This window comes from Pristiophorus japonicus, chromosome 12, assembly GCF_044704955.1.
Source record: "Pristiophorus japonicus isolate sPriJap1 chromosome 12, sPriJap1.hap1, whole genome shotgun sequence".
NCBI lineage: Eukaryota > Metazoa > Chordata > Chondrichthyes > Pristiophoridae > Pristiophorus > Pristiophorus japonicus.
Window position 1 is genome coordinate 58,850,804 of NC_091988.1, and position 117,485 is coordinate 58,968,288.

The window sequence follows — 117,485 nt, forward strand, 5'->3', positions numbered from 1 at the left end:
CCTCCTTCAATGTCTATGGCAGCATGTTCTTCCTTGGTGAAGACAGATGCAAAGTACTTATTTAGTACCTCAACTATGTCTTCTGCCTCCATTGGTAGGTCTCCATTTTGTTCCCTAATTGGCCCCACTCCTCCTCTTACTGCATATCTACTATTGTATGCCTATCGAAGACTTTTGGATTATCTTTTATGTTAGCTTCCATTCTATTCTCATATCTTCTCTTTGCTCCTCTTATTTTCTTTTTCACTTCTCTTCTGAACTTTCTATATTTAGTCTGATTCTCGGATGTATTCTCGACCTGACATCTGTCATACACAGGTTTTTTTTCTGCTTCATCTTACTCTCTATCTCTTTCATCATCCAGGGAGCTCTGGCTTTAGTTGCTCTACCTTTCCCCCTAGTGGGAATGTTCCTCGACTGTACTTCAACTATTTCCTCTTTAAAGGCAGCCTATTGTTCCACTACAGTTTTGCCTGCCAATCTTTGATTCCAATTTACCCGGGACAGATCGGTTCTCATCCCACTGAAATTGGACTTTCTCCAATTAAGTATTTTTACTCTAGATTGCTCCTTGTCCTTTTCGATAGCTAATCTAAACCTTATGATACTATGATCACTGTTCCCTAAATGCTTCCCTACTTAAACTTGATTAACCTGACCTACCTCATTCCCCAGAACCAGATCCAGCAATGCCTCCTTCCTCGTTGGGCCAGAAACATACTGATCAAGAAAGTTCTCCTGAACATATTTCAGAAATTCTTACCCCTCTCTGCCCTATTACTATCCCAGTCTATATTGGGATAGTTGAAGTCTCCCATTATCACTACTCTGTAGTTCTTGCATCACTCTAATTTCTCTGCAAATTTACTCCTCCATATTTTTCCCACTGGTTGGTGGCCTATAGAATACACCTAATAATGTAATAGCATCTCTATTATTTAACTCTAGCCATATAGATTCTGTGCTGACCCCGCCAGGTCATCCTCTCTCTCCACCACTAACATTCTACTTAACCAATACTGCCACACAACCTCCTATCTTTCCTCAACACCCTACATCCAGGAATATTTAATAACCAATACTGCCCTTTTTTGAGCCAGGTCTACTTCATTACATCATATTCCCATGTGGCTATTTGCACCTGCAGCTCACCAACCTTGTTTACTATGCTTTGTGCATTCACATACATACACTGTAAACCTATCTTAGATCATCCTGTGTTCTCTCTTAGTCGGACCCTCCTAATATCTTACAATTTCTTACCTTAGTGCTATCTGTCTCTCCCAATCCTATGTTTCTCCTTTCTAATGCTACATCCTGGGCCTTTATTCACTGGAGTTTAGAAGGATGAGAGGGGATCTCATAGAAACGTATAAGATTCTGACCGGACTGGACAGGTTAGATGCGGGAAGAATGTTCCCGATGTTGGGGAAGTCCAGAACCAGGGGACATAGTCTTAGGATAAGGGATAGGCCACTTAGGACTGAGAGGAAGAGAAACTTCTTCACTCAGAGAATTGTTAACCTATGGATATCCCTGCCGCAGAGAGTTGTTGATGCCAGTTCATTGGATATATTCAAGAGGGAGTTAGATATGGCCCTTACGGCTAAGGGGATCAAGGGGTATGGAGAGAAAGCAGGAAAGTGGTACTGAGGGAATGATCTGCCATGATCTTATTGAATGGCGGTGCAGGCTTGAAGGGCTGAATGGCCTACTCCTGTACCAATTTTCTATGTTTCTATGTTTACATCCTGGTGTCCCTGCCTACGTAGTTTAAACCCTCCCCAACAGCACGAGCAAACCTCCCCGTGAGGATATTGGTAGCAGCTCTGTTGAGGTGCAACCCTTCCAGCCTGTACGGGTCCCATCTCCTCCAAAACTGACCCCAATGCCCCAGGAAGCTGTCCCTCCTGCACTTCCAGCCACGTATTCATCTACTCTATCCTCCTGTTTCTATACTCACTTGCGCGTGGCACCAGAGTAATCCAGAGATTACTACCTTTGTGTGGTACTGCTTTTTAATCTCTTTCCTAGTTCCCTGAAATCTGCCTGCAAGACTTCATCCCTCTTTCTACCTATGTCATTGGCACCAATATGGACCACGACCTCTGGCTGTTCACCTCTCCGCCCCCCCTTCGTCAGAATGTTCTGCAGCCACTCAGTGACATCCTTAACCCTAACACGCGGGAGGCAACATGCCATCCTGGAGTCACATCTGTGGCTGCAGAAATGCCTGTCTGCTCCCCTATCTAATTCCCTATCACTATAAGAACATAAGAAATAGGAGCAGCAGGCCATTTGGCCCCTTGAGCCAGCTCTGCCATTTAGATCATGGCTGATCTGATCATGGGTTCAGCTCCACTTCTCTGCCTGCTCCCCATAACCTTTTGTTCCCTTATCGCTTTAAAATCTGTCTATCTCCGCCTTAAATATATTCATTAACCCAGTCTCCACAGCTCTCTGGGGCAGCGAATTCCACAGATTTACAACCCTCAGAAGAAATTAATCTCAGTTTTAAATGGGCGGCCCCCTAGTTCTAATTTGCCCTATGAGTGGAAATATCCTCACTGCATCTACCTTGTCGAGCCCCCTCATTATCTTACATAGAAACATAGAAAATAAGTGTAGGAGTAGGCCATTCGGCCCTTCGAGCCTGCACCGCCATTCAATAAGATCATGGCTGATCATTCCCTCAGTACCCCTTTCCCGCTTTCTCTCCATACCCCTTGATCCCCTTAGCCGTAAGGGCCATATCTAACTCCCTCTTGAATACATCCAATGAACTGGCATCAACAACTCTCTGCGGCAGGAAATTCCACATGTTAACAACTCTCTGAGTGAAGAAGGTTCTACTCACCTCAGTCCTAAATGGCCTACCCTTTATCCTAAGACTGTGTTCCCTGGTTCTGGACTTCCCCAACATTGGGAACATTCTACCCACATCTAACCTGTCCCGTCCCGGCAGAATCTTATATGTTTCCATGAGATCCCCTCTCATCCTTCTAAACTCCAATGTATAAAGGCCCAGTTGATCCAGTCTCTCCTCATATGTCAGTCCTGCCATCCCGGGAATCAGTCCGATGAACCTTTGCTGCACGCCCTCAATAGCAAGAACGTCCTTCCTCAGATTAGGAGACCAAAACTGAACACAATATTCCAGATGAGGCCTCACCAAGGCCCTGTACAACTGCAGTAAGACCTCCTTGCTCCTATGCTCTAATCCCCTAGCTATGAAGGCCAACATACCATTTGCCTTCTTCACTACCTGCTGTACCTGTATGCCAACTTTCAATGGCTGATGAACCATAACACCCAGGGCTCGTTGCACCTCCCCTTTTCCTAATCTGCTGCCATTCAGATAATAGTCTGTCTTCGCGTTTTTGCCTCCAAAGTGGATAACCTCACAATTATCCACATTATGCTGCATCTGCCATGCATTTGCCCACTCACCTAACCTGTCCAAGTCACCCTGCAGCCTCCTAGCGTCCCCCTCACAGCTTACACCGCCACCCAGTTTAGAGTCATCTGCAAACTTGGAGATATTACACTCAATTCCTTCATCCAAATCATTGATGTATATTGTAAAGAGCTGGGGTCCCAGCACTGAACCCTGCGGCAATCCACTAGTCACTGCCTGTCATTCTGAAAAGGACCCGTTTATCCCGACTCTCTGCTTCCTGTCTGCCAACCAGTTCTCTATCCACGTCAGTACATTAGCCCCAATACCATGTGCTTTGATTTTGCACACCAGTCTCTTGTGTGGGACCTTGTCAAAAGCCTTTTGAAAGTCCAAATATACCACATCCATTGGTTCTCCCTTGTCCACTTTACTAGTTACATCCTCAAAAAATTCCAGAAGATTTGTCAAGCATGATTTCCCTTTCATAAATCCATGCTGACTTGGACCAATCCTTTCATTGCTTTCCAAATGTGCTGCTATTTCATCCTTAATAATTGATTCCAACAATTTCCCCACTACTGATGTCAGGCTAACCGATCTATAATTAACCGTGTTCTCTCTCCCTCCCTTTTTAAAAAGTGGTGTTACATTAGCTACCCTCCAGTCCATAGGAACTGATCCAGAGTCGATAGACTGTTGGAAAATGATCACCAATGCATCCACTATTTCTAGGGCCACTTCCTTAAGTACTCTGGGATGCAGATTATCAGGCCCCGGGGATTTATCGGCCTTCAATCCCATCAATTTCCTTAACACAATTTCCCGCCTAATAAGGATATCCTTCAGTTCCTCCTTCTCACTAGACCCTCGGTCCCCTAGTACTTCCGGAAAGTTATTTGTGTCTTCCTTCATGAAGACAGAACCAAAGTATTTGTTCAATTGGTCTGCCATTTCTTTGTTCCCCATTATAAATTCACCTGAATCTGACTGCAAGGGACCTACGTTTGTCTTCACTAATCTTTTTCTCTTCACATATCTATAGAAGCTTTTGCTGTCAGTTTTTATGTTCCCGGCAAGCTTCTTCTCATACTCTATTTTCCCCCTCTTAATTAAACCCTTTGTCCTCCTCTGCTGAATTCTAAATTTCTCCCAGTCCTCAGGTTTGTTGCTTTTTCTGGCCAAATTATGTGCTTCTTCCTTGGATTTAACACTATCCTTAATTTCCCTTGTTAGCCACGGTTGAGCCACCTTCCCCGTTTTATTTTTACTCCAGACACGGATGTACAATTGCTGAAGTTCATCCATGTGATCTTTAAATGTTTACCATTGCCTATCCATCGTCAACCCTTTAAGGAACATTTGCCAGTCTATTCTAGCCAATTCACGCCTCAAACCATTGAAGTTACCTTTCCTTAAGTTCAGGACCGTAGTTTCTGAATTAACTGTGTCACTCTCCATCTTAATAAAAAATTCTACCATATTATGGTCACTCTTCCCCAAGGGGCCTCAAACAACAAGATTGCTAATTAGTCCTTTCTCATTACACATCACCCAGTCTAGGATGGCCAGGTCCCTAGTTGGTTCCTCGACATATTAGTCTCGAAAACCATCCCTAATACACTCCAGGAAATCCTCCTCCACCGCATTGCTACCAGTTTGGTTAGCCCAATCAATATGTAGATTAAAGTCCCCCATGATAACTGCTGTACCTTTATTGCACACATCCCTAATTTCTTGTTTGATGCTGTCCCCAACCTTACTACTACTTTTTGGTGGTCGGTACACAACTTCCACGAGCGTTTCCTGCGTCTTGATATTCCGGAGCTCCACCCATACCGATTTCACATCATCCAAGCAAATGTCCTTTCTTACTATTGCATTAATTTCCTCTTTAACCAGCTATGCCACCCCGCCTCCTTTTCCTTTCTGTCTATCCTTCCTAAATGGTGAATACCCATGGATGTTGAGTTCCCAGCCTTGGTCACCTCCATGATGCCAATTACATCATATTCGTTAACTGCTATCTGTGCAGTTAATTCGTCCACCTTATTCCGAATACTCCTCGCATTGAGGCACAGAGCCTTCAGGCTTGTCTTTCTAACATACTTTGCCCCTTTAGAATTTTGTTGTAAAGTGGCCCTTTTTGCTTTTTGCCTTGGGTTTCTCTGCCCTCCACTTTTACTTTTCTTCTTTCTATCTTTTGCTTCTGCCCCCATTCTACTTCCCTCAGTCTCCCTGCATAGGTTCCCATCCCCCTGCCATATTAGTTTAACACCTCCCCAACAGCACTAGCAAACACTCCCCGCTAGGACATTGGTTCCAGTCCTGCCCAGGTGCAGACCATCCTGTTTGTACTGGTCCCACCTCCCCCAGAACCGGTTCCAATGTCCCAGGAATTTGAATTCCTCCCTGCTGCACCACTCCTCAAGCCATGTATTCATCTGAGCTATCCTGCGATTCCTACTCTGACTAGCACGTGGCACTGGTAGAAATCCTGAGATTACTACTTTTGAGGTCCTACTTTTTAATTTAGCTCCTAGCTCCCTAAATTCGTCTCGCAGGACCTCATCCCGTTTTTTACCTATATCGTTGGTACCTATATGCACCACGACAACTGGTTGTTCACACTCCCTTTTCAGAATGCCCTACACCCGCTCCGAGACATCCTTGACCCTTGCACCAGGAAGGCAAAATACCATCCTGGAGTCTTGGTTGCGGCCGCAGAAACGCCTATCTATTCCCCTTACAATTGAATCCCCTATCACATCACTATAGCTCTCCCACTCTTTTTCCTGCCCTCCTGTGCAGCAGAGCCAGCCACGGTGCCATGAACTTGGCTGCTGCTGCCCTCCCCTGATGAGTCATCCCCCTCAACAGTACCCAAAGCGGTGTATCTGTTTTGCAGGGTGATGACAGCAGGGGACTACCTTCCTTGCACTGCTCTTCCTGTTGGTCATCCATCCTGTATCTGGCTGTGTAACCTTTACCTACGGTAAGACCAACTCGCTAAACGTGCTATTCACGTCATTCTCAGCATTGTGGATGCTCCAGAGTGAATCCACCTGCAGCTCCAGTGCCGCAATGTGGTCCGTTAGGAGCTGCAGGCAGATGCACTTCCCGCACACATAGCCATCAGGGGCACCAGAAGCGTCCCTGACTTCCCACATAGTACAGGAGGAGCAGAACACATGTCCGAGCTGTCCTGCCATGACTTAACCCTTAGATACACTGAAATTGGCAACAACAATGCTAAAGTTTACTTACTGATATAGAAAATAAAAAGAACTACTTACCAATCACCAGCCAATTACTTACCCCCTTGGCTGTGATGTCACCTTTCGATTTCTTTCTACTTTCTTGCCTCCCTGCTGCAGCTGCACCAGCTGACCTCTCGATGCTGCTCCCGACTCTCACCAATTCCCCGGACACCCGACTGCTGAGCCTTTATAGGCCGCTGCCTCTCGACGCTGCTCCCGCCTCTCACGAACTTACAAGATCACCTCTCATTCTTCTGAACTCCAAAGAGTATAGGCCCAATCTACCTTCATAAGTCAACCCCCTCATCTCCAGAATCAAGCTAGTGAACCTTATCTGAACTGCCTCGAATGCTAGTATATCCTTTCTTAAGTACAGAGGCCAAAACTGTATGCAGTACTCTAGGTGTGGCCTCACCAATACTCTGTACAGTTGTAGCAGGACTTCTCTGTTTTTATACTCCATCCCCCTTGCAATAAAGGCCAACATACCATTTGCCTTCCTGATTACTTGCTGTACCTGCATACTAACTTTTTGTGTTTCATGCACAATGAGACCCAGGTCCCTCTGTACTGAAGCACTTTGCAATTTTTCTCCATTTAAAAAATAATCTGCTTTTCTATTCTTTCTGCCAAAGAGGATAATCTCACATTTCCCCACATTATACTCCATCTGTCAAATTTTTGCCCACTCACTTAGCCTGTCTATATCTCTTGTCAGATCTTTTGTGTCCTCATAATTTGCTTTCCCATCTATCTTTATATCATCAGCAAACTTGGTTACACTACAATGTCCCTTCGTCCGCATCATTAATGTAGATTATAAATAGTTGAGGCCCCAGCACCAATCCCTGCAGCACTCCAGTAGTTAATGTTTGCCAACCAGAAAATGACCCATTTATCCCGACTCTCTGTTTTCTGTTAGTTAGCCAATTCCCTATCGATGCCAATATATTACCCCCAACCCCGTGAACTTTTATCTTGTGCAGTAACCTTTTGTATGGCACCTTATTGAATGCCTTCTAGAAATCCAAATACACCACATCCATTGATTCCCCTTTATCCACCCTGTTCGTTACATCCCCAAAGAACTCTAGCAAATTTGTCAAACATGATTTCCCCTTCATAAAACCATGTTGACTCTGCTTGATTGAACTATGCTTTTCCAAATGTCCTGCTACTGCTTCCTTAATAATGGACTCCAGCATTTTCCCAACTACAGATGTTAGGCTAACTAGTCTGTAGTTTCTTGCTTTCTGTCTGCCTTTTTTAAATAGGGGCGCTACATTTGCTGTTTTCCAATCTGGTGAAGCTCCACAGAATCCAAGGAATTTTGGTAAATTACAACCAATGCATCCACTATCTCTGCAGCCACTTTTAACACCCTAGGATGCAAGCCATCAGGTCCCGGGGACTTGTCCACCTTTAGTCCCATTACTTTACCAATACTGCTTCTTTAGTGATAGTTTTAAGTTCATCCCTCCCTCTCGCCCCTTGATTATCCACTATTGGGATGTTTTTAGTGTCTTCGACCATGCTGTGGACTTGGCTCTGGCTGTGTATCCCAGAGGAACCATTGCCCTCACCAGTACTCAGAACAGAATACTAGCTAGAGAGCGAGATGCACTCGGGGAACTCTTGCACTATGTGCCTGGTCCTCCTCTTCTGTCTGGCACCCATTCACACTCTGCCTGCACTCCTTAGCTGCGGGGTGACTACCTCCTGAAAGGTGCTACCCACGTAGCTCTCAGCCTCACAGGGACGGCAGATGTTGCTCCAGCTCCAAAACCCAGAAGCTCAAGCTCCGCCAGCTGACACTTCCTGCACATGTGGTTGTCCAGAACACGGGAAGCATCTTGGAGTTACCATATGGTAATGGATGCGCATTCCGCTAGACTGAACTGTTTTTGGTAGATGCAGGGAGGATGTTTCCTCTGGCTGGGGAGTCTAGAACCAGGGATCAGTCTCAGAATAAGGGGTTGGCCATTTAACACTGGGATGAGGAGAACTTTCTTTACTCAGAGGGTTGTGAATCTTTGTAACTCTCTATCCCAGAGGGCTGTGGATGCTCAGTTGTTGAGTATACTCAAGGCAGAGAGATATTGAGGGAATCAAGGGATGTGGGGATAGTGCAGGAAAGTGGAGTTGAGGTAGATCGGAATGGCACAGCAGGCTCGAAGGGCCAAATGGCCTACTCCTGGTCCTATTTCTTATGCTCTTAAATTCCAAGTAATTTGTAAAAAACAAATGATTTTTTAAAAATCAAGGCATGTTTTTCCAGGTACAGGTAATACTAAGAGTCCTTACAAAGGGCCTCACCCCAAAAACATCAACCAATCTTTTCAGCTGACAGACCTGTGAAGTTGCAGAATTTTTATTTCAGATTTTTGAACATTTGCAATTTAAAAAGAAATTCTAGGCTAAATGTTCATTTGCCAAAACTTAATATTGGTCACATGAGGAAAGGTGCAGTGAAGTGAACGTTCCATTCTTTCATAATTCTATTTTAACTGAAAATTATTGTAAATCTACCACATGTATAAAGTGATGTTATAACAAATACTATATCCATTACGGATTGCCCCTTTAAAAACACCCTTTAAACTTAAAATAATTTCAGTGGTACAGAACAGATAAAGGCAAGCCATTTTTTGGTCAGCTGAGTGCCTGATGATGTTTAAACCAGTTACCATGTTTAAGTGTCTCTGAATCAAGCCGCTTCAAAATCTACACCTGCAGATATGGAGTGTCGCTTCTCCCCATAGGAACACACACTTGGCTAAGTCCAGAAAGCTCGAGCAAAGTTCAACATAGCCAAGATACAATACCTCAAGTGTGCAAGGGTATAGTTGGAATTTAACCAGTTAAATTCACCATAAATGTAAATGCATTGTTACCCTTCTAACAGCTTAGAGACGTCACATCCCACTGAATGCTGACCCCACCAGTTGGATGTACAGAAACCTCAGCTGCAGATATTTGTTTGCAGAAGTGTAGGCAGCAAATTTAAAATTGAACCTATCTTCCAAGTGGTGCCCGTGTTCACTGGTTCGTACATTTCTAGGAAAGTGAGGGGGCATATAATTTTAATTAAAATTATGTTTAGATTAAAAAGGATGCATCAATTGTGAAAATAAAAAACAGAATGCAAGAATTAAGTGCCATTTGGGTTTATCCATATTTAGCCGACTGCAAGAGAAAATTGGCATTAGGGGTATAAGCGAAATAAGGTCTAAAGTACTGGCTTCTACATTGGCTCAGCAAAATGGACAGAAGGTTCGTGGCTGACCTCACATTCTGACATATTCCAGCACCAAGGGCCCAGAGGCCTCTGATTCAACATTGATGTACAATTGATGTATCAAAACATTAGAAAACATTAAAGTACGTCCAGTCCGACAAGATAAAAAAGGAGGGAGAGAGAAAGCAGGGAATTATAGACCGGTCAGCCTGACCTCAGTAGTGGGTAAAATGATGGAATCAATTATTAAGGATGTCATAGCAGCGCATTTGGAAAATGGTGACATGATAGGTCCAAGTCAGCATGGATTTGTGAAAGGGAGATCATGCTTGACAAATCTTCTGGAATTTTTTGAGGATGTTTTCAGTAAAGTGGACAAAGGAGAACCAGTTGATGTGGTATATTTGGACTTTCAGAAGGCTTTCGACAAGGTCCCACACAGGAGATTAATGTGCAAAGTTAAAGTACATGGGATTGGGGGTAGTGTGCTGACGCGGATTGAGAACTGGTTGTCAGACAGGAAGCAAAGAGTAGGAGTAAATGGGTACTTTTCAGAATGGCAGGCAGTGACTAGTGGGGTACCACAAGGTTCTGTGCTGAGGCCCCAGCTGTTTACATTGTACATTAATGATTTAGACGAGGGGATTAAATGTAGTCTCTCCAAATTTGCGGATGACACTAAGTTGGGTGGCAGTGTGAGCTGCGAGGAGGATGCTATGAGGATGCAGAGTGACTTGGATAGGTTAGGTGAGTGGGCAAAAAATGCGTGGCAGATGAAGTATAATGTGGATAAATGTGAGGTTATCCACTTTGGTGGTAAAAACAGAGAGACAGACTATTATCTGAATGGTGACAGATTAGGAAAAGGGAAGGTGCAACGAGACGTGGGTGTCATGGTACATCAGTCATTGAAGGTTGGTATGCAGGTACAGCAGGCGGTTAAGACAGCAAATGGCATGTTGGCCTTCATAGCGAGGGGATTTGAGTACAGGGGCAGGGAGGTGTTGCTACAGTTGTACAGGGCCTTGGTGAGGCCACACCTGGAGTATTGTGTAGAGTTTTGGTCTCCTAACTTGAGGAAGGACATTCTTGCTATTGAGGGAGTGCAGCGAAGATTCACCAGACTGATTCCCGGGATGGCGGGACTGACCTATCAAGAAAGACTGGATCAACTGGGCTTGTATTCACTGGAGTTCAGAAGAGTGAGAGGGGACCTCATAGAAACGTTTAAAATTCTGACCGGTTTGGACAGGTTGGATGCAGGAAGAATGTTCCCAATGTTGGGGAAGTCCAGAACCAGGGGTCACAGTCTAAGGATAAGGGGTAAGCCATTTAGGACCGAGATGAGGAGAAACTTCTTCACCCAGAGTGGTGAACCTGTGGAATTCTCTACCACAGAAAGTAGTTGAGGCCAATTCACTAAATATATTCAAAAGGGAGTTAGATGAAGTCCTTACCACTCGGGGGATCAAGGGGTATGGCGTGAAAGCAGGAAGGAGGTACTGAAGTTTCATGTTCAGACATGAACTCATTGAATGGCGGTGCAGGCTAGAAGGGCTGAATGGCCTGCTCCTGCACGTATTTTCTATGTTTCCATAAGACTGTGAAAAGACTCTAAACAGACTTTTAGGTACTACATACGATCAGAAAATTCTAACCCAATAAGCTCATAGAAACATAGAAAATAGGTGCAGGAGTAGGCCATTCGGCCCTTTGAGCCTGCACCACCATTCAATAAGATCATGGCTGATCATTCCCTCAGTACCCCTTTCCTGCTTTCTCTCCATACCCCTTGATCCCCTTAGCCGTAAGGGCCATATCTAACTCCCTCTTGAATATATCCAATGAATTGGCGTCAACAACTCTCTGCGGCAGGGAATTCCACAGGTTAACAATTGAGTGAAGAAGTTTCACCTCATCTCAGTCCTGAACAGCCTACCCCTTATCCTAAGACTGTGTCCCCTGGTTCTGGACTTCCCCAACATTGGGAACATTCCACCCGCATCTAACCCGCCCCGTCAGAATCTTATGTTTCTATGAGATCCCCTCTCATCCTTCTAAACTCCAATGTATAAAGGCCCAGTTGATCCAGTCTCTTCTCATATGTCAGTCCAGCTATCCCAGGAATCAGTCTGGTGAACCTTCGCTGCACTCCCTCAATAGCAAGAACGTCCTTCCTCAGATTAGATCACCAAAACTGAACACAATATTCCAAGTGAGGCCTCACCAAGGCCCTGTACAACTGCAGTAAGACCTCCCTGCTCCTTTACTCAAATCCCTTAGCTATGAAGACCAACATACCATTTGCCTTCTTCACCGCCTGCTGTACCTGTATGCCAACTTTCAATAACTGATGAACCATGACACCCAGGTCTCGTTGCACCTCCCGTTTTCCTAATCTGCCGCCATTCAGATAATATTCTGTCTTCGCGTTTTTGCCCCCAAAGTGGATAACCTCACATTTATCCACATTATACTGCATCTGCCATGCATTTGCCCACTCACCTAACCTGTCCAAGTCACCCTGCAGCCTCTTAGCGTTCCCCTCACAGTTCACACCGCCACCCAGTTTAGTGTCACCTGCAAACTTGGAGATATTACACAATTCCTTTATCTAAATCATTGATGTATATTGTAAAGAGCTTGGGTCCCAGCACTGAGCCCTGCGGCAGTCCACTAGTCACTGCCTGCCATTCTGAAAAGGACACGTTTATCCCGACTCTCTGCCAACCAGTTCTCTATCCATGTCAGTATATTACCCCCAATACCATGTGCTTTGATTTTGCATACCAATCTTGTGGGACATTGTCAAAAGCCTTTTAAAAGTCCAAATACACCACATCCACTGGTTCTCCCTTGTCCACTCTACTAGTTACATCCTCAAAAAATTCCAGAAGATTTGTCAAGCATGATTTCCCCATCATAAATCCATGCTGACTTGGACCGATCTGGTCACTGCTTTCCAAATGCGCTGCCATTTCATCCTTAATAATTGATTCCAACAATTTTCCCACTACTGATGTCAGGCTAACTGGTCTATAATTACCTGCTTTCTCTCTCCCTTGCTTTTTAAAAAGTGGTGTTACATTAGCTACCCTCCAGTCCATAGGAACTGATCCCGAGTCGATTGACTGTTGGAAGATCACCAATGCACCCACTATTTCTAGGGCCACTTCCTTAAGTACTCTGGGATGCAGACTATCAGGCCCTGGGGATTTATCAGCTTTCAATCCCATCAATTTCCCTAACACAATTTCCCACCCGATAAGGATATCCTTCAGTGCTTCCTTCTCACTCGACCCTCGGTCGCCTAGTACTCCCAGAAGATTATTTGGGTCTTCCTTCGTGAAGACAGAACCAAAGTATTTGTTCAATTGGTCTGCCATTTCTTTGTTTCCCATTATCAATTCACCTGAATCTGACTGCAGGGGATCTATGTTTGTCTTCACTATTTTTTTTTCTCTTCACCTATCTATAGAAGCTTTTGCAGTCAGTTTTTATGTTCCCGGCAGTCTATTCTAAATTTCTCCCAGTCCTCAGGTTTGCTACTTTTTCTGGCCAATTTATATGCCTCTTCCTTGGATTTAACACTATCCTTCATTTCCTTTGTTAGCCACGGTTGAGCCACCTTCCCCGTTTTATTTTTACTCCAGACACGGATGTACAATTGCTGAAGTTCACCCGTGTGATCTTTAAATGTATTGACATTGCCTATCCACCGTCAACCCTTTAAGTATTATTTGCCAGTCTATTCTAGGCAATTCACGCCTCAAATCATCAAAGTTACCTTTCCTTAAGTTCAGGACCGTAGTTTCTGAATTAACTGTGTCACTCTCCATCTTAAAAAGAATTCTACCATGTTATGGTCACTCTTCCCCCAGGGGCCTCGCACAAGAAGATTGCTAAATAGTCGTTTCTCATTACACATCACCCAGTCTAGGATGGCCAGCTCCCTAGTTGGTTCCTCGACATATCGGTCTAGAAAACCATCCCTAATACACTCCAGGAAATCCTCCTCCACCGCATTGCTGCCAGTTTGGTTAGCCCAATCAATATGTAGATTAAAGTCACCCATGATAACTGCTGTATCTTTATTGCACACATCCCTAATTTCTTGTTTGATGCTGTCCCCAATCTCACTACTACTGTTTGGTGGTCTGTACACAACTCCCACTAGCATTTTCTGCCACTTGGTATTCCGTAGATCCACCCATACGGATTCCACATCATCCAAGCTAATATCCTTTCTTACTATTGCATTAATTTCCTCTTTAACCAGCAATGCCACCCCACCTCCTTTTCCTTTGTCTATCCTTCCAAATTTTGAATACCCTTGGATGTTTTGTTCCCAGCCTTGGTCACCCTGGAGCCATGTCTCAGTGATGCCAATTACATCATACCCGTTAACTGCCATCTGCACAGTTAATTCGTCCACCTTATTCCGAATACTCCTCGCATTGAGGCACAGCCTTCAGGCTTGTCTAACACACTTTGCCCCTTTAGAATTTTGTTGTAATGTGGCCCTTTTTGCTTTTTGCCTTAGGTTTCTCTGCCCTCCACTTTTACTTTTCTTCTATCTTTTGCTTCTGCTGCCATTCAACTTCCCTGTCTCCCTGGATAGGTTCCTATCCCCCTGCCATATTGGTTTAACCCCTCCCCAACAGCACTGGCAAACACTTCCCCCCCCCCCCCCCCCGCCCCCACGACATTGGTTCCAGTCCTGCCCAGGTGCAGACCGTCCGGTTTGTACTGGTCCCAGCTCCCCAGAACCGGTTCCAATGTGCCAGGAATTTGAATCCCTCCCTTCTGCACCACTCCTCAAGCCACGTATTCATCTGAGCGATCGTGCGATTCCTACTCTGACTAGCACGTGGCATTGGTAGCAATCCGGAGATTACTACTTTTGAGGTCCTACTTTTTAAATTTAGCTCCTAGCTCCCTAAATTCGTCTTGTACGACTTCATCCCAGTTAAGGTCTAAAAGTTGCCTTGAGATCTTGGTCTGTCAATCCAAAATATCACTAATAAGGTAACCCAATTAGAGATCGAAGTAGGTCGCAAGAGGGGGGCGAAGGGATCTATGAAATGTATAAATGATGTACAATTTTTGCTATTCAGGGAGCATCTCCACTCACAGGCGGCTGTGATGAGGGGTGTTCCCGGACGTTCATAATTAAAGATCGTTATAACCTTGCCATCCGTCTCTGTCTGCTAACTTCGAGAACTGCTAGGCGGGTATCTCAGAGGGCCAACTCATGGGAGGAGAAGCCTTCCCATTTCCCCCTACACCGACCTTCACTTCCCCACAGTACTGGAGATTAATTACACAGTGGCAAGTTCCACAAAATTATAGAAAATAGGTAATTGGCTATATTCACGTTAAAAATTGAAATGTGCGTTACACAAAATAAAACCACTCGTCTCAGCTGCCCAGTCACATCTTGTCTATGTAAGGTTTTGTTTTTAATTGATTACTTATACAGTAAGAGATTCTTTGATCCCTTATGTTCTGAAAATTACATCCATGTAAACTGCAAGCTGTCTACAAAGAAAAACACTTGGGATTCTTTTCAAAATTTATTCTGAAAAAGGAAACAGTAGATACATTATTATACACTTGATAGACAATACAAAATGTACATTGTACATTTAACATAAATAAGATTTAACCAAAGCATCAAAAAATTACATTTCCTACAGACAAATTGCACTGTTTACTTAAGTACATACCCAGTAGCAAAAAATTAGGAAAAAGTATTTACATATTTACAACCACTCTCAATTTACTCCAGTTCGTTAAATCTTGTAAACATAGCTTTTTTAACAGCCTCTTTGTAGGAATCTGAAGTAGTAACACCGTATGAACTTCCTCGTGCTCCCAAACCAGCACCCTTCATCCTCGTTTGAGCCTGAAATTATAAATCAATTGTTACGACACTGAACTGTGTGGAGATCACGCTGATTCAAGAGTGCTCAAATGTACTCCATCCATTTTCCCATCCCCATCAAACAAAACGAAGGCACAGCATTATTCCCAGCACTCGGATTGTTATGGAATTTATCATCAATACAGCTCCTGGGTTCATTCACCCACCAGATAGTTCATTGCGATAGGCAGAACTACTCCCCAACCAGAACAAAACTGATGAATGCAGCCTTGTAGAAAGTCAACAGCTAGCATCGGTCAAGACCAGTTTCAGCTTCAATGCTTAGACCAGACCACATTTAGATTACAATTTTAAGTCTGCATCACAGAAATGCAATAAAATACCAAACATCCACCAAAACTACTAGCAGAATCCTAAACTTTAATTTGTACAGAAGTATCCAGTCTCAATTAAATCTAGCGAAAATACATGTATTGAAATAAACTGTTACAAATGGAAAGGGGCAAAGCTACTTGATGTTTGACAAACATGAAAATGCTTAGTTAAAAAATAATCGCCTTTTGTGAAATCGCACAATTACTTTTAAACATAATTATTTCACAGTATCGGAGCAGGAAATCAAGAATAAATTTTCCAGGAAAAGTTTAGAAAATAAAGGGCCCCAAAATTTAATTGCATGAACGAGCCCATTTTTGCATTTATCCACACCCTTTTCTCTCTTTATTTCCCTCCCACTTCCAGTCTTGGATCATTTTTTTTGTTGCAAGGTGTCTTCTCAGAATGTTTTGGATAACCCAGGCTGATCGAACATTCAAACTATTGGCTCCCTGGCGTCTTCAAATGCCGCTCTCCAATTGACAACCACGAGGTGTACCAGAGTAATCCTGCGTGGCTTTCTTTCCTATGGGAAGGAACATGGTTGGTCTCCACTAAACATCTCTTCACAATCAGAAACCTACATGTACCCATTTCATTGAGTGGCATATTTTGTAGCATCAGTTGAAGAAGATGCAGAAGAAACCAAGTGAGCGTATACCACAAATATTTAAGTTATGATCAGTAATGAGTGGGTGCAGATAATATCCCATGCTCAATGTCTAACTCTGAACACAAAGCAAAATCAAAATGAACTCTAATTGTAAATAGAACTATACTAATGCACTAATTTCAATGGTTCTTATAATTGCACCTTGTCTATTCTCAAACTATAACATTTCCAAGAAACACAAAACATTTTCAAATTTCTTCTCATTTCTTTCTTTATGGCGGTGATTCATTAACATACAGTTCTATAAGAAACACTGTGCCTCTATTCGGCCTTGCCCTGTGCTGAGACCTGGACAGTGAGCATCTTGTGACTCGCTCATGAGGGGATCAGAACAAACATCGATCCTATCCTCATCAGAACACACTTCTGCTCGTCATTCACTGACCACATGCTTTGAAGTAGGAACGCTGAGCTCTTGTGCCCCTTTTTGGCTCAGGATGTGTAATTGTGGCATTCTCAAAATGCTATCCTGGCAAATGCAGCGTTGTACCAGGGATCAATCCTGGAACCTTACTGGCTTGTATGACTTAAAATGGTGAATCTATTCACTGAGGGAGCAACATAACATTTTATTGGCATCAAGTCATTAACACCCAGAGTCAAAACAATCCCTCATAATAAATTGCATCAACAAGTGACAAAACAGTTGAGAAAGAGAATGCCAGAAAAATATAAAACACCATACCTGTATAGGCGCTGTAATACCTTGCTGATTTCGACCTAACCCAGAGCCTTCTTTCCAACCCATAGCCTGTAGCATTCGACTCCCAATATTGTCACTGTTAATACCATTTTTTGTTGGCTGTTCAAAATCGCTGTGGTAACAGAAACATATGATTACTGATTGAGATACACCTTCAGAAAACTCAAACACACTTATCTGTGCAATGACAGTGCTGTCAGAAAGCAAGTGCAATTTGCCAATGAGAAAATTTTGATCATCGTGTAGCAGGATTTCCACTCAATTTAAAAAAAAAACCTTGTTAAGGAAGCTCAATTTTATACCCGAGTAAGCGACTTGTCACTACTACCGTCTTTCCTGCCATTAAAGATGCTCCAGGTACCAATCGGATCCAGGAGCTGGCAGTGGAATTGGGCTGGATAGCTTTGTCGGCCGGGGCAGACACAATGGGCCGAAATGGCCTCCTTTCCATGCTGTAAATTTCTATGATTCATCCCACGGCAATAATCTAACTTCACTTTAATGTGATCCAGTCTGGTGCTAGACTGAAATGAGTCAAAAGCAACAGTGTTTGTTGCCAAAATGAGAAAATACATCTACTGTTACAGTTGGTGTCAAGGAGCAAACACCTTTAGGAAAGCAGAAAATTGGCAATGGACAAATCTTAGATATTTGACAGTTGATTGCATTGCTCCATGGAATATGATCACTTCCTGAGTTGCTACAGCAGATTTGCTGAGATAATGTGGGCAAGGAGATTTCCACATTGCACATCTGCTGGAAAAGGCTGTTGCAATTATTCTTCATTTAGATTAATAATGGGTTGCTTTTAATACGTTTCATAGGTTTAATAGCAGCAACTTACAATAGCAGTGAATTGGACAAGATCTGGGTTGGCTGGGTCGCATCAAAATTATTCAACTACGAACTCAACTACAGTTTGAGGGTCTTTTGCAGCTTTCAGAAATCCCGTGGACAAAAAAAAAGCCAAAATGCTAAATCAAGTTCAAATGTACAATGTTTAGTGGAATTCCCTCCCTACACCTATCTTTCCTCCTTTACTCAGAAGGTTGTGAATCTTTGGAAATCTCTACCCCAAAGGGCTCTGGATGCTGAATTGTTGAGTATATCCAAAGCTGAGATATAGTTTTTGGACTCTAGGGGAATCAAGGGATGTGGGGATCGAGTGGGAAAGTGGAGTTCAGGTCGAAGATCAGCCATGATCTTATTGAATAGCAGAGCAAGCTCGAGGGGCCGTATGGCCTACTCCTGCTCCTAATTCTTATGTTTAAGGCACTCCTTAAAACCTACCTCCTTCTGCCCTAATATCTCCTTGTGGCTGTGTCAAATCTTGTTTTATAATGCTCCTGTGAAGCGTTTTGGGATGTTCTACTACGTTAAAGGTGCTATATAAATACAAGTTATTATTCAAAAGTGTATTTTAGCTTCAGTTGTTTGATATGGAGAAATCTGCTATGTTGAGTTTGGTTCTCCCTTTTACGCGTATCGCTAAGTTTAAGAGTTTTTGATCCATTCATCTTTTGAATAAAGTGCACTTCTGATAATTCAAAGTTATTTATTTGCATTAAAAGATTCAAATGGTCCAGTAATTCAAATTAAGCAACTGGAACAAAACAACAACTTTTTTTTAAATTAAGAAAAAAGAAATTCAAATTATCCAGTAGTTCTAAATAAGTAACTGAATTATCAGAAGTGGATAGTACATCAACATGGGTTTCACTTCGGACACTATTTTCAAATCTAACTGTTGACTGCTTGCAGCTTCCCATTCAATCCTGCCCTACTGCATTTTGTTTTTCCACGACTCAGCCACACAAGAGTACATTCAAAAGATGGGCTTGCTTTGATATTTTAATACATTCGATGCATTTAATGCATAACGAAGCGGAGGAGTTCAGTTCACAAAGAGAGGAACGGACATCAATTTAGAACTAAAATTCCCCTGTCAGAAAATATTCTAAAAGATAGTAACTGCGAAAAGGGTAATTGAGGACTCGGAATAAGGGAAATATAGTTCAGACTCAGATCACAAGTTAGTTTCTAGCTTTGATCAGGATCAGCTATAATTAGTTGTTATCTGTTTGAGACCATTGAGAACACAGACTGCGCTTACATTACAGCAGCATTATTAAACCTCTTCTTCTTGGGCTCTGGAGGCTCTGGGATTCCATACTTTTCTCTTCTTTCTGCTGCCCTGTCTCTGTACTTCATCTGCAAGGGGAAAAAGGGAGCGATTAAAGAAATGTTAAGATACTAAGTCATTTAATGTCATTTTAAATGTTAAATCAAAGTAATTTTTGCAAAAGTAATGGTTACAATCCCTCACGCATTAATTTGCAGCACTATCGCACAAAACAGATTCTAGCCTTTTCAGCTCCAAGATGTTTGGAATGACAAGCAACTTGGATCCAGTTACTGCAGCCACAACTTGCATTTATATAGCGTATTTAACATAGTAAAACATTCCAAGATGCTTCACAGGAACATTATCAAATATTTGTCAGTGCCACGGAGATTAGGACAGGTTGGCCGGCGAGGTAGATTTTAAGGAGCGTCTTAAGGGAGAAGAGAGAGGTAGAGAGGTTTAAGGAGGGAATTCCAGAGCTTAGGGCCTAGACAACTGAAGGCACGGCCACCAATAGTGGGGTGATGGAAAATGGGGATACACAAAAGACCAGAATTGGAGGAGCACAGAAATCTGACCTCATTTTCTGTTTTTTCTAACGCCTCGAGTTCTCGGTCAGACATTCTCGATCTTCGACGGATCTCTAAGTTTTGCTGTAAATGTAAACAGTGTAGTTATGACAAAGACATTTAATAAACGGCTGCAATATGATCATTGTTCTCGCTCCAAGTCCTTACAAAACATCCTCACCAGAGATGGAAAGCAAGCCAAAGTCATTTTAATTAGCTTGTTGGGACGAGCAGCGAAGAAACTAACTTCCCAGCAATATGTATTGGATTTGAACTGAAAGGAAGGCCTTGTAAATCTACTGAACCACCCAATGGCTACGGGGTACATATAATAACTGGTTTGGTCAGTGGTTTACATTTTGTGTCGACAAAGTATATGGCTTCACACTGTTGGCAAATTTAAAGTTGCAGACAGACAACTTATTCCAGGATTCTCTGCATCTTGATTTCTCCCCTCCCCCCAAACCACACCTGAACACTCGAGTTTTCCGTTATCCTTTGGTCTCAGTTTCATTTCTGATAGAGAATTCAAACAGGCTGCATTTAGACAGGCTGTGAAAATTCACAGACAACAAGTCAGAGATGCTACATGCATTTCAGCCACATTGCGTTAAGTCATCAATCAACTTGACATTTTCGGACCTTGGGTAGTGAGCCAATAAGGTCAAAGACGGCGAGTTCTTTTCTGTAAATTGATCCAGGTATAAATACAGCCATTTTGACCACGTGTCTCAGTAAGACAAAGAAACTGGCAATCAGCCAGCAGCTTGTTACTCTCTGTCAAGATTAAAAAGTTAAAACTACCATCGGAGTTCGTATTTCATTGGAAATTAAGAGATCTAACAATTTTGGCGCTGCGAACAGGATCGCTGAGGAAAGAAACTGAATTTTGGACATCGGACCGATATATTGAGGTAAGGACTCCTCTTTTTAAAAAAAGTCCTCGGTCAAAAGTCTAAATTTGCCTCTCCTTCTACGCGATTCCGAAAGCCTCCGGTTTGCGAACCCTCCGGTTGGTAGTCGGCTCGAGGTCCCATAGACGTCTAAACTTCGGCGGTGTGGTAGTTAATTAATCACCGACCTACTGATCGGTTAGCAAGCCTACGACTCGAGACCCCAGTAAAGAAATGGCAGCAGGAGATAAGAACAAAGAATTGCCTACAACTGTTAAAGGTGCGCAGACACCACCTGAAGTTTCGCTAGATTTAATTCTCGAACAGTTGAAAGAATACATAGGAGCAACAATTCAACTTATCTAAAACCTGTATTAAGATTGAACAAAAGTACGGAACCTCCAAAGGACAATGGTCCTTGGACGAGATTAAAAGGGTCTGGGGAAAAACGACCCGTATGAAAAATAAAGAGCGAGCTAGATGGTCCCTAGCGGTTATGGGCCAGATTCGAAACCGGAATGAAATTATAATGCGTTCCCAACATGATCGAGAACTGACCAGTACAAAGGATCAATTGCAAGCAGTTTGTGCACAGCTGCGACAGAAAAAGCTTGAACTTGAAAAGCTGGAAGCGGAAGTTAAAGATCTTAAAGGTGAAATTAAAGAATGGAAAAAATCATTAGGTCAAGAGACAGTAATAGGAAAAGGAAAATGTATTGATCAATTCCCAGGGTACCCATGTTTGGATAAATTAAAAGCGCAAACCCGAAGACACGACTGAGGAATAGATATGGTTTCTGAATCCTCCGACAATACAGTGTCGGAGGATGATGAAGAATTAGGGGTGCGCTTTGCCCCGTTTAAAAAAAGACGAGTTGTAGTCAAATCAGAAGAGACTGCGGATGAGGGCGGAACCAAAAAAACAAAGAGAAGGGTGTACGAAGAATACTTAGTTCATGCTCCGGCAGACCCAGAGAAAATTGATAAATGGTCCAAGGAATTGCCCAATCCAAAGAAAGGGAGAGTAAAAACATGGGACCAATTGGACTGCTTAAGAAATATATATCAACTTCATCCCTGGGACGGAGTGCAAATTTTGACCATAATGGTGCCAAAAACACAGGGAAGAAAATTGCACGACAAGGTAGATGAAGCTTTGGGGCAGAATGAGCAAAAATTAGACGCAGGATGGGAAGCGATTAAACACTGGATGCAAGCCTTCAGTCCAGCTAAGACAGACTGGGGAAAAATTGCAGCTTGCCAACAGAAAGGAACAGAGGAGGTCCTGGAGTATGACGAGCGGTTTAGATGCACGTGGCTGGAACATTCGGGTATGAATAATACGGATGAGGAAATGGATGAACAAGTGTTTGGACCCCTGAAAGCAGCTTTCGTGGCAGGTCTAAAGCCAGAACTATCCAAAATGCTTAAGGTAGTGTTACCGGACTGGGAAGGTAGAGGAACTACCTTTGCAGCATTGGTGGATCGATGTAACCAATTAGATCGGGATATGGGAGCTAAAGTCCGAGCTGTACAGACTATGGGATGGAAATCCCAGGATTCCGATAAACAGTCATTAGGAAAATTGCCCGGAAAATGTCATTATTGTGGGAAAGAAGGTCACTGGGCCAAGACGTGCAGGGCAAAACAGCAAGGCTGGGGAAGAGAATGCAGCCAGGGATACAATTCAGCCAACAAACCAGGCTTGTCACGAGATAACGACCTCATAGAAGCATTTAAGCGACTGACAATACAACAACAGAAGGAGTTACTTGGGATAGCAAAAAACAATTAGAGCCCACCCTGGCCCCCCCTCCTCGCACTAATACAACAAAGGGGAGATGGGCTATATATAACTGTGAGGGTGGGCGATATGGATGTGGACTGTCTTTTAGACACAGGGGCGGAATTAACATGCTTACCCCTACAATATGGAGACTTTTTGCCGTTGGATGGTAGGGCACGTACAGCCTATGGAGTTGGGGGCGATAAAATGGAAATTAAAAGGACAACACCGGTACTTATAGGGCTGGGTCCACATGAACTAACCACGCCGGTCTGGATAGGCCCAGTAGATCAACCCCTTTTGGGAATGGACATTCTAATCCAAGTAGATTCATCGTTGCATTTCGAGGATGGTCGGGTGACATGGTCAATTAGAACTTTGAAGAAAGAAGAATTGAAGGAACACCCGATATGGGCTAAAGATAAGAACGATTGTGGCCTACTCCAGATGGAGCCTGCGTCATTTACAGGGACCAAGCCTCCATGTACTAAACAGTATCCCATCAGTCCAACTGCCATCGCGGGAATCTTACCGGTTATTCAGCAATTGGAGAAACAAGGGGTGATTATTAAAATGCATAGCTCCTCCAATAGCCCCGTGTGGCCGGTACAGAAATCTAATGAGACTTGGCGTTTGACTGTCGATTATAGGAAAGCTAACCAGTGTATTGATCAAAAAGCTCCTTTGGTCGCAGATCCCTCCACCATTTTTAATGCCCTCAAACCGGAACATAAATATTTCTCTGTTATATATATGGCCAATGGATTTTGGTCGGTGCCTCTGGCACCGGAGGTTTGACAGTGGTTTGCTTTCAATGTCCAAGGACAACAGTATACTTGGACCGGGTTACCGCAGGGTTTCCACAACAGCCCTACGGTATTCCACATGGCTTTACAAAGCCATTTGCGAGAATTACCTCCCCTGTCATCCACAGTCATCCAATATGTAGACGATATCTTGCTAGCTTCAAACACGGAAGAACAGCATGAACAAGATTTACGAGCTTTGTTGGATCACCTTCGGCTGAAAGGACATAAAGCCAGCATTGACAAAGCACAAATATCCCAAGAGGAGGTTGTATACCTGGGACAAAAGATTTCACAAGGAAAGAGAGAACTTACCCAGGATAGAACTGCAGTCATTCGGACTGCTAAAAAACCCACCACTATTCAGGAACTAAGGTCTTTTTTGGGATTGTGTAACTTTAACAGAAATTGGATTGACTCCTTCACACAGCTTGCTCAGCCACTGAATGATATTTTAAAGGGGAAACGTGCCTCTAAAGAAGCCATCACCCTCACTAAACAGCAAGAGGCCTTCCTGAGTTTGAAAAAGGCTTTGTGTTCGGCACCGGCTCTGGGAATCCCCAACAGTGGGAAGCCATTTACCCTGTTTGTTCATGAGAAAGAAGGATATATGACAGCTATACTGACAAGAACATGGGGATCGGCAAAGACCTATTGGCTATTATTCGGCAAAACTGGATGTGGTAGCCCTCGGATGGGGAAGTTGCCCAAGGGCCATGGAAGCTACATGTCTAGTCCTCGACCAAAAGCTGATTGTCAAGTGTCCCCACACCGTACACGCTTTGCTGTCTATGAATAGAATGTCTCAGGTGACAGCAGCAACATCGACCTGCTGGACAGCAGTTTTGGAAGTTCCTAATCTCCATATCGTCCGGGCCAGCCCGGTTAATCCCGCAACTATGCTCCCGATGTCAGAATCGAGGGAGCAAGAGGGGGAGAATGTGAAGAGCATGACTGCGTGGAGATTTTAAAAGAAAAAGCAGCCTTAGCAGCAGAGGAGCCTCTGCACAACCCAGACCTCATCCTGTTTACAGATGGTTCCTCCTTTGTTGACAATGGTACCAGAAAAGCAGGATGGGCAGTTACAACCTTATATGAGGTAGTGGCAAAAGGACGTTTACCCTCAGGAACGTCAGCACAACAGGCCGATTAATGGGCCCTGTCAGAAGCATGTCGAATAGCAGAAGGTCAGACAGCTAATGTCTACACAGATTCGCGTTATGCTTTTGGAGTCGCTCACGACTTTGGTATGTTATGGCGGAAAAGAGGATTCCTCACTGCTGCTGGTACACCTATCTGAAATGGAAAAGAAGTCCGAGACTTACTGGAGGCCATACAATTACCTCAGGAAGTGTCCATCCTGAAGTGTAAGGCCCATACCAAGGAAAATACCACAGAAGCACAGGGAAATGCCCTAGCCGACCAGGCAGCTAAAGATGCCGCCTCACAGGGCGTTCCTCCAGAAGAACCAACACAGATGTGCAGATTGAAAGCACTCAGGACTCTGACACGAGACCTTCAAACAATGCAAGGCGAGTGCTCCAGAGAGGAAAAATGGACATGGATCGAGGCAGGAATTAAGCTATGCGAAGATGGTGTCTGGAGACAAAGAGTTACCGACAAGCCAGTCGCGCCACAAACGCTTATGCCTTTTTTAGCCCAACAGATCCACTCGTAGGGACACTTGGCCTCACAACAGATGACGGCACGGTTCCAGAAAAGCTGGTGGGGTCGGGGATTTAAAAAACATGCCCAGCTGGTAACAGACCGCTGTGTGGTCTGCCAGAAAAATAATTCTGGACCCATCACGGTAATGCCCCAACTGAGGCCCCCTGCCCCTGTCGGACCATTCCAGCATCTGCAGGTTGATTATATATCTCTTCCTTCATGCCAAGGGAACACACTTCACAGGTGCTGTCTGCCAAGAAGTCTGTAGGTTACTGAACATTACGTGGGATTTACACTGTCCTTATCATCCACAATCATCAGGACAAGTTGAGCGAATGAATCGAACTCTGAAACAACGGCTTGCCAAATATCACCAAGAAGGAATACCATGACCCCAGGCACTACCAATAGTGCTATGTAGTATTAGGGCAACTCCGAACAGAACTGCAGGTCTAAGCCCATTTGAAGTTATAACAGGAAGACCCATGTCGCTGCCAGGAACTATCGATTTACGGAAAGCTGATGTTCACTTAATGAGTGACACTTTGTTATCATACTGTCAGAACTTAACCAATGCTATTAGTTCTGTTTCCCGACAGGTATCGGCAGCTTGGGGTAATCCACCCGAAGGAGGACACGACATCATCCCGGGAGTCTGGGTCTATGTGAAAAAGTTGCATAAAGAACCTTTGGGTGCCAAGTGGGAGGGATCTTATCAAGTGTTATTGACCACCCAGGCAGCTGTTAAAGTCTAAGGAAAGCCTGGATCCACGCTTCACACGTTAAACGAGCACCCGTAACTGAAGCTGAAATCTAATAAGGACAATTACTTTTTGCGAAAATGTATAAATTTACTGTATTATTGATTGTAGGTATTCTAGGCATAGGCCTACTTACTAGCCGACACTCTGCACCAAAGGGAAATAGGGTAGCAAGGGAATTACATGTAAATACCTTTTACTTTTATATTGTTTGTTTATGTTGATTCAATGTTGTTGCGACCAGGCGGCTGTAGCTGCTGTCCCGCAGGTGAGACACCTTGTAGGTCCCAGCAGACCGTCTGTACGTGGCACAGGGGTATGTTATGCTTAAGGAAAGGTTGTTTACTGGTTGAATTAAGATATTGATTTGGATTAAATTGGAATAAGGTTAATTAACCTACTAAAACCAGACTTCCATTGTGGCCACGATGGAACTCGGGTTGGTGTAAATTTGTGTGGAAGCTCCTAGTCCGGACATGTGGCGAAACACATCAACAAATTTTAGAAGGAAACTCTATTAACATGTATGAAATTATTTTGTAGAATGTTTAACCAGTGATACCTGAAGTTTTATGATTCAGTTTGTGAAAGAATCAAAGGGGGGATTGATAGAGAATTCAAACAGGCTGCATTTAGACAGGCTGTGAAAATTCACAGACAACAAGTCAGAGATGCTACATGCATTTCAGCCACATTGCGTTAAGTCATCAATCAACTTGACATTTTCGGACCTTGGGTAGTGAGCCAATAAGGTCAAAGAAGGCGAGTTCTTTTCTGTAAATTGAACCCGCTATAAAATACAGCCATTTTGACCATGTGTCTCAGTAAGACAAAGAAACTGGCAATCAGCCAGCAGCTTGTTACTCTCTGCCAAGATTAAAAAGTTAAAACTACCATCGGAGTTCGCATTTCATTGGAAATTAAGAGATCTAACAATTTCAATGTATCTTTTCAGATGTTTTATCAGAGTGGTGCATAGTTTTTCATCATAGACCAAAGGATCTGCTTTGATTTACTCTCAAGTAGAATTATTGTAATACCCAATATCAAGGCAGCAGAATGAAGACTGACATCAAGAAATACTGAGATGGAAATTCAGCTAATAAAAGTATTACTGCTTCTTTGTGTTTTGTAGCATGGACACGCATTGCACTTTCACATGGTTTTACAAAGATAATTAGTGTTGCTCTAGTTACCCTGTGCAGGTCAGAGAGTTGCTGATGCCGAGTAAGTGCCTCTCTGTTGGGAAACTGTCTTCTGCATAGCAGGCAGGCTATTTTGCTCCAATCTGTCAGCTTTTCTTCCAGGTCTTGTATTGTCTCTTGCTCTTCGTCATCACTCTCTCCACTGTATGATGCCACAAGTCCCTGCAGTGGACTTGACTTTCTCTACAAGATAGATATCAAGGTTCAGTTGAAAAGATGCACATTTCTGGCTGAGGAGTTTCAGTGAAACATTCTTTATTCACTGAGTGAATCATGAAAACTGCAAGATAATCAAGCGCCCCCAAATTATGGTCTTGCACATATAACCACACAAGTGCATGGACATGGAAATGAAGACAAGAACGACAGAAAGGTACGATATAATGTTCATCACCAAGAAAAAGGAGATGAAGTATAAACAATGAATTAAACATTATGCAGTTTGAAAATCACACTCAAGGCTTTATCCAACAAAACATCTGGTGGATAATTGAAGTGTCAACAGGTTCAACTCCAGTGTACACAAAACCTGATACAGCAGAAAGCTGCTCGAGAGATCACCCCAAACTCCCAATTGCATAAGTCAAAGCAAAGTTTTGTTAATCAAAGCCCTTTGAACTTAAAAAAAAAGAATGACTATCTGTTTCTTTAACTTGGCATACAATTTAATTTTTAAGGTTTTGTATACTCCCCACATGCAACCTGAGAAAATGGAATCGACTTTAACAGCTCATGTGGAGGGTCATCATCATACTGGTCAAAAGAATCTCACTCAGCAAAATGATAACGATATTACTGCAGTATGCCAAGGTAAACAAAGGAAAAATAATGACCCTTCAAACTGCTGTTTTATTCTATTTCCTTTCCATTTCCACCCTCTGCCTCGATCACAAATTTCAACTGGCTTCAAATGCATCAGATCGACATCAGAGTGGGGCACGGTTTATCATGACAAACCAAAGAGCAGGTTCGTTTTCATTGTCAATAGTGCACACTGGATTAAAAACCTTTCCATGCGGGTCAGTCACTGAGCTGCAGGATGAAGCCTGCTGTTCTCCACACTGCGTTCACATTTCTGGTACCTCGCCACGACCATGCTCACCATCACAGAATGAAAACCAGGGGGGAAATTCCCTGCTCCAAACAACTGCACCACTTGCAATACTCAGGGGCTGCGAGACCTTCTTCAACCAGTCAACTCAGGCAGCTAACATAAATGGAAATTGGAGAAAACAAAATTGAGGCTTAAAAGAAAGATACCCAAACCTTTAGTGGACTTTCATCATCATCTCGTAGATGTTCCACTAGACCACTGAAAGGTTCAAGTACCATTGGCTGACGTTCCATCATCCCCTGCAACAGATGCATTTAATATCAGTTAGAAAGAAATACGCAGTTGAACTATTGTAACTTCTGAGAAAGCAGAGTATTTGTGGAGAGGGGACTGAAGACAGGAGAGCTATGGACATTCTCAAACAGAATCTGGCTGTGAGAAACAGTTTAGACCTTCAGGCCCTTTACTGCAACTTGTGCAATGCTTAAGTACTGAGCATCAGCCACTAGAGACCTTCAGTGGACTGTAAAGAATTACAGAATTTACAACGCAAACAGGCCATTTCTCCTCTGTCCTAAATCTCGTGCATTTAATCTTATTTAAGTTCCCTCAACCAACGAAAGAATCTGTTTGTATCAACTGTTACATTGCTCCGTAATTTTAAAACACCGTTATCAAATCACCCGCAGCGTCTTCTGTTTTAAGACAGCCCCATTTAAAGTTTTTCTCAGGCAACATTCAAGCGAATCTATACTGCATTCTCTCCATTGTCTCAACATTCTTCCTATAGTGCAGAGCCCAAAACGATACACGGCATAAGATTTTATATAGATTCACTATTGCACCTTGAATTTTATATTCGATACATCTTGCTGTAAAACCAAGTATTTCATTATCATTTTATGGCCTCATCTACGAGGTACTGCTTTTAATGACCTGCAAACCTGAACCCCCAAATCCCTCTGCTCTTCCACATTATAAGTATAATTACTATTTTGTTATATAAATGAAAATGCAGCATCTCATTCACTGACAGATGTAGTTCAATCACTTGTTTGCCCATTCCTACCGTCTTATCAACCTCCTCATGCAGCTTCCTTTGGTCCTCAGTTTTAGTTACTATGCCTCCTATTTTATCATCTTCATATGTGGACTCCGCTGCCTCTAGATCAATACGCAAATCACTGACGCCCAGATAAGAACCCTGTGGGACACTGCTACCAACACTGAAAATGTTGTTACCCTTTCACTAATTCCATACCCCTTAATATTCTCCTACATGGTACCTTGTCAAGGGCTTTCTGTAAGTCAATGTACGTATCCACTGCATTAACACCCGCGCCCCCCCCCCCCACCACCCCGACCCATCCCACCATATCTATTAGAATCTCAGGCTTCTCAAGCACAACTTCCCTTTCTGAAATCAGTGTCAGCAGCTTCTAACTATTTTCTCTTCACCTGGATATTTAGTAAATCCATCTTTAACATCTATGGTTGGGGAGATTTTGTAACCGTTAAAAATTAACTGGTCTGTAATTACCCAGGTTAGCAGTCTCTTTGAAAATCGGTACTACAATAGCCACTCTCCATTACACATTCATTTATAATAGAACCTCGAAATATAATTTCTAATGCCCCCGCTATTGCTTCCCCCATTTACTTGAAGATCTTCGTATATATCCTGTTAGGTCCCAGCACTTTGTTCTCCTTTAACTTTAATATATCTTTTATTTATTATAACATCTCATCTCATTTTTAGCTAATTCAGGATTTATCTCCTCCACAATATCCTTCTCCTTTTTAAACAGAAGAAAAGCATGCACGATTTCAATTCATCCTCTTCTCACAGGGATCCCACCTCACATTTAATAGTTCCCTTTTTACTATATTTGCAGAAAATTTGAGTTTTTAAATTTAAAAAAAGTGAGATTCTGCCCTCATTCACCCTCCTCACTTTCCTCATCCTGCTCAACCTCTTTCCTCATTTGCAGAGTAGTTTCCCTCTACTTGAGCATAAAATTATTCTAGCTCCCAATTTACTTCACATGCCTCAAGTTATTCAGCTATTTTGTGCAACCTTTGTCACCCCAATCCCGCAGCAGATACTTTCAACGTTTAAATTCCACTAACATACCCTTTTCTCAAACAAAGCAAATCCTGCATCGGCTGCTGCAGACTCTCTCCTCTCTTCTTCTTTAGATGCCATCATCTGCAAAGTGGTTTTGACATTATCTTTCTGCTTATTCAGACTCTTAGCCCATCGCTCCATGTCTTTGGCAATCTACAGGTAAAAGAAAAACAAATATTGTTCACCAACGTGCCACCTTTAGTTTCCATTTACCCATCAAATACAGTCACTGCCCAAGACGCAGGTTTTTAAATGTTGGACTAGCATGCACAGAATTGCTCGACTTAAGTTTAACACGAATCAGAGGACAAGGGCTTCGCCACAAGGAGAGGCAACCAGAGTAAAAGTCATTTTGGTGGTACTCTTCCAGTAGGCCACAGTAACATTTCCATCGGCTTGAGAGCAATTCATTGGCATGTCTCAGCTGCAATGGTGCATATTCAGGGGGGGGAAAAACCCCAAACCATTGGTGTTCATAACCTCAACACGAGATTCTCACCTGTTGTGCTGTCCTGCTCTTTGGTTTTTCCTTCTTCTCTTTCCCCTCTTTGTTTTTTATCCCAGTCCCTGCTTTCATGCTTTGCTGTGCAGTTTGATCTGGGGCAGGCAAATAAGTCTGTTTCTCTCCATCCCAATACATGTACTGTTGAGTTTGTGCATTGTAATAGTACTGAAACAAAAATATTTTACAAATGCATTACTGTCCTATAACAACATGCATTTATATACAAGTGCCTTTAATATAGTAAAACGTCCCGTCACATCATGCCACGGCACGTCACATATAATGCATGGCCTTAGCTGTTTTACATGGCTACATGTCAGTGATCAAAGATCTATAACTCAGTGCATGTAGAGATACTCAGTGACGAAAGGTCAGACCCGAAACGTTAACATTAACTGTTTTTCTCTCCAAAGATGCTGCCTGACCTGCTGAGATTTCCAGCATTTGTGTTTTTATTTCAGATTCCAGCATCCGCAGTATTTTGCTTTTATATGTGTGTTGTTGTAGAGATAATCAGTTATGAATTGGTAGCATCACTTGACATGGATTTTATACAAGGGGGAACAAAAAGTTACAGCAACCGAATGACTCCACTGATCAGTTCATTCTTAAGCTTGTTTCTCTGCTGTCTTAGCCTTCAGTCTCAGCTTTGTTCCAATGTATCCATCAGATGTATATCAGAGTGGTGCATGGTTTTTCATCACAGACCAAGGTTTTGACAATGTAATTTATTTTAAATTGAAGATGACATCCCTCTTTAACGTAGGTTTCTCGCCACACAATGTAACATCCATGTGAAAGAGCAAGAGCTAGCTACTTTGAAGACCTCAAGTCAGTTCTGCTCAGAAAACAGCACTAGAATGTACTGGTCCAGGGCACAGCAACTGTTCTCGGATTCTCTCTTCCTGGAGATCAGACATGTTGCTGTGCACTTTGAAAGAAAAAGTTTAATCTTTATACCTATGTTGGCAATAGCATAACTTCTGAACATTAATCCCTGACTCAAACAGTTTATAAATTCAGCTACTGAACTCATTGTCCCAAAGTTCAACATACCAAATCCATATTTTAAGTTTAGATTCCAAAATGTTCCATTGGCTGCTGAGGATTATTTACCAACCAGCAAGCAGCAAACGCTGCTTAAAATGTCAAAAGATGATGTACTTGCGTCTATGACATAACCATGGCAATCTTTGCACTTTAGGCATTAATTGGCTTAAAAAGGAAAACAGCCTTTAAACCCAACCAGTGGCCTACTTTCTGACAAAGGGCCACAGACCTGAAACGTTAGCTCTGTTTCTCTCCACAGATGCTGCTTGACCTGCTGAGATTTCCAGTATTTTGTGCTTTTAATTCAGATTCCAGCATCCGAAGGATTTTGCTTTTGTCTACTTTTACTTTGTGGGCTCCATCTGAAAAATGCATCATGGGACCAAAAAAAAAACACAAATGTCTCAAGACAGCTCAGGGGGAAAAGTTAGAATAGGTTATGTTAAAAGTTTTTAAAAAACAGAATAGAGTGGAAAAAAAAAGACAGGACAAGCAGCAATGTCTTAGTTGTATGGCATTAACTGGTATTTCTCACATTAAGTAGGTTTACTATTGTAGCCAAGATAGATGCAGAGAGAATGTTTCCACTCATCTAGGGGGAATCTAGAACTAGGAGGCATAGTTTCAGAATTCTCTACAGCAGAGAGCTGTGGAAGCTGGGTCATTGAATATATTTAAGGCGGAGATACAGATTTTTGAGCGATAAGGGAGTAAAGGGTTACGGGGAGCAGGCAGGGAAGTGGAGCTGAGGCCATGATCTTATTGAATGGCGGAGCAGGCTTGAGGAGCCAAGTGGCTTACGCCTGCTCCTATTTCTTATGTAACCAGGACTTGTTTCATGGTCATAGTTTGAGCTGAAAACAGACTGGCTGATTTAAGAGATCCTGAAATTCCCAGTGCCTGATGAGAGTCAATAGGTTAACTTCATTTTAATGGAAGAGTCAATTTATTAGAAGTAAGACAAAGACTTTTAAATAACTCAACATTCAGAAGCCAGTCATGAGTAATTTAGCTTAAGGATCTCCGTTAATCCACGAAGCATTGAATGGCCTTTGTGGGGCTCAACAGACACATTGATCAATCAGAAGTTGTCCAAATGCTAATTACAACCAATCAGCACAGAACAGTTCTTGCATTGTATGCTGCTTTGCTAATTATGGATATGTACCTGAGAATTTGGATCATAGTAGAATCCAGTCTGTGCATCATAGTAAAATCCAGATGACTCATCATATTGGTAAGTGGACACATCTGGTACAGCTGGAACAGGAAAAAAGGGACTTCTCAGCAGCAGCTCAATAAAGAGTACTTAAATAAACCCAAAGTAGTGAGTAAAAGGCATCAATCTGAGGAAAGCACTCACGATAGCTTGAATCCTTAGAGTCTGAAGAACTATGAGGTGGGGTGGTATCTGTGTGCTGGGACTGGCCGGCTTGCAATGCCTGCCAAAAACATTACCTTGTTTTAAAAGCATTCAGAAGAAAATTATAGAACCATTACTATTAACACTGCGCACAATGTGAACGGTGAGTATGTCAGCCAACTTCCCAGTCTCATCCATGCCACCACGCATAAACAAGTAATAACGGAACAACACTTGGCCAAGGAAGGCTGGAGAGAAGGAAAAATGAGCGCACACACAATAGAAATAGGGACTCATTTCTAGGCTGTCCAAATGAGATCCGTAAATCACTCTGTGCGCAAGGGGGGGGGGGGGGGGGGAAAAGAGAGAGAGGAGAAAAATTCCTGCTTACGTCATTCTATATACCAAAAGTCTAGCGCATGTTAAAACTCAGAACAGCAACCAGAAAAGCTACTCAATTTGATCTCACATGCAGTATTCTACCAATTCTGTCGGGAAAAATGTAGATGATACACGGAGTACAGAGTATACACGTATGTCAAACTGTAAGGTGTTGACCAAATTACTATATAATACAGGTTGTACCTCTCCAGTCCGGCATCCTTGGGAACTGACCGGTGCGAGACCAGAGAATTTTCTGAACCATGGGAGGTCAACTGGTGACAATGCTGCTGACAACAACCTGTACATGTTCTATGCATGCGCTGGCGCAGAAGCCTACTGCGCAGCATTTAGTCGTCCAGAAGACGAGAGAAGCAGTGGGGCGGGGAGAAAGAGAATGGGGCCAGGCACAGCTTCGGCATCTCAATCTGCCGCCTGTCCTTCCCTTTCCTGCTTAGCTTAACGAGCAGCGCAGGACACCACCCACGCTGGGACTGATGCCGGACCAGGGAAGTTTCCAGACTAGAGTGTCCCGGAATGGACACTTTAAAGAAATACAACCAATTAAAGGTAATATGGTTTGTGATTGCGTTCGAATGCCCTAGTCAGGAGTGGTAAGTGTGCGTTAGTGCCAAATCCCAGTACCAGCCATGCCATGAGGTGGAGGCACTGAGCAGTAGATTGGCACCATCACCGAAGAGAAGAGAGCATGAGACCCTAATCTACTCTGGATTTTCTAAAAATAGCCATCTCAAGTGTGATTGGTGCACTGTTTTTAATGTTACATCATTCGGCAGCATCTTCAGTCACTAGCTCCCAAACCACTGTAATTTTGCACCCAGCAAATTTCATAGCCAATGACAATAGAATCCTTGCAGAACATCTGTCCATAGCAGTTCAGTCAATATCAAATATAATCCAGCTGTATTTTTACTACGTACAAACATAGGAATGTACAGGACCAAACAAGACCATTGCAGTCCATCTGGCTGCCCCAATGTCTGGGAAATATATCCCATTCCTCAGTTAATATGAATTAAAGTTTGTTTTAAAAAGTTTCAATGCTATTGACTTGGTGCGAGTAGGAAGATGGAGCTCAGAGTTACAGAATAGGGCAAGCTTGTTGGACCGAACATTGTTTTCTTGTTCATGGATTTGGCTGGCATGTTCAGTTTGGACATTGAACAGAATGGGCTGCTACATTATGTCCGTGTTACTCAAAATGTTTTGTTTTGTTTTAGTGGGAATATTCCGCAGGATTAAGAGAACACAAATTACTTCGGCTTCACGGACAGTGATACGAAGAGTATTTTTCTATTAACTGATGTACCATAAATTCAAAAACCCATAAAACACGAGAATACATAAAGGTCCCAACATACCTCGGATTGATTCTGTGATCGGTAGGACTGACCCTCCTGGGAAATTGTTGCAGATTTAGCAACTGTAGGAGGAGCTATCGAGAAAAAGAGAACTTAGAAACATACTGTGGGACGGGATGAGCCAGTAGTATTGTACAAATGTATCAACATAATTATATAGGTCAAAAACTCATTAGCATATTGAGTCAGCAATGCTCCAGTCAACATCACACATTACCCAATATGATTTACAGTGATGCAAGTACCCGATTATCTAGGCCTCTTCCCCAACCATTTCACAGTGATGTGAGTACCTAATTATCCAGGCCTCTTCCCCAACCATTTTAGGTTAAGAGTTAGTTTCATTCTAACAGAGGTAGAGTTTACCCATATGCTCAGTGAGCAGCAAACAGCTTCGTAACTTATGATTATAGAAGCACTCTGTCCACGAACAGTCTCCGATAGAGAGAATCAAAACTCTCCATAATGCGAGAGGGAGCTAAATAATGAAACTGAAAGAGTGGTAGGGATGGAGATCATTAAAACTGAGGGGCCAAGTTTCGGCCCGAGTTGCTCCTGTTTTTTTGGAGCAACTGGTTTGGAATGGAGTATCTTAGAAATTTGAGTTCTCGGCATTTAGTTTGCTCCAGTTCGAGTCAGTTAGAACAGTTTCACTTTGGAACAGAATTTTTTTTTTCAAAAGGGGGCGTGTCCGGCCACTTACGCCTGTTTTCAAAGCTTCGGTAGTGAAAACTTACTCCAAACTAACTTAGAATGGAGTAAGTGAAGATTTTTGTACGTTCGAAAAAACCTTGTCTACACTTTAGAAAATCAGGCGTAGGTTACAAATTAGGCGTAGGGAATGTGGAGGGGGGGGGGGGGTTTAAAGGGAAGTTTACAAACATTAAACACTTCAGTTTTACAAATAAAGAGCCATCATCAATAAATCAACCAATAAATAATAAATTTTTTTTTATAAAAAATAATATTTAAAAAATAAATCAATAAAACAAAACATTTTCTACTTACCGACTGCAGCACCGGGAGTCCAACAATGTGCTGGGACGGCCCCCCTCGTCAGTGTTTCTATCTGCCTGTCTGTGTGTGTCTCTATCTGCCTGTGTCTCTCTCTCATTCTGTCTGTGTCGGGGGAGGGGGCAGGGGGAAGGAGGAGAGGGGGGGGGGGGGGGAAGGGGGAGAGGGGGAAGGAGGAGAGGGGGGGGGAAGGAGAGGGGGGGGGGAAGGAGAGGGGGGGGGAAGGAGAGGGGGGGGGGGAAGGAGAGGGGGGGGGGGAAGGAGAGGGGGGGGGAAGGAGAGGGGGGGGGAAGGAGAGGGGGGGGGAAGGAGAGGGGGGGGGAAGGAGAGGGGGGGGGAAGGAGAGGGGGGGGAAGGAGAGGGGGGGGGAAGGAGAGGGGGGGGGGAAAGGAGAGGGGGGGGGGAAAGGAGAGGGGGGGGGGAAGGAGAGGGGGGGGAAGGAGAGGGGGGGGGAAGGGAGAGAGGGGAGGAGGAGGTGGGGGGGGAGGAGAGGGGGGGGGGAAGAGAGGGGGGGGGAAGGAGAGAGGGGAGGAGGAGGGGGGGGAAGGAGAGGGGGGGGGAAGGAGAGGGGGGGAAGGAGAGGGGGGGGAAGGAGAGGGGGGGGAAGGAGAGGGGGGGGGAAGGAGAGGGGGGGGAAGGAGAGGGGGGGGAAGGAGAGGGGGGGAAGGAGAGGGGGGGGGGAAGAGAGAGGGGGGGGGGGAAGAGAGAGGGGGGGGGGAAGAGAGAGGGGGGGGGAAGAGAGAGGGGGGGGGAAGAGAGAGGGGGGGGGGAAGAGAGAGGGGGGGGGGAAGAGAGAGGGGGGGGGGAAGAGAGGGGGGGGGGGAAGAGAGAGGGGGGGGGGAAGAGAGAGGGGGGGGAAGGGAGAGAGGGGAGGAGGAGGTGGGGGGGGAGGAGAGGGGGGGGGGAAGGAGAGAGGGGAGGAGGAGGGGGGGGGGGAAGGAGAGGGGGGGGGGAAGGAGAGGGGGGGGAAGGAGAGGGGGGGGGAAGGAGAGGGGGGGGGAAGGAGAGGGGGGGGGGAAGGAGAGGGGGGGGGAGAGGAGAGGGGGGGAAAAGGAGAGGGGGGGGGAAGGAGAGGGGGGGGAAGGAGAGGGGGGGGAAGGAGAGGGGGGGGGGGAAAGGAGAGGGGGGGGGGGGGGAACGGAGGGAGAGAAGGAGGCTGAACGGCCGGGGCCCAAGATCTCGGGCTGGATTTACAGGTAGGTGGCGTCGGGTCTCGGGGCGGGGAGAAAGAGTTGCGGAGGTCGGATCGGGTGGAAGGAGCCTTATTCACGCAGCCCCAGTGAGGCCATTCGGCCAGGTCTCGGGGCTGCGTGCTTCGGGCCCCTCCCAGAGTTTTGGGCGCCTGGAGCTACTGCTCATGCGCACCCACTGTAGCACACATGTGCAGAGGTCCCGGCACTGTTTTCAGCGCAGGGACCTGGCTCCGCCCCCTACAGCTTGTGGTGCGCTGCGCCCAGTTGCAGAAGACCTGCAGGGAGCCGGAGAACAGGTAAGTTTTTTTTAGGCGCACTTTCTGGCACGAAATACAGGCGTCCAGGTCCGGGCTGCGCCGTTTTAGGCGCGGCCCAAAACTTGGGCCCAAAGACACCAAGAAATACTGCAAGGATACAGAAGGTGGGAGGAAAAGTGAGCACACAGTGAACGAAGAATAAATTACAAGATGGTCTAACGAGAAAAAGAGCAAGAGGAATAGCAAGATAAATAGTGAAACAAAGTGCTCCACAGGCTGGACATCGATTCCACTCTGCAACAATCCCAATTTCAATGGGTGGGGCAGCACATTCGAGTACCAATGTACTGCCCAGCAAGTGTCAAGAATCAAGTTCCTATCCACACTTAACCAAACCCGATAACCAATTTCAGTGTGGAGAAACACTAAGTGGAGACCAGACAATTTCATACAAAGAGGGAGGGAAATTGGAAGCAAGAGTTGCTCCATGCTGCTCTGGTACATTCTCGTGGACGGATAAAAGATTTAAACAAACTGCTGGTCTGCACAACTGCGGAGACGACAGATAAGCAGAAAACTTAAAATATTCTACACAAAGGAAAAATCGAAGTGCCACCTGTGATTACTGCGGGTGCCTGGTAGGTCGTCGTTCCTTGTTGAGTGGAATCCACAGAGCCACTTTGGTGCCCATACTCTTGTGAATAGGACATCTAAAGCAGATACGAAAGTAAAACCATCATAGCTTTTGTTTGGACTGAACATTACTGATCTCGCCTATCACAGTGCAGCAACAACTTGCATTTGTATAGCACCTTTCACAGAAAAACATCCAAGGCTAAAGAGTCACTGGCTGGGGTTCAGTGAAACTCCAACTCTTGATACTTCCCAAGTTGTTCCTTTCATAAACTATATTTACAAATGTATAAATACAGGTCTTTTACATGGAACCTGAACTGTCAAAATAATGATTTTTCACTTTCAGAAGGACATACATTATATCTTTTTAACCATTTTTTTTACACTATCGAGGCCGTACATCAATTTTGCATTAGTCACAAAAGAGAGACATGTCAATGTTTCTTATTTTCTTCTACATACTTGTTCATATTGATTGTAGCCATCCTGTCCTGGCTGGAAATAATTGTAGTCAATATTTCCATCTTCTGAACCTTGTTGCACCTGCATCAAGTAATTAAAAATCATTGGGTGGGGGAAAAAAAACGGCCAATAATCCCACTCACTATAGGCACCTACAGATACATGGAGAGAGCTAGATCAGGTTTAGCTGAAATAATCTTCCACAGATGAATAGCCCGATGGCAACCAATGGCGAAGCTCACACCTGAAGAAGCATGTGGCCAAGACAGCCGAGGGGCACTGAGCTGTTCCCTTGGAACTGTAACCCTAGTTAGGGTCACAACTCACAGGAGGAGAAAATCAGATAAAACAGGAAAAGATGCAGTTGCCCTAGCAGCCTATAGTTCTTTACCAGTCCACATTTATGATAAACTTGGGCAAATTCCACCCACATAATGCAGGACATACTTATGAATTATAAACAGACCAACAGCACATACTAAGTGAGCTAGTGTCAATCACACTAAATGAGCTGCTGTCGTCACACAAATTACTAAATGAAGCAGTGTAGATTGCACATCATGCAGTAAAATCATATAAAAGGAGTTGTTACCTGGCTTGACGACCACTGGGCTGCAGCTATAGCTGTGATCGCAACAGTTGACGAACTGATCTTATTGCCATCGGAAAGGATATGGTCCCTAAGATAAACAGTTAATTATGGATTGATGATGACATCAGAATGAGTACAGGAGCAGCTCGTTCTACTCATTTATAAAGACGAAAAAGCCTGTGCAACAGTGCCCACAGCTAATCTTTCGGGATGCAACACTGGTGCGTGCGCCCTTTTACATTCTAAAACTCTCCCATTACCCTGAAAATTGTAACTCTCAACACGCTGATCAAAAATCCCCCCCCTTAGTGACTATTGCACAGATGAAAAAATAGGCACCATCACCAGGGAGGAAGTAACAGTCAATACCTGTGGGGGGCAGCAGGGGGGTTAAATCAAAGCAAGGAAGCACAGCATACTAGAACACGTGGTATCACTAAATGGTGATGTGATATCCCTTAGCCAGCTGAGTTCCCCACACTAGCCACATTGTTGCAGGCTGGTGCCACCAAGAGTTTACCTATAATAAACCTTTCACCAGTTATCTACAGTGCACATGTAGTCACTCATCGATCATAGATTAAAAAACAATATGGGAAAGGGGAAAACACAATTAGAGAGCTGTCCCTGTGCCACTAATGCAACTCCAGTCAGTTCAAAGTGGCAATGGAGGAAGGGTTTGGAGTGGCTCATCACATACCCAATCAGCTGAGGAATGCGGCAAGCAAGGATTGCACAATTGTGTTTTAAAAAATTATTTGTATTACTATGCAAGGTTATTTTTAAGTCTAAATGGTATCTCTATCACAATAGTGCAGCCATACTTTAAAATGTGTTCACATTTGGAGACAACCTACTTCTTTAAAGATTTGGCAAAATCAACATTAATAGTCCGACCATCAATGTTTAATGGAGGCTGGAGCGCAAGCAGTATCTGAATAAGATGGGAAGCTTCCTGTAAAGGAAAAAAAGACAATTTTTAAGAATGTATTCTGCAGCAGCCTTTCAAAATATTTCCTGGCTCAGTACTGGAGTGTACAGCTTCTGAAACACACCTACAAGAACTGAACGAATGATACACAACTGATACACTTCGCGGGTTCGAACACTATACATCCATTGGGCATAGTGGAACCGGTTAACCTGCCGAGTGTTCTACAGCAGCCTTTCAATTGACGGTGGTAGTAAACTCAATGGCTTTTGCTCGTGCTGAGGCAAGGCACCAATGAATAGGTAGATAGTGTTGTATTTTGCATGTGATCAGGCAACATGTCTGTTACATGCAAAAAAAAAAATCCTGATGGGGGAATCAAGTTTCCAAGGAACATCAAAAAACTTACTGCAATTTCACAGAGTACCTGCGCCACAAACTTATCCCTGAATCCTCTCGGAGGCCACGTGCCCTCCAAAACTCCTCCACCCCACTAGCAACAACATAACTTCTCACTGGGACGGATGCCATATTTATTGGTTAAAGTTACAAGTGAGTTATAGCGTCATGATTTCCTCAGTTCTTGCTAGTTTTAAATATAGATATATATATGTGTATTTTATAAAACATTCGCAAAGCTGGTTACAATGCTTTCTTAGAGCATTAATTGCTGCAATATCTCAACCAAAATTACCCCGTGGAAACATGATCACATTATGCTATTAGTCATTACATAAAAGGGAAAACAAAACTTACAAAAGACGAATCCAGCTGAACAAAGGCGAACCCCCTGTTTAATTGGGTCTGTTTGTCCTTGATCAACCTGACATTTGCAGTGGACAGCACAGCATATGGAGCCAATGCACTCAGGATAGATTCCATTGGCGTATGTGGGCCTATGTTTCTTAAAATAATGGCTGTTGACAATTAAAACGATTTTAATTAGAATACAATGGCAGCTTTTAAATGCAAGGTCAAGTGACTATGGTTTCATTGTTGCTCCACACCTATAATTTAAGTTTAAAGTTGGTCATCTACAGAATATTGGTGAATAAATAAAAGTAGAGTGGGGCACCAAGAAAAGGAAACAGGGCAGCAGCCAGTTCGCACAGGCTCAGAGACCAAAACTTTGCATTACTGGACACTGATATCCCAAGGAACTCAAGAAATGGCTAGTGGAGAAATGAAAATGTCACACTAGTGCAGTAGTGGATATTCTGCGGAGATTGAAGTGAGGTTATATGGTTACTACAGTGCAGCAGCAACTCTACTCTGTGCAACACCCAACTGAGAGTGTTCGATGCAGGCAACAGGTGGCCCAAGTGGAAAACAATACATACTGCTATCAACGCACCTCAGCTTGAGCAAACAAAACTAAAAGATAGGCACCGTTCTCATTTTAAAATGAAAGTAATTGTTGTCCCACAAGTTCTACCCCACCCCGTTCCAAATACTCAACTGTACAAGTTATTTATTTATTTAAAAAAAAATGTTTTTCTCTGGTTTGCTCTGAATCTAACTTATATTCGATTCCCCCCCTCCCCCAAACTGCTGCCCACAATTCACGCATCATTCACAATGTTGAGATGCACTCAGTGCCTAGGAGAATATTTAAATCTTGGTTTCAACAGCAACAACCTGCATGAATATGGCACCTTTATTGTAGAACAATGTCCCAAGGTCATTAAACAGAAACAGGAGCTTCATTCAGTTCTAAGGTGACTTTCATGTTTCTGATAAGGGCCGATTTTAATTTTCTAGAAAAATTGGTAATCTGAAACTTTAAAAACTAATTTCTGAGCTGTGGATGAACCAAACAATACATAGAACACTAAACTCTGAAGACTAGAGTTTGAAATCTAATACATTTTAACATGCGCACTCAAGAGGACAATTTGTCACTCACATCTGGTTGTTGAGTGCATATATGGAACAACGACAGGGATTTAAAACCCTTTCCCACTCTACCAAACCAAGATTGGATCAGATGCCAATCAGATTAAGTAGGCAGGTTAAATACACCTGGGAGAAAAATAAAGGTCAAGAATGACCAAAAGAACCTACTGCAAAGTACCAGTACAAAGGAATCAAAGTACTTTCAGAACTCAGAAGAACTTACTGTCATTTGCATAGTCGGACATAAATGGTTCACCTTGCACACGAACTTGCTCTTCTTCAGTTTCTGGAAGAAATTGAGAATTATAACTCATTGCAAAAATCAAAGAAAAACAAACGGGGGAAGAGGAAGAGAGCAGGAACCAACAGCAGGTGCTAACCCTTTGGAGGATTGAGTTACCCGATCAGGCCAAAAATGGAACAATGTTAACATTTCTGTTTGTTTATGGAGATTAAATGGTGAATGATCTGCAATTCCAAACATGTTAACTGAAAAAAATATTGAATACAAAAGTTTCTGTGGATGGCCTGAGAATCTTGCAGCATTAATCAATTTGAGAAAACTAGATGGTCTTCATTTGTTCCCTCCATTTTCCCTGACCAAGATTATGGCCTGGATACCTAATCTCCCAACACTCATCAGTATCACTTCTCAGCCATCTAATGAGACGTATGTGAACGAGTGATCTTCCCACCCTGAGTTTCTCTATAGCTAAGATGGGATCTGTAATGAAAAAGTACAGACACAGACCTTCAGCAGACTACCATGTGAGCTATAATGTCTCCCCGTACATCAGTGCAGAAAACCCTCCACACTACTTACCAGGCTTCTGAGCATCACATTTAAAGCATCTCTCTCGTCGTTTGAAGTTGGTTACTCCACACTACAAAAAAGGGAAAGGCTTTTAGCACTGAAATACATGACAAAAAATATTCTTATTACCTGATCACGGAAAAGACAGTATGTAAACAAAATAATTTCTAAAAGTAGTTTGCTTTAAGAGAATGGCATCTAGATTCCAAATCTGCGGAACACAAATATACAACTTCAAATTGTAGCGTCACAAAGGATGAATTAATTTAATTGATTAAAACATGGCCTATTTAAATCTGTGACCTGGATTTGAATCCAGCTTGAAACAAATTTAAAGTCTCGATCTTCTGCGTGCAAGTGACAGGAGTTTGAGTAGTCTCAACTCAGATTCTATCGGGCATAGATTGTAAAATCATTCAAGGGACAGCCTGAAAATGTTACACTGATGCAAGAGAATATTCTTTAAGTCGGGGGTTAATACATATTGCCAAGGCACTGTACGTGGTATGAGACCTCTGTATCCAACCCGGGATTGAGTGTTCAATCCAGGTGCTGGCTTCAACATGTGGAAATGCTACATCAAAATCCCTCAACCCCACAAGATTCAACAAAATAGTATTAGTGCCACTCAGCTGCAGTCAACTTTTGAGCTCCAAACAAAAACATTTCTATCTACCCCAATCATAGCATAGATGATCTCCTGCAACTCTCCCTAATTAACACTTGTCCTCCAAGCAACTTAGCTCACTGCCGCACCTCCCACCAACCTGCCCACAGGGAAATAATGGGAAGGTATAAACATGTAGCCAAGGTTAATCGCTGTGATGCTCCTCACTGCAGACTTTCACCACACGGTGACTCAGCAGTCTTAATTGGGCCAGCTGATGAGGCACATCTCAAACCCAAGAAACGAACCAATCTTGTGCATACACCTGTGGGCTGTTCACAAACAACAAAAGCTAAGGGATAAGTATTTCAATTAGGAACAGGAGTAGGCCATTCAACCCCTCGAGCTATTCTGCTGTTCAATTAAATCAGGGCAGACCTGTACCTCAACTCCATTTACTCACCCATGATCCATATCCCTCAATACCCTTACTCAAAATTCTCTGGACTCTGGGGAGGTACCAGCGGATTGGAGAGCAGCTAATGTAACGCCTCTGTTTAAAAAAGGGGGCAGACAAAAGGCAGGTAACTATAGGCCGGTTAGTTTAACATCTGTAGTGGGGAAAATGCTTGAAACTATCATTAAGGAAGAAATAGCGGGACATCTGGATTGGAATAGTGCAATCAAGGAGACGCAGCATGGATTCATGAAAGGGAAATCATGTTTAACTAACTTACTGGAATTCTTTGAGGATATAACAAGCATGGTGGATAGAGGTGTACCGATGGATGTGGTGTATTTAGATTTCCAAAAGGCATTCGATAAGGTGCCACACAAAAGGTTACTGCAGGAGATAAAGGTACGCGGAGTCAGAGGAAATGTATTAGCATGGATAGAGAATTGGCTGGCGAACAGAAAGCAGAGAGTCGGGATAAATGGGTCCTTTTCGGGTTGGAAATCAGTGGTTAGTGGTGTGCCACAGGGATCAGTACTGGGACACAACTGTTTACAATATACATAGATGACCTAGAAGAGGGGACAGAGTGTAGTGCAACAAAATTTGCAGATGACACTAAGATTAGTGGGAAAGCAGGTTGTGTAGAGGACTCAAGAGAGGCTGCAAGGAGATTTGGATAGGTTAAGCGAATGGGCTAAGGTTTGGCAGATGGAATACAATGTCGGAAAGTGTGAGGTCATCCACCTTGGGATAAAAAACAGTAAAAGGGATTATTATTTGAATGGGGAGAAATTACAACATGCTGTGGTGCAGAGGGACCTGGGGGTCCTTGTGCATGAAACTCTTTTTGGAGTTTATCTGCAAAACAAAACACATTAAACCGTGCCACCCGACCTGGGTGAAAGAACACCAGCTCCTTCGAGCCAGAATTGAACCAGCATCCTTGTGCATGAAACTCTTTTAGGGACCTGGGGGTCCTTGTGCATGAAACTCTTTTTGGAGTTTATCTGCAAAACAAAACACATTAAACCGTGCCACCCGACCTGGGTGAAAGAACACCAGCTCCTTCGAGCCAGAATTGAACCAGCATCCTTGTGCATGAATCCCAAAAGGTTAGTTTGCAGGTGCAGCAGGTAATCAGGAAGGCAAATGGAATGTTGGCCTTCATTGCGAAAGGGATGGAGTACAAAAGCAGGGAGATGTTGCTGCAACTGTATAAGGTATTGGTAAGGCCGCACCTGGAGTACTGCGTGCAGTTTTGGTCACCTTACTTAAGGAAGGATATACTAGCTTTGGAAGGGGTACAGAGACGATTCACTAGGCTGATTCGAGAAATGAGGGGGTTACCTTATGATGATAGATTGAGTAGACTGAGTCTTTACTCCTTGGAGTTCAGAAGGATGAGGGGTGATCTTATAGAAACATTTAAAATCATGAAAGGGATAGACAAGATAGAGGCAGAGAGGTTGTTTCCATTGGTGGGGGAGACTAGAACTAGGGGGCACAGCCTCAAAATACGGAGGAGCCAATTTAAAACCGAGTTGAGAAAGAATTTCTTCTCCCAGAGGGTTGTGAATCTGTGGAATTCCCTGCTCAAGGAAGTAGTTGAGGCTGGCTCATTGAATGTTTTCAAGTCAAAGATAGATAGATTTTTAAGCAATAAGGGAATTAAGGGTTACGGGGAGAGGGCGGGTAAGTGGAGCTGAGTCCACGACCAGATCAGCCATGATCTTATTGAATGGCGGAGCAGGCTCGAGGGGCTAGATGGCCTACTCCTGTTCCTAATTCTTATGTTCTTACCGAACAAATCTATCAGTCTTGAAAGCTCCAATTGTCCCAGCATCCACAGCCTTTCGGGGCAGATTATTGCAGATTTCTACTACCCTTTGTGTGGAAAAAGTGCTTCCTGATTTCCCTCTTAAATGGTCTAGCTCTAAATTTAAGATTGTCCCCTCATTCTTGATTCCCTCAAGAGAAATAGTTGGCCTATCGAATTAGTTTAACATTTGAAACACCTCGCTTTGATTACCCCTCAATCTTCTACTCAAGGAAATACAAAATGGGAAGACGGCCAAAAATAAGGGCCCCATGGAAACCCAAACCTCAATAGAATAAAACCTGCTCCCAACATATTTTTTCCAGTAAAATCTATTTTTCTCCACAGACCATGCACCACCTGGAGCCCAAGGGTGAAGGGAAAGAGAAAAATAACCAACCTGCCTCCTCCAATGCTGCTCACTGCCACTAGTATGTGCTTAGGGCAAGTTTCTCCAATTGTTCTGAGCCTTTGGGAATAATTTTGGTCCCGAGGCAACAATGCTGAAATCGGGATCTTTAACCATTAATCTATGGTACGGTACACTCGGATCCAATGCACATCGTAAAAGTTGAGTGTTTGAGAAACTTGCCTCTCAAAATCAAACCCCAATACTGAACCACTACAATTTCCACATGTTAACCCAGGAGGTAAGGATTCAATGGCAAGCATAAGAAATAGGCTGCAGTGAGAATTTTATTTTCACTACCTTGTTGCAACTCCAGTCTTCAAAAGGCTTTGTACTGTAATGCATCGATACGGACTTTCCAAGAATGGTAAGACAACGCTGCTGGAAGTGAAAGGGTAAGTCAGCACCTGCACGATGTAGCACAGTAGATTCTTTTAAAATTTGTCTAGACAGATCACACTGGCTCCGACAAAGGATGAAAACTACTCTCAAAAATAAAATATATTTATAAAAAAAAGTCTCCTGAATGTAGACGATTTAGTCACCTAGGTAATCAAGTCATGATTTTACTTCAAAGATGAAAGTGGGTATCGACTCTTGGAAGATGAGGGATAAAGATGATGTTTTTTTCTACCAAGATGCAAATTTAAGTAAGCCTGCTATAATTGATAAAACAGTTGATTCTTCACCGCTATATGAAACATTACTTGCTGGCTTTTGCTTGCCTCCCATAGATTCTTTCCACTTAATCTGCAAAGATTACCTTTATCATGAGGTTATTACCTCAGAAAATAACATGAGGTTTGAGTTCACTGCACTGTTTCACAGACCACCTTCCAGAAGAACTTTGACATTTTAAATATAATTTTACATGTAAAAATCAGGGATGTGAACATACCCACAAAAAACCTTCAAGCTTCTCGTTTAAAAGACGGAACTGAGACGTTTCACTTGACAAAGATACTGCATCCGCAAATAAGTTGCCAATTAACAGTTCATCTTTCAAGTCAAGTTGCAAGTTACAATGTTTACAATCTAATCCTAAGACATTAGCGCATGCAGAAAGCTCCACTTGAGTAGCAGCCAACAAATCTTCAACACATCCACTCAACTGATGATGGGTAAAACTGATCAGACACCCTAGCTAATTGGATTTCTTCTTTAAGTAAGCTAAGGTTCTCCAAGACATCTTAGACAACCATTAACACAACCCATGTAGGGCTTCCGTGCCGCCCACATGGCTCGAGTGGATTTTGTAAACATGTTTATAGTCTGAAGTATTTACATGGCACACTAGCACCATCTAGTAATAGCAAATCAGTATCTCCCCTTAAGCACAACAGTTGTCTTGAATGGACCACAAGAATTACGATCATGGCACCGAGCTTCCTCCTCCCTCCCAATTTAGAAATCGGACAGAAACTAGACATCAGATCCCTGAAAATGAGATCGGCTAAGTCAGCACAGATTGCAAATTACTGCAATTTAAAACAGGGCATTGCACTGGAGAGCCTGTGCATCACTGGAGTTCTTTTGCAGATGGAAGAGGGAATGACCCAAAAAGCAGGCACTCATGATGTACATCAACAACTTTTGCACATGTAAAAGGACCGCTCCACAACACAGTAAATGGTGCAATGTTACATTACACAGGCGTCCTTAAAATGTACTTGGGAAGGTGTCACATGACAGAGGCCATTAAAATGAGCAAGTAACCATTAGTTTATATTTTTTTTTACTGCAAGCAGTTATCGGGTTCATGGCCACAAAAGCAAATAAAATACAAACACCCATATAATAACATGTGTTTGTTCCACAAATGTAATTGAGAAGTACTGGTATTTGAGGGAAAGGGTAATATTTGGTCCCTCTGGATCTTTTCTGCAGCGTAAAACACTTGATCCTTCCCCCCTCCAATAAATCTAGGCTTTTGATGAAGCAACCTGGTTGGCTTCCATCCATCTTGTTGCGTCCTGCAAGTGATTAAACTCCACGAAGGCGAAACCACGGCTTTGACCTAGAGACAGCATTCAGATATAGACGGGATTGTGTTAGTCAGCGTGTTTAAAGCAGCCATTCATTCTGTCGCCACGTGTTATGTACAAATGTCTATTTGTGTGGCATGATAAAGAGGCCTTATTGTCTTTTTTTTGCCATGGAAGGGAACAGAACAATTTAAATTCATTTTCAAAAATGCACTTATAATTTTACACATTTTTTGTAGCATTTGTAACACAAGTATCAGTATCACCCTATCCTCTTCCAAGTTTATAGTAAAAGTCACTGCAATGATTTAGGTCGCCAGAAATGGACACTCCTAGATTCAGTTGTAACCTACCTGCATTAAAACATTTGAACCCTTCAAGTATTGTAGGTGCTTTCTAATACCAAGTCGTTCTCTAGTGTGTTGTAGCAACACTGCTCCCATCTCCAAACCAATATTGGGGCACTTAGTAACGCACACTTATTCCATGGTTAAAAGCGTACTGGAAATGTGCAGTAGCCAGGGACTTGGTTACAAATTCCCATCCCGACAGAGGTATCTAAGTCCCAGCCCCAGACGGTCAACATCAGGAACTCCCCATGAGCGACAAGCCCATGTCATGTCATAAAATTAATTGTATCTGTACTTTATAAGATGTGAAGTCACACAGATCTAATATTAGAACTGTTAGGCCGTCTTCTGTAACACCTTTGCATGAGGGTTGCCAGTAAGACACGAATAGGGGCAGAATCCTAACAATCATAACGATTACTTTCAGCAGACTGATTACACACTTGCCCACTTTCAATACCAGTGAAGGGCATTCGTTCTGCACAAAATCTCTTGGCGTCAATCCCAACTTAAAGAACTTTCTTTCACTGAACTGTCCCATAAACTTAATTAGAAAGGAAATACTAGTACACGTAATCTCTCACTGATTACAAGACTCAAATTATTTTATGTAGTGTTCTTCCTAACCCTTAACTGGATCATGGAAGTTCAGTGCCAGAAATGGGAAGGGCTGATCCACAGTCCACCATTCCTATTTATGAAATCACAAGTAACAATCCTGTTCCAGCTGCCTCTAATTTGCAGTTTTAGAATGCAACAAATAAGGCAGAAGACACTACAGCCTAAATTACTAAAAAAGATGGCTTGTTTCCAAAAATTTAGGATTGTATGGCAATACTGAAGACGACAATCCTCACCACTCCCTAAAGTAACAGCCAAAACTGTTGTAGGACAGATAATCCTTGCCATGTGCAAGCGTTCATGTAAATGCAGTGCTTAAAGGGTCAGTAATCTTCCCATGGTCCAAATGGCACAAACTCTGGGACCATCTCACTTTCAAGGTGAAGAGTCAGAAGGTCGCTCTCCCCATGACAGAATCCCATAAGCAAAAGCATTTCAGCAAGCACATCTCACCATAACTGCACGAGAGGAAGACTTAATGAAAGGAAGTTTTAATATCCAAAAATGTGTCAAGGATAGTGGTTGTGGGCCTTTAAATAGTAGACCACACAATCCGGACTCAGGGAAATTGGCTATTTCACTGACTAGAGCCACTATGAAATAATTTCAAGCATCATTGCAGTTATTTCTTTGAGCTCAACTGAAGCCTTATGAACGTTCAGATTATTTCTGCTTGCATAAATATTCTTAAACCCATGATACCCGCACAAAAGTTCATAACTGCTAATATTTTATCAGCAATCTTAAATAGATAAATTCCAAATGAAAACGGGACAAGGAGACAATTTGCAGATTTTTAATTAGTATTATTTTGACCATAATTTTTTTAACTGATGCATCCAGAGACGATGTTGAAAACTTTCAAGCAAAATTGATGTAATTTATTCGCTCTTCGTTCCACACGAGAAATATTTAGTTTTTTTTTTAATCTGCTGGTGCAATAAAGAGATTTCTGGAATTCTGCTTTTCCCATGATCCCTGCTTACTGAGCATTTAATATGGGGCATGCAACACAAAAGTACAATTTTTATCATTACATTTAATTTTCCTATTAGATTGCAAATAAAACAAATCCATTTTTTTATTGCCCGTTTTGAGCTGGTTTGAATATCCTGGTCAGGAATAGGGAAGGAGGCCACAGCAAGCTAGCTTAAAACTGCCTAGCTTCATTCCTATTGGGAGTTAAGATGAAGCTGCTTCAGCTCATATTCCAATAGAAATTGAACGTTGCGATCCTTTAAGACCATACCCAGGCAACTAAGTTTCCACTTTTGAAAGGAAAACTCTCAACTAGTCACACTACATTTAGCATTTCCCTATATCTCGGCCCCATAAATAATTAAATGCACACAGTAAAAACAAGTTTCAAAGGGGGGTATCTTTCACATAAATCAAAGCAGCAATTAACTGCTTTAAGAGATCACCAGCTATTTATCACCTTTTCATGGAGAGTATGCAGGACACCAACTTATCACTGTCAGTTTAAATTGGTTCCTCTTTGTAAGAATTAAATAACATAAAAGTGCCCTGTGTAATATTCTCAGCTTTCCCCGTGTATTTTGCAAGTTGCATTCTTACATTAACAGGGGATAAAAGGATGAATACTACACTCAAACTCTCAGCTCACCAGTAAATGGAAAGACTTGCTTCAATGTTAGAAAGAGTTTTTAATACAGGTGTGTGTATGGGTAGTAAACAGCACAAGAAATTGCTTTATTATAAAAGTGAAAATAATGCTTTAAAAAACCCTTGTTGCCTTCCATGGGTACTGTATATCCTCTAAATTTCTTAAATTGTACTCAGCAATTTCCTTCCATCTCCCGAATCACTAAAAAATTATCTTGCCTAATTTAGGTTGGTAGAACATAAAATTATGTGGTTTGGCAATGGGAGGGTTGCTGAGCCAGATTTTGTTGCTAACTCCCATAATACTGTTAAATACTTCCCAACTGCTCCACCAGATATGAAGTGTGCTACCCCATCCACACACCAGTACCTGTTGGTCTCCTGCAGACCCTACAACTAGTGAGGAAGCAGAAGAATAAGATCTTGTCCCAAAACTAGTCCTAGGAGCTGGCAAAAGATAATCCTGATGTTAACTAAAAATGGTATTGTAGAGAAAAGAACCTATTTATAGACTTGTGGGATTATAAAACAGAAACTGATAACTTAATAGATTTGGTATTTTCTTTGGAGTAGCTTGTACTTGAATGTAATGTGAAATGTAATGTGAAATTGTGTTTTGGAAGTGAAACACAAAGGGTCAAGCTGGCAAAATTTCCCAGAAATGAAAGAGCTTAACTTTTAATCGTTTAAAAGGTGTGGAATTACATTAAAAGGGCTCAAATCGCTCTACAGAAATATTAAATCCATTCAGAATGAGAATGTTTGCATGACAAGAGGGAGTGACTGGCTGTACAGAATATGTGGTCAAGTAGTGAATATAAACTCCAAATATTTTCCTAATGCTTTGTGTCATCCAAATATTGCAATATTATGGGTGCATACAGGGACAAGGTTCTGGCAATCCGAGTGCTTCAAGGGGCTGCACATTATGCACAGAAATAACTTAGCACAGTTGTTTTATAAACACTTACAAAATAGAAAATAGAAAATTTTTGTTCAAGAGTTCCCTACTTGTTGGGTAATCTACTAATACTACATCCCTCCAACCTATCCATTACAGGTCAACGGCAAGTTCATTTTTAACTGGTTTATATAGTAACATGTTCCTCAGCCATGGCAAAGGTCTGTGGGTCTTTCCTGAATGGGGAACAGGAAATGAAATATTTCGCTTTCTTTGGGAACACCTGCAAGAGCAGCCAAAATCTCACCTGATACTTTACACTTCATCACTCGCACGTCTTTGGGATGAAATTCGTCACTATCCTGAAATATTTCAAGAATCTGAAAGGAAATTTTAAAATCCATTGCTTTATTTTCCTGGAGATTTCAAGAGCCATGTAATTGGAAAATATCTGCATTTGTATATTTTTTACATTATAAGTGTAGCTTTAACATGTAGATATGGGAAGGTTCCAGGTTCAATCAGTGCACTCGGTGGCAGATGAGGACATTACAGTGTTGCTGTCAACAAAGGTTTCTACTCCCAACTTCTAGTTTTCTTCACCTCTATCTGAATCAGAAGCACTTGATATTTAACAGTTCCATTTACCCCATATCTAATAACAGAAGTGTCTATGCTCAGGAAAATAGAACATGCGATTTTAAAAAATTCCAATTTAGTTCGTAACTTTAGAAGTAGAATGCATGCTTTCCCCATGTCACACATAAATGTTCTGTAACCCCTACTATACAGTATCTGTGTAGCTCCTTTTATATTCGGTTGAGTGAAATGTTAGTGGCAGTGGGAAGAACAAAGAATAGAATGGAAGAATACAGGCTGTGAGAGACACAAGTATAATCCGTTCTGAAAGAGCAAACTGGTTCTTTCGAAGACAATAAATTTAAATGACTGCAGTTTGTTAATACCGCAAATACTGACTTAGGACAATTAGTTATTTGGCCAGGAAAGACATTGTCTTTTGAAGCAAGCCACAGGTGTCCACATGAGCTGCAGCATTGAACTTCACTGCTGCTATCAATTTTTAGAACTTCACACCCAAACATCCACTCTTTCCACAAAAGTCTTGTAAGCATGCCACACTTTGCAGCTCAGCAAGCCTGAATACAAATGTTGCATTTTCCCACAAACCTTGCAACAGGATATTGCTTGCTGCCTTGTACTCTGGTAATATCCCAGAAAGCAAAAGACTAAATGAATAGCTCCTGCAGTGGGAGAGGTCATTAAGGGCCAAGCACTTATGATTCTACCTCTAATTTTTCCAAATCAAACTGTTTGCTGGAGGACCATTTCACAGCAGGCGTACTTTAAGTTACCATCCATTTTCATTCAAAGTTGTAGCTAGCTGATTAGTAATTCCACTATGCATTCCAAACATATACTTTGTTTCCCCACCCCTCCAAAATATGAACAAATTATTCTATTATACGCTGTCTTCCTCTAAAATGACACATTGTAGACATTTTAATCCTCAAGCAGTTTTTTAAAAACTGTTCCGAACCCTTCCCTCTAATGTTCCTGTAACCCCAAGAAACCCAGATTTTAGTTAAAAAGTCATTAAAAAAATGTACACACATCCTCCCTGGTTGTTGATGGCAGAAGACCTCTTAACATAATTGTTTTGTTCTCCCTCTCTTCAGTTCCATCGTTTCTGTAATCATGGTCTTTGTAGTCACCATCACAGTACTGGCTTCCCTCAGCTCTTTCGAATCTGCCATCATCTTCACAATTCTGGAAGCAAGAGACATTTTTGTTCACCATGTAAGATTTTCAGTCTTTGTATCGGCACTAGAATTCCAGTAAAGCATAATGGTGGGCATGTGAAATGTTGATGCAATATCCATTTGAATGGTGAAAAGCATTAAGCAGCAGTTACAAAGGTTTTCTTCCCAAATTTGGTTGGTGTCTAGAAAAATATTTTCAGTGCACAACTCAGGTGAACCAGAAACCAATGGTGAATCAAGAGGATCACACAACTATAGGCTACGAGTTAAGTACAGAGTTACATTAGATATTTTAAAAAACTTATAGCATATTGGTGGCAATGCACTCGAAGCCTACCTACAATATTAACCAATTAAAGTTGGGATTAAACAAATACAGTGACACACCCAAGACTGATTACCAAAAAAGAATCTCATGAGTTTAGCTGATGCTGTAAACTACTGGAATAAATCCCAAACTATTTATAACTGCCACCTGAACCCAATTGGATCATTGCCATGAAATCTCTTCCATGTAGTAAATAAAGCGCAGAATGCCAGGGCCAGTTTGATTACATTTGTCAAACTTCTTTTGGCAGATGTTGACAGTCATGGCCAATGTGTGTAAATGAGGCATGACGACCATCACAAAGGGTTAACACCATTGTACAAATCTGGTTACCTTGAAATACCAGTTTTTAAACTATTGAATATATTCAAATATCACAAAAAGAGTTTAAAAAATCCCTGTTCATTAAAGAACCTTTAACATGCGACACAGTGACATCAGATTGAGCACCAAATCTCTGGATACAAGTGGACATGAATTAGGAAATAAAATAATGAACACACATGCATAGTAAAGGATGCAGAATAGGATGAGATGGCTGAACAGGATGACCCCATCTGCCCATTGATCCAGGACTGGTACACAACGCAAGACAGAAGCCATATTTTCTATTAAAAACTCAGAAGATACCATGCTGATACTCCAATAATACACCATGAACCACGAAGTAGCTGCTTTAAATTCCAGTCACAAGGAGGCATTGGGTAAAAGCCATACCATTACCCACAGAACAGCTGATCCACAACTGGAAACAGCTAAGCCAACAAATTACTGTCCCATCAGACTCCTCCGAATCAGCAGTAAATTGATGGAAGGTGTCATCCATCAATCGTGCCAAACAAAATCTACTCACCAATGACTGCTCAGACACTCAATTTGGATTCCAGCAGAAATACTCAGCACCAGACCTCAGACATGGAGGCAAGAGCTGAATGCCAATGCAGAGGTTACAGTAGCCGACCTTGATAAGAGGTAGCATTCACAGAACATAGCACCAAGGAACCCGAGCACTGAGGTCAATGTGGATTAAAGGGAAAATCCTTCAGTGGCCGTCACAAGAAACAACGGAAGGTGGGTGGATGTTGGAGGCCAATCAATGCAGCCCCACAACAGTACTGTTGGAATTCCTCCTGGAAACATCCTTGGACCAACCATCTTCAACTGCTTCATCAATGACCTTCTATCCTGTCATAAGGGCAGGAATACATTTGATAACCAGTGTTCAGTTCCATGCCCAACCCTTACAATAAAGCTGCCCATGTAGCCTACGGGACCTGGGCAACATCCAGACTTGTGCTGAAATGGCAGGTAACATTCATGCCACCCAAGCGTGAGAATGACCATCTTGAACAAGAGAGGGCTCAGCACTTTCCACTGACCAACATCTCTACCCACATCCCAAGAACACATTAAAAATTGTGTGGTCACTGAAGGCTTGTCTCCCTGTCAAAAAGTGCATCGACAAGAGAATGGGAGTAGGCCATGCATACACCCTCTGGGGCTACAGAAAGAAACCTAAATGAGCAGCTCTGGTCACAGCCAAGAAAGGTACATGGGAGTAATGCCAACTATTATTCCGACACAAGCAGGGGTGCATACCTCAGAATTCTCATAATTCCTGTAGTCTTGATGGCGGTCATTATTCCGATAGTCATTGCGGCGTCTATCACGGTCGTACTCCCTGTTGTGATTTGGTGGAGCACGATAATCAACGTCCTTATAGTCGTAGTCTCGTCTACCTCGTGACTCTCTATGCTCATCTCTGTTCCATTCAGAGCTGTAACGGCCACTCCGCTCACTTCGACTGGTTTCACTGCAAAAAAAACAGCAGCAATGCATTAGCTTTGCCAGAAAATTTTAATTCAAACAATTTGTACATTTAGATAGACCAGTGTATAGCATGATGAAATTGTAGGTTCCATGTTATCCTCATTATTCCCATATACAGGTAATCAATTTTCTGATTTGTCTCTAAAGCATTACAATATTCCTCATTCTAGGAAAATGCACTACATTAGTGAGACTAGAGTCATCCCCAATGGCTCAGCCAGTTTAATCAGCAAGTGATTGAGTCACACTGGCAAGAAAAGTCCCACCTTCAAACCCCTCTGTTCTGTGCTATTAACTGATTTCTGTTGCAGAGGTGGTAGAGGCTGATCTGGTTATCCCCAGGTTAGCGTGTGGCACTTGGTTGAGTCGGGTGAACATAGGTTCTAAGCTCCCTAGCGCAGCAGTGATCCTTGCTAGAAATTGTGCAGGTGCAGATACATATATAGTCTGGTTACTTGGGTTAGGTGGTGCAAGGTCACTATTGCAGGAAACTTAATTTTGATATAACTTCTAGTACTAGAAACTCAAGTCATCTGCAGGGGACCAACAGAATTGTTTTATAGGAACATTTCTTATTTTGATTGCCTCAAATGTGCAAGCATAACTAAAATTGCCCCTTGATTAATGTGTGTAAGAAAAACTAGGGTCTTACTAAAATCCATTTCATATATCTCACAGAGCATGTGAACCAAGGACTGCTTAGACTGTGTCCACTGAATTCTCTCCAAAAAAATATTAGCTGACATAACATTTTCAGGGAGCTAATTTGGAAAATGTAGAAGAGTCATTTTAAAATTAAACTGTACAAATGTTTTAAATAGGATTTAATCTCTAAAATGAGACTGTTCAATTAAATACACGGATAGCAATTTAATACTAAGCGGAAAAATGATCAGAATTAAATACCAAGCCAAAACTCTAGATGCATGGCAGAGGAGGCCTGTGGTATTTCTTTCAAATCAGGACAGATCAGCATGCATAATGGCACAATAACTATAATAACATTTATAACAGTATGATTTTCCACTTCCACAGATGCTTAAAGACCACAATGATTCCAGTTGAGGGGTGAATGTTTGAAAGATGGGTTATTAATAAATGTTTTAATGGCCTTGTTCTAACGGCAAGTAAGTCCTTTCCTTTACAAAAGCCAAGGCCTCAAAACAGCCCCCATCACCCATTGAGGACCACGGGTGGGGGTAAGGGATGGAAGGAGATAGCATACAGAACCCGAACAGAAGGAAATTACTGAATAGCATTAAGAAATTCTTACCGTTTATCATATTTATCATAGCCCATTGTTACTGGTTATGGTGAACTCAGTTCTTCCAAAGCTTTGAGTAGCAATCTAGATAAAAAGAAAAATATTCTGAACGCACGAACATGGATAAAATAAGCAGGAAACTGAATTTCCTTGTGACAGATAGGAACCCACTTCCTCCCTCCCTCCCACTCTCCAAAAAGCAGTTGAAACACATTTCATGATCCACTGTAGTTTCAGATCTTATGTCACAATATTGACAACACCCTTTGTCCATTGTTGCAGAACAATACCTCAATCTTCAAAAGATTAGCAAACCTCCAAACAACAAAAACACTCAAGCCCCCCACGATGGGAAGAGATACAAACATCTGGCATGGGTCACGATGCCCCAAAGGGAATGCCAGGCAAGATTCAAATTCTAGGCTTCAAATGAGGAACGTAAACTAATCTGGGTTAATTCTCTAAGGTGTCAATAGAATCATATGATTGGTATTTTGCCTGAAACATAAAATGCCCATTACTCTCCATTAGCTATGTATTTTCTGGGAAAAATGTTTGTGGTCCAATATTAACTTACAGTATCTAGCAACCTGGGCCCACCTTTTAACAGCTACAAATTCAGCATCACTATGTAAAAAGCGTTGTAGAGTGCAAGTGTTATCTGACATAAAAATGATTATTTGTGCGATCTTGAGATGTAGAGGTTATATGGTGCACACCGTGACGAAGAATAAATGCCAGAGGTAGTTACTCCAGAATTCGAATCAGACATTATATTCAAAGGAACAGTCTGCAATTTTAGTGCAGAATCAAATCTAATGATACACTGCAGGCTTAGGCTTGCCATTCTCCTCAACCACCTTCACGTCCCACAGTAAACTCCAAACCTGCGCCACTGCAAAGAAGCAACAAGTAGAGGTCAGTCAACCAAAATAGCTACTGTCCATCTCAGAGTAACCGTTTAAACACAGCAGCAAGCCCATGAGGTCTCCAGCATGTGGTGACTACACAAGAGGGAGGGAGCAAAAATGGATAATTACAGGAACAAGACAAGATGGCATTCAGTGCATGGGTTTGTATTTTAGTGAGTAAATCCCTCACACTTGGGTTTTAGAGACCAGGAACTTTAGTTAATTCTCAGTTGAAGGCCCAACAGCTACATGATTTAATCCAGCAGATTCAATGTATTGACATAAAAATTATTTCACAGCACATCAAATAGTGAGCTATCAATCTAATGCTATGTGTGTTTGTACAAGTGTTATTCCTTAACCAGTTCTTCAACATTAAAGACTAACATTAGCAAGTGCAATACGTGTGGCTTTGCACATAGGGAGTCAAAAGCAAGTGTTTTCAGGTGAAGCAAGAGTAGAAGCCGAGGGGATAACTAGACCAGAGCACACAGGCAAAATAAAGTCCCCATTTTAAAGTCATACATTTGGTCCTTATTTTTATAATGGACCGTAAATTGTGACTTCTCCGGGTGCGTATGATGTACACATCCACCTGAAGAGGCCCCGCATGTTCTGGGTAAAGGCGTCGCTGCATATGTGCCTAAACCCACCACTTGCGATCTGTCAAAGATCACACCCATCCCTGGGAGAAGGGCCTTTGCGGGCGGAAATTTGGGCTATTTGCCCAACACATGCCCAGTGAATGTCCTTAAAACTCTTACGCCTGGTAAAATTAAGCGTAAGGCCTACTTTTACCAGCTTAAGCATTTTAAAAGATAGAAAAAATACATTTTATGACTTTTTTATTAAAAACCCTGTCCATTAAGGCAAGTTTATTTAACACTATTAAAACATTTTTTTTTTAACATTCTAAAACATTTAATTTGATTAAATTTTTATCAATTTTAAATAAGTGTTTTTTTTTAAATTTACGTATTGTGTTTTGTTTTTGGTAGTATTCCCAATCATAGTAATGGGAGCTCCATACAAACGGAACTCACCATCAATGAGAATAGTCTATGTTCATTGGTCGTCCAGGCCCACGTGATCCCAGGATGCACATAGACTCCTGGGATGCGTGGGCCTCCGCATCTAGTCCTCGGAGTGGAAGTGTTCGTTCCTCTGGGACCGCCAGGTATTTCCGTAATTTTTCTTGTAGTCGAAGGCATCCGCCCACGGGAAGTCTCCAACTGCAATTTCTGGCCCATTTTTATTATAAATTCCTGCATTCACTCAATGAAAACTGTAATTACATCCTCCCACCAGTAGTGGCACTGCAGCACTTCCACTGGGGAGAGGTGAAATTACGGCTCAACAAGCTTTCATTATAAATGTGAACATACAAATTTATCATACAGGAAGTACATGCAGACACAAGACTTTTTATATATATTCTCAGTAATTTACTTCAGTTCCAGTTTCCCCCTTCACCCCAAGGCAAAAATCACAATATGTATTCAGCCAAACCAGATGAACTACTCCTCCAAAATTCCTTGAACAATATTTACTGCCCAAACTATGCTGCCAGGTCATTCACAGCATTAAAACTATTTCTTTAAATCAGCTCGTCAGATTCTGTGACACTTTCACAGGCAACCACGCAGAAATAATAAGAATGTATCCCAGCTTGTTGCTAACTGATATTTTAAATAAGGAACCCTCAGTACTTTTAGTACAAAACTGTTTGAAATTCCTATTGAGTAAAAAATATCTGCACGCATATGGCAGGTATTATTTTGTCTAATTAGTCTGTAAGAATTCAATAACTGTTTGCCATTTTCTTGTGCTCGAGGTTAAGTGTGTGTTGGGAAATGGAGCATCTTCCATTTTAGATATCATAGACGCCAAGCAAGATTTGATGCTGAACTCCTCCCCAACACTGTGCCCACCTCAAAAGTATATCATTAGTACCATCATAGCATTATCTGCGGACAGAAGAGATAATGTTCCAGATTCATATCTTTCTTCAGGATTAAAAAAGCATATTAATAGAATCAGAAAAAATGGAGGGGAGGGGAAAACATAAGGAAGTACAAGCAAAATGATTGTTGGATGATATAGCAGACCATCTCAGTCAAGCATTAAAGAAATAAATACGGTAAGATGAGAAAATTGAAGAACTGGAAAACAGTTGGGTTCACCAGCTCTAAAAATCACTGTCGATATATATAAAAATTCAATAGAAAAAGATGTATGCCAGAGGACTGGTGAACAGCAAACGTAATTTCCATCTTCAAAAAGGGAGATGGAACTAATCAAGGGAACCGTAGAGCAGTTAGCTTAATGCCAGTGGTAGGAAAGGTACTAGAACATTTGCCAAAAGATTACATAAGACCATAGAAACGCAGAATACAGCAAAAAAGAAAGTCAGTATGGATATCTACAACAACTTGTATTTACATAGCGCCTTTAATGTAGTAAAATGTCCCAAAGCTCGTCACAGGAGCGTTACAAGACAAAAATTTGACACCGAGCTATATAAGGAGAAATTAGACAAGTAGGTTTTGATAGCGTCTTAAAGGAGGGAAGAGAAGTAGAGGGGCAAGGGGGGCATTTAGGGACAGAATTCCAGACATGGGACTGCACTCACCTAGGTCTATTTTTCTTAGCCAGAGAATCACCTGAAATGGCTTCTCTTCCCGCTCACATATAGGTGTCCCTCAAGGATCTATCCTTGGCCCCCTCTTATTTCTCATCGACATGCACCTCAGCGTCATCATCCAAAACCACAGCGCCAGTTTCCACATGCACGTTAATGACACCAAGCGCTACCTCACCACTTCTCTTGACCCCGCCATGGAAATGCTGAAATAAGCTTCTGACTACATATCCACACCATAACAAAAACCATCTATTTCCACCTCTGCAACATCGTCCATCTCCGCTCCTGCCTCAGCTCATCTGGTACTGAAACTCCCAAATGTCTTTATTATCTCGAGACTAGACTATTCCAATGCACTCCTGGCTGGCCTCCCAACATTCTACCTTGGGATGACCTCAAGTTTACCTAATACTCTGATGCTCATGTCCTAACTCGCACCAAGTCCTGTTCACCCATCATCCTGGAACTCACTGGCCTACATTAGTTGCTGGTTCAGTAACGCCTCAATTTTAAAATTCTCACCTTGGTTTTCAAATCCCTCCATGGCCTCGTCCCTCCCTAGTTCCGTAATTTCCTCCAGCACCCCCAAGCTATCTGCGCTCCTCTAAGTTCTGCCCTCTTGAGCATCCCCGATTATAATTGTTCCAACTATTGGTGGCAGTGCCTTGTTTGCCTAGGCCGTTAAACCGTCTCAAGTGGAAATAAAAGATACCTTCGCACTATTTCAAAGAGAGCAGGGGAGTCATCTCCGGGGTCCTGACCAATATTTTCCCTCAATCAACATTTAAACAGAAGGTTACATTTAACCAACCTTACTGAATTCTTTACAGAAATTGCAAACTGTAAACAAGGTCTAGACCAGTGAATGTGGACTCAAAAGGGCCTCGATATTCTCATATATACCAGTGATTTGGACTCAGTAATTTGAGGTATGGTAGCAATTTGCAGATGATTCCAAATTGGAAGGAATAGCTAATAATGTAGAAGACTGCACCAAAATACAGGAAGACAAACAGTCTTTCAGAATGGATGGATAAATGGCAAATTAAATTCAATATACCGAAGTGCGAGGTGGTTAATTTATGTAGGAGGAATAAGGAAGCCACATGTCTTTAAGGTAAGAAACTAAATTGGGTAGAGCAGAGATCTAGGAATAAAGATACATAAATTGCTAAAAGTAGCAACACAAGTTGATAAGGCTATAATGAGTGCAAAAGTACTTAGGATTCATTGCTAAAGGAATAGAACACTAAAGCAGGGGCAGGGGGAGGAATATAGAAACATAGAAAATAGGTGCAGGAGTAGGCCATTCGGCCCTTCCGAGTCTGCACCACCATCAATAAGATCATGGCTGATAATGTTAAATGTATTTAGAGCCCAAGTTAGACAACACCTGGAGTACGGTGCACAGTTCCAGTCTCCACACTACAAAAGGATATTGAAGTACTGGAGAAAGTGCAAAAAAGATTTACCAGGATTTGAGCAAAATTGAGAGAATGCAACTACTAGGAAAGACCGAGTCAGCTGGAGCTCTTTCTCTGGAAATGAGACTAAGGGGAGACCAAATAGAGATACAGAGACAGCGTTGAAAATCCAGAGTTCCGGAATCCGGACCGATCAGTGGCAGGGTCGTACGGATTCCGGACGCCGATCTCGGGGTCCCTCCACTGTCTGACCATGGGCCTCGCCTCACCGCCCTCACCTCGGGGCCCGCCTGAACACCTCCTCGGTGGCGAGGCCTTGCCCGATGACTTCATCAACAGGGCCGGCGCGCCCCCCCCGCGCGCCCGCCCGCCCCATTCTGACATTTCGAAATCCAGAAATACCTGATCCTGGGCTCGGGTGTTTCTGGATTCGTGACATCAGACAGACGATCGAAAGTCCGGAAAAGCCCAGAATCCACAACAGCCTCGGTCCCGGATTCTCGACGCTATACTTGTATTTAAAATTACGAAGAGGTTCAATATGGTGGAGACCGTTTCCACTTGTGGGCGGGCGAGTCTAGAACAGGGGCGGCATAAATACAAGATATGTACGAACATATCAAATAAAGAATTGAGAAATTTATTTAGGGAGGGGTGAGAATATGGAAATCGTTGCCACACAAGAGTGGCAGTGATACGTACATGAAGGAGACGAGAAGAGAGAGATACAAAGACAAATGGGCAGGTGATTGGAGCAGGAAGAAGCTTATGAGGAGTATAAACTCTGGTACAGACCAGTTGGGCCGAATGCCGTGTTTCTATGCTGCAGACAGATTCTATGCAATTCACAGTTCTGCAGTGACAGGAAAGAGATCTTTTGGAATTAAAAAAACATATTTATATAAGAGGGCAGACACAACTCTCGATCACACATTTAGTCTGCATAAAATGTAGTAAAACAGAACGCAAAATATGGAAAGAAAATTATACAGCTAACAAAAAAATACATTAAAAAAACACAAATCCCAGCCATCTCAAAGCATATAAGGCAAAACCTGATTAAAAAAACATTTATGATTTTGCAAAGATACGCAATAACTGTAATTTCTAATAATCCCTTCCCACTAAATAAAAGTAGATTTTAATCTAAGGTAGCTAGCTACCCGAGATGACAGTGCAGTACGGTGCAAGATGGTGTGTAGCTGTGCTCAGTAGTTGTCTGTGCTGGCCCGGCTTGCAATGGCTGCACCCTCCCACCGTCCTGCCATCCGGCTCTTTACCTCGTTCAACGCTCACTTTTGCTTTTTTTCCTCTCCTTGTCCCCACGAAACGCTGGGCCAACACAAACGGATCGCCAAATGCCGTCGACGCGGAGCCGAGAATGGCCGGTGACTTTCGCCCGACGATGGAGTAAAGCACCTCAGCCTCCCCCCACTTCGGCTTCGCAGCTTCACAGCAACAAAATGGCGCTGGCCGGCCGTCGTCGTCGGGTCGGAGCTGAGGAGAGCGCGCGGCACGCCGGGAGAAAGAAAATCCGCCCCGTCGATGGACGTGGAAGGACGTCGCGCGGCACGCCGGGAGAAAGAAGGTCCGCCCATTGTCTCCAGCCTGTAATCCGCGGTGAAGACGACGACGCGCGGCACGCCGGGAGAAAGAAAGTCCCCTCGGAAATGGTTCGGGTCAATCTGTTGGGAGCTGTAGTCCAATGTTTGAGGGACTTTATTCCTCTCCTTCACTTATTGAATAGATTGGGCCTATACTCTCATTGAAACATACTGAGGGGGATTGAGAGGGTAGATGCTGAACATAAGAATTAGGAGCAGGAGTAGGCCGTACGGCCCCTCGAGCCTGCTCCGCCATTCAATAAGATCATGGCTGATCTGATCATTGTCTCAGCTCCATTTCCCTGCCCGCACCCCATAACCCCTCATCCCCTTATCGTTTAAGAAACTGTCTATTTCTGTCTTAAATTTATTCAATGTCCCAGCTTCCACAACTCTATAAAGCAGTGAATTCCACAGATTTACAACCCTCTGAGAAAAGAAATTTCTCCTCGTCTCTGTTTTAAATGGGCGACCCCTTATTCTAAGATCATGCCCTCTAGTTCTAGTTGCCCCCATCAGTGGAAACATCCTCTCTGCATCCACCTTGTCAAGCCCCCTCATTCTTATACGTTTCAATAAGATCCCTTCTCATTTTTCTGAATTCCAATGAGTAGAGGTCCAATCTACTCAACCTTTCCTCATAAGTCAAACCCCTCATCCCCGGAATCAACCTGTACGTTCTCAGTTTCGTGTGGATGGGGCTCAGGGCTGGTCTGAATGCCCTGTTTTTTTTTTTAATTCGTAGCCAATCGTTCCAATTCTTTGTCAAATCACAAACGCCAGAGATCACCTTGCACATGCCAAGGATCACTCTGCGCCAATGCTCTTAGCCAAAAGGCCTAGAGCCACTGCACCGTTCCTGGAAGTACTGCAATACCAGGTTCGTGCCATGGAGGTGGATGGGTCAGGTCCCCCACACACCTCCGTGGAGGTGGATGGGTCAACCCACCCCACCCACCTCCTGTTTCAAAAATGCAAGCATATACCTTCCTGACCAGGTCATGGTGGCTGGTCGTGTTAGTTATGCATGATCTTAGCCAAAAGGCCGAGAATGCCCTGTTGCACCACAGTCTCTCAAACATCTTTTTACTCATGATGGATTGGCTAGCGCCAGTGTCGAGTTCCATGGCTACGGGTAAGCCATTCAATTTTACGTTTAGCATTGTAGGTGGACATTTCGTCGAAAATGTGTGCACCCAGTGTACTTCAGCATCTGCCTCCTCTCTCTGAGGCTCAAAATTGCTTTGATCCACCATGGACCGATTTTCCTGTGCCACGTGGTGGTTAGCAGGTTTTGCAAGCTCGTTGGAGGTGCCCCATTATTCCACAGCTCTTGCAAATATACCCTTTGAAGCGGTATGAATGGCTGAATGGAAGCCTCCACAACGCCAACAAGGTGTGAATTGCCTTGCATTCATCCTTTGTTGGGGACTCTGAGTCATCTGTGTCACCTGAGGCCTGCTGGCAGTTGCAGACTCGTGGGTACTGCCCTGTACATTTCTGCTCGCAATCACAGTTCCAGTTAATTTAGGAAAATTGCTAGCACTTGTGTGCTGAGAGATTTATTTGGTGTTATCACTGGTGGGCAGAAACGCCTGTGCTATCACAATGGCCTTACTGAGGGTCGGTGTCTCTACAGTCAAAAGTTTTCGTAGGATGGTCTCGTGGCCAATGGCCAGTACAAAAAAGTCTCTGAGCATTTGTTCCAGGTAGCTATCAAACTCACATTGTCCTGCAAGTCGCCTTAGCTTGGCGACGTAACTCATCACTTCCTGACCTTCAGATCGCTGACACGTGTAGAACCGATACCTCGCCATCAGCATGCTCTCCCTCGGGTTAAGATGCTCCCGAACCAGTGTACACAGCTCCTCATAGGACTTATCCGTGGGTTTCACCGGAGCCAGAAGATTCTTCATGAGGCTGTAGGTCGGTGCTCCGCAACTGTGAGGAGGACCGCTCTCCTTTTTGCAGCGCTTCCTTCTCCGTCCAGCTCGTTGGCTACAAAGTACTGGTCTAGCCGTTCGACATAGGCTTCCCAGTCCTCACCCTCCGAGAACTTCTCCAGGATGTCCACAGTTTGCTGCATCTTTGCGTTGGATTCGTATTCTCGTCGCCAGTTATTGTGTTCCTGACACAGATGAAGCCGCACACAGGGAGGTTAAAGTAACAGTGACCTCAGTCTTTAATAAAACACTCCAGAGCGAGGAACAGGCCTTAGGGTCCGGCTTATATACAGTGCTCCCAAGGGATGCTGGGATCCCTTGGGACTTCAGGGGATGAGCTCCCTGGTGGCAGAACATGGGAGTGTGCTTTACAGATACACAACACTATCCTTTTGTGTTTCATGCACAAGTACATCCAGGTCCCGCTGTACTGCGGCACTTTGCAATCTTTCTCTATTTAAATAATAACTTGCTCTTTGATTTTTTTCTGCCAAAGTGCATGACCTCACACTTTCAAACATTATACTCCATCTGCCAAATTTTTTCCCACTCACTTAACCTGTCTATGTCCCTTTGCAGATTTTTTGTGTCCTGCTCACACATTGCTTTTCCTCCCATCTTTGTATTGTCAGCAAAGTTGGCTACGTTACACTCAGTCCCTTCTTCCAAGTCATTAATATAGATTGTAAAAAGTTGGGGTCCCAGCACATAAGAACATATGAAATAGGAGCAGGAGTCGGCATTTGGCCCCTCGAGCCTGCTCCACCATTTAATAAAATCATGGCTGATCTGATCATGGACTCAACTCCACTTCCCTACCCATTCCCCATAACCCTTTACTCCCTTATCGTTTAAAAATCTGTCGATCTCCACCTTAAATATATTCAATGACACAGCCTCCACAGCTCAGTGGGGCAGAGAATTCCACAGATTTACAACCCTCTGAGAGAAGAAATTCCTCCTCATCTGTTTTAAATGGGCTGCCCCTTATTTGGAGACTATGCCGCCTAGTTTTAGTTTCCCCTATGAGTGGTAATATCCTCTCTGCATCCACCTTGTTGAGTCCCCTCATTATCTTACATGTTTCGATAAGATCACCTCACATTCTTATGAACTCCAATGAACCTGAACCTATCTTCATAAGTCAACCCCCTCATCTCTGGAATCAACCTAGTGAACCTTCTCTGAACAGCCTCCAATGCAAGTATATCCTTCCTTAAGTACGGAGACCAAAACTGTACGTGGCCTCACCAATACCCTGTACAGTTGTAGCAGGATTTCTCTGCTTTTATACTCTATCCCCCCTGCAATAAAGGCCAACATTCCATTTGCCTTCCTGATTACTTGCTGTACCTGCATACTAACTTTTTGTGTTTCATGCACAAGGGCTCCTGGGTCTCTCTGTACTGCAGCGGTTTGCAATTTTTCTCCATTTAAATTATAATTTGCTTTTCTATAATTTCTGCCAAAGTGGATAACCTCACATTTTCCCACATTATATACCATCTGCCAAATATTTGCCCACTCACTTAGCCTGTCTATATCCCTTTGCAGATTTTTTGTGTCCTCCTCACAAATTGCTTTCCCACCCATCTTTGTATCATCAGCAAACTTGGCTACATTACACTCGGTCCCTTCATCCAAGTCATTAATATAGATTGTAAATGGTTGAGGCCCCAGCACCGATCTCTGCGGCACCCCACTAGTTATTGTTTGCCAACCGGAAAGTTAGCCATTTATCCCGGCTCTCTGTTTTCTGTCAGTTGGCCAATCCTCAATCCATGCTAATATATTACCCCTAACCCCGTGAACTTTTATCTTGTGCAGTAACCTCTTATGTGGCACCTTATCGAATGCCTTCTGGAAATCCAAATACACCACATCCACTGGTTCCCTCTTATCCACCCTGCTCATTACATCCTCAAAGAACTCCAGCAAATTTGTCAAACATGATTTCCCTTTCATAAAACCATGCTGACTCTGCTTGATTGAATCATGCTTTTCCAAATGTCCAGTTACTGCTTCCTGAATAATGGACTCCAGCATTTTCTCAACGACAGATGTTAGGCTAACCGATCTATAGTTTCTTGCTTTTTGTCTGCCTCCCTTTTTAAATAGGGGTGTTACATTTGCGGTTTTCCAATCTGCTGGGATCGCCCCAGAATCCAGGGAATTTTGATAGATTACAACCAATGCATCCACTATCTCTGCAGCCACTTCTCTTAAGACCCAAGGATGTAAGCCATCAGGTCCTGGGGACATGTCCGCCTTTAGCCCTTTATTTTACCGTGTACTATGTCTTTAGTGATAGTGATTGTATTAAGTTCCTCCCTCCCTATAGCCCCTTGATTATCCACTATTGAGATGTTTTTAGTGTCTTCTACCGTGAAGACTGATACTAAATATTTGTTCAAAGTCTCTGCCATTTCCCTGTTCCCCATTATTAATTCCCCAGTCTCATCCTCTAAGGGACCAACATTTATTTTAGCCACTCCTTTTTATATACCCATGGAAACTCTTACTATCTGTTTTTATATTTCATGCTAGTTTACTTTCATAGGGCTCAATTTTCCCGAAGCCCATTTTCTGGCATATTACCAGAGTTACGCCCATTTTTCTAGGCCAGAAAAGTGCCAGAAATAATTTGCCAAAGTTTCCCCGATGTATAATTCGAATTTAGCGCTACGCTGCATATCCAGCGTCCTTGGGGGGATGGAGCCTGCTGTCTGCGCCAAAAAACGAAGCCGCACCTTCTGAGCATGTGCGGAAAAAAATAGTTACGTTTTTGACGTCGTTCCAATGGACGCATACGCTCAGTACAGCTCGGATTTGGCAATCAGCCATTTTTAAAGCGCCAATTGTGTGTATGAGAACGTTGAGTGCTGTTGAGAGCATTGAAAAAATCATAGCTGCAGCAATACACGATGTAACGCGGTGCAAGGACCAAGAATTTCTTACAGGAAGAAGTGGAGGCACCAATTACTTTGATTGAGAACAGATGGCAAGAGCTGGACACCAGCAGAGGTCACATAAAAATTTCACCCAAAGAAATGAAGAAACACTGGAACCAATTTGCACAAGATTACTGTGCAATGGTGACCACTACGAGATCTGGAGGCCAGTTAAAAAGAAGTGGCAGAACCTTGGTCAAGTAGTTAGTGTAAGTAATATTTTCATTTATTCAATGGAATTGCAATTGTAAATGTGACCATCTATATGTCCCACCCAGTTGGCACATAATAAAAGGGAAATAACTCGAACAGGAGGAGGCCCGGCAAATCTGCAGCCACTGACACCCTTGGAAGAGAGGGTCGCTGCTTTGATGGGGTCCTGCCTGGAAAAAAGCAATCAGTACTGCACAATCTGGGCCCACACTCGAGGGAGAGGTAAGTCCTGCAAATTCATCATGGTCCTTCAAATCATCCTGCTGCCTGGCCTGCGATGTGTGAGCCTACTCATGCCACCCACCCTGCCCTCTCCTCTGCTGCTAACCACTTGGCTATTCTGTTATATTTTGCAGAACGTGAGGCCAACCCTGATGATGCAGAAGAAGATTCAGATGCAGAAGAGCCTGAAGATGAGAACATCTTCCAATCCAACCCTCCAGATCAACATGGGGGTGAGGGGGAGGGGATGGAACTGGATGAAGCTCCCATTGTTGTACTGACTTTGGAGGAGGTGCTGTTCATGGAGGTGACAGCCCCTTCTGTGACTAATGGTTTAGATGTTGGTGGGACATTCCATGGTTTAACACCTTCCGAAGCTGCGGGTCCCAGTGGTGTGGTGCAGTGAGGCACACCCAGGGCCCCACCTTCCGAAGTTGCGGGTCCCAGTCGTGGGGTGCAGCGAGGCACACCCAGTGCCCCACCTTCCAAGGTTGCGGGTCCCAGTGGTGGCATGTAGCGAGACAACCCAGGGCCCCATCTTCTAAGGTTACCGGTCCCAGTGGTGGGGTGCAGCGAGGCACACCCAGGGCCCCACGATCCCAGGCTGCGGGTCCCAGTGGTGAGGTGCGAGTCACACCCATGGGGAGGAAGAAAAGAGCTCGACCGTGTTCTCCTGAGTTGCAGGATCTAACAGATGTGATTCAGATGACGTCATTGAGTGCGGAGAGATTGACCTTACCTGATCAATCCTGGACTCCATCAGTGGGGTGAGTGATGAGGTAGCGGGACTGTCGGGAGAAGTAACAGCAATGACATGAGAAATGGAAATGATATCCGCGACGGTCAGTGAGGGAATGGTGGCCTTGAGGGAGGGAATTTCAAAGGTAGTGCAAACCATGTTACTGACCATGAGGGAGGGAATATTGCAAGTCGTTGAGACACTGTCAGGGCGCATGAGGGATGGCATGTTGGAGTTAACTGCTGCAATAAGGGAACACGCCCTGATCCCACGCCCATTGGCAGAATCAACTGTCAATCCCACTCCAATCCCCACACCAGCCTCTGAAGAGCCCCAAGCCAGGCCCTCCAACTTGCCGCTTGGGCCCTCCAACTTGCCGCCTGACGCCGACGCGCCCCCCTGCCCCCCCCGGCTGCCGTCAAGAGGTGCGTATTCCTGAGATGTTAGTAAGAATAAGCTTGGTACCAAGCCCAGAAACACTGTGCCACCGCCTGTGGGCAGGGATGGTGGAGTGTCCAAGACCGAGCGCAGCGGGCGGTCTTAGAATAAGGGGGTGGTGAGATGGGTGCAGCCTTTCTTTGCTGCTGTTGTTGTTATTATTGTTACTGTTGTAACTGTTCTCAAATTAAAAGTTTTTTGTAAGTTATGTAAATTTACAAGTTTATAAAGTTTTTAAGTAATCTTAAAGAGTGATCTTAAAGTAAAGTTTGATGCAAGAATAATTTTATTAAAGTTGTTAAGTACAAAAGAACTGTTTGTTAAACTTTTGAATAAAATATATTTTACATTAAAACTGAATCATGTTCCATTAACACAGCACAACATTACGGAATAGCTCCAAACAGTAAACATGTCCATGTGGAATAGTTGTCGCTGAGCCCTCAGGCATCAGTAAAGTGTTCACAGGTGAGCTGCCGGTGCAAGGCTCGAGTAATCATCAAAGCGGCTCGGTGACCCGCCCTCCTCTGTTGTCGTGCTCTGGCCTCAGGCATGCATGGCTTCCTCATCCTCGTCGTCCTCCTCCTCCTGCTCGTCACCTGCACCTTCCACATCATTATCATCAGCCACTCTCACCACAGGTGGTTCTTCCACTACCAAATGCTGCTGCCTCATAATGGCTACGTTATGCAGCATGTAGTACACAGCAGTGAACTGACCGACAATCTCAGGGGAGTACAGCAAGTAGCCTCCAGAATGGTCCAGGCATCGGAAACGCTGTTTCAATATGCCAATGGTCCTCTCTGTGATGCTGCGCGTCGCAATGTGCGACATATATTCACAGTCAGCTTCCGTTCGGGTTACACGTAGGGGCGTCATGAGCCAGGTGGCGAGGCCATACCCTTTGTCTCCCAGTAGCCAGCTCTACCCTTCTGGCTGCTGTCATGTATCTCACACTACTGTACATAACTGTATCTTACCATGCTATACATGACTGTAACAAGAGATGACCTGTAACCACTAGCTTACCTTACCACCAGGGGTGCACTTGCAGGAGACACTGCATATCTGTCCCAGACAGGTATATAAGGACAGGTCTCGGGCAAGTGTGGCATTCGAGAGCTGTGTAATAAAGGTGCAGGTCCTGAGTGACCTTGACTTCAGCATGTGCCTCGTGTGAATCTGTACTATGGGGACAGGACTTTACGAGTTACGGGATTACAGAATCCACAGAATGGCGAACAACGGCTCAGATGAAAAATACAATGCTGGAGATAATTGGGAGGACTTTATGGAAAGGCTCCAGCAAAGCTTTGTAACCAAAGACTGGTTAGGCGATGACAAGGCAGACAAGAGAAGAGCCCATCTCTTGACCAGCTGTGGCTCGAAAACATATGGCACCCGAGAAACCAGCAAGCAAGTCATTTGAAGAGTTGAGCACACTGGTAAGAGACCACCTGAAGCCAGCGAGCAACCTACACATGGCCAGACACAGGTTCTACAACTACAGACGCTGTGTGGGCCAGAGCGTACCCAACTTTGTGGCGGAACTTCGGAGGTTGGCTAGCTTATGTGAGTTCTCCGATGAACTAAGGAGAGAAGTACTGAGAGACTTTTTTATTGAAGGAATAGGCCACGCAGGCATATTCCAAAAGCTCATAGAGACCAAGAACTTGACCCTAGAGGCAGCAGCACTGGTTTCACAGACATTCTTGGCAGGAGAAGAAGAAACGAGGTTGATCTACACTGCGGGTACGACAACTAACGAAACATCGGAACAAGGGGTTCATAGCGTGAAACAAGCTGCTACCCCCACACACAGACAAAGGCAGGAGAGCAGGCCGTCAACAGCAGGCAGTGGCGCCAGAAGCCATCAAGGGCCACATGAACGGCCGTTCACACCTCATCAATCCACAATGCAAGCAATCAACTACAAACTGAGAGAAGCTCAAGAGACATCAGCCAGACGCAGCTCATTCTTTGGAAACAATGGAAGCGGTCTGTGCTGGAGATGTGAGGGAAGGCACTCATCAAGGGGGTGTCGATTTCAGCATGTTGTTTGCAGAAACTGCGACTATACAGGGCATCTGGCCCGCATGTGCAGAAAAACGGCAGCTCGGCTGGTATATGAATCGGAAGGGTCGGAAAGCAGACCAGAAGACGGTGGGGACAGTACCCGGGACACCGATGTACAGCGGGTCAACACGATCAATGGCCACTGCTCCTACAACAAGATGCCTCCAATAATGATGAGGGTCCTACTCAACGGGATACCCGTCAACATGGAGCTGGATACGGGAGCGAGTCAATCTCTCATGAGCGCTCAACAATTTGAACAGCTGTGGCCGCACAAAAGAGACAGACCAAAACTCACAAGGGTCGACACCAAACTAAGGACCTATACCAAAGAAATCGTACCAGTCCTCGGCAGCGCCATGTTCTCAGTCACACACAAAGGGACAGTGAACCGACTTCCCCTGTGGATTGTCCCCGGAGATCTCCCAGCACTGCTGGGGAGAAGCTGGCTGGCAAAACTAAACTGGAAATGGGATGATGTTCACGCCATGTCGTCAGAGGAATGGACCTCCTGCTCAACAGTTCTAAGTCGATTTGAACATCTCTTTCAGCCAGGTGTGGGCACCTTCAAAGGGGCTTACGTCAAAATCTACATCACACAGGATGCTAGACCGGTCCATCACAATGCTAGAGCTGTGCCCTATGTGATGAGGGAAAAGATTGAACATGAACTGGACAGGCTTCTGCGGGAAGGCATTATCTCACCCATGGAATTTAGCGACTGGGCAAGTCTCATCGTCCCGGTCATGAAGCCTGATGGATCCGTACGAATCTGTGAGGACTACAAATCTACCATAAACAGAGTCTCCCTACAGGACCAATACCCGCTGCCCAGAGCAGAGGACTTATTTGCCACATTGGCTGGAGGAAAACTTTTCTCAAAACTAGATCTCACATCTGCATATATGACACAAGATGCAACATGGAGAGTCTGCTCAAGTCCATTCCGGGGATGGTTGTATTTCAAGACGACATACTTATCACGGACAGGGACACCGACTCCCATCTCTGCAATTTGGAGGAAGTACTAAAGCGGTTGGATCGGTTAGGCCTAAGAGTTAAGAAATCCAAGTGCCTGTTTCTCGCGTCCGAGGTTGAATTTTTGGGCAGAAGGATTGCTGCTGATGGAATCCACCCAACAGAGTCCAAAACCGAAGCAATTCGCCTGGCACCCAGGCCCCGGAATGAATCAGAACTGCGCGCCTTTCTCAGGCTACTCAATTACTGTGGGAACTTTATGCAGAACTTAAGCACGCTGCTGGAGCCTCTCCATGTGCTACTCAGAAAGGGGTGCGATTGGTTTTGGGGGGACGCCCAGGAACGCTCCTTCAATAAGGCACGCAACCTTCTGTGTTCCAACAATGTTTTGGCTTTCTTTGATCCAGGTAAAAAGCTAATTCTTACATGTGATGCGTCAGCGTACGGGATCGGATGTCAATAGTGCGGGTAAATTACAACCCATAGCTTATGCCTCCAGGTCACTTTCGCGGGCGGAGCGCGGGTACGGAATGGTGGAGAAGGAAGCGTTTGCGTGCGTGTACGGTGTCAAAAAGATGCACCAATACCTTTTCGGGGCCAAGTTCGCATTAGAAACCGACCACATTAGAATGTTCGCATTAGAAACGTCCCTACTATCCGAAAGCAAGGCAATAAACGCCAACGCCTCGGCGCGCATTCAACGGTGGGCACTCATGCTGGCGTCTTACGATTACACCATTAGGCACAGACCAGGCACAGACAACTGTGCCGATGCGCTTAGCAGGCTACCCCTGGTGACCACGGAAGGGTCTGACGAACAGGACTGTGAGATATTCATGGCAATCAATGCCTTTGAGTCCACAGGTTCGCCCATGACGGCTCGCCAAATCAGAGCCTGGATGACCAGCGACATCACGTTATCCTTAGTAAAAAGATGTGTCCTAACTGGTGACTGGGCAGAGGCTCGCGATGCCTGCCCCGAGGAGATCAAACCTTTCCATAGGCACATACATGAGCTGTCACTTCAAGCAGACTGCCTGATGTGGGGCAGCCAAGTAGTTATGCCTCTACGAGGCAGAGAGGCATTTGTCCGGGAGCTCCACCGCGAGCACCCGGGGATTGTTCTCATGAAGGCCATAGCCAGATCCCACGTCTGGTGGCCTGGCATTGACGCGGACTTGGAGCTCTGCGTCAGATGGTGCACCATTTGTGCCCAACTCAGTAATGCCTCCAGGGAGGCCCCCTTGAGCCCCTGGCCCAGCAAACCGTGGTCGTGGGTGCACGTAGACTATGTGGGCCCATTCATGGGCAAAATGTTCCTCGTAGTTGTAGATGCATTTTCAAAGTGGATCGAATGCACCATTTTAAACTCGAGCACCACCTCCACCACTGTGGAGAGCCTTGGAACCATGTTCGCAACGCACGGCATTCCTGACATATTGGTCAGTGATAATGGCCCGTGCTTCACCAGCACAGAATTCCAAGATTTTATAAGTGACCACGGTATAAATCACATTAAGACGGCACTGTTCAAGCCGGCCTCCAACGGCAAGGCGGAGCGAGCAGTGCAGATCATTAACCAAGACATGCTCAAAATCCAAGGTCCCACGCTGCAGGGCCACCTGTCGCGACTGCTGCTGGCATGCAGATCTCGTCCGCATTCAATGATTGGAGTTGCTCCTGCGCAACTATTAATGAAATGGACCTTAAAGACAAGGCTCTCATTAATCCTCCCAGACATGCATGAAATCGTTGAGGCAAAGCACCGTAAGCTAACCGAGTACCATGACCGAAATTCGAGGGGGAGGTGGAATGAGATAGGGGACAAAGTGTTTGTGCTAAACTATGGCAGGGGTCCCAAATGGCTTGCAGGGACAGTAACAGGCAAGGAAGGAAACAGGCTACTGGTGGTACAAATGGTCAATGGCCAAACCTGCCGGAGGCATGTAGACCAAGTCAAAAGTAGATTTACCAACAACACTGCTGAACCAAAGGCAGACTTCAATGTGGAACTCACACCACACCTGGTGGACAGACAGAGGGAACAACCTGAGGAAAGGGCAATCCCAACAGACAGCCCAGACGAGACATCAACAATCACACTGAACGAAACAGACAGCCCACGCGAGATACCAGCAATCACCCGAAAGAACAACAGGCACCAAGGCAAACAACTGAACCACAACTAAGACGCTCCACGCGAGAGCGTAGACCACCTGAGAGACTGAACCTATAAAGACAATAAGACCTTGGAGAGGGTGATGTCATGTATCTCACACTATGGTACATAACTGTATCTTACCATGCTATACATGACTGTAACCAGAGATGACCTGTAACCACAAGCTTACCTTACCACCAGGGATGCACTTGCAGGAGACACTGGATACCTGTACCAGACAGGTATATAAGGACAGGTCTCAGGCAAGTGTGGCATTCGAGAGCTGTGTAATAAAGGTGTAGGTCCTGAGTGACCTTGACTTCAGCATGTGCCTCGTGTGAATCTGTACTACGGGGACAGGACTTTACAGCTGCTGCTGCTGAAACATGTCAGTTATAACGCTGTCATGTAGGATGAACGCATCATGGGTGCTGCCAGGGTATCTTGCATCAACTGACATGATATGATGCATGTCATCACACACGAGCTGCACATTAATGGAGTGGAAGCCTTTTCTGTTCCTGTACATCTCGGAATCCTCCAAAGATGCTCGCAAGGCGATGTGGGTACAATCAATGCAGTCCTCTACCTTTGGGAAGCCAGCAATTCTGGAGAAGCCCACAGCCCTGTCATGGATTGCTTGGACGGTCACGGGGAACTTTATGAAGTCACTCCTCCATGCGTACAACTGTGACCTGGCGAATGGAGACATGTTGCACATTGAGAGACGGTGCACACATCCACAGTTGTAGCTTGAAACGATCTGGAGGCATAGAATGAAAGTGCAGCTGTAACCTTCACTTCAATTGACAAAGCAGTCCTCCTGATGCTTCTAGGTTGCAGGTCTGCTTTGACCAACTCACAAATCTCACTTACAACTTCTTTGCGAAACCGCAGCCTTCTGACACAGTTTGCATCACTCAGGTGGAGGTACGGACGCATGTCTCGATATACCCGAGGTGGGTAAGGCCTCCTGCCCAGCACCCTACGGGCTCTGATGTTCCTGATGCAATGAAGTTGAATCAGTTGTCTCCTACGTAGCACCATGGTATGGCATTGTCAGTATTGCCCCCATACTTTAACTTTTGAAAGAAGCTCAAAACGGCCGGAAAGCAGGTAGGCAGGACAGGTTTGCAGTTCTCTCTCTCCCCAAGGTCTGTATGGATGGACCACACCCAAAGGTCTTGTGACTTTTCCTCTCTCCACCCCCCCCTTAACTAATTGGAGTCTTGTGACTTCTCCTCTCTTCCCCGCCCCCCCACCGCCCCTTAACTAATTAAGTCTTGTAACTTCTCCCCTTCTCTCTCTTCCTTCCCCCCCCCCCCCCCCACTGCCCTCCCGCACCCCCCGCCCTCACTCATTGTAGTCTTCAGTGCCGAAGGCACCTCGCTCCCTGGGCTCAAAGTCTTCTGATCGGCACCTCGCTCTCTCTCTCTCTCTCTCCTCCCTCTCCCTCCCCCCCCCACACAGCTTAATTTGTAGCCGAGCCCTGAGCCGCTGTGTCCGGGCACGGGGCCGATTTTGCCGGCCAAAGCTATGACCCTCCAGCCCTGCTTCAAGATGTTCAGTGGTGGCGTGTGAGTGAGTAAAAAAAATGAGTAAACTTCTGAAATCCAACAAATTTACACTTCTACATTGACAGGTAAAAAAAAAGTTGAACTTTATTATTGATTTTGACAGTGTTCTTGACTCCCTCCAAAATTTTCGATTTGAAAACAATGGCGTCTTTCAGCGCAGATTTGTGAATGTGCGCTGGTTTTCTTAACTCACCGGAAGGTTTTTCGGGACTGGCCAGATACGCAGACCTCAGAGGAAAAAATGTTGGCAAAACTGCGAACAATTGAAAAAACCGGCGCAGACATGAGAGAATGTTGCGATGTCCAAAAAAACTGGCCTAGAAAAATTGCAACGCAGTCAGTTACGCTGGCACAGATCGCAGGGGGAAACTTGGGAAAAAATATGCTCCAAAAATATAGCGTGCACCAAAAAAAGGCACAAATGACCAGGGAAAATTGAGCCCATAATCTATATTCCCTCTCTATTATTTTTTTAGTCATTCTTTGCTGGCTTTTAAAAGTTCCCCAATCCTCTGGCCTCTCACTAGTCTTGGCCACATTGTATGCCCTTGTTTTCAATTGATACCATCCCTTATTTCCTGAGTTAGCCACGGATGGTTATCCCTTCTCTTACAGTCTTTCCTTCTCATTTGAATATATTTTTGTTGAGAGTCTAGAACCAGGGGGCAGAGTACAAAAGCAAGGATGTTATCAAACTACGGGTTCAATTTTCCCCAACTATCTGCGCTGTTTTTTTGGCGTGCACCGTTTATTTTGGAGTAAATTCAAATCTCCAAGTTTCCCCAAAGTTTCTACGCCAGCGTAATTTACTTCGGTACAATTTTTTTAGGCTACAACTTTTTTACCTCATTGGGGGTGTAACCTGCCACCCGCGCCAATTCTGGCTAGTTATGCAAGTTTGGCCAACTACGATTTTTCTTAAGACGGCTTATGTGTCCGTTCTGAAATACCTTCCAGCAGTTAACAAAATCAGCGCAGGTAAGAGAACTAGCGCAGAAGATCCAGTTCCACGGGCTCGACAGAGCTAGGCCTTTATCCAGTGGCAAGGGTTAATCAGGACGACTGGAGACCTGCTCTGCTGCACGGACCTAGTGCGCACACATATCGCAGTGTGGGCTGGCCTGTGCTGCCCCTGGGCCCTCGGTTCTTCTGGGCCCCGTACTCTCAACTCTCCTGGGCGCTGTGCCCTCATTCACTGCACCCTTAACGCCTTTATAGGCCCTTTAACGTAGTAAAACATCCCAAGGCGCTTCACAACAGTGTTACAGAAAAACAGATAAATTTGACACTGAGCCACAGACGAAATTAAGGGAGATGATCAAAAGCTTGTTTAAAGAGATAGGTTTTAACAAGCGTCTTAAAGGAGGAAAGAGAGGTAGAGAGGCATAGAGGTTTAGGGAGGGAGTTCCAGAGTTTAGGGCCCAGGCAGCTGAAAGTACATGAACCGATGGTTGAGCAGTTATAATGAGGGATGTTCAGGAGGCCAGAATTTGAGGAGCGCAGACATCTTGTGGGATTATGAGGCTGAAAAAGATTGCAGAGATATGGAGGGGCAAGTCCATGGAGTGATTTGTAAATAAGGATGAGAATTTTGAAATCGAGGTGTTGTTTAACTGGGAGCCAATATAGGTCAGAAAGCACAGGGGTGATGGGTGATCTTGACTTGGTGTGGATTAGTTCATGGGCTGCTGAGTTTTGGATGACTTCAAGTTTATGTAGTGTGGAACTTGGAAGGCCGGCCAGAGGTGAGTTGGAGTAATTGAGTCGAGAGGTAACAAAGGCATGAATGAGGGTTTCAGCAGCAGAAGAGCTAAGGCAGGGACGGAGGTGGGCAATGTTATGGAGGTGGAAAAAGGCGGTTTTAGTTATGCTGCTGATATATGGCTGGAAACACATTTCTGGTCTGTCCACCCTTTCGTCCTGGGCTAGGAGTGGCACTAGCTCCGGGGAAGGGAGCCCTTTCGGCCTGGGCTAGGAGTGGCACTGGCTCCGGGGGAGGGAAGCCTTTCGCCCTGGGCTGGGAGTGGCACTGGATCCGGGGGAGCGAGGCCTTTCGCCCTGGGCTAGAAGTGGCACTGGCTCCGGGGGAGGGAGGCCTTCCGGCCCGGGCTAGGAGCGACACCGGGCACCGAGGGGGAGGGAGGCCTTTCGGCCTGGGCTAGAGTGGCACTGGCTCCGGGGAAGGGAGGACTTTCAGCCTGGGCTAGGAGTGGCACTGGCTCCGGGGAAGGGAGGACTTTCAGCCTGGGCTAGGAGTGGCACTGGCTCCGGGGAAGGGAAGCCTTTCGGCCCAGGCTAGGAGTGGCACCGGGAACTGAGGGGGATGGAGGCCTTTCGGCCTGGGCTAGGAGTCACTGGCTCCGACAGGGGCCATGCAGGGGGGCCTTTCCAATTCAGTTTACAGGATAGACTTTTGGCACAAAGACTCTTTAATATTTTTATGTTGGTAATTCACTAAATATATTCAAAAAGGAGTTAGATGAAGTCCTTACTACTAGGGGATCAAGGGGTATGGTGAGAAAGCAGGAATGGGGTTGCATGTTCAGCCATGAACTCATTGAATGGCGGTGCAGGCTAGAAGGGCCGAATGGCCTACTTCTGCACCTATTTTCTATGTTTCTATGTAAGCTGCTGCCTTAAATAGCTGCAATGTGCAGGTTGCTGTGAACTGGCCAGAATGTCTCGTATGTTTCACTTTCCAGCCTCAGCCCGCAGTGTGTCCTTTGTTACCCTGGCAACCAGATCTTTTTGGCGTACATCTTAGGCTCCACCCACAGAGCTTAAAGACAATGTGCGTTGGGCCACATTCACAAGTTAAAACGGGGAAACTTTCAACTTTTTTTTGGCATAGTTGGGCCCCAAAAAACGGGCATAACTCTTCAAATACGCCAAAAAACGGCATTGGGGAAAATTGAGCCCATTAGTTCGGCCACAACTGGAGTATTGTACCAAATTCTGGGCACCACACTTTAGGAAGGATGTGAAGGCCTTAGAGAGGTTGCAGAAAAGATTTACAAGAATGGTTCCAGGGATGAGGGACTTCCGTTACATGGATAGACTGGAGAAGGTTGGATTGGAGCAGAGAAGATTGAGAGGAGATTTGATAGAGGTGTTCAAAATCATGAGTGGCCTGGACAGAGTAGATAGCGAGAAACTGTTTCCATTGGCGGAAGGGTTGAGAACCAGAGAACGCAGATTTAAGGTGATTGGCAGAAGAACCAAAAGCGACATGATGAAAATTTTTTTTACGCAGCTGGTTAAGATCTAGATGCACTGCCTGAAAGGATGGTAGAGGCCGATTCAATTGTGGTTTTCAAAAGGGAATTGGATAAGAACCTGAAGGAAAAATAATTTGTAGGACTACGGGGAAAGGGCAGGGGAGTGGAACTTGCTGAAGTGCTCTTGCAGAGGCTCGATGGGCCGAATGGCCTCCTACTGTGCTGCAACGATTCTATAATTCTAATCTCAGGATAAGGGGTTGGCCATTTAGGACTGAGATGAGGATAAATTTCTTCACTCAGGGTTGTGAATCTTTGGAATTCTCTGCCCCAAAGGGCCGTGAATGCTGAATTGTTGAGTATATTCAAGGCTGAGATAGATAGATTTTTGGACGTGAGGGGAATCAGGGATATGAGGATTGGGTGGGCAAGTGGAAATGAGGTTGAAGATCAGCCATGAATTTATTGAATGATGGAGCAGGCTCAAGAGGCCTACTCCTGCGTATAATTCTTATTTCTTCACAACTGGTACTCTTGGCCAATTTTAATTAATCTATCGAGAAAAACCCTGCAGTTTCCCCCATTGCTGCAGCTAATTGTTCCTCAGATAATTGTAGGGTTTCTGCCTGAACAACTATCTGGAAGTCCATTTCAAATGTTGATTAGACTTTTGCCTGAAGAAGATTCTTACAGGACTTGACAGGGTAGATGCAGGGAGGATGTTTCCTCTGGCTGGGGAGTCTAGAACCAGGGGTCACAGTCTCAGAATAAGGGATCGGCCATTTAGGACTGAGATGTGGAGAAACTTTCTCACTCAGAGGGTGGTGAATCTTTGGAATTCTCTATCCCAGAGGGCTGTGGAGGTTCAGTATTTGAGTATATTCAAGACAGAGATTGATAGAGTTTTGAATATTAAGGGGATCCTAGCATATGGGGACAGTGCAGGAAAGTGGAGTTGAGGTAGAAGATCAGCCATGATCTTATTGAATGGTGGAGCAGGCTCGAAGGACCAAATGGCCTACTCCTGCTCCTATTTCTTATGTTCTTATGTAAGTACGTCCAGATATCTATCCTAAAATTATGTTTCAGTAACATTGGAGTGGTGTAAACAAAGCCAAGAATATTTTACACCTTGTTTTGAGCTAGAAGCATCATTAATGTCGAGTATCTTCTGTGATTCAAACATGACAGCATTTCTATGAAAACCAAAAATGTTGGACAGGCTCTTTAGCAGCCATAAAGAAAAAAATGTATTGGTTGTATAAATACCCTTCCTCTGTTCTGAAGAAATGTCCTATTTCTAAAGTAGGCTGGTGGTATTATGGCTTTAGGCTAAAGAGAGGCAACATGATTAAAATTTCCAGGTCACGTGGCCCAAACAATCTATTTTTTAAGACAAATGAATGAAAGTAGCTAAAATAACAAAATCAATAACTCAGGAGGGATATCTTCTAAACTATGCTTAATCTATGTGGTGATTGAAGTTCTGAGGAATGGTCACACCCAAAATGTTAACCTGTCTTTCTCTTTAATGATGTCAACTTACCTGCTGTTGTTTCCAGCAGTTTTCAGTTTATTTTATTTTTTATTTCTATCCACTTTTAAATTGTTGTACTTTCCCGTCAGAGCAAACCTTTTAAAAGCAGTTATAAGTGCATTAAAATGAATTGACAAATAATTGTAGAAGATGTTATTCTAGCAGTATGCTCATTTGCAAAAATATTTTGGAATAGAAATATCTCAGTGTTACCTGAAATCACAGAAAAGAGCGTGTAATCTAACCGTCTGAAAATAATGAGAGATTTCCAGGTAGCACAAAATAAATAGCACTTAAGCATTTCGTTTAATAAATGCTTCTTTCTCTGCCAGCAGGTAAGATATCATATTCGGTCAGTTATAATGAGCTTGCAAGTGCTAACTGGTGCTCCAAATCATTTTAATGTGAAGTGGAGTAGAGTATGTGAGTTCATACTCAGAAAGATAGAAAATCAAGATAAGTAAAGATCTCCTTATACAATTACTAGTTCAACTTGCATTTATGTAAGCATCTTTACTATAGAGAAACATACCAAGGTGCTTCACAGAGGCATAATTGAACCAGCTAGAATAGAGGAAAGATGGAAGAAAATAAACTTTAAAAAAAACTCGAGAATATGGCAGTCAGGGTTTTTGGTGGAGTCACTATGGGCTCAAGTTTTGGCCTGAGTTGCTCCTATTTTTTGGAGCAACTAGTTTAGAATGGAGCATCTTAGAAATTGCAAATCTCGTCATTTAGTTTGCTCCAGTTCTAGTGAGTTAGAATAGTTTCATTTTAGAACAGATTTTTTTTTCAGAAGGGGGCGTGTCCGGCCACTTACACCTGTTTTTCAAGTTTAGGCAGCGAAAACTTACTTCAAACTAACTTAGAATGGAGTAAGTGTAGATTTTTGTACGCTCAGAAAAACCTTGCCTACACTTAAAAATCAGGCATAGGGAATGAGAGATGGGGGTGGGGAGGGAAGCTCACAAACATTAAACACTTCACTTTTACAAATAAAGAGCCATCATCAATAATAAATGATAAATAAATCAATAAATCAACCAATAAATCAATCAAAAAAATTAAAAAATTAAAAATAGAAAAATAATAAAAAATCAATCAATAAATAAAAAATTAAGTTTCTACTCACCTACTGCAGCACCGGGAGCCCTCCAACAGCATGCTGGGATGCCCCCCCCCCCCCCAGTGTCTCTCTCTCTCTGTCTCTGTCAGTGTCTCTCTCTCTGTCTCTGTCAGTATCTCTCTGTGTTTCTGACAGCGAAGGTGGAGGGAGGGGGTGGAGGAGGGGGAGGGAGGGGGGAGAGGAGGTGGAGGGAGGGGTGGAGAGGAGGGGGAGGGGGAAGAGGAGGGGGAGGAAGGGGGGAGAGGAGAGGAGGGGAGGGGGAAAGAAGGGGGAGGGAGAGGAGGCGGGAGAGGAGGGGGAAGGGAGTGGGGGAGAGGAGAGGAAGGGGGTGGGAGGGAGAGGGAGGGGGTGAGAGGAGGGGGGAAGGAGGGGGTGGGAGGGAGGGGTGGAGAGGAGGGGGGAGGGAGGGGAAGAGGAGAAGGTGGGAGGGGGGGGAGGGAGGGGTGGAGAGGAAGGGAGAGGGAGGGGGGAGAGAAGGGGGAGGGAAGGAGGGGGGAGAAGAGGGGAGGGAGGCTGAATGGGAGGGAGGGAGAGGGAGAGACTGAATGGGAGGGAGGGAGGCTGAATGGGTGGGGGGGGGGAGGCTGAACGGGAGGGAGGGAGGCTGAACGGGAGGGGGAGGTGTGGGCTGAATGGGAGGGAGGGAGGCTGAACGGGAGGGAGGGTGGGGAGGATGAATGGGAGGGAGGCTGAACGGGAGGCTGAACGGGAGGGAGGGGGGCTGCTGAATGGGAGGGAGGGAGGCTGAACAGGAGGGGGGTGGTGCTGAACGGGAGGGGGTGGGGGGGAACTGAACGGGAGGGGGGTGGGGGGTGCTGAACGGGGGGGGCGGGGGAGCTGAACAGGAGGGAAGCCCGAGTCCCGATCTTCAATCCCAGAGAGCCCGTTCGGCGAGGGCTAGGGGCGGTGTGCTTCGGACCCCTCCTACGCAGCGTCGCAGAGATTTGGGCTGTGAGGAGCTACTGGCCATGCGCGCGCACTCTAGCGTGCATGTGCGGAGGTCCCGATACTATTTTCAGTGCCGGGACCTGGCTCCGCCCCCGACCCCTTGTGTTGCGCCACGCCAAGGCCAAAGGCGTCCTGAGGAGTGGGGAGAACCACAAGGTAAGTTTTCGCTGCCCTTTTTATTCCAGAAAGTCGGTGCACCTTATGGAGGTGCGCCTTTTTTACAGAGGGCGGAAACTTGGGCCCTACATAGTGTCATTGGCCTCCAGAAGGCAAAACATGGCCATGATTCTTCTTACTGATCACTGTAAATGACCCTTGATAAAAAAAATACATGGATTTTGGACAATGGCTGATGATGAGATTGGGTTACACCGTAATGTCTCCACTCTTTTTATTTGTTCCCAGGATGTGGGTGAAATGGGCAAGGCTGCATTTATTGGCTATCCCTAGTTGCTCTGAGAACTTGGTGGTGAGTTTTCTTATTGCATATTGATGGTGCCCCCAGCGATGGTGAAGGAACAGCGATATATGGCCAAGTCAGGGTGGTGTGTAACTGGGAGGGGAACGTGGAGGTGATGTTCCCACGACATTGCCTGTGATAAATGTCAACATTCCATTAGCCTTTTGAACTATTTTTTGTACCTGCCCACTAGCTTTTAGTAATTTCTGTACTTGGACCCCTAAATCTCTTCACTCCTCCACAGTCCCTTCTCACCATTTAGAAAATACTCCAATCTATCTTTCTTGGGTCCAAAGTGGATGATTTCACACTTCCACATTGAACCCTATCTACCACAGTTTTTCCCACTCACTTACTCTAGCAATGTCCCTTTGTAACTTTCTGCTCCTATCTGCACTATTTACTGTGCCACCTAACTTAGTGTTGTCAGCAAACTTGGATATATGGTGCTCTATTCCTTCATCCAAGTAATATAAAAATATACTGAAAAGCTGCGGCCCCAATACAGATACCGGGGGACACACCACTAGTTACGTCCTGCCAATTGGAGTACATACTTGTAATGTATGCACCTGCAAGTATGCTCACAGGTTTGTAGAGCTGTTGAAAAAGGGGCAGTTAAGTGTCTGGAGTGTCCCCCAGATCGGGGGGCACTTGATCTAACGTTTATTTTGTTCCCACCCAAAAAGAGTTGTAGAGCTGTTGAGTCTATAGGAGTCCGTGTTCCATGTGTTTATCGAATGTGTGAGGTTGCAGCCCCTGTTCCATTATTTAAAGGGGCTGCTCCTCAAATTCTGGTTGCACTTCAGTCCCACACTCCTGATCTTTGGGCACCCTGTGCGGAGGGGAGCGGGTAGGTCCGAGGGCCTCCTCGTAGGACTGCTCCTGGGCACGGCCAAGGGTGCCATCAGCCGGTCCAGGCAGCGGGCGGTTGAGGGCGTCGTTCAGCCTGACTGCCTGCCTCTCTTCCATGCATATACCCGCGCCAGGGTGTCCTTGGAGATGGAGCACGCGGTGTCCACCGGTACGCTCGCGGCCTTCCTCAAGAGGTGGGCGCCGGAGGGACTGGAGTGCATTGTTACCCCCAGCAACCAAATTTTAATTTGATTTTATATGTTTTAAAGTTTAATTTGTTTTAATTGCCGGGCTTTTAGTGTCCCCCTCCCCTTTTATAGGGGGCACTTGTATATATATCTGTGGTTTTACTGTCCCCAAAAAAACACAAAAATCACAAAAAAACAACAAAAAAACAAAAAAAAGGGCATGTGAAAAGTGTTTAGAGTGTCCCCCAGATCGGGGGCACTTGACTTAAATGTTTAATTTTGTCCTATCAAAAGAGTTGCAGAGCTGTTGAGTCTAGAGGAGTCCGTGTTCCACGTGTTTATCGCATGTGTGAGGTTGCAGCCCCTCTTCCAATATCTGAAGGGGCTGCTCTTCAAATTCTGGTTGCACTTCAGTCGCACACTCCTGATCTTTGGGCACCCTGTGCAGAGGGGAGCGGGTAGGTCTGAAGGCCTCCTCGTAGGACTGCTCCTGGGCACGGCCAAGGGTGCCATCAGCCGGTCCAGGCAGCGGGCGGTCAAGGGGGTCGTTCAGCCTGACTGCCTGCCTCTCTTCCGTGCTTACATCCGGGCCAGGGTGTCCTTAGAGATGGAGCACGCGGTGTCCACCGGTAGGCTCGCGGCCTTCCGTGAGAGGTGGGCGCCGGAGAGACTGGAGTGCATCATCACCCCTGGCAACCAAATTTTAATTTGATTTTATATGTTTTAAAGTTTAATTTGTTTTAATTGTCGGGTTTTAGTGCCCCCTCCCCTTTTATAGGAGGCACTTGTAAATTATGGTTTTAGTGCCCAAAAAAAACACAAAAAAAACTACAAAAATACAAAACCCCCCCCCCCAAAAAAACAAAAAAGGGCCTTGAAAAATGTTTGGAGTGTCCCCCAGATTGGGGGGCACTTAACTTAACTGGTTAATTTTGTTTCCAATGAAGAGTTGTAGAGCTGTTGAGTCTAGAGGAGTCCGTGTTCTACGTATTTATCGAATGTGTGAGGTTGCAGCCCCTGTTCCAATATCTGAAGGGGCTGCTCTTCAATTTCTGGCTGCACTTCAGTCCCACACTCCTGATCTTTGGGCACCCTGTGCAGAAGGGAGCAGGTAAGTCCGAGGGCCTCCTCGTAGGACTGCTCCTGGGCACAGCCAAGGGTGCCATCAGCCGGTCCAGGCAGCGGGCGGTCGAGGGGGTCGTTCAGCCCGACTGCCTGCCTCTCTTCCGCGCTTACATCCAAGCCAGGGTGTCCCTGGAGATGGAGCATGTGGTGTCCACCGGTACGCTCGCGGCCTTCCTCGAGAGGTGGGCACCGGAGGGACTGGAGTGCATCATCACCCCCGGGAAGCAAAGTTTAATTTGATTTTATATGTTTTAAAGTTTCATTTGTTTTTATTGCCGGTTTTAGTGTCCCCCACCTTTTAGCCAGGGGGCACTCATAAAATTTGTGTTTTTAGTGCCCAAAAAACCCCCCCAACAAAACAAAAAAAAACACAAAAAAAAAGGGCACTTGAAAAGTGTTTGGAGTGTCCCCCAGATCAGGGGGCACTTGATTTAATTGATTTATTGTTTTACAGCCAAAAGAGTTGTAGAGCTGTTAAGTCTAGAGTAATCCGTGTTCCACGTGTTTATCGAATGTGTGAGGTTGCAGTCCCTCTTCCAACATCTAAAGGGGCTGCTCCTCAAATTCTGGTTGCACTTCAGTCCCACACTCCTAATCTTTGGGCATCCCGTGCGGAGGGGAGCGGGTCGGTCCGAAGGCCTCCTTGAAGGACTGCTCCTGGGCATGGCCAAAGGTGCCATCAGCTGGTCTAGGCAGCGGGCGGTCGAGTGGGTCATTCAGCCTGACTGCCTGCCTCTCTTCCGCGGTTACATCTGAGCCAGGGTATCCCTGGAGATGGAGCCTTCCGCGAGAGGTGGGCGCCGGAGAGACTGGAGTGCATCATCATTCCCGGCAATCAAATTTTAATTTGATCCTTTATAGTCAAAAATTCATTTGTTTATTTTGTCGGTTTAGTGCCTCTTAAAAGGGGGCACTTGCTTTATTGTTTTACAAAAATAGTGTAGAGCTGTTGAGTTGGGAGTGGTTTAGCCAGTCACGTGATGTTCACAAGACTCAGTAAAACCCCAGCCTGTTGGGTTCGGGTGTTCCACGATGAGGCAGATGGTTGTGAGCCTAATGGATGAACTGGTAATGTGTAGTGTGATTGTTAAACCTTTGCTAATAAACCAACTAGTTCTTAATAGCAATGTGTTGCAATGATTTCTTAAGCAAAGAACCCATGAATCAAGTACATTACAATACCCATTACTGCAACTCTTAATTTGTCTCCTAACTCCTAAACAATTCCTTACCCATGTCAATACCCATGAAAGCACCAAGCTGTCCTGGATGGTGATTGCAGTAAATCCTAATCTTAAAATAAAATAGGATCTAAATATATCCTAATCCTAAAAACATGGCCATAAAACAATGTTAGTGCTTTCACTACTCCTAACTTTAACACTAAAGGTGAGATGGAGTTGCTGCTAACCCTAACATGGATTATTTTACAATAAACATACAATTATAATTACACAATAAAGACTGTGAAGAATCCACACACCCTGACTCAGTTGATGGCAATCTTGCCAGTGAGTCAGGAATTTGTAGATTGAGCCCTGTGCAATTACAACAGTGACTACACTCCAAAAAGTAGTTAATTGGCTGAAAAGTGCTTTGAGACGTCCAGTGGTCGCGAAAGGCGCTATATAAATAAATTCATAAATTCATAAATTCATTCATTCCTTCCTTCCTTCCTTCCTTCCTTCCTTCCTTCCTTCCTTCCCTTTCATTTTGTTTTCTTTTCTTTTCCTTTCCTTTCTTTCTCAACTCTTCTAAATGAATACTTCAGTGCAGTTCTGAGTAGATACTGTATTATTAGATGATGAGATGATGGTTGAGATGTTAACCAACAACAACAACAACCAAGATTATTTATCTCATTTGTGCACAATGTGCACCAACTCTGCAAATAGGTTATTCATCTTTCAAAACCATCATGATGAAATCGTATAACATGCCTCACCTTGAGATATGTGCTATTTAAATAGTGCCTGTCGTATTAAACTTGTGTGCTTGGGTACATAACTGTGGTATTTGAAAAGTTATTATTTTGCTTTTATCAATCAAGTTTGTCAGTAAATGTAATAAACTTTGGCAATCGGCAACATGCTGTCCTATGTACATGATCGCTCGCAATAGAGAGTTAACATTTTAACAGTAATGTTCTGTAATGTTTTAACAGAAGACAGTACTAGTTTTCTGTGTCAGCTGTAGCTCAGTGGGTAGCTCTCACCTCTGAGTCAGTGTGGGTTTAAGTCCCACTCTGTGGGCTCAAATTTCCCTAACCTGTTTTTCTGGTGTCCTCACTCGAGCTGCGCCGCTTTTGTCCGCCTGCAAGCGCGCCGAAAAAAGACCTCCAGCTTCTCCTCCGTCGTGGCACAGTGTTGCCCAATGGATTGGGGGCGGAACCAGGTCCCGGCACTGAAAACAATGCCGGGACTTCTGCACATGCACGCTAGAGTCTGCGCGCATGTGCAGTAGCTCCTGGCAGGCCGTTTCTGCGAATGCGTGCTGCAGGCTGTGTGGGAGGGGCCGAAGCACGCCGCCCCTAGCCCTGGCCGAATGGGCTCCCTCATCGGCGGCCAGAGTGTGCTCTGCAGGCTGTGTCATCTGATTGTTTTCTTCCCTTCATGTCAAAAGATGATTTGATTCCTTTCAACCTTGGATTCGGGAATTTACAGATTAGAAACACTTTAAGAAAATCAATTGGAACTTTGGCCTGGGAGGGGTCCGTGGTGATGGTTCTTGAATCCACCAGTGGAAACGCCTCTGACCTGATTGTAAAACTCCTGAAGTGTTTCTGGGGGTCTGGCTTTGTAACTCTCGACCAGATGAACCGGGGATTCATGCGGGTGTTTGATGCCATGCCAGACATCAGTCTAGACGTGCTTCGCAAGAGGGTACTTCCACCTCCCCCCCTCTTCCCTCTCCATCCCCCCCTCCTACTCTGACTCACCCCTCCTCCTCCTCTCTCCCCCCTCCACCTCTCTCCCCCCTCTCTCCTACCCTCCCCCCGCCTCCTCTTCCCCCCCTTAGCCCTGGCCGAATGGGCTCCCTCATTGGCGGCCCGCTGCGTTCTATTTTTTATTTGTTATTTACTGATTGATTTTGGTGCTTTAGGTGCAGAGTTCCTTCTATTTTTTATTTGTTATTTATTGATTGCTTATTACTTTGGTCTTGTTGATTTAGGGGAAGGGTTCCTTCTATTTTTTTTATTTTTTATTTATTGATTGCTTATTACTTTGGTCTTGGTAGTTTAGGGACAGGGTTCTTATATTTTATTTGTTAATTAATTGCTTATTACTTTTTGTGCTTTGTTTGGTGCTTGGTGGTGCTTTAAATGTAATTACTTGCGCTGGTTCCTTAACTGTAAGTAAGGTCTTTCTGTGTGGACAAAAGTGGATACATACGCTGCCCTAAGTTAGTTTAGTACAACTTTTTGCTGGCCAAGTTGGCATAAATGGTGTAAGTGGCTGGGAACGCCCCCTATTGAAACAAAAAACTGACGTAACAAAAAACCAAACTAACTCACATACACTGGCGCAACTTAAATGGCCATATTTAAAACTAAAAAGATACACCAGAAAAATCAAGTTACACCAAAAAAAACGGTGCAACTCATGGGGAAATTTGGGCCCTGTATACTTGAGCAGAAAACCTAGGCTGACACGCTAGTACAGTACTGAGGGAGGTGTCGTCTTTTGGATGAGACGTTAAACCAAGATACCATCTGCCCTCTCAGCTGGATGTAAAACATCCCACGGCACTATTTTGAAGATGAGCGGGGGAGGTTTCCCTGATGCTGTGGCCTAACCCAACATCACTAAAGCAGATTATCTTGTCATTATCACATTGCTGTTTGTTGGATCTTGCTGTGATTCTTACATTACAATGGTGACTACACTGCAAAAGCCTTTTGAAAGTCCAAACACACCACATCTACTGGTTCTCTCTTGTCCACTCTACTAGTTACGGTGGAGGAAGATTTCCTGAGTGTATTAGGGATGGTTTTCTGGACCAATAAGTCGAGGAACCAACTAGAGGGCTGGCCATCCTAGACTGGGTGATGTGTAATGAGAAAGGACTAATTAGCAATCTTGTTATGCGAGGCCCCTTGGGGAAGAGTGACCATAATATGATAGAATTCTTTATTAAGGTGGAGAGTGACACAGTTAATTCAGAGACTATGGTCCTGAACTTAAGGAAAGGTAACTTCGATGGTATGAGACGTGAATTGGCTAGAATACACTGGCAAATGATTCTTAAAGATTTGACGGTGGATAGGCAACGGCAAACATTTAAAGATCACATGGATGAACTTAAACAATTGTACATCCCTGTCTGGAGTAAAAATAAAACGGGGAAGGTGGCTTAAACGTGGCTAACAAGAGAAATTAAGGATAGTGTTAAATCCAAGGAGGAGGCATATAAATTGGCCAGAAAAAGCAGCAAACCTGAGGACTGGGAGAAATTTAGAATTCAGCAGAGGACAAAGGGTTTAATTAGGAGGGGGAAAATGGAGTATGAGAGGAAGCTTGCCGGGAACATAAAAACTGACAGCAAAAGCTTCTATAGATACGGGAAGAGAAAAAGATTGATGAAGACAAATGTAGGTCCCTTGCAGTCAGATTCAGGTGAATTTATAATGGGGAACAAAGAACTGGCAGACCAGTTGAACAAATACTTTGGTTCTGTCTTCATGAAGGAAGACACAAATAATCTTCCGGAAGTAGTAGGGGACAGAGGGTCGAGTGAGAAGGACGAACTGAAGGATACCCTTATTAGGCAGGAAATTGTTTTAGGGAAATTGATGGGATTGAAGGCCGATAAATCCCTGGGGCCTGATAGTCTGCATCCCAGAGTATTTAAGGAAGTCACCCTAGAAATAGTGGATGCATTGGTGATCATTTTCCAACAGTCTATCGACTCTGGATCAGTTCCTATGGACTGGAGGGTAGCTACTGTAACACCACTTTTTAAAAAAGGAGGGAGAGAGAAAACGGGTAATTAGTTAGCCTGACATCAATAGTGGGGAAAATGTTGGAATCAATTATTAAAGATGGAAAGCAGTGACAGGATCAGTCCAAGTCAGCATGGATTTATGAAGGGGAAATCATGCTTGACAAATAAATCTAATGGAATTTTTTGAGGATGTAACTAGTAGAGTGGACAAGGGAGAACCAGTGGGTGTGGTGTATTTGGACTTTCAAAAGGCTTTTGACAAGCTCCCACACAAGAGATTGGTGTGCAAAATCAAAGCACATGGTATTGGGGGTAATATACTGACGTGGATAGAGAACTGGTTGGCAGACAGGAAGCAGAGAGTCGGGATAAACGGGTCCTTTTCAGAATGGCAGGCAGTGACTAGTGGAGTGCCGCAGGGCTCAGTGTTGGGACCTCAGTTCTTTACAATATACACCAATGATTTGGATGAAGGAATTGAGTGTAATATCTCCAAGTTTGCAGATGACACTAAACTGGGTGGCGGTGTGAGCTGTGAGGGGGACGCTAAGAGGCTGCAGGGTGACTTAGACAGTTTAGGTGAGTGGGAAAATGCATGGCAGATGCAGTATAATGTGGATAAATGTGAGGTTATCCACTTCGGGGGCAAAAACGCGAAGACAAAATATTATCTGAATGGTGGCAGATTAGGAAAAGGGGAGGTGGAACGAGACCTGGGTGTCATGGTTCATCAGTCATTGAAAGTTGGCAAACAGGTGCAGCAGGTGGTAAAGAAAGCAAATGGTATATTGGCCTTCATAGCTAGGGGATTTGAGTATAGGAGCAGGGAGGTCTTACTGCAGTTGTACAGGGCCTTGGTGAGGCTTCACCTGGAATATTGTGTTCAATTTTGGTCTCCTAATCTGAGGAAGGATGTTCTTGCTATTGAGAGAGTGCAGCGAAGGTTCACCAGACTGATTCCCGGGATAGCCGGACTGACATATGAGGAGAGACTGGATCAACTGGACCTTTATACATTGGAGTTTAGAAGGATGAGAGGGGATCTCATATAAACATACAAGATTCTGACGGGACGGGACAGGTTAGATGTGGGTAGAATGTTCCCGATGTTGGGGAAGTCCAGAACCAGGGCACACAGTCTTAGGATAAGGGGTAGGCCATTTAGGACTGAGATGAGGAGAAACTTCTTCACTCAGAGAGTTGTTAACCTGTGGAATTTCCTGCCGCAGAGAGTTGTTGATGCCAGTTCATTGGATATATTCAAGAGGAAGTTCCGGCTAAAGGGATCAAGGGGAATGGAGAGAAAGCAGGAGAGGGGTACTGAGGGAATGATCAGCCATGATCTTATCGAATGGTGGTGCAGGCTCGAAGGGCCGAATGGCCTACTCCTGCACCTATTTTCTATGTTTCTATCCCCAGCATCGAGGCAATGACCACGCTCGACCAGCTCCGTTGGGTGGGCCACATCGCCCATATGCCCGATACTAGACTCCCGAAACAAGCACTCTACTCCGAACTACATCATGGCAAGCGAGCCCCAGGAGGGCAGATAAAATGCTTCAAGGACACCCTCCAAACCTCCTTGAAAAAATGCAACATCCCCACCGACTCTTGGGAATCCTTGGCCCAAGACTGCTCAAAGTGAAGGAGGAGCATCCGAGAAGGCGCTGAACACCTCGAGTCTCTTCACCGGGAGCACACGGAAGCCAAGCACAAACAGCGGAAGGAGCGTGCGACAAATTAAGCACCTCACCCACCCGTCCTTTCAATCACCGTCTGCCCCATCTGTGACAGAGACTATAGATTCCGCATTGGTCTCATCAGTCACCTTTGAACTCATTTAAGTGTGGAAGCAAGTCATCCTCGACTCCGGGAGACTGCCTAAGAGAACATATGACATGCCTTAGGATCACACGAGGAGTCTTTGCAGCATTTGGAGATCTTTCCTACAAAGTGATTTTGTCTCAGCTTCCCTATGCTACACTAGCTGGTTTTGGCTCAGGTGATTTTGGGCACTTTCATATTCCTTCCATTGGTCGAATGCTAGCTCTGAAGACATCTGCCTTTTCCCTTGAAAGTCAAGCCTTAGGAATTTAGACAGAAACCCTCCAATTGTTCCTTCACTGGCAAAAACACAGTTTATGCAGGTTCAGAGTGTCAATATGCATTAGACAAGGAGCAATTATTGGAGCACAAGCAAAAGTTAACAACCATTTTATTAATAACAATAAAACATTATTACACATCAGCACACATTTGGTAAATGCACTAATTCTAATACACAGAGTAATTTTACCCTACGTGTAAAAGCAAATAAGTTATTTATAAGAGTCCATTAACACTAATGGATGTGTAGATTCAAAGCATATTAAATCTGAAATTTCCATCTCTCCCTCTCTCTGCTTGCTTATAACATTGACCCTGAGGACTTTAGGGATCCCTGCAAACTCTCCTGAGCAGTTGTGGGATTGAGCTGTACTGAGTAGGAAGGTTGGATGTTTAGCCCTTGATATGTCCTGAATTAGCTGAATTCAGCAGGGCCAGCAACCAAATTAAAATCCGTACCCCTTGGCTAAAAATGGGAAAAATCAGGTAGCTTTTTATTGCGATCCAGTGACCTGCCCAGTAGTGCATCTGTGGGGATGTCAGGTGTGGACAGGACTAGGCTCAGCTGCACAGTTGAATAGCGTGTTGTCAGCTGTGGTTCAGTGGGTAGCACCCTTGCCTTTGAGTCAGAAGGTTGTGGGTTCAATTCCCACTCCAGGGACTTGAGCACTAAGCTGACACTCCAGTGCAGTACTGAGGGAGTACTGTCAGAGGTGCCGTCTGTCAGAGGACATGTTCAACCGAGGCCCTGTCTGCTCTTTTCAGGTGGATATAAAAGATCCTCTTATATATACAGACTATAGATATACTCACTGTATAGTTGCATAAGATGGAGACTTGTTACTTAATGTACTATCAATAAGGTTTACACTGTTTATATACTATGCTGGCACCACTAGAGGGTGCAACTGGTGGAGACCGGAGTTTCCTGCCCCTGTGGCAGAGGCTGCCCACCAGAGCGCACTGCGGTGGGAGACCTGAGGGTCACCTGCATAAGTGTGCAGGGCCCAGTATAAAAGGCTGCCCACCATGCTTGTGTCTCACTCTGGAGTTACGAATAAAAGACCAAGGTCATGACAGTTTGAGTACAACACATTGCCTCTTGGAGTCATTCATAAGTACATTACAGACGTAACAACTGGCGATGAGAATATGAACTTTCACGCGATTATGGCTACCTTTGGCACACTAAAAGACTTCGCAGAGGGTGATGACCTGGGATGTCTTCAAGGAAAGGCTCAAGCAATATTTCATGGCAAACGACCTAGCAGGGGAGACGGACACATTTCCGAAGAAGCACAAGGCTATACTGCTGACCAGTTGTGGGCCCAAGGTCTACCGCCTCGTCAGGGACTTGCTGGTACCCATGAAGGCCAAGGATAAGACATACGATGAGCTGACTGAACTAATTCGCGACCAACTAAAACCAAAAGAGAGCATCCTCACGGCCAGGCACAGATTCTACACTCACTGCAGATCTGAGGGCCAGGAGATTGCAAAATATGCTGCCGACCTCAGGAGACTTGCGGCACCGTATGATTTCGGCATACACCTCAACGAAGCATTGCGAGACATCTTCGTTATGGGAATTGGCCACTAGGGCCTCCTTCACAAGCTATTATCTGCCGACACCACAGTCAACCTGCAGAAGGCCATCAGCATCAGTCAAGCGTTCATGACCTTGACCTGCAGCACCAAGCAAATTATTAATCCTGTGGACTCAAACCCGGCAAGTACTGTGCACAGAATGGTGCCTTTCACAGGCAAGACTGTAGAACGTGGCTCTGCTCAGGGCAGAGAGCACACACCTCAGGGTTCCAGAACTCAGAGTCCGCCGAGGGGTGCTAATCAAGTAGCACCATGCTGACATTGCGGAGGAAACCATAGGGCTCACCAGTGTCGGTTTGCTGAGTACGTATGCAAAGCCTGTAACACGAAGGGCCACATCCAGCGTATGTGTAAAAGAAATACGACTCACTGTCTAGCAGAGGAGTCGGTAGATGACTTTGAATCCAGCGGGAAATATGATGATTTGGCCAGAGAGGCAGCTCAGCCCCAAGAAGAAGTGTATGGAGTGTATACCTGCACCATCGATTGTCCTCCAGTGAAGATGGAAGTCGAGATAAACGGCGTTCCAGTCTTCATGGAAGTGGACATGGGAGCGAGCCAGTCAATGATGAGCCAGGATGCCTTTGAGAGACTATGGAATGAAAAATAACCCGAGCTGGTTCCAGTACAGGAAAAGTTGTGACTTACACCAAGGAGCTGATCCCAGTCCTTGGTAGTGCGGATGTAAGTGTAATCCATAATGGCTGTGGATTGTTGCAGGTGATGGTTCAACGCTACTCGGAAAAAGGTGGATGGGGAAGATCCAGTGGAATTGGGAAGACCTCTTCACTCCAGCAGTCGATGTCCCACGTGCTCAGGGGCAGAGCAAAACCTCACCCTCGCTTGGGCCAGGCACCAGAGAACAGACCAGCGCAGCACCTGAGGCACAGACCGTCCATCACGACTGCGTGGAAATGATTCGACCGGAACGACCTAAAAGTACCTTCCCGGATCCAGTGGCAGGACTCCTGGGGAGGAAGATCGAATTCACACGCACTCTTCCAGCTTTTGTGGCAGAATCGCAGGAGAGAATGATCAAGGCAGTCAACCTTGAGGACAGAGGCTAGATGGCGTCCCTGCTGCAGCGAGGTGCAACGCGGTTGAAAAAAAAGGTGGCCACGGCCATATCACGAGGTGCAATGCTGAAGGACCAACACGTGGTGTCTAACAAAGGATTTGATTGGGGTAAAGCCAGCAGGGTTCTCTTAAAGGAGCCCTGCAACCAACTGAACTTAAAGAGACATTGTATGCATGGCAATCAATGTAACGAACCGATTAAGATTGTGAACAAAATGCTGTTGCGAGATGTTGGTACTATTCCTAATGTAAAGAACAATATGTTGTTGCGAGATGTCAGTACCAGTCCTAATATAAAGAAAAAAATGTTGTAGCGAAATGTCGGGAATAGCGTGTCCCCAAAAGTAGCAAGCAAGCGAATTCGGGAGGGTAAAGGCGCTAATCCTGACTCCCTGCCCTAGGTGTCCCCACAAGTTATAGGCCAGCGACCTCAGGAGGGTGAAGGCACTGATCCTGATACCCTGCCCCAGGTCTATCCCACGTTGCAGGCACCCGATGGCACTATTCGCCACAGACCTGGAAACGAAAACGGTGCCAATATGCGGAGTCGGCCGCCGTTGTCCACCACCCGGGTGGAGACGGCGCATCCCCCAGACCCAGTCGCTACCTCGGCCATGTCTGGGAGCAAAAGGTCAAAACCAACGAGTTCCCCAAACGGGACCTGGAACAGCTAGGTTCCCAACACCGTTAGAAAGCAGGCAGAAGATTCTGCAGCCCTCAAAGGAGGGCAGGGAGGCCACACACATCTGTGGCTCTGCCCACCACTCGGCAACGGCAAAGGCCCTGAGTACTGGCAAGGTGAGCGAACCAAGCCCACCCCGCTAGCAGGGGGCAGCGCCGCCATCAGACGACTAGGACCCCGTCCAGTTACGTCCTCGCATACCTGTACTGCTACCTTAGTACTGACCATGACTGAAGCATGAATGCAATCTACTCAATCCTGGCGCATGACCATAAAACGTAACGAATGTAAGTCACTGAACCAAGGTGTCACGATACAAACTGTAAAAAAAAAACATTTTTTTTCTCTTCCTTTCTTTGTGCTTGCACTGTGTCTGATCCTGTATGTTAATGTAATGAGCCAGCTGCATGATCTCGCTGTGGGGGGGAGGGCGGGGGGGGGGGGGGTGGGGGGCGGTGGGCAGGGGGGGGGAAATGGATGTATGCAGCCATGGACACACACATGGATCACACCCAGAACCCACTGGAACCTCCACTGCATCATCGAACCATCCAAAATGGTAACCACTACCCAACATTGTGGCAAAAGGACTTGGGGGTTAACAGGGAGAGAGCCAAGCCAAAGCACAGCCAAGGTGCAAGGGCTATTGGCACTTAAGTCTGGGGAGAGCTAAGCCAGAGCACATAGTGCAAAGGTAATTGGCACAAAGGACTTGGGGGAGAGTGATGTTATATATGCAGACTATAGATATACTCTCTGTGTAGTCACTGTATAGTTGCATAAGATGGAGACTTGTTACCTGATGTACTATCAATCAGGTTTACACTGTGTATATACTATGCTGGCACTACTAGAGAGTGCAACTGGTGGAGACCGGGGTTTCCTGCCCCTGTGGCAAAGGCTGTCCACCAGAGGGCACTGCGGTGGGAGACCTGAGGGTCACTTGCATAGGTGTGCAGGGCCCAGTATAAAAGGCTGCCCGCCATGCTTGTGCCTCACTCTGGAGTTACGAATAAAGGACCAAGGTCACTTCAGTTCGAGTACAACACATTGCCTCGTGGAGTCATTCATAAGTACATTACAGACATAACAGATCCCATGGCACTGTGATGCTTAACAAACGTTACAATTTAAAGTCCTGCAGAACTTCATCATGACAGAGGGAGTGTTAAGTCAGAATAAGGAGCGCACTGGTGAAATATTCAGTTACTTAATTGCAGCGTGTAATAGATATCAGAATCTCAATATGAACACAGGAGCAAGAGGTCAGCCAAGGTCAAAGGTGGACCAATGGTCAACCTAGACCAGTAAAGGCTTACTGTACTTATAAAATGTACTTATAAATCATCTTGAATTTACTGTAATCAATGCTGATCTGTGGCTTAGCTTTAGTCCAGGACTGACGTGCCTGCCTCTCTGTTTGCTGGTTTGCCCCATGATGCCGGTGGAGGTCGTGGGCCTTTCGGCTTTGGAACACGTTGATTAAATTCTGCAAAAGAATTGAAAAAAAATGTATAACTTAAAAAAAAATAGTTCCGTGAGTTGGATATAGATTTTCTTGCGCCAAACTTCTTCCTCACCCCCCCATCCCCCTCCCCCCACTACCACCATACATCCACAGGCTTGTGCTGAGGTGTGGCACCATGGCTAACTAAACCCAAGTGACCAATCTTCATATGACAGCCTATTCAGTTACGGAGGATATAAAAGCTCAGCCTAATTTTTGCTCTGACCCTATCTCCAAACAGGAGCACTTTGCAGCAAGGGGTCCATAAATAATCACCAGGAGCTGGCACTTTTGGACTAGTTTCGTTCTCTCAGTAGTGCCAGCTGTGGCTCAGTGGGTAGCACTTTCGCCTCTAATTCAGAAGGTCATAGGTTCACAACCCACTCCAGGGACTTCAGTTCATAGATCTAGGCTGACACTCCAGTGCAGTGCTGAGGGAGTGCTGCACTGTCGTAGGTGCCGTCTTTTGGATAAGATGTTAAACCAAGGCCCCGTCTGCTCTCTTAGGTGGACGTAAAAGATCCCACTGCACTATTTCGAAGAAGAGCAGGGGAATTATCCCCGGTGACCTGGACAATATTTATCCCTCAATCGTCATCTGGGTCATTATCTCATTTTAGGCAGTCCCTCGGAGTTGAGGATGACCTGCTTCCACACTAAAAATGAGTTCTCAGGTGACTGATGAGTCTGATGCGGGACCTACAGTCTCTGTCAGAGGTGCGGTAGATGGTGGTTGAGGGGATGTTGGTTGAAAGGTCGGTGGGTTGGGCTGCTTGGGTTGTCGTGTACTCCTTCCGCTGTTTGCGCTTGGTCTCCGCTTGTTCCCGGCGAAGAGACTCGAAGTGTTCGGTGCCTTCCCGGATTCTTCTCTTCCACTTTGGGCGGTCTTGGACCAGGGATTCCCAGGTGCTGGTGGGGATGTTGCACTTTTTCAAGGAGGCCTTGAGGGTGTCCTTGAAACATTTCCTCTGCCCATCTGGGGCTTGTTTGCCGTGTCGGAGCTCCGAGTAGAGCGCTTGTTTTGGGAGTCTAGTATCAGGCATGTGGACAATGTGGCCCATCCAGTAGAGCTGATCGAGTGTGGTCAATGCTTCGATGCTGGGGATGTTGGCCTGAGCGAGAACACAGACGTTGGTGCGCCTATCCTGCCAATGGATTTGAAGGATCCTGTGGAGGCAGCATTGGTGATACTTCTCCAGTGCTTTGATGTGCCTGCTGTACATAGTTCATGTCTCTGAAGCATATAGGAGGGCGGGTACCACTATGCTCTGTAGACCATGAACTTGGTGCCAAGTTTGAAGTCCTGGTCTTCAAACACTCTCTTCCTCAGGCGACTGAAGGCTGCGCTGGCACACTGAAGACGATGTTGGCACATTGCTGTTTGTGGGAGCTTGCTGTGTGCAAATTGACTGCCGCCTTTCCTACATTACAACAGTGACTACACTGCAAAAGTACTTCATTGGCTGCAAAGCGCTTTGGGACGTCCGGCGGTTGCGAAAGGCGCTATATAGATCCAAGTCTTTATTTCTAGTCCCGGGTCTGTTGTACCACCCTCACCGCAACCAAAGCAGAGATCAGGTAGCAGGAATCCGACTTGGATGATTTTTTAAAAAGATTTACTTTTTTAACTAGTTGAATTAAAAATGAAAAAGCATGATGTTTGGTTCCAAGGACATTTTTACTCTGTGTTGGGAAACAGTTTATTGTTTCAGAGTAGATGGAAAATAAATTGTGGAGCAAATGCTGCAATGAAGCCCTGTATCTTGCACTTTGATGTTCCGAAGTGACTTGCCTTGTGTCATTTAATTAATTGAAAATACTGCAGTGGGATATTACACAATTTCCATTTTTTTTAAAAGAAACAAAATATGGCAAATCTGAAATAAAAGCAGATAAGACTGAAACACAGCACATCAAGTCAACATCTAGTGAGAGAACAGAAAGTCTACGTTTCAGGCTCATAATCCGTCTTCAGAACTGACAAAAAAGAATTGAGCAAGTTTCATTAATAGAATCGAAATAGAGATGGGGAGGGGAAACAAACAGACAAACACAGGGAGGAATTATCAGCGGACTAAATTGTTGGATGATGCAACATTATCATATCCGTCAAGTGATGGAAAGAACAATGAAAGAAACAAAGGGATAGCTGAGGCAGTGGGAGGTCGAAGGAAAAGGTGAGGAAATAGAGGGGATGCAGAAAAGCTGGGCATCAGATTGGAAATTTGATCAGAAGTTGGTGGGAAAATACAGTGGGGTCTGCCAGCTCTGGAGAGAGAAAGGACAGGCCAACAGGGAGAGTGCAGACCCCCTCCCACCCAGCCAGCACTGTTCACAACCTTGGTGTCATATTTGACCCTGAAATGAGCTTCTGACCACATATCCGCAGCATAACTAAGACCGCCTATTTCCACCTCCATAACTTCGTCCATCTCCACCTTTGCCTCAGCTCATCCGCTGCTGAAGCCCTCATCCATGCCTTTGTTATCTCTAGACTTGACTATTCCAACACACTCTTGGCTGGCCTCCCACATTCTACCCTACTTAAATTAGAGGTGATCCAAAACTCGGCTGCCTGTGTCCTAACTCGCACCACGTCCCACTCACCCATCACCCCTGTGCTCGCTGACCTACATTGGCTTCCGGTTAAGCAATGCCTCGATTTAAAAATTCTCATCCTTATTTTCAAACCCCTCCCTATCTCTGTAATCTCCTCCAGCTCCATAACCCCCCCAAGATGTCTATGCTGCTCTAATTCTGACCTCTTGAGCATCCCTGATTATAATCGCTCAACCATTGGTGGCCATGACTTCTATTGCCTAGGCCCCAGGCTCTGGAACTTCCTGGCTAAGCCTCTCCAACTCTCTTTCCTCCTTCAAGACGTTCCTTAAAATCTACCTCTTTGACCAAGCTTTTGGTCACATGCGTTAATTTCTACTTATGCGGCTCAGTGTCCAATTTTTAAAATCTCATAATACATCTGTGAAACACCTTGGGACGTTTCACTATGTTAAAGGCGCTATACAAATATAAGTTGTTATTGTTGAATAGCAACTCGGGTGAGGTCTTGGACATGCCTGGCACCCATGGAAACCTCTTCACCCCACCACACCCAAGCTTGAATCAGTGCCGTCAGCATAGGAGGGGAATATTAAAAAAAGAGTAACAACGGCCTCAATACTTACCAGCAGTTTTCCTTTTGTTCTGTAGCAGCTGATTGAGTGTCTGGTAAAGAAGCAGTGGAAGAAATGTTAAAACCTTTTGTTTCTGAGACAGACATAATTCTACGATCCAATTGTCTCTGGATTGCTGAGAGGTCATTGAATATATTTAAGATGGAGCTGGACAGAATTTTGAAAGATAAGGGAGTCAAGGGTTATGGGGAGCAGGCAGGGAAGTGGAGTTGAGGCCAAGGTCAGATCAGCCATGATCTTATTGAATGGCGGAGCAGGCTCGGGGGGCCAAATGGCCTACTCCTGCTCCTATTTCTTATGTTCTTCTGTAGGTACATTTTTGATGGTGTGAGCCACAGGCAGTTAAGCCGATCTCCAAATATGAAAAGACACCCCTCACATTCACGCTCATGCTATGTGCCCAAGTTGCCAAACTGCACATTTCAAGTTTGCTTGCCACTGAGACAAGGCGAGATCCTGCAATGTGATCAGGTTGATTGAATGGGGAGACTGCCTCACTTGTATCTTCCTGCCCCATGGGCTACTATCTGTCGTGGTTTGTGCCACAGAATGGTGGGATGTCGGTTCACATGCAAGGTTCTCCCATAGAGCGAGTTCCCAATCTTGGCCCTGCTACCGCAAAAAATGAGGAAGCCATGAAGGGAAAGAGGGAATTCATCCTCAGTCACTGGCTTGAGTTTGACAAAGGATCGGTAGTAGAAGAGGCCTGGAAGCACATTCCCTCTCAGTCGGGTGCAATGCCTGGATTTGGGCAAGGGGGCAGAATATAAAGAGGAAAAGATAATTTTAAATAATTTTAAAAAGTGCACCACATGGTGTGGTACCTGGGCCAACCTCTGCTGAGCCAATGGTGGAGGCTCTGACCGCAGGTGATTTTGTGCTGGGGGGAAATGTATGGATGTCAAGTGAAGACAAAATTGGGCTTAATATGATGTGTCTCACAGTGGCAGAGTCGACTGACACCGACTATCCCGATTCATACATGAAAAGCTTCAGGCAAAGAAAGATACATCTTGCATTTATACAGCGCCTTTCATGACCACAGGATGCCCCAAAGCGCTTTGCAAACAATGAAGTATTTTTGAAGTGTTGTAATGTAGGAAACACGGCAGCCAATTTCTGCAGAGCAAGGTTCCACAAGCAGCAATCTGATAATGACCAAATGATTCCTTTTAGTGATGTTGGTTAAGGTGCACCGGGGAGAACTCCCCTGCTCTTCTTCGAGTCGTACCATGGGATCTTTTATGTTGACCTGAGAGGGCAGATGGGGTTTAATATCTTATCCGAAAGACGGCATCTCCGACAGTGCAGCACTTCCTCTGTACTGCACTGATATGTCAGCTTAGGTTATGTGCTCAAGTCTGTGGAGTGGGACTTAAACCCACAACCTACTGACTCAGAATCAAGAATGCTACCACTGAGCCAAGGCACCTTAGTAATTAGCACCTTACGCACCCATTGAAGGTACGCCATCATGAGTCACAGGTTTGTAGAGCTGTTGATCTGTTAAGGTTCCTTTAAAGTTTTATTGTTAATTTATGGGTTCTAGTGTCCCTTTAATAAGGGGGCACTCGGCTTTATCTGTTAATTAAAATAGTTGTAGAGCTGTTGACTCCCATTAGCTTTGGGAGAGTGGTGGACCAGGGATGCCCCATGTCCGGCCAGTTGTATGCCATAAGGCGCTGCACAGGACTGCTGCGAGTGCTGTCCTATAGGGTTCGAGCGCTAGTCATAAACCAGTTGGTGACCGTTATGCTGTGGTACCGTAGGTCACTTTGACCCCTCCCCCTGTCATGTTTGTAACCTTCACATAACTGTAACTTTTATGCAACAACACTGTACACTGTATACACCTGAGAAATGCACACCTTGCCCACAGCTGGTGAACTTGTGGGAGACACTCCTCACCTGGTCATCCAGGTATATAAAGGGAGGTCCCAAGCAGGGTCATCACTTCTTGGTCCTGTGAATAAAGGTACAGGTCACAGAGTGACCTTGTCTCCAGTATGTGCCTCTGGATTTGTTGATTTGCTGTAGTGTGTAAGGACACAACATTTGACGACGAGAAACGGGAATCAACGACTCAAGAGAATTCCACCGGAAGCACGGAGGAATGGTACTGTGTTGGTAAGGACTGGGACGATTTCGTTGAGAGGCTCCAGCAGAGCTTTGTCACGAAGGACTGGCTGGGAGCGGCAACGGCTGACAAGCGGAGGGCGCATCTACTGACCAGCTGTGGACCTAAGACGTACGCGCTGATGAAAGATCTGCTCGCACCCGAGAAGCCGGCGGACAAGACCTTCGAGGAGCTCAGCAAACTGATCGGTGAGCACCTCAAACCGGCGAGTAGTATACACATGGCCTGAGGACTGATTCTATACGCACTGACGTTGGGAAGGGCAGAGCATACCGGACTTCGTTGCGGACCTTCGGCGCTTGGCCAGCCTCTGTAAGTTCACAGACGCCTGCAGAGGGGAGATGTTATGGGATTTCTTCACTGAGGGCATTGGTCATGCCGGGATTTTTAGGAAGCTAATTGAGACCAAGGACTTGACCTTGGAAGCAGCGGCATTGATGGCTCAAACCTTCATTGCATGGGGAGGGGGGGAAAACCAAGATCATATACGCGCGCAACTCTGCTCCCAATGTGGTGATGGAGCAGGGAGTTAACATGGTAAACGCGACTCAGAACCCCGCAAGCAGGCAAGGGCAATTCGACACCAACCAGGCAGTAACAGAGTCTAGGGTGGGTCCTCAACAGAAACAATGGCAGGTTGAATGGACATTTACACCATCACAAGGGACAATACGTCCCGGGATGGGACCATTGACACCCACAAACAGAGTGCTCAAGAGTAATCAAAGAGACAATCAGAGAGGAATGTCTGGTAACAGCTCTTTTGTTCACTGCAATCTCAGCTCATGTTGGAGGTGTAGGGGCAAACATGCTGCAAAGACCTGCCAGTTTCAACAATTCATCTGCAGAAATTGCAACTTGAGTGGACATTTAGCCAGGATGTGCAGGAAGCCCGCAGCGAGGCTGGTTTATGAAGTGGATGAACCATAAGAGGGGTCTGCAAGGCAGGGGTATGCCTGGGACACAACAATGGACGCTGAAATTCAGCGGGTTCAGGTGACAAACATCCACAGCTCATACACAAGAACGCCACCTATGATGACGAGAGTACTGTTAAACGGCATCCCGGTATGCATGGAGCTGGACACAGGAGCCAGCCAGTCACTCATGAGTGTCCAACAATTCGAGAAATTGTGGCCACTCAGAGCTAGCAGACCCAAACTTGAACGCATTGACACACAATTACGGATGTACACCAAAGAGATCATCCCAGTGCTAGACAGTGCAATGTTGGTGGTCACACATAATGGATCTCAGAAACGGCTGCCACTCTGGATTGTCCCGGGAAATGGTTCCGCGCTTTTGGGGAGGAGCTGGCTAGCTGAGATGAACTGGAAATGGGGGGACGTGCACGCCATTTCATCTGTGGAGCGAAGTTCATGCTCACAGGTCCTACAAAAGTTCGAGTCATTATTTCAACCTGGCGTCGGGACTTTCAAAGGCATCAAAGTAGTGATATGCATCACCTCGGTCGCCACACCAGTGCACCACAAAGCCAGAGCTGTGCCGTATGTGATGCAGGAGAAAATTGAGAGTGAGTTGGACAGGTTGCTAAGAGAGGGCATAATTTCGCCCGTGGAATTCAGCGACTGGGCAAGCCCCATCGTCGCTGTTCTAAAAACGGATGGCTCGGTCAGGATCTATGGCGACTACAAGGCCACCATCAACTGAGTGTCCCTTCAGGACCAATACCCGCTTCCGAGAGTGGAGGATCTCTTTGCCACGCTGGCAGGCGGCAAGCTGTTCACCAAGTTGGACCTCACTTCGGTCTACATGACCCAGGAACTGGCCGAAGAATCCAAGCTACTGACCACCATCACCACGCACAAGGGGCTGTTTGTCTACAACAGGTGTCTGTTTGGCATTCGTTCAGCAGCCGCTATCTTTCAGAGGAACATGGTAAGCTTGCTCAAATCCATCTCCGGAACAATCGTATTTCAGGACGACATCTTTATCACGGGTCAAGACACCGAGGAACACCTCCACAACCTGGAGGAAGTGCTACGCCAACTGGACCGGATAGGCCTGTGACTAAAGAAGTCCAAGTGTGTGTTTTTGGCCCCAGAGATCGAGTTTTTGGGCAGGAGTGTTGCCGCAGATGGGATCCGGCCTACCGAATCCAAAACGGAGGTGATCCGTCGCGCGCCCAGGCCCGGCAACACATCGGAGCTGCGTTCATTTCAGGAACTATTGAACTATTTCGGGAACTTTCTGCAGAACTTAAGTACATTGTTGGAGCTGCTACACGTGCTCCTGCGTAAGGGTTGTGATTCGTTTTGGGGGACTGTCAGGAACGGGCTTTCAATCGGGCGCGGAACCTGCTTTGTTCTAATAAGTTATTGACCCTGTACGACCCCTGTAAGAAATTGGTTTTGACATGCGATGCATCATCCTATGGGGTTGGGTGCGTGTTGCAGCAGAGTAATTATGAGGGTCAACTCCAACCTGTGGCTTATGCCTCCAGGTCGCTCTCCCAAGCAGAAAGGGGGTATGGGATGGTTGAAAAGGAGGCACTCGCATGTCTCTACGGGATGAAAAAGATGCACCAGTACCTTTTTGACAGAAGGTTCGAGTTAGAAATGGACCACAAGCCGTTAACATCCCTGTTGTCCGACAGCAAAGCGGTCAATGCCAATGCGTCAGCTCGCATACAGCGATGGGCTCTCATGCTGGCTGCGTATGACTACACCATGCGGCACCGGCCAGGCGCGGAAAATTGCGCTGATGCGCTCAGCAAGCTTCCACTGGACACTACTGAGGGGGCAGTGGAGCAAAGCACCGAGATGGTCATTGCTGTCGATGCCTTTGACAGCGCAGGCTCCCCCATCACAGCCCACCAGATCAAAACCTGGACAAACAGAGATCCCCTCCTATCTCTGATCTCTGACCGGGGATTGGGCGCCTGCACACGGAGCATGCCCTTGAACTCTCCATCCAAGCCGACTGCCTACTATGGGGCAGCCGAGTAGTCATGCCCCAGAAGGGAAGGGAAGCATTCATCAGGGAACTCCACAGCGAGCACCCAGGCATTGTGTTAATGAAGGCCATTGCCCGGTCACATGTTTGGTGGCCGGGAATTGATGCAGACCTGGAACATTGTATTCGCAGGTGCACGACGTGTGCCCAGCTGGGCAATGGCCCCAGAAAGGCTCCACTCAGCCGTGGCCCTGGCCCACCAAGCCATGGTCATGTTTTCACGTAGACTACGTGGGCCCGTTCATGGGAAAAATGTTCCTCATTGTTGTTGATGCGTACTCGAGATGGATCGAGTGCATTATATTGAATTTGTGCATGACATCCACCACAGTGGAGAGTCTGCGTGCGGTCTTTGCGACCCACGGTTTGCCGGACATCCTAGTTAGCGACAACGGCCCATGTTTCACTAGCTATGAATTCCGGGGAGTTCATTTCAGGTAATGGCATCAAACATGTCAGGACAGCGCCATTCAAGCCGGCTTCCAACGGCCAGGCGGAACGTGCGGTCCAAATCATAAAGCAAGGCATGCTCCGGATTCAAGGACCCTCCCTTCAATACCGTCTATTGCGCCTCCTGCTGGCCTACAGGTCCCGACCGCACTCACTCACGGGAGTCCCGCCAGCGGAACTACTCATGAAACGAGTACCATGACCGAAATTCAAGGGGGAGATGTTTAGAAATTGATGACCCCGTATTTGTTCTCAATCACGCTTTGGGGCCCAAATTGCTTCAGGGTACTGTAATTGGTAAAGAGGGGAATAGGATCATAGTGGTCAGACTCAACAATGGGCAGATATGCCACAAGCATCTGGACCAAGTAAAAAAAAGGTTCAGCATGGACACTGAGGAACCTGAGGAAGATCATGAGATGGTATTCACATCACCGCCAGTGAACGAGCAACAAGAACATTCAGCAGCATGCACAGTCCCTGCGGTCAGCCCGGACAGGCCGGAATCACCACAGGTGACAGACACGCATACCAAGGCTCAACAACCAGGGCCCCAACTGCAGCGCTCCATGAGAGAGCGCAGACCACCCGAGAGACTTAACCTATGATCCCAATAAGATGTTGAGGGGGAGGTGATGTCATGTATGTAACCTTTATGTAACAACACTGCAATACTGTATATACGTAAGAAATGGACACCTTGACCACAGGGGGTGAACTTGTGGGAGACACTCCTCACCTGCTCACCCAGGTATTTAAAGGGAGGTCTCACGTAGGGTCATCACTTCTTGGTCCCGTGAATAAAGGTTCAGGTCATGGAGTGACCTTGTCCATAGAATGTGCTTCGTGTGGATTTGTGGTATTGTGTAAGGACTTTACAGGTTCGAGCCAGAGTGTCCCTGGAGATGGAGCACGTGGTGTCTACCAGTATGCTTATGGGCTTCTGCGAGAGGTGGGCACCGGAGGGACCGGTGTGCATCATCACCCCTGGCAACCAAATTTTAATTTGATCCATTAATGTTAAAAATTAAATTTTTTGGTTTTAGTGCCCCTTTAATAAGAGGCCACTTGAAATATGGTTTTACAAAAATAGTGTAGAGTTATTGAGTTGGGTGTGGCTTAGCCTGTCACGTGATGTTCACAAGACTCAATAAAACCCCGGCCAGTTGGGTTCAGGGGATCCACGATGAGGCAGGTGGTTGTGAGCCTGATGGATGAACTGTAACATGTAGGGTGATTGTTTTTGAAATAAACCAACTAGTTCTTAATAGCAATGTGCTGCTATGAATTCTTAAGCAAAGAACCCATGAAGCAAATACATTGCATAGAGCAATGGGAGAAAATCAGATAGAAAATAGAAGGTGTGGAGGAAATAAAATCCCATAAATATAAACGGTCACATTTATTTTCGGAGCCTGTGGACAGAATCTATTCCCTGCCGCACCAGGAAGCATAGGACCATTATTTACATTTGTGGTGAAATTGGAGGAAGATAACAGATACTCACAAATTTAAAAATGTGCATTGATGTGCTTTTCATTCCCTCTCCATCGATTGAAGTTGAAATGAATCTTGGCCTTGGGAGATCTGGAAGAAAGAGGATTCAAAAGCTCCAGTAAATGAAGGTGCATCACAATTCAAGGTCAAGAGAGAACAGGACGGCAGCTTTAGTGTCTATTTAAGACTCTATGCATCTACCTTGTCGAGCTCCCTCAGTATCTTATATGTATCAATAAGATCACCCCTCATTCTTCTAAACTCCAATGAGTATAGGCCCAACAATTTAAGAACAGGAGTGTAATGCATTATGCAGTAACTGAAGCCTGACTTTAAGTTTAGGACTAATCCTTTCTTCCTGAGGTTTCACAATATTGAACAGTAATATTTATTAAGATATTTTCATTTAGTCAATTTTCGATTTTCTCCATGCTCCCTTCGGAAGTTATCCCACATTGTTCACCATCTCTGGCAATGAAAACATGACGCCAAGTTCTGCTGTGACACCGACCACCAAGGTGTGATCATAATGCCAGTCCTTCTCCTTAGTCAAATTAGCACAATAAGAACATGGTACCATCTTCATTATGACGTTGCTTCAAATTCATCCACATTAAATATGACAGACTTGAATTATTTACATCGTGTCAACATTGTGTCAGCTGTGGCTCAGTGGGTAGCACTCTCGTCTCTGAGTCAGAAGGTGATGGGTTCAAGGCCCACTCCAGGGACTTGAGCACAAAAAAAATCTAGGTTGACACTCCAGTGCACTGCTGCGGGAACGCTGCACTGTCGGAGGTGCCGTCTTTCAGATGAGACATTAAACTGAGGTCCCGTCTGCTCTCTCAAGTGGACATAAAAGATCCCATGGCACTATTTCGAAGAAGAGCAGGGGGAGTTATCCCAATGTCTTGGCCAATCATCATCATGTATCACATCCAGAGACAAGGAGCAATGCCGGACATATCGCTCAGTGAACATAACAAAAAAAACAGATTATCTGGTCATTATCACATTGCTGTTTGTGGGAGCTTGCTTGTGTGCAAGTTGGCTGCCGCGTTTCCCACATTACAACAGTCATGACACTCCAAAAGTACTTCATTGGCTGTAAAGTACTTTGCGTCCGGTGGTTGTGAAAGGAGCTATATAAATCCAAGTCTTTCTTTTATTCAGTTTTACGACATTCTAAAAATAATCATTTTATTTACACAAGTTACGACCTGTGCTGTAAAAATAAAAGACAGTGAGGACCAATATTTTTCCAATGATTTCCTGAGATGTATCCTCCATTTCCACATGGGCAAGGAGGGGCACTGGAGAACAGTTATGGAGTCTACTCATGCCACACATGAGGCCCGTACCAGGTGGTTGTAAAGCGGCACTGGCAGATGCCGAGGAGCAAGCATTTCGTCTGCCCTCGTCCTCTTGGTGAGTAGCACAGAGCAGGAGGACTCAAGGAAATGGAAGATGGACAACAATAATTACTGTAAATGGAAAAAAACTGTACCCAAATCCTTACTTGACATGTGAGATTTTTCCATATTCTGTGGCAATTGTGTTGTTGCAGGTGCAGTGACAACATCAGAAATGGATTGCTCCTTTCGAAAGCTGATGTTCTTTGGATTGGGGGCAGCAGGATTTTCTTTCAACGGGATGTGCTTTACATTTGTGATGCATCCCTGCACGTTTAACTTGACTGGCTCTCCTTCATTTGTTCTCGCAGTGCTCCTTGTCTTTGGGTGTGACACATGTCCAAAAGTAGGATTGTTGGACATGGTTTGATAATCAGACTTTTGGTCACTGATGGCTGTTACCTCACGATCTTATGGCTATGTCACTTGGCTTCTGCAAAATCTGTGACAAATGGATATTTATAAGTTAGATTCTATTTATCTCTCAGTTAACGCCCTCAATTTCTCCCCAAAGCATAACCCAGCAGAAAGGTCAAACAGGTGGAGTGCTCCCAGGCCTCTGCCAATGTCACTCTAACCGAATGTCAGGATGGGGTCAATATTTGCCCTCCAATATTTCATCCATATGAGGAAGAGGTGCTCAAATAAATTTCCTGATAGCATACAACAGCAAATTACATTTATATAGCACCTTTAACATAGTAAAACATCCCAAGGTGCTTCACAGGAGCGTTATTAAACAAAATTTTGCACTGAGTCACACAAGGAGATAGTAGGACTGGTGCCCGAAAGCTTGGTCAATGAGGTAGGTTGTAAAGAGCATCTTAAAGGAGGAGGGAGAGGCGGAGAAGTTTAGGGAGGGAATTCCAGAGCTCAGGGCCTAGGCAGCTGAAGGCACGGCTGCCAATGGAGTTGCGATGAAAATTGGGGATGGGCAAAAAGCCAGAATTGGAGGAGCGCAGAGATCTCAGAGGGTTGTAGCCAGGGCTGGAAGAGATTACAGAGACAGAGAAGGTCGAGGCCATAGAAGGATTTGAATAAGTGGGGAGTAAGTGGGCACTGTGCAACGAGATAAGCCACATCAGTGTGCGCGACCCCATAGCTAAACTTACAACATCGCTCATTGAGCGGCAGAAGCAGGAGCCTGGAAGGGAGCTGCCTGTCATCTTGCCCAGAGAGGCAACATGACAAAGAGGAAGCCTTAAAAACAAATGAAGGAAAACAAGAATAAAAAAAAAAGAAAAATTAACTAATAAATACAAAAAATGACTGCTGCTCCCTTCACACAGGCTCAGAGTAAATATCTACACCCCCTCCAGCATTTACAGTTCTTACCGCAGTGTTCTCTTTTCAAAAAGGTTCTTTAGTTCATTATGTAGCATGAATTTGACGATTTCTGATCGCAGTCTTCTTAACAATGCTCTCTGGCTACTGTTTAAAGTTAATTATCTGTTTTACTATAGACATTAGTGACGTTCATGACAAAATGCAAATAAACTCCTTGACTGAAACAACAGAACAATTGTTCAAAGCAACATGACGTCCAAACACCCTGAGTGCCCAACTCAGTGTATTAATAAAGAACAAAATATGATAATTATACACAGAATAATGGATAATGAATAATGGGAGTCAGTTATAGGCTCCAGATTAATGAAGGGGTTCAGAAGCTTTACACCCAACAGAATAGATCCCAGGCAGGATTACAAGGCTGTATTCCACTTGAGGGGTTCAGGTTTTTCAGAGCTGGGAGGTAACAGCTGGCTCAAGGCAGTGTGGATTTATCTGCACCGCTCTCATCTCTCCAGCTGTTGTGTAGGGCTGGATTGTCAGCTTTCGATTTTTTTTTGCGAAAACGGAAGCGATATGTGAAACTTATCATTTTCACTGCGCTACTGTTTTTAGAACTTTAGGGTTTTACGTCTGCGGGTAAGGGGGGGGGGGTACTGCATGAGGAATTGCGACGCAAAAACGTGAGTTTCGCCAAATTTAGTCTGGGGCCGGGAGTACTGCGAGAGAGGCCTTGGGAGGGGGAAAAAAACATTTGCAAAAAACATTCCAAAAACATTCACAAAACCCTTAGCTAGCAAATTGCTGTAAAAGAATTAAAAAATGAAACTTTAAGGGCTCAATTTTCCCCAATGTTGTTTTTTGGCATATTGCCAGAGTTATGTCCGTTTTTTTTGGTCCCAACTACTCAAAAAAAAGTAGCAAGTTTCCCTGTTCTATTTTTTGAAATTGGCGCCACGCGGCTTGTCCTGTAGCCTCGAGGGGTGGAGCCTAATGTCTGCGCTGAAAAAACGATGCCGCACCTTCTGCGCATGCGTGAATAAAAAAAGGATGTTTTTTACGTGATTCCTATGGGCGCGCATGCCCAGTACAGCTCTCGGTCTGCATTCAGCCATTTTTAAAGAGTGTGTGAGAACTTTAATTCTCAGTTGAAAAATTGGAGCAGCAATACGAGATACAATGTGGCTCAAGGGTCAAGAATGTCTTACAGGATGAAGTGGAGGCTCTAGTTACTGTAATTGAGGCCAGATGGCAGGAGCTGGACACCAGCAGAGGCCACATAAAAGTTCCACCAAAAGAATTGAAGAAACGCTGGAACCAACTTGCACAAGATTACTGTGCAATGGTGACCACCCTGAGGTCTGGAGGCCAGTGCAAAAAGAAGTGGCAGGAGCTTGGTCAAGTAGTTAGTGTAAGTAGTATTTTCATTTATTCAATGGAATTACAATTGTAAATGTGACCAGCTGTATATGTCCCACCCAGCAGAAAGACACCCTCTCTAAAAAGTTATGTTTTCATCTTTGCAGAGGAAAGTGGCACACACCAAATGAGAAAAAACTCGAACAGGAGGAGGCCCGGCAAATCTGCACCCACTGAGACCCTTGGAAGACAGAGTCGCTGCTTTGATGGGTCCTGCCTGGAGAAAAGCAACCACCACTGCACAAGCTGGGCCCACACTCGAGGGAGAGGGTAAGTCCTGCAAATTCCACAGTCTGGCTTTGCTAAATGTTAAGTACTGCGCGGGCTAGCCATGCTTCAGTTCATGGGGATGGCTCCGTCAACTACGCTTTGGTTGATGCAGTGTGCTATCATTCATCGTGGTCCTTCAAATCAACCTGCTGTCTGCGCTGAGTGAGCCTACTCATGCCATCCACCCTGCCCCTTTTTCTTCTGCTAACCATTTGTCTGTTCTGTTATATTTTACCGAACTTGAGACCAACCCTGATGATGCAGAAGAAGATTCAGACACGGACGAGCCTGAAGAGGAGAACATCTTCCAATCCCACCTGTCAGACCAAGAGCATGGGGATGAGGAGGGGGGGGGAGGGGATGGATGAAGGCCCCACTGTTGTACTCATTCTGGAGGAGGTGCAGATGCTGCCCGTTGAGGTGCCAGGCCTTTCCCTGAGTGGTTTGAGTGTTGGTGGGACATTCCATGGTTTCCCACTGTCCAAGGCTAGGGATTCCAGTGGGGTGCAGTGAAGCACACCCAGGGCCCCACAATCCTAGGCTGTGGGTCCCAGTGGGATGCAGCAAGGCACACCCAGGGCCCCACCGTCCGATGATGCGGGTCCCAGTGGGATGCAGCAAGTCACACCCAGAGTGAGGAGGGACGGAGAGCTCAATAGTGGTCTCCTGAGGTGCAGGATCTAACAGATGTGCTTCAGATAATGGTAATGAGTGCGGAGTGCATTGACCTTACCCGATCAGTCCTGGACACCATCAATGGGGTGGGTGATGAGGTATCAGGACTGTTGGGAGAAGTACCACACTCTCACGAGAAATGGGAACACTGTCCGGGAACATGAGGGAGAGAATGTCTCAGTCCGCCGAAACAATGCCGGTGCACGAGAGCGGGAATGTCGCAGGTAGCTCATGCGCTGTCAGTGAACATGAGAGAGGGAATGTTTCAGGTAGTTCAAACACTGTCAGTGAACATGAGGGAGGAATTGTTGCAGGTAGTTGGCACACTGTTGCTCAACAATGAGTGAGGGCATGTCACAGGTAGTTGAGACACTGTTGGCAAACATGAGGGAGGGAATGTTGCAGGTAGTTGACACACTGTCAGGGCACATGAGGGAGGGAATGTCGGAGTTAGTTGCTGCAATAAGGGAACACGTCCAGACCCCGCGCCCATTGACAGAATCAACTGCCATCCCCACTCCAATCCCCAGACCAGCCTCTGGAGGCCCAAACCGGGCCTTCCACATTACCGCCTGCCCCCTCCAACCGCCCCCCCCTCCCCCCTCCCCCCCCCCCCCCCCCATCAAGAAGTGTGCATTACCCGAGATGTTCGAAAGAATAAGCTTGGTACCAACCCGAGAAACGCTGCGCCACTGCCTGCGGGCACCAAGACCAAGCGCAGCGGGCGGTCTTAGAATACGGAGAAGAGATGGGTGCAGCTTTTCTTTGTTGCTGTTATTGTTGTTGTTATTATTGTTGTTACCGTTCTCAAATTAAAAGTTTTTTGTAAGTTATGTAAATTTACAAGTTTGTAAATGATCTTAAAGTTTATAAGCGATCTTAGAGTTTGTAAGTGATCTTAAAGTTTGTAAGTGATCTTAACTGAAAACTTTAAAGTTTGATCCAAGAATATTTTTATTAACGTTAAGTACAAACAAATGTTTGTTAAACTTTTGAATAAAATATATTTTACATTATAACTGAATCATTTACCTTATTTGTTCCATTATTAACAAATTTTTGAACCAAAGAATAATAATTTCCATTATTTGTTCCATTATTAACACAACTTTTTGAAGTAAACAAGAATCATTTCCATCATTTATCCCATTAACATAACACAACACTACAGAACAGCTCTGTCATGTATGTATGCTTGGGTTTACTAACCACCAGGTGGCGGCCACAGTTGACGTCATCGGGCTGTGCGCACGTGTGTGCGGCCCAGGTATAAAAGGCCAGCCATCTTGTAATGTAATCACTTTTAGGCCCAAATAAAGTAGAGCCAGGTTTGTGCATGTTCTGAGTTTACAGTATTCAGTCTATTGAGTTATTGCATACACAAGGTCCAAACAGTAAAGATGGTCAATGTGGAATAGCTGCTGCTGAGCCTTCGGGCAGCAAAGCGTTCACGGATGAGCTGCTGATGCAAGGCTCGAGCAATCGTGAAAGGGGCACGACGGCCTGCCCTCCTTCGCTGTCGTGCTCCGGGTTCAGGTAGTTGCATGGCTTCCTCGTCCTCCTCCTCGTCATCTGCATATTCCTCATCATCATCAACTATGCACCTCAGGTGGGTCTTCTATTACCAGCTGCTGCTGCCTCATGATGGATAAGTTATGCAGCATGCAGCACACAACAGTGAACTGACCGACAATCTCAGGGGAGTATTGCAAGTAGCCTCCGGAATGGTCCAGGCATCGGAAATGCTGTTTCAAGATGCCAATGGTCCTCTCTAATATGCTGCGCATCACAATGTGCGACATGTTGTATTCCCAGTCAGCTTCCGTCCGGATTACACATAGGGACGTCATGAGCCAGGTGGCGAGGCAGTACCCTTTGTCTGCCAGTAGCCAACTCTTCCCTTCTGGCTGCTGCTGAAACATGGCAGATATAATGCTGTTGCATAGGATGAACACATCATGGGTGCTCCCAGGGTATCTCGCGATGCATGTCGTCACACACGAGCTGCACATTAATGGAGTGGAAGCCTTTTCTGTTCCTGTACATCTCGGAATGCTCCAAAGGTGCTCACAAGGTAATGTATGTACAATCAATGCAGCCCTGTACCTTTGGGAAGCCAGCAATCCTGGAGAAGCCCACAGGCCTTTCACGCATTGCCTGGGCAGTAGTGGGAACTTTATGTAGTCATTTCTCCAGGCATATAGTGCAGCAGTCACCTGCCAAATGCAGATATATGTTGCATGTTGAGAAATGGCACACACATCCCCAGCCTGGAATGGTCCAGATGCATAGAATGAAGGTACAGCTTTAACCTTCACTTCAACTGACAAAGCAGTCCTCCTGACGGTTCTAGGTTACAGGTCTGCTTTTACTAACTTACAGATCTCAGTTACAACTTCTTTGCGGAAACACAGCCTTCTGACATCACTCAGGTGCAGGTACGAACACCTGTCTTGGTATACCCGACGTGGGTAAGGTCTCCTGCCCATCATCCTACATGCTCTGAGGTTCCTCATGCGATGACGTTGAATCAATTGTCTCCTCCACAGCACCATTGTGCAGAAGGCTTGCACAGCTATGGCATTGTCATTATTGCTCCCTGTGATTAAATTGTACCTTTGCAAGCAGCTCAAAATGGCAGGCAGGACAAGGTTTTTTTGTTCCCTCTCCCCAAAGTCGATGCCCTGGTATGGACCACACCCAGGTCTGAGCAGACGCAATGATCGGGAAACATAGTGTAAGACTTCTTATGCCTTCCGTTCGCCTTCCACAGCCCCCCATCCTGCCGGGCTTCATTTGATGCGAGCCGAGCCTCGAACCCCTGTGTCCGGGCGAGGGACCAATTCTGCCGGCTGATGCTCCGCCCCTCGAGCCCTGTTTAGAGATGTTCGGTGGTGGCGTGTCAGTTTAAAAAAAATGAAAACTTGAAGAATTCCATTAAACTTTCATTTCTTGCACTTTAAGTTTTAAAAATTTAAGCTTGATTATGGATATTTATGTGTTCTTGACTCCCTCCAAAACTTTGCATAAAAACAATGGTGTCTTTCTGCGCCGATTTTTTAATGTGCGCTGGTTTCTCTTAAGTGCCAGAAGGTTTATCGGGAGTGGTCACATACGCCGTCCTAAGAGAAATTTAAATTGGCCAAGCTTCCATAGTTGTGAAAAAATGGCGCAGACATCAGGTTATGCCCCGTATGACGCAAGAAAAAACTAACCTAAAAAAATCACTGGGGAATATTGAGCCCTAACTTACCTTTATTGCAGGTTTTCATACTTACTACTGCTGGCAGGACTGCACCGAAAGGTTTGACCTGTCGGTATTCTGGGTGTGGCATATGGGTCGGGAGAGAGCCAAAAGTACGATGGTAATGCAATCGGCGTCGTTGCACGTCGGCACACCTCTCTCCGGTGGTACCTGAAAGCGATGCCGCAAACAGGTACCTAACGATCCCGCCTGAGCTTTGCGACCGGGTTTTCGCCGTGGAGGGTCAAATCGGGGCGAAAACCTGGTCACAAACTTCGCGAAAATCTGGCCCAATGGCTGCACGCTTAATTCATGGCTATGAAGTGCTTCACTCCACACCATCTAAAGCATGTATGAAGTTCACTACTACTTCTTCTTCTTCTTAGGCAGTCCCCAGAGTCGAGGATGACTTGCTTCCACACTAAAATGAGTTCTAAGGTGATTGATGAGACCAATGTGGGATTTACAGTCTCTGTCACAGGTGGGGCAGATGGTGGTTGATGGGACGGGTGGGGCGCTTGGGTTGTCGTGCGCTCCTTCCGCTGTTTGTACTTGGCTCCCAGTGAAGAGTTCGGCGCCTTCTCGGATACTTCTCCTTCACTTTGGGTGGTTTTGGGCCAGGGATTCCCAAGAGTCGGTGGGGATGTTACATTTTTTCAAGGAGGCTTTGAGGGTGTCCT

General features: G+C 44.9%; 1 protein-coding gene and 1 pseudogene across 3 annotated transcripts; both read right to left on the reverse strand.

Annotated features, from left to right (window-relative positions):
- Positions 1-15,458: 15,458 nt before the first annotated feature.
- Positions 15,459-63,443, reverse strand: LOC139277282 (RNA-binding protein 5-like). 3 transcript variants are annotated; one of them, XM_070895545.1, is made up of 25 exons: positions 63,255-63,443; positions 56,989-57,063; positions 55,485-55,698; positions 53,409-53,564; positions 52,084-52,156; positions 48,237-48,310; positions 46,594-46,674; positions 43,014-43,074; positions 42,414-42,476; positions 41,051-41,211; positions 40,221-40,318; positions 39,364-39,451; positions 38,772-38,852; positions 38,290-38,383; positions 35,210-35,283; positions 33,447-33,525; positions 33,252-33,343; positions 31,028-31,198; positions 30,535-30,681; positions 28,613-28,699; positions 27,338-27,529; positions 20,237-20,311; positions 19,647-19,744; positions 17,516-17,645; positions 15,459-15,803 (listed from the first exon to the last, which is right to left on the reverse strand). In XM_070895545.1, exons 2-25 carry the CDS (start codon positions 57,012-57,014, stop codon positions 15,678-15,680), a joined length of 2,541 nt encoding a protein of 846 aa, XP_070751646.1. In that variant the 5' UTR covers positions 57,015-57,063; positions 63,255-63,443; the 3' UTR covers positions 15,459-15,677. The 3 variants fall into 3 exon arrangements, with proteins under 3 accessions (XP_070751646.1, XP_070751647.1, XP_070751645.1); XM_070895546.1 differs by having other exon boundaries at positions 46,594-46,671; positions 63,239-63,443; XM_070895544.1 differs by having other exon boundaries at positions 63,239-63,443.
- Positions 63,444-64,405: 962 nt separating this feature from the next.
- Positions 64,406-64,620, reverse strand: LOC139277831 (U2 spliceosomal RNA; annotated as a pseudogene).
- Positions 64,621-117,485: the final 52,865 nt, after the last annotated feature.

Excerpts from the sequence above, each read along its gene's own strand:
- LOC139277282 (XM_070895545.1), bottom strand. The coding sequence starts at position 57,014 with ATGGGCTATGATAAATATGATAAACG. Across the intron at positions 46,675-48,236 it reads GATGGATGGAAGCCAACCAG|CAGCGTTGTCTTACCATTCT; the intron begins GTTGCTTCATCA and ends TTTCACTTCCAG. Across the intron at positions 20,312-27,337 it reads AACTCTCTGACCTGCACAGG|CAAAACTTAGAGATCCGTCG; the intron begins GTAACTAGAGCA and ends TTACATTTACAG.